Below are 106,362 nucleotides of genomic sequence, written 5' to 3'. Positions count from 1 at the left end.
ACAACAATCCAGCGTTGAACAGCTGATCTCCTCCTTCTGATATACCAGCTGGTCTGATGAGGCCCAGGTGTGCATGATCCGGGAGGGCGTGGGCCGAGGGCGTGAACCCGCCATGAGTTCCGCCCCGGCAAAACAGGGGAGGGGGAGAGAGATTGCTGATCAGTGCCTTGCCGACCCCGCAGGTCGTGACAGTCATTCTTGACTCTGAAATCAAATTAGTTAGTTATGCCCTATTAAATGTGTCTATTAAACATTAAAGACTTTTAACTTTCTTTAATTTTTAATTTTCTGTTGCCTTGACAACTGTAATTTTCTTTATGTATGAAGCTGCCACTCAGCCTTGTACCAATACGAGATGCCACATCTTCCCTGTAGATTCTTTTTTTTTTATTTTAAGTAAAGAATTATTTAAACATTCTTTCATTTGTTTTATAAGTAATATAGGTGCAGAAACCCTCTCATATAACCTGGTGCCTGTCCGTGAAAAGCTCTCCAAGTCAGTAAAAGAATCATGCGCTCTGAAATAAACCAGAAGCCAATGTAGCTGCATCAAGATTGGAGTTACATGTCAAAACTGGGAGGATTTTGCAGGAGCATTTTAAACAACCTGCAACCGTTCTAGGGAGGTTTTGCTAAGATGTATATAGTGCATTGCAGTAATTCAATTGTGACGAAACAAAAGCATGAATAATAATTTCCAGTTCAGAATGTGACAAAATGGAGTTTAATGGAGCAATATTTCTTAGATGATGAAAACAGGAATGAACAACAGACATTGACATGTGCATCCAAAGTAAAACCAGAATCAAAGGTTATACCATGGTGTCTAACAGAGGTTTGTGCCAAAAACAAGATGTCCAAGTGTCTCCTTTATCCCAGACATGCATTTTTCTGGTGTAATGACAATTATTTCAGTCCTTCATTGCTGGCACCAGATTATTTTTCTCAAAATCTGACCTCAAAACTAATTCCAGACCCCTTACATCTGACTACTCACTGCTCTCCACTGCTTTGAGAGATAGGGATCAGAGGACAGGCACAACGGCAGGCTATAAGAGAATTAGCTAACACTGCTGAGAGGACCAGTCACTGGCTATGGTTAAAAAGGGCTGACATCCCTTGGGCAGCTAAGGCAGTCAGCTAACCAGGAGAGAAAATAAAATATTCTGCTCTTCTCCCCTCTGCTCTTCTCCCCTTCTCTGGGAGGCAGTTGGGAGGCGGAGCGTACAGCCCGATCCGGCGGGAAGGTGTGGGAAGCCAGAGCTGGCCCCTTCCGGCTCTGTTTTCTGCTCTCTCCTATCTTGTCCCGTTTGTCTTACTTCTCTTTATCACCTTTTCTATCCCTCTGAAGAAGTGAGGTTCCATAAATGCTAAAGACGTTGCAGTTGCAGTGAATAGATAGGAGAAAATAAACTGTAGAAAACTAAACAGAAGAAAGAATAAGAGAAATACGAATTTAACATAAACCAGTGACACACTCCAGGGCCTGATCAACCCCGGCAGGGCCTCCTTGGATGAGGGTGTCTAGTGATAATGGCTGAAACACCCGATGAATCCAAGGTCCACCACTGACGATGTGTCCCAAATCTTAATATGATAATCTAGATGAGATCTAGATTGAGGCAATGGTACCACTGCGCCACCCAATATCAAGATATGTTATCTAGATGAATAATGGCATGTTCCTGTTACGAAATGTTCCTCTCACATCTTTCCAGTGGAGTGTTTTGTATGGCCACAAACACACACACACATTCACCTTAACACAGACACACAATTCAAAGTTCAAATTTTATAGCCTGCAACTGTTGACTGTGTGGTTTCAGTTCTGACATCCCACACACTGTCCACGCAACTTCACTAAATGTAACATGTTTGTGTATTTCTGTGTGTGTGTGTGGGTGCGCGTGTGTGTGTCAGCATTGTCTTTGCATTACATAGCTCTCCTATTTCAGGAATTAATGTTGGTATCCCGGATCATCAGATCATCTTTTTTCTTTCCACACAGTGAGAGCTGACGTGACTGTTTCATGTTGTTATCACTGCTATCACAGTGATATGAAATCTAATACTGGGCCATCATGAGGCAAGTTTTATTAAGTTTTCTCCTTCAGCTCATCAAAATTTTGTCTATAATAAAATATGCATTGTGTGAAAGTGATACTTATAATGACATTGACACTAAATGGTTCAGCGCTGTAGATCGCAGGGATAATATTTAATATTATTTGAATACTTTTACTGAAGATAAGACAAGGAGATTTATTTCCTAATAACCTTAATGATTACTGCTCTAACGAGGCCTCAGTGCTCAGTGGATGGTCTTCACTGTGAATAGAAATATGAACTGATTTAAACTTCATTGTCCTGAGCAATTTGCTTGGTTCCTATTCAAAATCCTCATTTATTAATCTTGTTTTGCAATAATTCAGAAAAAGGAACAAGGATGCCAAACAATATTTTTACTGGAGAATTTTATGAGAGACAAAAAAAAAAAAAAAAAAAGAGGACATTCTTCCGTAGCTCATAAACTGAAGAGCAAGGTTTGGTAATTTACATGAAAAATGTAATCGATACACACTGAATTTCACGAGATAGCACTACATCTTCAAGAGGAATTAAAAATACACTTAACACATTATAGCAATACATTTTGTGGCAAAATCTTATAGAGCAGGTGATATTGCTTTTTTCTACCTGCAAATGTGACAGTGAAGGTTTAGATAATTTACAAAGTCATAAACAGACAGTTACCCTATAACAATTACGTGACAAGTTACTGGAATCGTTTAGCATACAGATGAAGAACAAAACTAGTGGGAGAACTTTGTTGATGATGGATGGAGTGCAGCAGAGGGAGCTGTTCCAGAGCTGAGCCCACTGGAGAATATTAAAGAGGAGACCAGACGCAAAGACGCTAAGCTGGGCTGGAAGCTGTTAGCACTACTGAAGCAGTATAACCTGATGTTGAGTGAACGACTCTTAAATATGCAGCTGGCTGATAAGCCGAGGGAGAGCAGGTGTGCTAGCCAGAGATCCAGTCGAAGCCGGTTGCATGACCTCATAGCTGTAGTAAGATTTACCTGCTCACACACCAGACCTCAGGGAAGAGAGACAAAGGAACTGTTGGAGGATAAGTGAGGAAAAGTCAAAGAAAAGGGGAGAAAAACAAAGGAAAGGCAGAAGTATCAGGGCACGAGGGACCATGATGGCTATGTTTTGGGTATGATGGTACATGCACACACTGAAAACAATAGTAGTAACACCCCTGAAGCTGTTAAAGAACTGCAGTGGATGAACATTTCAGTGTGGCTTTGCTCACAGTGAAGCTGCACAAACACGAGCTGAACAAAACCAGGATATTAATAAGACTAAAGGCCATCTGACGCATTGTGTAAATTAGAGAACTTTGGAGTTACCAGGCGGTGTGGTTTATAACCCGGGAGACAAAATTATGCAGCCTTTCATCGTGCTCTTGGCAGCAGTCCCTTTCTCCTGGATAGAGCTCTGCACACACAGATGACATGTTGGCAGTCAAAACGTATCGAAAAATCGTTAATGGGTACTGCGTAGGTGTAGGTTTGTGCTATTCTTGGTTTCACATTGGTCATAAGTATTTAAAAAAAACAAAAAAAACAAAAAACTTTCACTGCAGCCATTTTTTCTTTCACAATTATTCCTCTTTGCGGTGAACTCACTGCAGTTTCCTTCGGCAGTCACACAAACTTTGTCACTCAGTCAACATTTGACCCCTGAAAAGCATAATTTCCACTGCTCTTTGGTGGACTTAATGCAAGTGAATCTTCCCACAATCGTTTGCTTTTAACAGCCAGAGAGTTACAGAAAGGGTGGTGTTTGCTTATTCTGAATACAGTACGACATTGTGAAAGCAAGTATGTCACAAAACGGCTGTGTGCAAGCAGGAGAACGCAAACTCACCAAAATGGGAACTTGACTCAAAAATGCAGCTTTATTTGCTGAGCAGAAGTAAAGGTGATACAAAACAATGCAAATTCAACTGGGGGAAACTAATACACCAGGAGACACGGGAGAACCACACACAGCTATGAGGGAGGACACGACACTGACAGAAAGAAACACAGGGCTTAAATACACTGAGGGATAACAAGGGTAATGAGACACAGAAGGAGAGCACAGCTGGGAGTAATTAGACTGAACGAGACAAGGGAAGCAAGACTAGAAACACTGACATGGGACAAAGATCTTCAAAGTAAAACAGGAAACACACTGACTGAACTCAAGACATGTAAACCTAACAGACTGCGGAGACAGAACATAAGGACCTGAAACATGGGACAGAAAGGCACACTAGACACAACACGGAACAAAGGGAAGCCATCACACAAAACCTAAGAACTAAACCCTTGACAACCATAACTAAAACCTAGGGAAATGACAATAATCAAAACAGTACAACCAAGGAACATAAACCATAATATAAAAATACAAGAACTCAAAATACTGGTTCATAAAGACCCAGAACCGTGACAAAGTACATGAATGCAGCATCCTCTGTTTCTGAGTAAGATCAACTCCTTGCGTGTTCAGTCTATTTACAACACACTTAAAGGTGTTTTCACATCTTTCAGCTGGTAAAATTAGCTTTAGTCATCGTTTTCATAAGGCAAAGCTAGCATCCCTTTAAAAGTCAAAGTCAATAACAGATGCAAACTTGGTAACCTACCTAGTTAGCATTTACTGTTCAGCTACTTTTATAAATTATAGTCCAAAAATAGTTTTATTGTAACAACTGTTACAACTGACTTAACCTCAACTCAATGACACCTTGCAGTCATTGAGTTGATAATGAACTCCTCTGTATCCCAGAGTATTCTAGAGTCAAATGTGAGGCCACCTGTCTGACAGCTAGAGCTTGACCCAGACTAGGTTATGCAAAAGGACACTGATCCCAAGCACACCTATAAATCTACAACAAAATGTCTGAAAAAGAAAAGAATCAAGATGTTCCAGTGTCAACATCAGACGTAAGACCTTAAGAGAGCCTCAGTGAACTGCAGCAATGCTGTAAAGTAGCAGTATGCTTCGTCAATATGCTAGCGGAGGAGATTATCCCCACTGCGAGAGTCACCACATTCCCAAACCAGAAACCGTGGATGGACAGATCGATCCGCACTGCAGTAAACGCCAGGACCGCCTCCTACAACGCGGGTCTCGCCACTGGCGATATGAGTGCCTACAAAGCGGCCTCATACGGCGCGCGGTGAGAGATGCCAAACGCCGGTACCGGGAACGTGTGGAGTCCCGCTTCCACCAGGGCGACACACGGAGTATGTGGCACGGACTACGCACCATTACGGACTACAAAGCCAGGGACACTGCGCCGATCAACGCCGACTCTGCATTCACCAACGAGCTGAATCGGTTCTACGCCCGTTTCGAGGTTAGCCAGGTGGCTAATGCTATCTACTGCCTGACTACTGAGGACAGTGACGTCATCAGCGAGAGACCGGTGACCAGCATCGCGGAGCATGACGTCCGAGCGGCACTGAGGAGAGTGAACACAAGGAAAGCGGCGGGGCCAGACGGCATCACCGGCCGTCTGCTGCACTGCTGTGCTGACCAGCTAGCAGGTGTGTTCACTTACATCTTCAACGAGTCCCTGGCGAAGTCTGTGGTCCCCACATGCTTCAAAAGATCCACCATCATCCCTGTGCCCAAGAACAGCAAACCCTCATCCCTGAACGATTACCGGCCAGTTGCACTGGCCTCGGTAGTAATGAAGGTGTTTGAGAGGCTGCTGAAGAACATCATCTCCTCCTCCATCCCAGACACCACAGATCCGCTGCAGTTCGCCTACAGATCCAACAGATCCACAGAGGATGCCATCGCCCACGTCCTACACACCACTCTCAGCCACGTGGACAAGAAACAGGGTAACTATGTGCGAATGCTGTTTGTTGATTACAGTTCAGCATTTAACACAATAGTGCCCTGCAGACTGTTCACAAAGCTCAGGGATCTGGGACTTAACAGCCGTCTGTGTGCATGGGTGTTGGACTTCCTCACTGGCAGAACTCAGGTGGTGAGGGTGGGCAGGTGCTTCTCCAACAGCATCACCATCAACACAGGAGCACCTCAGGGATGTGTCCTCTCACCACTGCTCTACTCCCTCTACACTTCAGACTGTGTGGCCACCCATGGCTCCAACACCATTGTGAAGTTTGCTGACGACACAGTGGTGTTGGGTGCCATCTCCAACAACGATGAGGCGGCCTACATGGATGAAGTGAAGAATCTGGCATCGTGGTGCCAGGACAACCACCTCCAGCTGAACGTCAGCAAGACCAAGGAGCTGGTGGTGGACTTCAGAAGGGGTCAGCACAGAGACTACAAGCCCATTATCATCAATGGAGCTCCAGTGGAGAGGGTGCAGTCCTTCAAGTATCTTGGTGTCCACATCTCCTCAGACCTGACATGGGCTGCCCACATTCAGGTCCACACCAAAAAGGCTAGGCAGCGCCTGTATCACCTACGACAACTGAGGAAGTTCAGGGTCTCTCCAAAGATCCTCAGGATTTTCTATACAGGCGCTGTGGAGAGCATCCTCACACAGAACATGACATCGTGGTTTGGGAACAGCTGTGTGAAGGACCAAAAAGCTCTCCAGAGAGTGATCCATACAGCAGAACGCTGCTGCAGGATTGCTCTCCCCCCGCTTCAGGACACCTACACCAGGAGATGCCGGACTAGAGCAGCGCAGATACTGAAGGACCCGTCCCATCCTGGCAACAAACTGTTCCAACTTCTGCAATCTGGTAGAAGGTTCCGCATCCTCCGGGCAAGGACAGAGAGACTCAAGAGGAGCTTCTATCCCCAAGCCATCCGTGCCCTAAACACACACACCCGCCCTCTCACATCATCTATAATTGACTGAGACAGGACTCTTCCAGACACTAAACCAAGGCACAATGTACATTTCAATTCCTTTAATTTTAAATATGTTTATATTGTCTATCCTGTAAAATAGTCAGATGTCTATTCATATTAATGTACAGAATTCACCTGCTTGCTGCCACTACTGCACATTCACCCAATGTATATACTACATACATTATATATATATATATATATATATATATATATATATATATATATATATGTATGTATGTATGTATGTATGTATGTATGTATGTATGTATGTATGTATGTATGTATGTATGTATGTATGTATATATATATATATATATATATACATACATACATACATACATACATACATACATACATACATACATACATACATACATACATACATATATGTATATATATATGTATGTATATGTATGTATATGTTCTTCCTCTACACCCCCCCAACTTTTGCACATGTCGAGGAGCGTGTCAGGCTACATTTCACTGTGTGTTATACTTGTATAACTATGCATGTGACAAATAAAGAACCTTTAACCTTGAACCTTGAAGAAGACTGGGCAGCAAGGTGAGAAAATTATTACCTCAAGTTATTGATGAGGAACATGGAATACATTGTTTTTCCACTGAGTCCTGTGAAAACTTTCCTTTTAACATGACTGTATGTGGTCATCTTTTCTCATTTTATAGTCCATTACTATAGTTTTCCTTTGGTGATACATAGTTCCCTGAAATCTTGCATGCCAGTGACGAGGTCTACTGAGCCATTTGAAGGTATCCAGCTTCCTTCAGCTGGCTCCAGTTTCCAAGGGAAAGGAAAAAGCCAGCTTCTGCTTTCTGGTCAGACCATCATGGAACTGCTTAGTAGTTTATGGAACCGGCTTACAATTTCAATATTAAATGCATTTCGTTATGTAAGTGAAATTAAAACTGGATGGAAAATCTGTTATTTCTATGTGCTTTAAACTGGTTACTTTTTCCGATGTACTATATGCTGAGAGTCTGGTCCACATATTAGTCATTACTACACCTTGCTTTTTTTCAAAACTGTCTATTCGGTTCACAAGTCAGGTTCTGTTCTGCGTATTTCCTTGAGAGCATTAATGGATGTTTGGCCAATTTATCCACTTTCTGACCCTTCAGGCCAGGAGTTGGCGTAAGGTGATCCAGATCAATATGGAGTTAACGGAAGTGCGGAGGCAAACAGACCAGAGCTTCATCTCCCTCCTGCAGGCAGTAAGGGTGGGGAGGTAACCCTGTTTCATTATCACATTTTGTTTTGTTCAAATAATGTAATTGCACCTGAAATGGTATTACATTACGTATACTAAGTGGTTTCTACTTATGTACATATGTTATAAATGTCCTTGTAGCTGTTAGGAGCACTGCAGGTCTGTTTTCTTCCAAACAGCTTTGGGATTGCTCTGATTGGCCAGGAAACCTGTTAAAGGAAGTCAGTTAACACAATTCAGGGTGACACTCTGTGTCATGGTCCACTCAGGGTTCAGACCTCAACCTGATTTAAATTCTGTGGTGGGACATTAAGAGAACAACCTAATCATAGTGCAAGGTCCAAGTCTTGATTACATATGGGGAAGGTTGCATCAGGAAGGCCATCTGAAATTCTGCGGTAAGTGGATGAAGTGGTAGGGAGTGTTCCCACGGAGGAGAGAGGGAGACAATGTCAATGCCAATGGACATGCTGGTGAAAGGAAAAGAGGTGATGAGAGGGTGTTAAGTGGGTAGAGAGATGAGAAATGCAGATGGACAGATGGTAGTGGACTTTGGAAGGTTGGAAATGGCTGTAAAGAACATATATTTCAAGAAGAGGAAGGAACACAAGGTGACATAAGAGTGGAGGAAGCTGCACACAGGTGGACTACATCTCATGGAGGTGCAATCTCAAAGAGATATGAGGCTGCAGGGTGGCATTGAGGAAGAATAATATTAGGCAGTATCAAATGTCTGTTTTCATGAACTGGCAGATCAAGAAGAAGAAGCAAGAGAAAACACATGCAAGGTTATGCAGAGTTCAGGGAGCAGTTGAGACAGACTCTGGGTGGTAGGGAAGAGTTACCAGATGACTGGGAAAGTACCAAAAGGTGTTTGGTATGTCTACTGGACAGAGGAAAGAGGGCAAGGAGACTTTAGGTCGGAATGAGCAAGTACAGGAAACGAAGAGGTTAGCAAAGAAAAAGTGGGATAGTCAGAATGATGAAGAAAGTAGACAGGAGTGCTGGGAAGCTAGGTCTACATCAAAGAGAGAGGTGGCAAGACTAAAGGAAAAGTCTTACAGTAAATTGTGAGGTTGGACTGTAAGGAAGGAGTAAAGGGTTGATTATATCAATTGGCTAGAGAGAGACTGGAAAGGATGTGCAGCAGATTAGGGTGATTAAGGATGGAGATGGAAATGTGCTAATGAGTGGAGGGAGTGTGTTGAAGATGGAAGGACGACTTCGAGGTGGGATTAAATCAGAGATCTGCTTTCAGTCCCTTCTTGTTTCCAAAGTTGATAGATAGCCAGACGGATGAGGTCAGGCAGGAGTCTTTGTGGACAATGATGTTGCAGATGACTTTGTGATCTGTAGTGAGAGTAGCAGGTGGAAGCGAGCCTGGAGAGATGGAGGTGTGCTCTAAAGAGAAGAGGAATGAAAGTCAGTAAAAGCAAAATAGAATATACGAGTGTGAATGAGAGGGAGACGGGTGAAAAGGTGACTAAGTAAGTACCAAAAGGTGTCAACCGTTCAAAGCAACAGACAAGGCACAAGAGAGGTGAAAAAAGATAACAGCAAAGTTAACATTTACAAGATGGTAGTGAGACTTGCTGTGATTATAAGGTTATATTGCTTTAATAGTCTAACAGCCTCCAGCTTCAGTTTATCTTCTTTGGAGCTCCTCTCCTAATATTCTCCTTGCTGGTCTCCAGTGCCCTCTAACAGTCCCCTCTGGTGCACTCCATCCATCATCAGCACAGTTCTCTGTTACACATTCCCACTAGTTCTGTTTTCCCTCTCTATGCTAAACAATTCCAATAATTTGTCACTTAAATGTGTAATATGTATAGTGTATTTTTATTTCCTCTTGAATAACAGTAAATAGTGTTATGTTATGAAATTCATTGTGTATCAGTGAATTTTCATGTCACTAATCAAACCCTGCTCCTCAGTTTACAAGCTAGGGAACTTCACCTGTGAAAATAATGACTGCAATCCTTTTTCTTTTTTCTGAACTACTGCAAAACAAGATTCACAGACGAGGATTTTGAAGAGAAACCAAACAAAACGCAGAGCCGGAAGCCAGAACAGAGACTTCTTTTGTGTTCACAGTGAAGACTATTCACTGAGCACTGAGGCATCGTTAGTGTAGTAATAATCAGTTTTTATGATTTTGTATTTTCCTTTTCTTTTAAATTTTAGTTTGAGGTTTTTATTGCTCATATTTCAGTGTAGTTTCAGTTTTTCATCTTTTGAAACCAGTTGATTCCCAGTCTTGACATTTAAAGTGTGCGTGTGTGTGTGTTTGTGTGTGTGTGTACTATGTTTACATATCTTTGTGGGGACCAACTGCCCTTGTGGGGACAGTTAGTGCTAGCTCACATGATGAAAATGTGTAATATTCTGCTGCCACCTGACGCATGAGACCAAGACACAGTATGGAAGACCATTAATGCTGACGGCTGCATTGTCATCATCTCCACTGAGAGGGGTGTAAAAAGAGAGAGGGGGTCTTCTACATTAGGACCATAATAATGAATTTTCTTCAGGCGCAAACAGTGCAAACACACAAGGGGGACAACCACTAGAATTTATAGGGAAATGTTAATCTTGTTATTCATTATATATTTTAGTTTTTAGTGTAAAAAGCTACCTAACTCTTAAACCCTTTTAAAATATCAGCCCTCCTACACACACACACACACACACACACACACACACACATATATATCATATTATAATATATATATATATATCTCGCCACCAACACCTCTAACAGATCTCAGGATCTCTAGCAGATTTGGAGCATATTCAGAGAGGATGGCAGATGAATTTCCCACTTGACTGTGCTATGATCTCCAGGCTCCTCAAATATGAAAACAGCTCACAGATGGAAATGTGTCGGACACACAAACACTGTATACACATAAACAAACTTGACTGAGGCACATATGTAGCAGGGCATGTGTGGGATGTTAGTGCTGAAAAATATGAAACACTGACATTGAGCTTTGGTTTGTTCGTACGTGTGTGTGTGAGTGTGCATTTGCAAATGCTCGAAGGACAGATGTGTATGGCCTTCGGAGTTTACCACAACAGCAGTGTACAAGAAAACAACACTGTAGCTTTATAAGACGCAGATTATTTTTGGCCATTAATTGGAATCCACTGGTAATGCAGAAATGAAAAAGACAGTTTTAAGACAGTTTTAAAAATAGTTTGCTCCAGAGGTTAAAGGCATTGCCAGAAAAACAAATAAGACTTAATTGGCGTACAGGGACAAAGAAAGAGCTCCAAATAGGGGAAGCTTAGGTTTACAGACATTAAATGAGCCTTAGCCTACCTGGTGGAAGCATCGTGGCAGGCTGCAGCAGAGCAATGTAAAGAGTTTTGATTGAATATCAGTTGTGGGAAAAGAAAAATAAGATGAAGGCACATGATGACATAACGGCAGCACAATACCACTGGCAGCGCTGAACTGGGAGACATCACCATCCAGTTATAGCAGTGGAGTGCACGTCACGAACGCGGTGACATCACCACTTTAATTCTATCACTTTTCCCAGAAAGGAGACATGTCGTCAGAGTGGGGTTAAGTTAAGGGGGCGTCTTTATTTCTTTTTCTGTGCACACTTTGTTCTTTGGGGGTTTCTACACAAATAAAGCACTTTTTGCTTTTGCCTCATTAAGTTTTTCTTGTTCATTCGAGGCAAATTTCACCTGAGGGGGAAAGAAAATAGAGAACCTAATAGGAACTATTAAACCTCCAGGGCATCCACGTACATCACGGTGAAAAGTCTGTCCTACATTTCTTTTAAAGGGAATACTGAAATAACGTATAAACAAGATTAAATCTCATCTATGACTAACTGCAGGTCTGCCTTATAAAAGCAACAATGATGAGAAGCGCTGGCATTCTGTGGGTGGGTTTGTCTTAGTCCTTTTACACAAAGATAAAGCAACAAAGGAGACAGAATGTAGAGACTTGATAACTCTTTTGTGTCTTGCATGCACATACGTTGACAAATAAACTGAATCGCTGTGGCTTCCATAACTTGTGTGCAAGGTGCAACTCTTTGTCCTACCACCTGTACATGATGGGAAGTTTGTAGGAATTTTGCCAAATGACCTTTGCTGAAGCACCCCCAAAATGAATCAAAGTATCCCCAAATATTTCTTACTTTTTTTGACAACATTTGCTGTTTGTGTGACACACTACTAAAAATATAAAAACCATACAGTACTTTGTTGAGACGCAATATTTTAAGAACAAAAGTATAGATACCATAGATGTTCCAGCTCGCCTCCCCCCTGCTCTGGCTCTAGCTCCCTTTCTGCCAGAGCGATGGTGCCTGAGACGCAGCGGAGCGGAGGGGTGAGTGCCTGGCTTAAAACAGGACATGTTAGCTTACCCTTCAGTTACTGTTAGTTAGGTAGGAGTCACACCATGTTTCTTTTTAGCTGAAAAACATTACACCCAGGTAACCTGCAGTGTTGAAAACGTGTTTTCCGACGATGTTTGCTACCCTACAATCCGTCCTAGTCTGTAGTAAAATTTGCGACATCACACCGTCCTGTTGCTCCCATTGAAATACATACAGCCTATTTAAAATCTAAAACTTAAAATTGCCCATAGCCTGCTGTTGTTACCACTGTCCTGTTTGAAATGGAATGAGAGAAACTATTTATTTTGTCATATGTGCATGTGCCGATATTAAACCCAAGTATAAACTAGCGTTTCCTGGTTTTAGTCAGGAATTGCTAATTGGGATTCAGGCGTGTGAGGAAGAGAGCCAGAGATTAATAATAACTAATGATTAAATACAGAACGGTCTATAAACACACAGTGAATGAACAAAAGGAGAGTCGAGAAGAAACACTCAATGCATCATGGGAAACCCCCAGCAGCCTTGACCTACTGCACTTATTGTCTGCACTGAAGCACCGCAGCAATTTCCTAATGTTGTAAACCTCAACATCTGGCAATAAACCCATTCTGATTCTGATTCTGATTCTGATCCTAAGAGAAGATTAAGGGTCACCTGATCCAGTCCTAGCCAAATGCTTTATCAAAAAGGAAAGTTTAAAGCCTAATATTAAAAGTAGGGAGGGTGTCTCGGCACACTCTGAATGGTGTTAATTTGAAACTGTCTAATAATTAGACTAATTTTAGTGATATTGCACAAATGCAAGAAAGCATTCCTATATAATTGTTTAAAATGCACATTGAAGGAAAGATCCTGGTCAAAATTAATGACTCCAAGATTTCTCACAGTGTAATTGGAGGCCAAGGAAATGCCATCCAGAGGAGGGATCTGGTTAGACACCATCTAATGCTTTGCATTGCACTTGGTGAAGCAATCTGCATGCCTGGGTGCTTGATATCATACATCTGTGGCCATGAAAGTGATTAGAAAATGTGAATTCAATAATTTGGATGAGCGAGTGGTTACTTTTGCTAATATAGTGTAACGTTAGAACTGAAAACAGGACACAACAGCTAGTCCACCAATTTGTAAAAGCTTACCAGATGAACTCATGTGCTCAGCTGAAGTTGCTTTACACGTTCCCCTGTGAACAGGTGATATCACATTATCTTGCCAGCAGTTAAGCCAGTATGACAACGTTCATTTTGTTTGCAAAGGCATCACATGCTGATCAATAGCCAGCTTCTATATTGATCCTGTGTTGAAGACAGAAACAACTCCTGGGATTTTTTAAAAATGTAACAACCATTGAGAATCTTCTAAAGCTGCTCTGTGTTATTTCACAGTGAGAACTGAAGTGCCCTCTAAAAGTCATTAACACCATTTAACCAACTGTTGTTTGCCACACCTGTAATGGCCAACCTTCCTTTACAGCCAGCGTAATGAATTTGCTCAACAGGATCTCAGCATCCTTCAGTACTGCTTATGACCTCCAAGGACAATTGATTAGTGGGTCTGAGAAGTGATCAGTGTTGGTCAAGTTACTTGAAAAAAGTAATCAGTAACTAATTACTGATTACTTCCCCCAAAAAATAATCCCGTTACTTTACTGATTACTTATTTTCAAAAGTAATTAATTACTTAGTTACTTAGTTACTTTTTAAAAACACGATTTACAACCTGAAGAGGTGATAAAGCGATAGATCTTTCAGCCCAATTCTACTTTTTCTGCATAATCCATCATACAAAATGTAATCAAATGGAAAAGTCTCTTTTTTTTACTTGTTTTATCAGTTTTAATCTTTTAACTTTATGCATCAAGCAAAAATTTAATTATATGCAACATTCTCTGACTTGAATAAATTAGTTTAACATTTAAACCTATTTTCTGCACATTCCAGCACATAAAATAAAATATTTTTTGTGTTTACACTCAGTCTTTCAAATAGATGCAAGTAAAACACAGCAGAAAATAAATAAAGTCAAAGACTCAGCGGTCCTTTTGCTCTATTTTCACCTGTAAAGCAGGACTGCGGTAGGCGGAGGTTTACCCTGGTGCAGGTGTGCCGCAGCGGTCAGTGGAAGAATCCGCAGTTTCTCTGTGAGTTTCCCATTATGTCATTGCGCACTTGGTGCTTGTTTAGGGGTTTTTTTTCGCTGTAAAAAGAAGTTTTCTTCCCACGCACAACGGAGGCTAATGTTTTTGTCACTTTTTATGGAATCAAACTCAAAGTAAGGTCAGTACTTCCATGCTCATACTCTCTCCCACAATCGATATATTATCCATTGTTGATCTGCACACAGCTGTTGTCACGAACGTCGCACTCGCTTACGTCACTGTCGTGAGACATTCTGGCAAAAAAATCACGGTTGCAGTAACGCAGCGTTCCTACGGGAAAGTAACGGTAATCTAATTACCGTTTTTGCAATAGTAATCCCTTACTTTACTCGTTACTTGAAAAAAGTAATGAGATTACTGCCCATCTCTGGAAGTGATTAAAGCCCTGTAGTTTGAATAGGGATCGTCCGTCATGTATTGGGTGAGAATAAGACACACAGACAAAAGCGTTAAACCCATGTGTGCTCAGTCGAAGGGAGAAAGAGTATACTATTGTGTGAGCATCAGAGCTGCTGATCTCTGAAGGCGTTTGGTTATTACAACAGAAAGGGACGCTTCAAACCCACAATCGAACACACACCCAGGAGGCATCTGTCCCTGACGGCGGGACAGGAATCCACTTACACCGACAGAGACGGAGAGACTCTGCAACAGCGCACCGTCAGACAAATCTTACTCCTATTGTGTATGATGAATTCTTTCATTTCCACCGATTAGATTATCCTGCTGTTTCCGCTCTGTGTGTTTATGTATGTTTGTACGTGTGTATAAAGCTGCATTGTGTGGAAAATCAAACATTAAAATCGATTTTAATATTGAGATATATGTATCTGAGTACTTCCGTTGTTTTCAGGGATAACATTGTGCTTTCCATTTCACATTAGTAAATAATTCTACTTCAGACTTTATATAAAAATGTCAGAAATGATTAGCAGCATATAAGTTTGACAATCAGCAGGGAAACATCAACAACGCTCTCCACCGTTATCAGTGTTTACCATTAGAACTAAAGCAAAGACTTCAGCAGAACGACTTGTCACTGTGTGGTTAGTTTGTGAATCACCACCTCGATAAGACGATAAGAGATTCGTTCTTGACAATTGCAGCAAACGTCCACTGTTTTTTGAGCTCCATTTAGTTTGCTCTAACAGTCTGTGCGTAATTAACTCCCAATTAGCAAGGGAGCGGCTCCTCATCACTGAGCCTGTGGGCTGACGTCGTGCAGTCTGACTCCTAGACTGCTCTGGTTCAATCCAAACGCTTTGAAAAAAAATATGAACGGATTAAAGACTAAACAACATTTAGAGAAGTAGTAAATTATTCATTATGATGACTTATGATGAATTATAATTTCACCCACAGGCTAATTCCTCTCGACATTTAGTCGATCTTAGTGGAATGACTAATCCGATGTATGGAGGTATGTATGAACGTATAGGAGAGAGAAAGGAGGCGATCGAGCTTGCGACGAGGCTGATAGCAATCTCACAGCTCACTGAACGTCAACTTCAAATTCAGTTTTAATACACACTCCCCCATCTTTGTTTGCCGCAAGTCAGATATTTATCTGAATAAGTAAATAGATTCATAAATAAATGCATTTAGTTAACCAAGTGCAACTTCCTGTAAATGAAACTGGGTGAGGTTTGATAAATTGGTGGGCAACCGTGTACTGTGTTGACTCGTGGATGATCTGATATCCTCGTGTTGGTGTTGTTCCCAGACCATCATGAAAATGTTGTTCCAGGTTCAACATTGCAAGTGACCAATCACATTGTTGTGACGTTATTCTTGATGTTTAGACTGTGCATCTTGAGGTGCCGGTATGGTGCCAAAAAAAGTGATTGTAAACTGTTATAAATGACCTTTTGGCCTCTAATGTGTCAAATATGTGCCAAACATATCTCTCATGAATGGCATCCAATCATTTTCAGCCCGAAAGAACGTTCCACTTTTTGTGGCTTTTATATATCCATTATTTGTGCAGGTAAAAAGTCTCATTGCCATTAAAAGTGTCTTTTTTCAAAAGCCGCACCAAACACAACATCACTTTTATATAAAGATATTTTAAGTAGCCAGAAAGGACTGGATTGATCATTATAGAATACAGAGTAGGCAAAATGACGCAGAGTCATGAAGGTTTTTGCAAAACAGTCTTGACTTACAAACAAAAGCAAACAAAAGCAGACCCAAGGACTCTAAACAAGGAATTCAAAAAGAACCCCTCATTATGCAAACTCTTAACACGGTTCGCTTATCTGTTAGGGCTGATTCACTTGACAAGCATCACCGTCATCACAAGAATATCTCTATTTTTGTTTCTGATTTCCCATTATGTCATATTTCGGTGTTGAGCTCAACCTCACTCAGACTGTTTTGCCTCGGATAGGGCCACATTCATGCGACAATACACCACAGATTAACATTAGTGGCTGTAGAGCCATCAATTTAGCTAACAGCAACATGGACAGCTTGTTCCCTCGAGTCCTCTTCAACAGAGACATGTGCACCTCCATGCTCGTTCGATTGATTGCCCTTTTCGCTGGAATGTGTGGATTTCATTTGATAGCACCGTGCTCGATTTTGACATCAGATTACACACAAAAAAAAAAGATATGAAAGAGGTGGGTGTATTTTTATAGTTTGTGAAGGAATGGTAGCTGTCTTCAAACTACAAAAAACAAAACAAAATAGCAACAAGCAAACAAAATCCGTTTCTCTTTGGAAGGTCATCGATTGCATCTCAATCGGACAGCCACCAATAACCAATAGCCTGCTGAAGGTTGACTTTGGTGGGGAGTGGTGCCAGTTGCTGGGGAGGCGCTGACCTTGGTGCTGAAGTTTAGTTTTTGCTGATCTCCACCTTTATATGTGGACCATATAAAGAGGATACTGTTGCAAACTGCACGTCAGTGAGCCGTAATCCAGAGCATTCTCACATGATGTGAATCTCAGAAAGCCTCCTTATGAAATCGGTGAGAATCAGTGAGAGCTTGTATTTTTATTATGAAAATTTGTGATCATTATTTAAAAATTTCAGGTAAAATAAGTTATTAAAAACAGATTAACCTTTTGCTCTACGTGGCTGTAGAGATATATAAATGTAGCCTATTTAATGCGGTTATTATGGCGTACACTTTGTAAGTCCGTCCAAAAATTAGACAAAAGGAGTTTAATCACTAAACGATACCAGCTATTGTCATTTGCCTGGCGGCTTTAGTGAGCTGAGACTAATGGAGTTTTACTTGCGGGGTTAATAAGGCCATCGGGGAAAAGACGCATGATTGTACTTTGAGACATGAGATCCTCGGAAACCTGCGCGCTTCCAGCCCGCACGTCACTGTCCTGACATCAGCACAGAGCTTAAATACCAGCAAATCCGAGTGGTGTAAAACAAAAACAGGCACACCTGTTGTGGTTATGCCGGGATCCGAACACAGTGCTGGAACACAACATACGTTTCACTGCTGTGTGCTTTATGCGTTTATGAGCACAAGATTCCACGCAATGTGATTTTTTTTCCTCTTCATTTTTTTGGAGAAGCATTTTGTTTTTTTCAGAGCGACTTTTCTGAAGGTCACTGAAAGTCCTTCGTGCTTTAATCTTCGTGCATTGTTACTGCTTTTTTGTTTTGTTTAATAATGATCAACCACACTGCCGCGTTTGAAGAACTGGACACAAACGTTTCTGAGCCGTCACAGCTTCTCTCGCTTAACCAGAGCGCTTTCCCTGCGCTTCGGCTCGAGTACAAGTCTCTGATCACTTCAGCCACCATGTTCGCCGTGGGCGTCCTAGGAAACCTCATCGCCATAGTGGTGCTGTGTGTCTCCAAAAAAGAACAGAAGGAAACCACTTTCTACACGCTGGTCTGCGGTATGGCCATCACGGACCTGTTGGGGACGTGCTTCACGAGCCCGGTGGTAATCGCCACGTACGTGTCTAGCCGGTGGCCAGGGGGAGCGCTGCTCTGCCACTTCTTTTCCTTTTCCATGCTTTTCTTCGGCTCCGCCGGCATGTCTATATTGTGCGCTATGGCTGTGGAGCGATACTTGGCCATAAATCACGCGTACTTTTACTCCCAGCACATAGACCGAACCATGGCGCGGTTTGCGCTCCTGGTCACCTACCTGGCGAACATCGTGCTGTGTATTATGCCCAGTTTTGGATTCGGACAGCACGTAAGCCAAATCCCCGGGACTTGGTGCTTTCTCGACTGGAGAGCAATGGATCCGCTGGGAGCTTGCTACTCGTTTCTGTACGGCGGCGTGATGATTATGTTGATCGCAGTGACTGTTTTGTGTAACTTGGCGGTGTGCAGGACGTTGGTGGGCATGAACCAGAGGACAGGAATAGTCAGGACTGAGCTGTGTGAGCAGGGGTGCTCCCGTCGACGCTTCCCTCGGCTGCCTTCGGTCACTTCTGCGGCAGAGATCCAAATGTTCTGGCTTATGATCTTGATGACCATCGTATTCCTGGTCTGCTCTATCCCATTAGTGGTAAGGGCAACAGACTATTTGTTTCTATTTGTTCTCTTATGTCTGCACCCAGTGCACATTCAGTTACTGGTCTTAGCTTTATTTGATATCATAACTCAGATATCTTCTGTCATGCTTTTGTCTCACAGGTGCGAATCTTTGTTAACCAACTATATGGCCCATCTTACATTTCTGCTGGGATGAAGCCCGACTATCGCAGCGACCTGTTGGCAGTCCGCTTCGCCTCGTTCAATCCCATATTAGACCCCTGGGTGTACATATTGTGTCGCAAAAACCTGCTATTGAAGGGCTGCGAGAAGCTAAAGAGAACAGTTAACAGGGTCAGGGATGGAGGCGGCGACAACATCGGCTGGGCAGAGGGTCAAAACTCTCCACAGTCTTTAAACAGCAACGATACCAGTTACGCTTCCATACGCACATCCAGCTACAGAAACGACCGGGACCATCACGGACTCATCCAGAATAAATCTTTTACAGACTTTGCCCTGAGACAAGCGTGGGAGTACGACACGGCCCGTGTCAGCTTTCACCCGTTCAGCGTCGAATCGACCGCGACCCTTGGCTGTGATGACGAGGTGGAGGGTAACTCCAAACAGGAGGCAGCCAAGGCATCTCCAGGGCGCAGCGTAACGCCGCTGCTTCCTGCGCACATAAGGAGAATGGACATCGTTACCTGCACGTTCAGCACACCGAGCTCCTGTGAGTCTGCGAAGTGTCTCTGAGTGAAGTTCACGAACTCCCGACAGCAGTTTTCAAGCACCTCGGCCAAACCGGGGAAGATCTCCGAACTGTGACTTAATCACGTTTGATCGGTTTAAACCGCCAAGTGTCACATCGTGTAAAATAATATCCAGTAACAACTGCAGCAGTAATCAGCACGTCACCATTAACAGCAGGTAACAGTTTTCATATGATTTAACGTGAGCTGAAAACTAGCAAAGTGCTTCAGGTTTGATCCACGTGATCCAGCGCAGCAGTTCAACAGTAGATTGTGAACTGAAGAACCACGTCAGTTCCAAAGAATCACAGAGACCAAACATTTACTTCTTCATGCTGCTTAACCTTAAAAAAAAAAGTTTAGCCAGAACAGTATGTGGTAGATTTTTTTTTACCGTAATAAAAGAAATTTCCAAACTTGGAAATTTAAATATTCATACCCCGTGGGTACAAATAAAGTGCGTGTCATTGTCATTTCATGGGTTTAAAACTCTTTAAATATGCGACGCCCTTACATGTGTTGTTGCACTACATTTCTTTTACGGGGGGCGGTGTAATTTATTTAGTTATTTATTTTTTCTACATGCTGCCAACTCGCTCAGTGCCATGTAACAGTGCTTCATGATGCAGGTATGGAGGACCACGAATGTCTTTCGTGTTTTAATAACTGCTGTTGTAAAAAGCAAATGTGATCAAATCTTATTTTAAAATAAAGAAGAAGAAAAAAACACTGTTCCCCTCACCTGTGTGAGCTCAGGTGCTTACTGGATGTGTTATTTGGTCTGTGCAGATAAATAAAGGCAGCGAAATCACCGGTTTTGCCTGTTCTGCTCAATAAAGAACAATAAGTTTTTAAAGCAGACATCACCAGCTGGCAGCAGACAGGTGGCAGGACAGCAAGTTCCTCTCGCGTCAAAACGAGCATTGCAGTTCGCTTTAGATTCTAGTCCAGCAGGTGGCGCTACAGGATAATTCATCGGCAAATTAAGTTGTGGTGTTAGTTCACACCAGTAACTGTTGCACAGATAACTGGACAGAATAGTCTGAATAATAGGTGTACTAACATGATGTATATTATAAAAAAAACTTTATTCCCTTAGAGGATAATAACATACAAAAATAAAGGAAGCTTTATAATCATCATAATAACAATAATAATAATAATAATAAGGACAGAGCGACATAGTGAGAGTATGAATGAGAACTAAAAATCACCTTCAAGGTCTTGTCGTCTAGATTAGGGATGCACGAGTTCTAAAATTCTGGGTCGGTAACAATTTAACTGATAGCTGGTAAAAAAAAAAAATCAAACAAAGTTATTGCATTGTAAAACATAACTTTCAGTTCATATCTTAGAGCATTTAGTCAGCACAAAATTGCTGGGACTGATAGGACACAAAACATGGCCACTGGTAAGTATGTTACTTGGTCAAAGGCTGATGTCAGTCATCAAGGCTGGGGTTATTCTGAAGACACATCGAGAAACTGTCTGAAGTTGAGTGTTTGGCTCACTGGGATTAGTTGTTCATACAATAACCTCAGTATTTAGTGTTTAAAACAGAGCATCCACCAATGTAACAGCAAAGGAAAACCATAATTGATCCTCTTCACTACACACTGTACATACAATGCAGTATGTATTAAAGTTTAAATGACTATTTCCAGCACAAAGGTGACCACAAACACAGATATCTCACCAGACTCAATTATGTTAGATGCTCTCAAAGTAAACAAAATTCAATATTTATCAGTTCTTCCACATTGTTTCAATGTTGGTCCATTTTTGCCCAATATCTGTTAGTCTGGGATGAAAAGTAAATAAGAATTTGACCTCTTGGATATTGTTTTGCTCAATAGAAAAAAATATCAATAACCAGATTTTAGAAATCCAATCTACTTCTGCCTAGAAGAAACTGTTTAGCCAAAGTTTGACTTTCTGTGCTGGGTAAGTGTGAAAATCAGCATCTGGAAAAGAAAAAAAATGTACTGTATGCGAGCACAAGTAACTGTCGACATGAAAAGTGAATCTTGGCAATAAATAGATATTATCTACAATAGAGTTCATAAAAACAGCTCTCATATGAAGCCATAATAAATAAATAATAATTTATCCAAAATAAATATACTTTACTTTTATACAGTAATACATGAAGATGCATGGCATCCATCTGGCTGAGTTCACCTGAACATAGAGAAGACACAATGTAATGTCCCTGTCTGTGTGCGGGAAGAGAACGAATCTTGTGGAAACACCTGTTCTCACCGAGCATGAATGGTCTGAATGGAAACAAAGCGTCCTTTAACTGTAAATTTTCTTTACATCGCTTGAGCTTCAGCCTTCAGGTCTCGCCCAAATGAAATCAAACACATGAAGAAGGTCTCTGTGTATAATAACCAGGCTTTAGTATCCTGCATTAATTACCGGTTATTCAGTTAAAAAGAATTCACCCTTTAATGAGGGAACAGTATCCAGACTGGGCTTCCCTAATGACCTCCCCCTCAGTCTCTTGATTTTGACCTTGGCCCTTAATGTCCAGCTGCGGCCAGCCCACTTCCTTCTCAGCAGGAAATGTATCAGGGAGGCAAACAAGTGGCCTCTTTTTCTTCTTCTTTTCTGTTTCTGTGTGAGACAGTGCCCCCATATGGCCAAATCCTAAACACGGGGCCTCACACACACACAGACACACACACTATCCAGCCAGAGGCTCTTCAGCTTTATCCATCCTGGGCACTTATCTGTTTGTACTCATCATTCAGCCCATGCACATGCAGCTGGCGGCAGAGAGCGATTGGATGGTTCTCCACGTGGTCTTGGCATCCATGAACGATACTGGCTCGTAGCGGTCGGGGCGGCAGCAGGGGTGGCTGCTGACCTTGCGGGTGGTGCGTCGAGGCAGCGAGCCATTCTCCAGCAGTGCTTTCAGTGCTAGGTCATAGTTTGTTCTTTCGGCCTGGCAGGAGCCTACACAGAACTTAAAAAGGACGATTTCATCCGAATCAAATCCCAGTCCTAGATCCCGAACCCTCATCTCTTTCTTCTCCACACGGCAGTGCCTGCTGCTCTGCTTCGGGTGTCCGTTTCTCCCCTTACCCTTTCTGTTCCTTGTTTCTGTCTCTTCTTCCTTTTCTTTCTTCTTCTTCTTTTTCTTCGATGATCCCTTGGGCTGAGGTTCTGTGGGATCAGAGGAGCGTGGTGATCGTCCTACCCAGCGACTGCTGGGATGGTCATCCACCTCATCCATTACAAAAGGGTCTGAAAGAGAAGGAAAGAAAGGAAATGGTAGGCTGGGAGTGAACACCAGTTTACAGAATTATGAGCAGTGGGGTATATTTCTTAAGTAATCTACAATCTCACGTCTGCATTTTAATATAAAATGACTTCACGTGTAAGTGTATTGTAAGGCCTGAGACACAAAGCAGGCTCAGACTTCTCTCAACCATCTTTCCATTCTAGTACTGCTCAGTAAAGCTTATGTGCTATGACTTATATAGTAAATGGACTGCACATGTATATATAGAGAGAGCTTTTTAGCGTTATCAGTCACTCAAAAACACTTTCCAAAGAGCTTCAGTACCATAAAGAGGGTGCCAAGTAGAGTAAGGGTCACTGTCTTCTTTCTGTTCCTTATCCTCCACCATTTCAGGCAGCGTCACAGGAAGCTGTCTCTCCTCCTGGTTTCCCAGCAGGCCCACAGTGTGGCCTGAGTCTGATCCCACACCAGCACCACCTTTCATATGAGCTCCTTCCACCAGAGGCAGCAAAGCAATGAGCACCCACAGCAGCACCTAAGAAGACAGAGTATGTCAGCTGGTTCTTATTTGATATATATTCTCTTTCAAACACATAAAAAGATTTCCCTAAAATGTGTTATGTATAGTTAATAAAGTCCTCCGCTCTGGTCAGCTGGTTGTTGTGTTTGCAGGGAAAATGTGCCCTCTGGTGGACAAACTATGCAAGGTGAACCCTCATAACATGGTTGAAGGTTCTTCTTCCAGCTGTTATTTACAGTTTAATTTTCATTTGTCAGTCAATATAAATACCGATACCAATAGATTGATAATAATATCAACTTACAGACAATTCGGCTCTAATTGTCAGTACCCTCAGTACCTCTGAAAGTAAACGTCCCACACATTCTCCATAGGGATTTTGAGCCAGAATGTTGAGACTATCCAAAGCAGACCGAAACAATGACTGTGCTCCTGTAAACCACGAATCTGTTTTATCAACCTTATTTCAACAAAAAACATTTTTAATGGTGATGGCGTGGAAAAGAACTACTCTATCCACAATCATAAAAGTGACATCTCTGCTTGTGGAAGCCGCTGTTACCGTGGAAATGTTTAAACCAGGTGTGGAGAACTCCTGCGGGTTTTAGATCTCACCCTGGGTCAACACACCTGAATCAAACGACTAGTTCATTACCAGGCCTCTGGAGAACTTCAAGAAATGTTGAAGAGGTAATGAAGCCATTTAAATCAGCTGTGTTGGATCAAGGACACATCTAAAACCTGCAGGACACTGGCCATTGAGAGCTGGAGTTTCCCCACCCCTGGTTTAAACCGTGTCAACATCAGGTCACGCAAAACTTCAGAAACAGCGTGAGTGGTGATTTTTTTTTAAAAAGGATCAAAACACTGTATAATTTAGATGTGTAGGCTGTACACCATCTATCTTAACCAAATCCCACAGCTTTTCCATTAACATTGAAAATTCTCCTACCCTTCCCTCCCCTCAGGTTAAGAGTTTGGGTGTCATACTTGATAATACGCTTTCATTCCAGTCTCACATTAATTACATAACCCGGTCTGCTTACTTCCACTTACGTAATATTAACCGACTCCGTCCCTTCCTCACTTCCCATGCTGCTACCATCCTTTTCCATAGTCTTATTACGTCCCGTATTGATTACTGTAATTTCCGTCCTATTTGGTCTCCCTAAAAGGTCCCTTCATAAACTCCAACTTCTTCAAAATTCTGCAGCTCGGGTCATAACTAGCTCATATTACTCCAGTTCTTCAGCAGCTTCACTGGTTGCCTGTAGAAGCCAGGATAAATTTTAAAATCTTACTTCTTACATACAAGTGTATCCATAAATCTGCTCCTTCATATTTGTGTGACCTGCTCCATATCACCACTGCTTCCCGCCTTCTCAGATCATCATCTGCTATTCATCTTACTGTTCCACCCTCACACCTTATCACTATGGGGAACAGAGCCTTCAGTCGCTCTGCTCCTCGGCTCTGGAGCTCTCTTCCTCCTGCACTAAGAAATATTGAGCTGGTTGGCATGCATCCATCTATCTATCTATCTATCTATCTATCTATCTATCTATCTATCTATCTATCTATCTATCTATCTATCTATCTATCTATCTATCTATCTATCTATCTATCTATCTATCTATCTATCTATCTATCTATCTATAACAGTTCTTTAATGTAGATTGTATAAGACATATTAAGACATATTAAGGTAAGTAGAGTAGTTCTAAGGCAGCGAGTTTTCAGAGAAGTGTAATTATAAACAAATATCAGTTAACACCAGAGGAATAATTTGCCTAACCACAAAACTCAGCTGACGGGGAGCTTTACAGATATAAAACTGATAAAGATAATAAGATTCTACTCAGAAGAGCTTCTAAAACACACAGGTTTTTAATAAGCCCCTCAAAAGAGCTGCAGCGGCAGCTTTGTCTCAAGCCTGTTTCATCTTCAGTGATATTTAAGTCAAATAACTGTGCTTTATTTCCGCCTTGGATCAAGCTCCGTCCGCTGGCTTATCATTTAGCACCGAAAGCTTCGGTGCTGACAGGGCTTCATGAAAAGCTCATTTCTGAGTCTGGTGGGGATGGATTTCATTAACAATTTATACACACACATAACTCTTCCTCTGGTTTATAGTGGTCTGCACAGTCAAACTGAAAACTTATAAGGTGAGCTTATATGTACAGAGGAGGATTTCATTTAAGTGAGTTTGAAAAAGATGGAGAACAGAAAGGAGGTGAAGAGAAAAACAGGCAGAAGTTGGAGGAGAGGTAAGTATGAGTGTGCTTGCTGCAGACAAACCTTGCCCTTTGCAGAAGTAACGTCTTGTCTATCCGCCCTCCGAATCCTCCATCTGGTCCCACCTGGAAAGAAAGAGAGGGACAGAGGAATTTAAGAACAAGAACAAGGCTTCAACTTTCCTCCTCCTAGAACTCCTTTGAAAAGGATAACATAAACTAAAGGGACAACATGCGGGCGATATGGTGTGTATACATTCACAATTGTCCAGATACTGTAAAAGAAAACAGGCCCATGGGCCCCTGAGCAAGCCGACATGTCACATAAATCACGTCCTCAGTACATGAGGACAATGTTTTGGTTGCTGCTTCAGTAAGAGACTAGTGTATGCTGCCAGTTACTGTGGCTAGTGTTGGCTTGTCTGTTCATACATCCATGCAAACAACCCCAGTCCGGCAACAAAAGCCAGTATCTGCAATTTACTTGTCAAAGGCATTCTTTAGGGTTATTCCTGTGGCAGAGGTACAAGCAGGGGGAACCAGGCATGGCAAGAGCACTTCACGGAGGTCCCAGACAAAAACCACAGAGATGCAGGACAGGTGATAAGAAGTGTCACGGATGCAGATGTTTATATATAGTACGTGCTGTGTGGAGGATTGTGCTGGCTGCGGAGCGCCTGCAACATGAGGTCATCAGGTTAAACTGTGGCCTCCCAAAAGGGGAACTCAAAGAAGATCAGACTATCACAAAGTTGTAGGTGTTTCTTCTTTATATTGCTTTAGTACTTAAGAAAAACATCTTTAAAATGCTCAACAATGCTCAACAAAGGCAGCCGGACACCAAAACAGTGGCTCACACTGCTTGGAAGCTTTAAAGGTAACCAGTTCACAGGTTCACACCTCAGCTGCCACTCTGAAAGTCCAGTGGAGCATCTTGGAATCAATTTCTTTGTCCAAATATTAGACCAGAACCCAAATATATCGTGAGCGTTGATTGAGATTGAGTGTTCATCCTTGATCTCAGAAACAGCCATCAACAACACTGTGTAATCACAAGGTCCATTAGTAGCCATTCTGGAGCGTTTGATCATATTACAGGATCTTCGTCAGCAGGTGCCCATTTATCAAGGAATTGTTTATGTTCAAATTTCAGGAACATTTTGTCCACATTAGATAAATGATGATGAATGGAAAAACAAGGAACTATATTAACCCCCTAAGACCCGAACTCTTCCACGACATGAATTTTTAATTTCTCTTTGATATTTGGGCTTATTGGGACCTGATGAATGTAAAAACAAAGAATTACCAGATTTTTTTTAACCTTATTTTTGTTTTTAAGAAAAATAAGCGCCACATATGAGGATATTTGTTTAAAATTTTGATAGAACAGTAGCAGTATAATGTCCTCGTGAGTGGATATCAGGCCCATGTAGAGACAAATTGAGTATTTTAGTCTAAATAACCCAAAATGTGATGTCCACAGGTCCTAGGAGGTTAATTAGCATAAAAAAATGCAGGTATGATTGATTTTTGATTACATTTCAATTAATATTGAGGTTGGATCGAGATTTCTGTATATTCCAAGGCTAGTGTTAAAAACATGAGGTAATTGGGGTTAGGAATGTGATGTAATCTGGGTTAAAAACATGAGGTAATCAATGTTAAAAAATATGATGTAATCAAGGTTAAAACATGAGGTAATTAAGGTTAAAAGCATGAGATAATCAGGTGATGCTTAGTCTACAAGATGCCAAATCAGGGATTTTTATTTAAAAGCCTAAAGACCAAACTTTCACTTTTCACTTTCATTTAGTCTTTGCCTTCTTTGTCTCTTTTGTATTTCTGCTTAAATTCATTTTTTCGCTTTGTGACTATTTGTAAATGAAATTTCCCCGCTTGCCTGCTAATAAATGAATTACTTCAGCGATGTATGCTTGACTTGTTTAAATGTGACACGAACATGTTTTTTTCTGAAACAGCACTCTGCCCACAATTACCTCCAACATCTTTGAAACCACATCTATCATCTCTGAGAGGCTTTGTGTAACTTTGGCACTGAACTACATACAGCAACACTGCACGCCCACTGTAGCGTATTCCAGCGTGTACCGTTCACGTCTCTATAGATCTCGCCGATATGCAGCGCACCATGTTTATTTAACAGTCACAAAGAAGTTCTGTCTGTGCAGTGAGATGGAAGACTGACAAAAGGTTATGGATCACAGGTCCTGATAAGACCTGTTGGTGCATTTATGCAATCCTGCTTGTTCCAGCTGTGGTGATCCAGTCCAGGCAAAGTGAGGTTACACACACTGAGGGTTGGGCGAGGGAACAAGAGGACATTGAGAGACAAACTGATCGTAACTCAGCCAGAAAAACAGACGCCGCCGCTGCGACATAAAGCCAAAGCGTTCCAACTCCTGGGCTCTGTATCTCCGACTGTCTCTGAGCTGATTTAGAAACTAACAGCAGTGTGAAGTGGGACACGGGGCTGCAGATCCTCACCGAGTCTCTGGAGAGGTGCCATTCTCAACCCCTAATGCCACAGCTGGGAGTGTTTAGCCCTTTTTAGATCAATGAGCTGGGAGTCTACATGGGCCTGTCTGCTGGTTCATTTCACGCCGGCTCTGTGGAGCTGTTTACAGCCCGACGCCTCCAGGCTTTTCAGAGATGGGTGGAGGAGTTGAGGGGTGGAGAGAGGGGGAAATAAAAAAGAGCACACCACTGAAGGTCCTGAAGAGCTGCAGACTGACACAAGCTTGCTGATATATACAGTATATGTGTGTGTGTGTTTAGACAGCTAAGCATATGTTTCTTCCTTGTTTGGCTGATTAAAGGCTTTGGTTTGTCCATCAGCCTGCATGTCTGCAGCAAAGAGTTCTTGTCACCTTCCATTTACGTTGTTGCTCCTCGGCGGTGCGGTTGTTGTTCACAGTTAGTTAAGTGGGCAACCTCTCCAAAAGCGAGAGCAACCCATGAAGACAGAGCCAGTTAATACTCGCGGAGCTTACAGGACTGGAGTGCATAGCTACTCCAAATGGTGTTTAAGTGCTTGCACAGGGTGGATGCGGACTGTGTTCTGGGAATATTTATTTAAGATATAAGAAAAGACACCAGCTTCTAGAAAAGAGGACCCAAGTGTAAAACTAACATCAGTTAACTGGACAGAATGCATGCTGAACTGAAGCAGGGAATAATTTGGGATAATTTGGGCCTTCATCTTACGAGCATCAAAACATACAAACCACAAAAGTGATGCAACACAGAAACATGCTTTTCTATTATATAAGAGTGCAATATGGGATTCATTTAGGGGAACACAGCATCTAAATTTTGTTTTTAAAAAAAGCAACTGTATACGCTTAGTCAGTAAAATGTCTCTCTTTAGATTTCACTTTTCTGTCTGAAAGATAAAAGTTAATATAATATATATTATAAGATAATAAAACCCAAAGAATCATTTAGGCCCTCCTTCATCCTCATTTAAACATATTGTGCAGAATCTGCTGTTCTACTTGCTGAGTCATAATCGGCCTCATTAGTGACATACCTCACACATCTGTCACACATTTGTCTCAAACACTCTTTTTTCCCTGAACTTTTCTGCAGCTATACTGTACATTTGTAAGGCCGTATAAATATTACATTGATTTCCCGTCTATTACTCACCAAGATGTTTTTCTGATCAGTGATCTGTGGGTTCACTGTATACTATTACAGACCTGAGCGTTACTCACAGAGCCTCCATAAACCTCTCACTATTGTGAAGAAAGAAAAAAGCTCCAAGCTCTCTGGTGTTTAGTCTCCCCACAAAACCCAAACGCCGATAATAACTTCCTATTAGAGTCGCTCTCTCTTCTGCTGTGTGAACGCCGGTAAAATGTTCTGACCTCCAGCTTTAACCTGTCACTACCACGGTGCCTGATTGCAGGAGCGAGGAGAAAAACAAGAGTACAGTAAATCACCGCTGGCTCAATAAAAGACACCTGTAAGAGGAGAAAGAGGCTGAACACCAGGAGAGCCGCCTGATCACTACCAGACACCAAGAAATCTGGGGAGGTCCCCTCGAAAAGGTAGCATAATATCAGCTTGTGCCCCAAAGCTCCACAGATATATGCATCTAACCAGCGTGAACTTTACTTTAATCTTGCTTGTAACATGCTGTTGACAGGATTTTCAGGGTTTTTTTTTTCATTAATCTGCACAAAACAAAACACTCCAGGGCGTTAAACAGTAAAAACTTGTGTCTTCTGGGACAAATTTGTAATTTGGGGCTACGGCTTAAACTCAGACATTAACGTGCCATTCTCCTGACTCTCACCCTCTACCCTTTGTTTCTCATTTTCACCCTTCTTATTAAAAGTTCACGCACATTAAATGTATTTTGCTCTTGATAAGTGTCCTTTCTTCCCCTTTACGACTAAACCAATTTCACTCTTCAGCGGTTAACGACAGCATGTTTAAACTATGTGAGGGGGCCATGAAGTCAAAAGGAGAAAAGGCTAGGAGGAGGAGGAAGAGGAGGAGGAGCGATAAGGAGAATGAGATTATAATGAACAAACGAGTAAGGAGAATTAAAAATAGACAATGGGTTACTTTCCAGGGGAAAGAAAAATGAGAAAAAGATAATTGAACCACTGAATGGGAGAGGTCTGAAAGCAAAGATAAGCGCGAACACAAGGAAGGCAAGGGAATGACAAAATGAGAGTGCAGAAAGGGAGCGCAGACTGAAGCCCGGTCAGCCTGTAATCCCATAATCCCTGGCAGGCAGGCAGGATGTAATTGCTCGTTAGTGCCAGTTTCCACTCCTTGGCCTGTCACTGCTGGAAAACCACAGAACGGCGCTAAAATGAGAAACAGATAGCAGGTCCCATGCCTCGGTTCAGATAGGTCCCCCCGAAACACACACATGTGTGCACGTACAGTCTCTCCGCCTGTTGGTCTTTTCTTGTAATCCTTTCCCTGCCACAGAAACACGAACTATTTTTGTTAAATTTTCACAGTTCCCACACACGCACACATACTTGAGGCCACACAGAGGAGGCCGGGATAATCAGAGGTGTGGACACCGCAGTGCCTGGAAGAGGATGGTGAGGAGTGAATCCGTATGACCTCACCACATGTCTTCATCTTTATAACTGAGCGACAACATCTGAGCCCGTAGGTGTCTGACAGTCTTTCACACAGGTAACAGCTTTCAGATATGGGCGGCACAGTGGTTTAGCACCGCCACTTCACAGCTAGAAGATCCTGGGTTTGAATCTGCAGGTTGGAGTTTGTATGTTCTCCCTGTGCCTGCTTCCTCCAGCATCTTTTGGGTTAATTTATGATTCTAAATTGGCTGCATGTGTGACTGCGAGTGTGAATGTTTGTCTCTCCGTGGTAGCCCTTCAGCAGACGGGCAACCTGTACCAGGGTGTACTCTGCATTACATAGGTTCCAGCTCTCTGCAACCCTGAGCTGGACAAACAGAAGAAAATGGACGGTTTAGAGTCTATTGTTATTTAATGAAATGATTTGATATACTTAAAAAGAGTAGCCTTTGGTGTATGTATGATTTCTGCAGCCCCAGCGACCAATCGGCTGCTATAGACAGTTTCTAATTTCAGTCCACCAGTAATTTTCTTTGATAGTTGATAGGCCTGCTTCCTACATTCATCACGTGGACAGAAGTCTTATCACATTATGTGTAAACAGGCAGCTGTTTGCTTACATATTTGCCACATGAACTTAAGAGATACTGCTAGAATGAGCTTTAATCTGGATCGAAAAGTAAAGAACGGAAAAGAAAATGCTTTACTCGAGCAGTTAAACACCACAACCTGGACCTCATTAGACATACCTATTGGAGTTAAACTTATTGGCTGCCTAATAGTAAACCTGAGTGATAAGTGATTTACTTCACTGACCCTGCAGCTTTCTCTGAGGCGAGGAAACTCCAGAGGAAAAAAAAGTGTTTAATGGTTTCTTGGTGGGATAAGTGGGATGAAGCACTTTTCATGGGGAGCAATGTGTTTGAAGTGGAACAGTTCTAGATTAACGCCCTCACACATTTAGGGTCAGGTTGCCAGAAAGAGTTATGGCAGACTGTCAAAGTGCTGGGATCATTGGGTCACAACAAGCACGGTAAAATGCATTTTTCTGCGGGTCATAAAAGTGTCATCCATGACCAGCGCGCTCACCTTGAGCGGCAGCCCTGATGGCTTTATTGCAACTGAGTTAGAGAGAGAGAGAGAACGCTGTCGTCGTTTGAATGGCCAAAGCCACCTGACTCCACGAATGGAAACATGTTCTCAATGAAGCAGAAAGCTGAGGCTGTAACAGAGCCAACGGAGAGGAAATGATCAGACGTATTGTATGACTAAGCAAGTAAAAATGTAAAGTGACCACATTGCAGCGGTGTGAAATTTCAGAAATGCAAATCAGACTCTTCCATTTGTTTTTACATGTCTTGCATGCCTTACTAATTACACCTTCTTTGAGAAATTCGTCATACAATGGGCGTTTGATGTTTCTGTTGATTGTATGTTTGCATAAATCTGTCAGTTACATTTCATTATGAGGGAAAAAAATACATTGATTTTTTAAACTGGTTTAAAGCCTCCAAGAGCCAGAAGTATAGTAATACCTACTGAGGTGTTAGGAAAAAAAACAACAACAAAAAAAAAACCCCAATAATTTTATTATGTATCATCAGTGTTTGCAGATATCTGTATGTGCTGCAAAAAGGCTCTGAGATATGAGGTTTTGATCCATTATCATCTGCTGCTGCACATGTCCCAGTCTATGAATTATGGCGAATGTTGTCACATCCTACACTACTCAATATTTTTGTAGTGAAAAGGGATCAGACGTCAGCATGTGATGTGTAAAGGGTTCATTCGCAGTGACAAACCTTCAGAAAATGATCTGAAGGCTCGATAGTTCAGCTAAGCAACAGAGAGGTTATTTTAGCTTTTTTAAGCTAACTGCACTCAAAAAAGCTTTTCATTTGCAAGTGGCGGGAACATGTCCAGCATTCACTCTTACTTTAGTTCAGTTTTGTTCTCATCATCTGAAGGAAATGTCTGCTACTTTAGAAGAAACTGTTTCAATGAATTCACCCTCTAGTTGCTAACTTTGCAGGACACAAACACAACTGAATCAATGCTAATGTTTCTCCAAATCTGTTGAGTATCGGGGCAACTGCTTTGTCGTTCACACAACTGGTTTCCCAGTCAGCCCAAAATAATCAATAATAGAGTAATTCAAAATCTATGTGATTTTTTCTGATAGCTTGTGTTTGACACTGCTTGTATCTGTTGCTAAATTTTAGATGTTAAAGTGGCGAATACCTTGCTAAAATTAGCAGGAGAGCTAGAAAAACACAAGCTTTCAGTAGGTTTCCGGTATAATGAGCATATAAACCTTCTAGATTTTTCCACATCAGCTGGAATTTAGTACCACCGCCTCTAGACAAGATTAAGTGTGCAGGGTCACTGGAAAGTTTAGCTATAGTGTAGTTATCGCTAATTATCCACACAGAATCCCACAATGCATCAGACCTGTAAGCGTCTCGTGACCCGATCAGGTAAATTAGACGGGACACCACCTTTCTCTGCGCACCGCCTGCTTTCCCATGAGTTAAAGACAGCAACAGCTGATGCGACACATCTGTGTCCTCACCGTCTCGCTTCCCTTCACTTTGCTTCTCACTAAAGCTGCTTCCCAGTGTCCCTGACCCTAATAACCCAAATTCCTGCCTGATTAAGTTGGTTTTAAAAGGAAGCCACACAGAGAGCCGTTGGTTGAGCCTCACCTTAAATGGGAACACATTTTAGCTATGCTGGAGCGATGATCGGAGGATAGGATTTCACTTTCCGGTGTTTGTGAGGACGGCAGCGCTTAAAAGGCCGCAGAAAGGACAGCGGGGGAGAACACAGAGGGATGGACAGGAATAGATAGAAAACACACATGCACACGCACACATGCATTTGTCATAAACTCCCCCCCCCCCCCGCCAAAACACTGTAAAGCTTATATTTCCAGGAAAAACTGGCAGTGCAAATCACACACAAATGCTCACACCCACACTGAAATTTCTTCTCCCATAATCCCCCCCCCCTCCTGCACCCTTGCAACCTTTTCTTGTTCCAATCTCATGTTGTTATTTCTTCAAATTAAGCCCACACTGTGCCTGAGAATAGCTCTCAGAGAAGTGGTTATAAGTGACACACACTCCCTCTCTTTCTCTCTCTCTCTCACACATACACACGCATGTGCGCGCGCACACACACACGCACACACACACTATTAGTGTGACTTGGGTCTGGTTGAACCAGCGCTCTCCAAAGTGTTTCCGTGTCACCCTCTCCCACCCCAGACAGGCTGGCTCTAATGACCTGGCCTGATAGTTCAAAGCGGCCCTCAGACGCTATGATTAATGAATCTGACCTGCTAATTTCAGAAGAATACAGCTTATTGTATCAAAAAGCGCTCTCAGAGACACAAACATGGCGCTGGGCTAGTTAACATTCTTCAGTATTCAGAGAAAAAGTTGTTTTAAGAGGAAGATTTTACGATAAGCACAAAGGTTAAGCTTTATGTTTCATCAGCGGCTCCAAACATATTAACTTTTGCTTTGTTCTAAATAATTTAAAGTGTTTGAACTTAAAAAAAAAGCCAAAGTGCTCGACAACAAGAAAACAATCCAAGATCACAGAAAGGAGTAATTCCCCCTGTGTAGTTACACGAGATTGTCCAGCGCTACAAAAGCAGGGACACAGAAAACAGAAGTAGCATGGGAAGCATTTGTCTGAAGGAATACATCTAACAAATTGAAATTCCTTTATGTCAGATCATGCCTCCTTCAATTTGCCCTGAAGGAATCACTGTGGTTCGCTGCGTACTCTAAACACTTCCAGATTGAAGTTGCCCTGTGGCACCTCACGTTGCATAATCAATCTCTCTCCCTGCGCTCTCTCCATTAGTGCTGGGACAAAACAGCCAGAGTAACGTTACACACACCGAAGCAGAGGCGCAGACGAAGACAAGCCTCCCTGCGCAGAGCACGCATCCATCTTTTACTGACGGGTGTCCATTAATCTGGAAAGATTGTGGTCTGGTGTATTGCTTGAATGTTGCACTGCATCAGTATTGCTGTGAAATGAATCATATGCTTTAATCTGAAGTCAGTCAGATTAATGTGCTCAGTGAACAATGAGTAGGTTTCACTGTTTGTGATGGAAATCAGCTTTTCTATTCTTAAAAGCACAAGGCTTTATCTGCTTTTTAATCTCTCGTGTTGTCAATATGACTAATCCAGGAAATATACAGCCACACATTATCAGACGATTAGGCATAAAAGGTATTTGGTCACACTTTAATTACTTTGCGATCACGTTTCTTTTTAAATTCCCACGACAGACGTACAACGTGAGTTCTTATTTGGAGACACTTTTTAACCTTCGACTTGAAGGCATACAAAAAATTCGGATCATCTGATAGGTCAGTGGCTTGGTGAGTAAACTTTACTGATTAATTATTAATATTATCATTCTGTTAATTTTCACCAATTCGATCATTAATTTGATAACAAACAGTGTTACGTCATCCTCATGATGCCATTCTGAAGGTTAAACAAGAGTTCAGTTTTCTATCAGTCGTTCTAATCTGAGCAGCTCGATTTAAAGCACACATGCTGTAATGAAAGATTTATTTTCAAACAAAATGAACCTATGAGAAGCAGGATGTTCAGAATAACCTCTGTGCTCTGATGGATGCTGTTCTAATGATCAATATTTAGTAAATATTATTTATTTGTACTGAATTGTCGAGTTCTCATCTGCTTTAAAGTTAACAGGTTTTGCCTGGTGAGACAGATGTGTGATGTTAAAATTGTCAATATGATCAGTTTATAAGATTTATGGTTACTTTGTTTAAAGTCCCCCCGTAAAACAACTCTGCTCCAAACTTTGTGGGACTTTTTGTTTTTGTTTTAAACCTCCAGAAGTGACTGAATGTTCCCCCTACCTTCCGCTGTTTTCCTCACTTCATTCCACTTGATTGTCAGCAGAAGCAGAGGTTATGTTTTTTTTGGCAAATCTGAGAGATGCAATCTTGCTTTAAAGGAAAAAAAAAGATATGAGTGTTTTTATCCTCAATATGTCCCAGAATATTAAATTAAACACACCGCGTAATAACTGAGGTATCAGGCCCTGCGGATGAAGGCTTAGTGAGTAATAAAACCAGAGGGGAAGACAAATAGTGTCACAGCGGATCCAAGTCTATCAACGAGGATGCTCCTCTGCGACCCCGGCTGGCGTCAGATTAAGAAAGAGTTAACACCGTAACACCAACAAACGGCACGCTAACTCTTGCAAAGCCACATGCCAGTTAAAACAAGCCAGACCACACATCAGCAGGCTGCTGGAAAAGAGAGCATGCCGGCCGGCTGTACCTGACCCTCAGCGGGGCCACTGACCCCCATGACCTTTGACTGGAGGAAGTGAAAGCTGTGGCAGCGTGACGGGCGAGTGTGAGATGCCTGAAGCCGAGGCCATACCCTCAGGTTCCTCCTGAGAACAAACTGGAGATTTTGAAACAATCCAGAGTAAAGTAAAAACAAGGCCGCTTCAATGGCATGACAAGTTTTCACAGCCTTTACAGAAATTCAGCGGGCGACGCCTGCTGGGGACGTGCGACAAGTCTCAGGTGATGCCAAAGCGCCTGGACACACAGAGATTCATCGAGAAAAATCGAGAAAACACTGCTGACTCTCTCAGTGGCTCTGAACATCAGAGGCCTGCCTCCCTCCAAATGGGCCTCATGTGTGAGTGTGTGTGAGAGAGACATTGTATGTATATGACTGTGTGAGTCACAGGGTCATTGAGTCAGAGTGTAAGCATGAAAGTTCATGTACAAATGTGTGAGTCAGTTAGCCATAATCACGTTTTTGAGCAGACAAATCTTGACATTTCAGGAGGGAAATCACCGGATGCTGAAAGTCTGAATGCAAGGAACGAGAAGAATACAGATTAAAGTTGAAATAGATCCCGAAACAGTAACAGAGCGGTAAAGCCAGAGTGATCAACACAAAATACCCTGAATGTCACAACACCTGAAGCTTAAAGACTTCATCTGGCCATGATCCCCTCAAAGCCTCTGGAAAGGAGGAGAACACACGCAGCTGTAAGTCTCTCTCTCTCTCTCTGTTTCTCTCTCTGTATGTGTGTAATCGGCACTTTGATATTTAGATTTGCAGCCCACCACAGAAGGGATCACACTGGAGGACTTCTGACTGCCACTGTCCTCTCTTTGAGAATACACACACACCTATAAAACCACAGTACCTTTGATTTATATTTTTCCGCAGTTCCGAGGCCCCCCTTCCCCTTCTGGCACCTTGTAAACACTTCTGACTATAACTCATATAACTTAACTTTATAAACACCACAGGAACAAACACATCCACTACCCTCCTACGAGACTGCGTTTCATTAATGCCCTCCCAATAAACAGTGAATGAAGCCCAGCTCTGAATCCAGGTCACAGTGATCCTAAGAGTCAGAGGAGTCCAAAGCAGCTGGCAGGTGCGTGCGGGGAGGTTTGAGAGCGGCTGAAGTGAAAGCAAATCAAACATCAAACGATCATTTCAGTGTTGTCACAGCAAACACGAAGACAAGAGGCCCCAGTCTGCTTTTACAGCAAGCATAAAGATATTAGCACCATCACTCTAAACCGCTGTGACAAAGTCTTAAATCACTTCTCGAGCAACTTTGCACGGACCCTGAATGGCGCCTTACCAGCTGTCCTGCGCGCGTCCTGCTCCGCACCGCAGAGGACAGGGAAGCCGCTTCTTCTTCTTCTCCTTCTTCCGCGCTGGGTGCAGCAGCTCATGTTTTTGGCAATCCATACGCTACGATGCGTCATGTTTTGTAACGTGCTGTCACGGCTTGCAAATGTTCAGAGCAGACCGTCTGCTCCGGTGCTGAAGCAGACATAAAGAATCCATCTAAAAACGTCTCAGCTTCAAGGCAAGAAGCGCCTCCTCCTCCTCCTTTATGTGGGGCCAAAAATGCTTTTTTTTCTATGGCCGGAGTCCTTCTTGTAGAGCCTCAGCACCCTGAACAAGAACAGAGACAGTGGATGGTAAATACACAGTAATAACCAGTGAGTTAAGTTAGTTCATTGTGTTTTATATGGCTCTCAAGTCTGACTGAACTATGAATTAAATATAACCAAAGGATGGGGCAGTTTCCCATCTTTTTGTTACCATTATTTTGTTACTCTGTATTATTTGTGATGAAAAAAAATCAACATTTTTTAAACTTCAAGATATTTGTTTCTACAAGCCCTCTCAAAAATATCTGAAGCTGTCTAAAGGAAACGATATTCTGGTCTGAAATACGAGACCGAATGACTTGTCAAGAAAGACATTTTGCAGGCGGTTACATCTACCCAGGACGAAGAAAATAAAACTCTACAGCTAACTGGTGTTGGCAGGTTACTGCCTATATAAAATCTAATTAGCGGGGAGTTTGTTTGCGGTGACACAAACAATTCAACACGGAGAAAGAGAAAGCGAGGAGAGTCGGTCAAACAGTCAGAAGTGCAAGAAATGTTTGCCCTCAATCTGCTTCTTGTACTACGTCTCCGCTGACACGTCAAACCAGCGTTTAATGAAAAGAAGCCAGTTTTTCCAGGCATGACTCTCCGCTTCTTACCTCTAGTAACCTGTTCGGTCTTGTCTCCAAACAGCTCTTATGGTTAATGACTAAATAAGTTTTCAAAGCACGATTTGCGTCTCTTTTACGACAAAACGTCCGGGAATAGACTGTGCGGTCACGGTTTGGTTAAAAAAATCACATGGAAAGCCCTTTTGTCTTCTTTTTGTGGATCTGTTGGCTTGATTGATTTGATTTGATTTGAAATTTGAAGTTAAAACGGAGAAAACCTCTCCTCTGTCGGTCAAAATAAAAAGAAAAAAGTCCATGCGTCACGCATTTACGCAGCGTCTCCAAAAAGCGCATATCTTGTTTTTTTCTCTTGGTAAAAGCTACTCTGGACTCAGGTATCCATTTATCAGAGCTGTGTCCTCTCCACAAATGTACTACGCGGCTACTTTACAATGTCTACAATAGGCTGCTGGACTGGAGGCTATGCGTAAAAACAGCGCGCCGCTCCCCCTGTCAGAGACTTTGTGAAACTGGAGCGCAGTGGCGGCTGCACAAAGTGCTCTGAGTTTTGTTCCTCATCTGCATGGCTCAGATGTCTTTTTGTTCCTGCGCTGGGAGCAGGGAGGGAGGGAGGGAGAGTGGGGGAGACTGTCATATGGGATGGACACGGAGCGTTTCTAGAAAACTGTTCCAGTGGAAGATTCTTGGCCTTCATTGTTTACACACCGGGACTGATAAATGTCGAGAATTTCAGTATATCCCACGTGAATGCGCACACTGAGACATGCATAGGTGAGTTGTGATCCATTTGGGACCCCAAATGACGGTCGGCCCGAAAGACTTTGGCCCTGCACTATTTCTGCATCCCTTGTTGGGTCCTTTCCCTGACCCTTTGTGCCTCTGTAGTCTTCTGTCATCTTTCCATGCACACATGCACCCACGGGACGTCATTATGTACACACACTCACTCATGCCCTCAGATGTTAAATGTCCTACCCTGGCCTGGGCTTGTTATTTGAAGGATGGGCATGTGACAGTCCCCAGACCCCTGATCACTGCAATCCAAATCAAGCACCTTTCCCACTCCTTCTCCATCCTATAGGGTTTATCCCATTCTTCTCTGTTACCCCACTCCACCCACCCACCCACATTCACACGAAAAGGCCCTCAAGCAGAGGCACTCCCTGCAGGGCAAACACTGAGGCCCGCTGAGCACAAAGACTGGGTAAATAGCTGTCCTCTGCAGGCCCACTCTGCTGAGGCAGAGACAAATGCAGGGAGGTTCCCTGGTCTATGCCAAAGTACTATTACCGCAATTGTCGGGCTATAAGCCGCTACTTTTTGCACAAGCTTTGAACCCTGCGGCTTTTAGTCAGGTGCGGCTTTTCTATGGATTGTCCATGAGCGGATTTGTTTTGTTTGTTCCGCTGTTGTACGGCACTACGTTGCCTGGCGGAAGGATCGGAGTTCAAGAGTGGTATGTTAGTCACATGTCCATCCGCCAGGCAACGTAGTGCCGTACGAAGTAGCGCGAAAAACAAACTTCAAAGTAGCGCTACGCGTTCCGCTGGAGGCGTGGATGATGAGCGGCGATAAACTTGCAAAAAGCAAGTTATGCCCAACTCCACCACTGGATTCTGACAGCGTGGGAAAGTGTGAAAACATCCACGATCACCAACGGATTTCGAAGGGCTGGACTGCTGCCTGATGGAGAGGAGGCTCTTCAGAAGGTGTTCGACTCTGACACTGACAATGAGGATTTCTTTGGTTTTGAAAGTGACAACGAAAGAAAGGAGCTGAGAGTGGATGATGAAGCCACCCTGAGCCTGTTCGTTTCCGACACTGGAGGAGAGGACTTTGGTGGTTTTAGTGCGCAGGAAGAAGAGAAAGATGGTGGTGAATGACTGACTTTTCTTCTTGGTAGTCTGAATCTATTTTTCTGGTGTGCTGTAGGTTATTGTTATGTACTACATTTGTTACTCATTTATGAAGCACAGTACATGTTTTGTACTTGTAATTACCGCTACTTGTACACATACCCTAAAAGGTTATGCAAATATGTACCCATAACTTGTTTTTCAAAATATTAATAAAAGTGGTGTGTCTCCAAACAGCCATCTCTTTCCTGACAATTCGATTTGTGCATATTCTCTTACATATGATAAGTCAACATTGAAACACCTGCGGCTTTTAGTCAGGTGCGGCTAATGTATGTACAAAACAGGATTTTCCCCTGCTTTTAGCTTGTGCGGCTAATATTCAGGTGCGCTCTGTAGTCCGGGAAATACGGTAATAGTAGCAACCAACAAGGCAACAAAGCGCACAGCTGAGGTGCCTGACATGCAGGAATGTACCATCAGATAAGAAAGATGAGCTCAGCAACAACAGGAGAAAAGGTAGACCCGCCAGGATCATAAAATTCTGGAATATTTGGGACTTAGTGATGAATCAAAGATGTCAAAACAAGTGTTTAGAGATGTCAAAACTGAACTTTGTTTGATTCCTTCAATATGCCTGAAGCAGTTTTCACACATATCATCTCTATCTGCCAAATTATGTAAGTTTCCCTCCTTGGTAGAGCCAGGCACCACTTCAAATGAGGCCGCAAGCAGGTGGCAGTTTGAGCAGAGGGCACGACAAATCCAAGTGTGTCTAACGAGTGTGTCCACATCATCCATCATTGTGAGCTATGGCGATGAACTTGTTCAGTATTGTTAAAGGGAATTACAGCATGACACTGTTTGTACACCTATAGTTAAACCCCATGCAAGCAAAACACACACATTTCCAGGCCATACAAACACAAACACACACGCAGGCACTGAATTACTGCAAAAAGTGATTGCATGTATTTGAACTACCGCAAATGGCTTGTTGACCTATAATTTCAAGCCATTTTGAGCAAGAAAGATCATTCCGATTACAAGGTAACAGCTGGAATAAATATTTGGCGACATCAATTTCATATACCCTTTATTTATGCAGGTAAAATAAGTGTCATTGACATTAAAATGTCTTTTTTTAAGAGAGATCTGGCCGAGAGGGAAGCAGAAATTGCAACTAACAGTTCTATCGAGGTATTGGACTGGATTGATTGTAATGTAGGTTATAGAGATACTTGCAAAACAGGTCATTTCTTTATTTTATATATAATCCCTTCTTAATTCCTGTTGACTGCAGTCTACTTAGCAATATAAGCAAAGGTATTACACATAGAAAACACAGAGAAGCATTGGAAATCACTTTTTGGGAGACAGAGGGGAGAGAGAAGAGTGCTGTCATGTGAAGGAGACTCGGAGTATATTTTTGTATTCTCTCCAACGTTTCTCTGGTCTCTTCTGGAGGCACAGGTCACTGCCCCTGTCGCCCATTTGTCCTTTCTTTATCCAAAAGGTGACTCTTTTCTTGGGCTTCTTCCCACATTTAAATTTGTTTTCACTTTTCAAGTGGGAACTCCTCTCTTCCAATACTCTGACTTTAAAGCCCCCAGGCCACACCTGTGAGAGAGAGAGAGAGCACAATGAAGCTGGGAGAGCAGCAAAACAGCAGATTGCACAGCACCCCGTTTCCACATTAGCTCAACAAGTGTACACACGGCGCTGATAAATCTCCAGTAATTACCGCCTCATCCCAGCATTTCAAAGCTGCATTCCTGCAGGCGTCCACCAGATTTGTTGTATCATTGTTCATACAAACAAATCATAAAGCAAAGCGTCGGCATGTGGCTTGATTGGGGCTGCTATTATGGATGGATGGAGCGTGCGCAGAGTAAACAGCGGTGAAACTTCACAGTGTCAGTGGCTTCAGTTCTATCTCTCGAGGCACAGCTGAAGGGATGAGCTAAGGAATCAAATCAATCAATAGTCAAACGTCTATGCACACAAGGTTTTGTTTATTGCTTTGGATAATCAAGAATCGGGCCAGGAAATACTACTAATAATATATATTTATTTTCCTCTGAGAATAAAATATCCATTAAAATATATACATATACATCTTTCCATCCATAATCTAATACGTATCAACTTTCAGCTGATCTAGAATGAGCCACAGCAGAGGACAAGTTCAGATGCCGACGGGAAAGGAAGACACATCCATCTGCATTACAGGAGCATGACAGGCCCTGTAGGTGTGTCCGATCCACAGACAAAGGTAAACGACACTGTGTGGGAATGTTCATCTCAGCTGACCCGGCATTAGCTAAACAGAGCAGGGGAAGAGAGAAACGGGTGTCTGAATGGGTGTTTTCACCCTCTCCAACTTTCTTTTTACGAGGAGTTTGAATTTCAGGCTCAGAGGTCGTGGCCTCTCTGTTCCAAGCCTTCAGAGAGGAGGTGGGGCCAGGGGGAACCTGTCGCTCAGAATAAAAAGTCCGTCGGCTGAAGAGGTGCAGGCCTGCTCATACCCTGTCTACCGGACCAGCGAAAGCAGCCGCCTCCAGCCAGCCGGGCCGGCCAGCTGCCTCGGGGAGATCCCAGGTGGCAAATATTCCCCTTGCTGCAGGGAGGGAGAGAGCACTCGACCCCACCCTTGTGGACGTCTGGAAATTTGTCGAGTCAGGGTAGCTCGAGTTCTGCGGTTGCGGTGACCAGTGAGACGTGACTTGTGTGTGTGTGTGTGTAAGGGGGGGGGGGGCAAGTTTCTGGCACCCCATTAACAGCAGGATGGGATGGGACGCTGTGGAGGCGCTTTAAGGGCCCTCGGCGTCTTGTCTTCCTTCACCTCACAGCTGTGGTTTATGATCACGTTTGTAGGGAAGTGAAAGTTTGTGTGCGGCAGCTGAATAGTACCGTGTATTCATTGTGTGTCTCAAATGAGTCCCTCGTGACTTCCAGTGAAATTTGATCCCTGTTAGCAACGAGCAGGTGAAGAGGGAGAAGTGAACAGTGCAGCAGAGCACAACATGGGAAACGAGTAACAGAGGGAGCGAGATAAACACACAAGAGAAAAAGGAGTGAATTAGAGAGGAAGCCTGGTCGCTGGAGGATTGAAAAATGATTTCCCCTGGCTCTGCAGGTTGGAGATACAGAGCACAGATCAGCGGAGGAAATCCCCTTCTCTGCACTGCTCCATCCCATCCCTCCTTCATCTCCACTGGGTTTCCTGCACTCTGTATCCCCTGAAACGGGAGGAGGCAGACGGTGTTCCAACCTGCTGCACATTTCATGAGGACTGCTCCACTATCAGCATGCCAGACTAAGACACCGAGGGCCACGCCGCAGACATATTTGAGCCCAGAGCTGGCACTTTGTGATAAAAGCTAGATTAAAAGCAGAATAGACCAACCACATCAAATTAATTTCCTGCACAAACAATCAGTTTGGACACTCATGCATGTCTCCAATAAGGTCATTTACAATAAAATGAAAAGACCACACGCACAAAGTTCCATTACAAACCTTTTTATTAGGTAACAGAAAGCCTTTTGTAACTGTGTGTGTGTGTGTGTGCGCGTGTGTGTAAAAAAAAGAATTAACACGTTCAATCACTTTGACCTCCTGTTAATGCTTCAAAATTAAAGATTTATAAATACCACGAACAACAAAAGCAAATACATTCTGCTTTATTTTGAACAGATTAGAAGAAAAGAAAAAAGGCAATTTGGACGTAACACATGTGAACTTATCCAGCATTCGTTTAAAAATTAAAATTAAAAACCTAAAAAGTAAGACAGAAATGGGCTCCTTTCCAATTAAGGATCTGCTTAGACTCGTAGCTTTGAAGACTATACTAGTAGTTTTCTGTGTTTTAGGGTTCAAACAGCAAATATTTGATTTTTTTTTTTTAAATCATAGTTTTCAAATGATTTAATGTAAGTAGCCATCTTGTTTATTAAAGTACAATATATACATCATTTCCCCCTAAAACACAAAACAGTATAGGGCTTCAACTTGACCTTGGATTGTATACAATGTACATACAGTACATACATGAAGTGGACCGGTCCCAAACCCCAGGAATGAGACCTGTCCTGACCCGGAGCTGGAGCTGCGCCTACATACCGGATTCAGCTGCCTTTGTTCTCTTTCACAGCAGTCACACTCCTCGCTACAGCTTCCAGGTGATGAGGTGTAAGGCACTGACAGTGCCTCATGATAGTGCAATGCTCAGATGTTCCCTGTACCTTTTGCTCTCAGACAAAGGCCCAAACGGGGCCCAGTTTTCCAAAAAAGAAAAAAGTATCCATTTTCAAACCCAGGAGAACCATTCCGAAAGGAACTGTGCATGGCGTGACGATGCACGACCCTGGCAGCGTGTGGAAACTAATGAGCATGAAGGAAACAAAAATAGCAATGCATCACGCGCGTGTGTGTATGTGTATACAATCTACACTTCCAATAGAAGAGTTAAAAAGACAGAAAACTGGAGAAAACCCTATTCACAAAAAAAGTAAAATAAACCCTGCTTTGGTAAAGCAGTTTTTAAAATGCACCATCACTATATAAAGCTGATTATCGCATTCATATAATATGATGAACATATGCATCTTCTCGCTCTCCCTCACTGTTTGAAGGAGATTGCGCGCGTGCGTGTGTGTGTGTGAGAGATCACGAATATGTTCAATGTTAAAATACAGAGAAGCCTGCAACAGGATCTCCATGTGAGAAGTGCAAAGGCCTCAGCAGCACATTAATTTCAAACTGAAGGTGGCATTTATCACCTGTGGAACTTTTCTTTTTCCTTTCTTTCTTAACGCCCGCTGTCACAGAAGGTCACATGTGTTGTGTTAACAAACGCTGCATAAAACAAAGAAAATGAAGAGGTGCAGACATTTAACACCCATCCAGTTTAAAGCAGATTCAGTCGCACGGTTACTTCTGCCACAAGCCTAGATGATGCTGCAGTCTCTGGGGAAGCACATGGTGCTGAAGTTTAAAGCACAAATGCAAACTTTTGTTTAGAACAGAAAGCAGGCCTGCCTGTGACCAAAACACTGGGACTTTGGAACAAAATAAATAAACAAAAAACAATAATATATATTCCACAATCTAAGAGTTCACCATTTAGTGAAGAACAAAACCTCTGCAGCAACAGGAGAATGGAAAAGGGATGCCATAAAACACCCTGGATCACTTTATGTCTCATGAACAAAGATAGGATTAAGTAAGAGGAGACTGCAGTGTCTTACTTTCTCTCTTACAGGTGGTCAACTTTAAAAACTACAAAAGATAGCATCTTTATTGAAAAAAAGAAGATGTAGAGTTTTAAAATACCTCACATAAACTTCAATTTTAAATACCTCAAAGAGCTTCAGTCTTCATTAATATTTAGCTTTTTGGTGGCTTCTTACCTGATGCAAACAGCATGAGGAGCCGCAAGCTTATATTAGTGTGTCAAAGCAACACCAGTCTTTGTGACAGGTGGGGGGTGTCAGGGATCATCTGGTGGAGCACGTGTTAGTTTTTAAGTCAGGACAGAATGGGGGGAAAAAAAATGAATGAATGAAGTAGTGACAGACGAGGATCAGGGCAGCTGCTGCAGCGCTTTAAAAAGCACAGTAAAAATTATTTTTGATATTTACAATGAGGAACAAGAATACATTCAGGCAGCAGAAGGAGAGGGGGGTGGCCTCTTCTCTCTACGAGGTACATTTGGCACTGCTAATATTCAACCATCCCCACACATTCTAATAGTCCTTCTCCATCCCTTTGTCTTCTGTCTCTTCACCAGACTGACCGGAACATCAAGCTAAACTCTGACTTCTGTGGGTCATAAAGTGTCACCTCTGCTCTTACTGTTCATTCATGTAATACTCGGGGCTTTGAAGTGGTAAACACTGCAGTGTGGGGCCGGCGGAGCGTTCCTGCGAATGTCTTTTGATAAGACGCAAAACTATGCAGATCCAGTGCTCCCCCCATGCTCGTTTCCCCCCGCTTCAATCAGCAAGAGTCTTTGGTTCAGAAGGCACGTGTGTGTGCGCGTCTCTCCACAGAATCCCTCCTGTATTTTATTCTTTTTTAAATATCCTTTGATATAAAAACCCCGGCAGTGTGCAGGCCACCCGGACTCGAGGGTTTTTTTTTTTTCCTTCTTCAAAAAGTCAATCCATTTCCCAGCTTCCTGCTAGTAGTCTTTTGGGAATGGCGGAGGGAGACTGTGGGCGGGTGTAAACTTAGATACCATTGGTCAGATCTTTGATGACGTTTGCCTTCACCAGCTTACGAAGGAACTCCTTTTCCTTGGATATGTTGTGTGTCCATGACTGCAGGATAATCAAAGGAAAGGACATGTTCAGAAAGATACAACATCACAGATGAAACACGAGGATAAGTGGTGGGAGGAGGCATATTAAACAGCACATTTTCCAACAGTGCCAGACAAAACTGTATGTTAAGTTTAGGGTTACTATATCCCCAGTGTCTATACATGTGGGTGTTCAAGTGTACAACAATGGAGCATGTGTTAAGCCATGGTGGTCAGTCTTCTGTCCTGCTGTGCTATAAGAATTCAGTCCAGTGGGATAGTTAGGGATAAAAGGAGAAGGAATATATAGAGAAAGGAGGCACAGGGTGGAGGAAGAGACCTATGAGAGAGAATGAAAAAAAGTGGAGAGCTTCAAGACTCTCTTATAAGGTCTGGCTGTGTGTCTGTCTGGGTCAAGCCTCCTACAATTACATGATGGGAAACGCCACAGCCTGAAAGAACAATAACCTGCAGTTTTCGCAGAAGTCAACAGCAAAATTACAATGACATTTAAAATACAATAACAACAATAACAACCTGCTGGCAACCACTGGTTGGGAGAGAAAAGCGTGTATTCCGCGACCAGTTGGCAAATATTTACTTAAGGTTACGTGCAATCGCTATCATTAAAAAGGTCCACCATGAAAAGCTCCTTCCAGCTGCTTTGGTCGCTAGCAGATTTGGTTGCCAGTAATTTGTGAATATTTGCACACAAGTTGGCGTTTTTCATGTAAACTACTCAGAGGTAGCGAAACTGAAAAGTGCACCTTGTGGGGTCGTCATCTAATATGGAATCCAGCATGTAAGCACTCGAGACAGTTTGCTCTATTTGCTTTTAGCTTCCACTCTGGCTGGTTTTATGGTGTTTCATTAGCTTTAATGACGATCCCCTGTTGTGACCCCTATAGGAAGCAGCTAAAAGACGAGGAGGAGCAGGGTAGAAAAAAACCCCAATGCCTTCCCAGCTTCACTAAAAGTCTGTCCGTATCCACTTTGCACACATGACACGGGACAGACAGGGCAACATATGCATTGGTTGCAATCATGTCTTTGGGTAACTTCCAAATAATAACTGTAAGACTTTATTCCTCTTCGACTTCTTTCTTTAGTGAAACTCCACATGACAAAAATGTTAAAGTTGCGACCATAAAATCAAAACTGGAAGATGAGCAGAAAGATGCCAATGGCTCCACAGCCTCAGGTCATCATTCTCTGTGGGTTTTCACAGTCATTTCATCAACTATTGATCCGATCAGTTTAAATTAGATCATTTCCAAGCACAGCTTTGAGATGACAAAAATGAGGATGCATAGATAGACATGTATTGTGGATTTTAATCCTCCACCCAGACAGTTAAAGAACAGGCCTAAGTTCTAAAGTTCCAGAAAAATCAAAACCTCAGGCGCTGGTTAAGCTTTCCAAACAACAGAGATAAAAAAAATGAAAGGCTAAAAACATTAACATTAATTAGCCATGTATGGCTGATGATGACAATGCTGATGAAGATGATGACAATAAATGCCAAAGGTTTACTGGGAGTTTAGACAAAGGTTATCATCATACTGAGCTCATGGTTTACACATGTCAGCGCAGGGGTGACATCTCTGATTCAGCTCGGTTTCAGTGTAAACACAGAGATCCAGACGTGATGGAGCAGAGAGAGCTCCGTCATGAGGACGTTTAGAAAACGATCGTTTAAGTGACTGATGAAAGACCGTTCCCACTTCAATCTAAAAATTTAGTTCGACGATTTTCATTTTTCATCTTTCATGAATTTATGTTTTAATTTATCAGGAAGTTTCACCAATCTTTCATTTTGTTTATGGTTTAATATACGTACGGGTTTGTTTCCCTTTTTTCCCCCCCAGACATTTTCTCTGGTTTCCACTAATCTGTGCTCTTAATCTTTCATGAAAGCAGCTCTGACTTAATTTTCCAAGTCAAATGGGACGTAAAGTTACAGACAGGTGACAAATTAAGAGAATTGCCTGAGCTCTTAAACCTCAGTATCGAGGTGGCCGTTACTCTCTTGTGGCCATGTGGCTGGCATGCTTTTCCTCTTTGAAGCATCACTCCACAACAAGCTGTTTAGTGATTGCTTTCATCTTACAATGTAGCATTTCCTGATTCTGATGGGCGTAGTCTACATCCATCTGAAGGGCACGAGGGGTCACTGAATGGTTTAAAAAGTATTGAAATACTGTGTATTGCATACTATGGCATTTACACATCTTAACTATAGAAGATATTGGATCAGTGAAGGGATATTTTTTGGAAAGTTAATCCTTTCACAAAACATCCAGAGACTTTGAGCTGATGGCGCAGTTATCAGACAAAATGTTCCTGACACCTCTGCAGCTTTAACAGTCCCTTGTAATCTTAAATATTTGTAGAACAACCATTAGCTAACTGCAAAGAGCTGTTTAGCACTCCGGAGCACCTCCAAGCATTTTTTCTTCCCATAAGCTCATAACGGTTATAATTTTGGCTTTAAAGAAGAAAAAAAATGGGAGAAGTTGAACCCCAAAAGAATTCTTGGACTAATATTACCATAAGTCCAAACAGTGACTGCTTTGTAGTGAATGTATTTTGGCTGTAGGCCAGTTCACGTCCCCCTCGCACTCCTTCACAGGAGTGGTGGTCCCTCCTAATCAAAGTCTACAGTTGTTACTTTGGTTATTCTACTGTGGCCAAAGGGTAAGGAGCAGCTAGAATATATTGTTCTCATTAGGAATGAGCCCACGTCGTTCCGCATTTCATTTAAAGAAATCTTAAAGAGTGCCTCCAATGCTGGATTACCCTGTAGTGAAATAAGTGCTGATGTGCGAACGCTCACCTCTTTAATGGCGGACATCTTGACAGACTCGTAGTAGTGCAGAGGTGCGTAGGGCTTGTTCATGTCGTAACCAAAACCAGCCACCGCCACCTCGTCGCAGTTGTGCAGTGCCATTGTTATAGCAACAGTCCCCAAAGTTGGAATGTTCTGTGGCAGAAACACAGGTGTGGGCAACACACACACACACACACACACACACACACACACACACTTAAAATGAAAAACAGGTATGACAAAAGAAAATCTACCCAATTATTATTATAATTTTCTCATTGCATCTGACACAGATGTATTCTACCACTCTCGTATCTGCTTCCCTCCCTCCGTCTTCGGTACTTCTGTCTTTGTTCTACTTCACTGCTGCTAACTGACTCTGAACACTTGGTGATTAACTATTACCTTTGAGATGTGATGCCTGTAAACCCCTGCTACGACACGCTGAGCTACAGGGTTGAAGCTGTGCTTCCTAACCGCCCTGGGGTGCCAGAGATCTGGGATTTGGGGGGGTAGGTAAAAGGGCCTCTGTGTGTTTGATTGTGTGTGAGGATGTTGCAGAACAACAGAGGGTGTGTGTGTGTGTGTGTGGGGGGGGGGGGGGGGGGGGGGGGGGGGGGGAATGCAGGGTGCAGAAGAAAGCAGAGGGAGGGAGGCCCTATTTAAATCATTACCCTGATTTGCAGCCCTCAGGGTAGGTGGAGCTGAACCAGCAGCTGGCCAACCCCCCACTGCATGTTCTAATAAGAGATTATTTTACACACATGCAGCCACACACACTCAACATAAACACCAGTATAACAAATAGTCCTCCTCATTAATTTCCATGTACATAAACATATACTGTGATGGTCAGAGGAGAAACGGTAAAGTGTTTCTAGGGAAAGAATGTGCCAAATCATACAACTCTGCAGCCAGACAGCCCTGCAAACACCCAGACACAAACACAAACGTGCACACAGATCATCATGCACTCGCTCTCTTACGCACAAACACACACATATATAATGTGATGCCCACATGTTCAACACATGTTGCAGAGCTGAGTTCATGCAGGGGTGTTCTTGGTGGCCCCCAGAGGGTGGTGTTAGGGTGATACACTCCTCATGTCCCCTCCAATTCCCCCTATCCCCCCTTTACTTGCCAAGTGTACACAGACACATACACACACACACACACTATATACACTTGCACACCAGTATTTAATTTCAAACAGTCTGATGTTTAGTTTGTAATTTTTCTGCTCTGCAATCGATTTGATAGCCACCAATTTAAATTTCATCACTTTACTTCTTAAACAAAATATTCTCTGGTTAAAGGGATGACACGGCAGAGGGATCCACCCTGGCGCCGGGTTACAGCGGGTATTCACTAGTTTTTAATGTACCGAAGTAAAATGCAGTGAAAGATCGGAACGCTTTAGATCCGTGGCTCCCTAATCGCAGCTCCTGTTCCAAGAATGAACTCTGCTCATAACTTACAGCAAAATAAGCCCCTAAATGGCTCCAGAATCAGCAGATTATATAACATGTGTATATTTTCTTCAATTAGTTACTTAAAAAAGAAAAAGGAAAAAGACTCTTGTGTAAGCAGGGCGCAGACGAGTGGGACTGTAATTATTCTGCATTTCATTTGGAAACACAGTCCAATCCCCTCCCCATTCTTTCTGGATATCGAGCTCTCATTCTCTTACAAAAACAGATGAACGTCTCATCTATGCATACAAAGTCGATATCTGATGTAGCCTACGTAACTGGCCGACGCCGTTGCCAGCATTTATCCTTGTCTGGACTGCACAGTTACATTTCAAGGGGGGTGCACATCAGGTTACACCACTGGACACAGTGCAGGTTTTTTTTTTTTTGTTTGTTTGTTTTTTTTTTTTTTAAGAAGGGTGTGCAGTTACAACATACCTACAGTGAAGGTTTAAAACAAAAGTAAAGTTCCACTGTTACTTACTCCTTTGCCCATTAGGCCATTGTTGAATGGCAGGCCAATGAACTGGAAGGCAGCCTCCTGGATGAAGTAGGGGTTGAGGATTCTCATCTCTGTCGGCTCCCGAGGCACAGACTGAGCCACAGACTTCCAAAAGCCATCTGTGCCCCTCTGAAAAGTAAAAAGATGGAGGACAGCAGAAAAAGGTCAGTTTGTGTATGGTAAAGAATTTATTTTACACTGTCAGATTAGAGACATGTCACAGAGGCACAAATGGGAAAAAACAAAAAACAACAACTAAAGGTTTCAATTGATGGCATTGGTGATAGGCAACTAAAATTTACCAACCAAACATCAACAAAAGATTATCCTCCTTAAACAAAGAAGCAAACCAGAAGCCAGGCTCCGTCTACCACTGATTGGGGAAATTACTTCTGGACCTTTAATGAATGAAGGGGAGGTTGGGGGTTGCTGTTTGCAGGACACCAGCAATTTTGACCCATCAGAAGGAAAGTCTAGCAGTTTGTGAGAGATGCAGTTACCCTAGAGTGGTAACGAGAGGCTGCACTAAAGTCCTCATCAAAGTTTTAGAAGATTTAGATAAGACAATAGTGCGACACACAGTTGAACCTTTAAGGCTTTAGTGCCATTTTCCTTCTGAGAAAGAATACTTCATAATCTAAGTGAACACCAAATAAGGAGAATGATTATAGGTGCTGATAATAGTGCTGCCGTGTTAATATGCACCGACTCTGGAGCAAAACTGCTCCATTACCGTGCGGAGACTTTCTGTTTCCTACAATTTTCTCAGGCTTCTGGAAATATCAATATTAGTGAAATAATTGATTTTGACAAAAAATCTTTTGTAGACCCACTTTTGTCTGAAGTCAGACACCCTGCTGGGAACCTATCCATACTCAACATCTCTGGGTAAATATTGCATTAGAAAGAAAATCACAAAATCACACCTTGACCCGAGGGTGTTCCGAGAGACCTCGGGTCTTTTTACACAAGGCAATCTTCATCAGTCGCAAGCACAACCCGTCAGACATGCTAGTAACACCACCTGAATAAAATTATGCAACTCTAATGAAAGGCACTTGCCCAACTTGGTCCTTCCAGAACAGCCGACTGATATTAATAAACTGAGACAGACAAAAAGCTCCCCCTTGGAGAAGTTTATACATAATGCAAGTGAATCCTGAGTCCTAGCTTCCTTTACTGCATTCAATTCAAATGTTACACTAAATTAACAAGTAACAAATTAACAGTGTGTGATTGACTTGTCTCCTCAGATCCATGAAGCCAATGTGAATCACCTGTTCAAACAGTCAAAACACTCGCCTGGCTGCCTTTGATACAGCAATGTGTGTGTGTGTGTGTTTGTGTGTTGGCAGAGGCAGTAGCAACAAGTCTGATGGCTTTGTGGGTTCAACAGTGGCGGCTCTTTTTGAACGCAGGCCCAGCTCTGTGCCCTCGGCAAGCCGCGACAGGAACAGCAGCTCATCTCTCCTGTCAACACAGCTTGTGTTTGCCAGAAATCTATTTAGCCGAGCTGTTTGGATGTGTGCAGGTCTGTGTATGCTGAATAAAGAGTGATGCATTTTTTTCTTTATTCTAGGAAGGAGAGCAGCTAATGACACAACACACACACACACACACACACACACACACACGGTGGGGATCTCTTTGAAGATCAGACAAGTACAGGTGGTTTTGAGAAATGTATGAGCAATTAGTATGTAAGGATTTGGGATTGTTAGGAAGGATGGGAACGGTGGGTATGTTTATGAGTTCAGGAATGTGGGAAGCTGCTCACAACCCTGTTTTCCAAAACGCTGTAACACTTTGTAACATGTAAACAAAAAACAGACAGCAATGATTTACTTGATCCCAAACTTTGAGAAGGAAAGATATGGTGGATTTCAAAATGCTGTGAAAACTTGGTGAGCAAATGGTTTAGAAAAAAACAACAACAACAAAACAAAACATAAAACTACAAATGTTTTAGTGATCATAAAAAATATTCAGAGAATTCAGTGGCATTCCTGTGCACAAGAACAAGACTGAAAACAAGTCATGAATGGCTGTGATGTTCAGCATTAAAACCAGACAGTTCTGTACAGAGTCAACGCACAGGCTCAGGAACACATCACAGGAGCAGGAAATAAATGTTAAAATACCAAAAGAAAATTATTAATTCCACAGACTTCCTTGTACCTGAGAGATAATTTAAGGTGAATTAAGGGGAAGTGGAAAACTGATCTATTTTTATGGCCAACTTGCGCTTCTACAGAGGCACATTTAGGGCTTGAACATTATATACAGTTTACCAAACCACATCCTGCATGTACTACATTAATATGGCTTTGTAGCAAAATAATCTTGGTGCTTAACTAGCTAGCGTGCAGTAAACACCTGCCACCCACTGGAAACATTTGATACATTACAAATGAAACATATGCGAGAAGGACGACAAACCGCTGAGCAGAATGAGAAAGAACTTCACTTTCAAACAATAAGCCCTGTTTTGGATGTGTCATTGAAGGTTAAACACACAGCAAAGAACAATGAACATCAAAATGACATAAGATAGGTATCCAGTAAATAAAGAGTAAAAGAAACTGCTTTAAAGCAGCACTGAAAAGGCTGCACTTCCAGCGATGAGTAGCGTACAATCTGTACTTAAAGCTCCTACAAATAGCCTTAAGGGAACAGGATGTGGCTCCCACTGTGGACTAACTGCTAACCTCTGTGTGAGCACGCATTTGTTTCTCAAAACAAAGCGCTGTAACTTTGCCCTAGACACGATAGGAAGCTACGGAAAGAGTCTTTCACACCACTTGCTAATGACGGACGCACACATGCTCAAAGGTGAACACACGTGTACTGCATTGGCTGGCTGGGCTGTCACTGAGCTGTGTTCAAAGAGGAAATGACTGTTTCCGTTCTCCTGTGACAGCTTTATGGTTAAATTGGTTTAGATTATTAGATTTAAGTGTGTGCACAAGGCAGTGCGCTCCAATAAAGCACCTGTTAAAACAAACCTGAACTGGGTGAGTTAATTATTTGCAATGCAAGGAGATAGATCCTAGAGGGGGTCAACATTACTTAGTTACAAAAACTTAAAAATCAGCTTAGTGCCAGTCAACCGTGTTGAGGAAAAGATGATACAACTCCTTGCCGTCTTGTCAGAAGGTGGATCTCAAAGCATAACGAGCCTGAACTGAGCGCAGATGAGCAGAAATGATGAGTTCACAGATTCAACAATTCTCCAAATAACAGGAACAGCAAGCTTATACTTGCTTATACAGCTACATCAAAGCACAGCATACAGCTCGGGCTGGCTTAACCTCAAACTCTGAATTACACACATTTGTCCACTACAGCCAACATTCATGGCATTTCTTGAGAGCTAATTATAAACATTGTTTACCACACAGTGTAGAGAGCTGGAAATGCAGTTCTAAATGTATGCACTGTGTGAGACAATCCCCAGCACTATATCAATGCAGTGATGTTGCGATAATATCTGTGCAATACTGATTTTTCTGTGCTGAGGATGAAGAGGATGTACCAACAGAGCAGTAAGGCTGTTGAGATTAGAAAAGGACTATTATTGATTCCTCGGAAACCACAAACAAAAGCATGTACGATTAAAGTAGATGGCAGAGTACAGGTAATTTGTCAGCTTGAGCTGAAGCCTTACAAAGGCTAAGTGTATTTGTTTTGTGATTTCAAAGCTGCTGGAAAAATCACAATTACATAAACCATTAAAGAAGAAGAAGAAAAAAAAAAAAAGGGATCTTGAATCAGAGGATTAAAGCGTGCCACAGGATGAGGAGAAGTCCTACTGTAAGCCTAAAGATGGAAAGGATCAAACAAATGGAAAGAGTGAAGCAAAAAGGAATGGTACAAGGAAAAAGGTCGTTAACAACAGAGCTAAAAATCTCGAAAAAGGTAACTAAGATCATGTGCTGGTGAGATACCTAAATTAGACTGTCCATAAACATAATGGTATGTATCCTGTGTCCTTGCATAAAAAGGCTCAAATAAGCAACAGCTTTGGTTTAGAGCCTTGCATTGAGAGTTTTTAGCGTGCTTTGGTTTCATTGTGGTTTCCAGCCCAAACCAAAACTGAACTCACCTTAAAACTAAAGTGGTCCGCTGTGTTAAGTGAAACAGCCAGCTCAGTCTATAGCTTCTGGGGGTCCGAGCAAAAAGTGCAGACACACGGAACAACAATGAAATATGGGGGATAAAGGGAAAAAGGTTTCACATTTGCAGGATTACTACAAGTGGCTTTAAATGCCTTCAGCGTAAACCATCTGCCACAAGCAGTGAAACCAAACAATCTCGTCACCAGAAGCGGTTTTCAGTTTTAGCTTACATGTGACTACTCTTCAGATTGATCTCAGAGTATTGCTTCAATAGCAACGAATGGCCTTACTTCCCTGATTGACAACCGTAACACTTTTTGGAGTTTTTCAATCCTGTAAACTTACCGAGCGAGAATGTGGTTGCGTTTGATGTTTGTGCCGTGGAGCTGCACGGCTCAGACGAGGTGGACCGAATTTCCGGAGGGCCGACTTAAAGCAATTTTGAAAACGAAACGGCAGCCCCAAACTGCGAACAATCACAATTACAGCTGCCTGGAGGTCATTAGCACTGTGTACATGTCAGGTCTCTGAGTTTACAAGTGGTAGTGTCTTACCACTTAAGTGCTCCTCTGAAGAGGAGCCATTTGTGCAAGAATGTCTGAATGGAGGGAGGTAGCAGTAAAACTTGGAGGTGCGCAGCAGGGGATTACAGTTACTAAAGGTCCACTTATAATATTCCCCCTCTTTGTTTTTAGGAGGGAATCTGAAGCGGTCCCCGATTTGTGTTTTTTGTTTTCTTGACACATACCACAACCTCTCCTCCCATTGAGGTCACAGTGATTGATCGATTCCTGGTCTCTCTGAGGTTATTCGGTATGGGAAGCACAAATCTTCAAACTTCCACGATTGCAAAGATGAAAATCGTGCCAATGCTTCACCGCTTCACAACACTACAACCTTTAAAACCAGCAGGTGCAGCAAAGTCTCTGGGAAATAACAGGTGACGTGTTGAAAGATCACAAGCAGTGTCACAAGGATCTGCTTGTATCTCATTATATATATAAAAAAAACAACAACAAATGAATAAAAAACTAAACAAAAACACAACAACACAAACATTGGTTCTTTTGGTGACCTTTTGACAATTAATAGGTCGCCTTAAACTCTCATAAATACATCATTAATCAACATCCACTCTATTGGAACACAGCACCAAAGGAACCCAGTGTACAGGTCCCAGTGTAAATCACAGCAGGCTATGTAGGTGAAGCACTTCTGAAACACAACACTCGTGGCAATCAGTGACATCCGGACACCACGTTAGTCACTTGGTTCACGTTCAGAATCCATGTTTACAAGTATGTAAATGTTTATGAATGCATGTATGCATGCAACTGGGGGATTCTCCACAGATGTTTGGGCTTAAAAGAAGAGCCATATACCTTCCTGCAGTTCATCCACAGTGAAAGGGTTGCAATAAACTTTTTTGGGATAAAATGACAAGTATGTAAACCCAAAAATCTGGGCACCACACGGGGTGACACAGCTCACTGGCTCACACCAGTATTCCAGCCATCGGGAATTTACATTTAAATTTCTCAATAATGTGGAGACCCTTGCCATTCTAGAGACTCGATATTTTAGCTACACTCGATTTTTTTGGCATTACCAAAAGACAGAAATATTGGCTACACTATAGTATTTTGTTACTTTGGAATAAGAACCCCTGGCGGCATTTCTATTAAAGGAGAAGTACTTTCTTCGACAAATTGTCTGCATCCATCATTTATCTCTCTGCCCTGCAGCCAGCAGCGAAAGCTCCTGTAAACAAACAGGAGAGATAGAACACCGACACTCCACCTTCAAACCCCGTGTTTACCACCGGCTGTATATCTTTCACTGGATCTGTTTAAAAATATCCCCACATATACAAACACATGCAGGCTGTGTGTGCATGAACTGTGAGTGCACACTGTGCATGAAGGAGAAAAAAAAAAAATTTGCAAATTAGACCCAGGAGAGAAAAAAAACTATATCAGCAATCGTGGAAATCGCGTTTGAGCACATGTGTAAACAGCATGTAATGTGGCAATCAACCAGCCTGTTGCCGTTGTGGGGTCCAATTTTAAGGCAGAGTGAGAAAGTTAGCTTGTAATCAGGTAGACAATGAGGGATAAGGGAAATTGGAAGCTTTGTGATGCTTTGGGACTGTGTATGTATTAAAAAGGACAGGCACAATTAGGAAGAAGGATTAGATGTGATCACGACTGGATTTCTTTGCGTGAGTCTGCGTGTTTGTGGAAGTGTCCGAAACTCTAAATAACAGATTGGGAAACTGTCTTGCTAATTTGTATTCTGGCCAGCTTTCCAAGACTGCACTCTAGGCTCATGAAAATCTGCAATAAATGAAGGATAGTCCGGCACATTTACCACCGGCTAGATGAGTCATTCGGAACTGCGCAAGTGTGTACCACCCACTAACCTTTCAGGGAAAAAAAAAAAATTACACTTGCTTTCATAACCACAGAAGGCAAGTAAAAAAGGTTTTTCATCCCTTCCAGCTCCAAGTATGCAGGTTACACAAAGAAATTCCCGGCTGTGAAAGCTCCCGAAGGACAACTGTCCAGAGTTACATTATGTTACCCTCTAGCACGAACAAAATGGATCGAGTAAAGGGGTGCAGGGGGGGGGGCTTGCTGCTACATGATGAGGATTTCCTGCAAATAGTTCTTTACCAAAAGTATGATTGTTTTATTCCATTAAATACCTGTTTGTGTGGTAAGAAGTAAAGGAAAATAGTTTTAAAATAATGAGCACGCATATATTTAAAAAAATTCATTATTACAATTTTTTTTTTAGGAACGTTTTTCCTGAGATCACGGGAGGTGAAATCAAACGTGCAGATAAAAACATCTTGGTGTTTACTCTGCATTTTTCCTGCTGCTAGTGAATGAGATACAATGAAGACAGGATATCAGTCTTTTGACGGGTTTCTTTCATGTTGCTGCCAAGGCAGAAAATCCAACAGCAAACAGATATTGCTCTCCTAGTAACACAAGCAGCTTCATGCTTCACTAAAGGTATATGCTGCATCTTCTTACCAAATAGTTTAATGTGAGCAAACAAATTAAATGCCTGTGTGATGCATTTTTAAATAAGCACATAAAAGCTCGCTGCAGACAGTTCATTTATCATTTAAACCAACGTGACGTGCTACTTATTATACACAACTTTCGAAACTAGTGTCAAATTAAAGCATTCCCTAAACACATCGGCTTACAGTCATAACAACACCTACCACCACTGAGACTTTACCGGGGAGCAACGGTCAGCACTAATGAGGAAGGCAGCCCATTTAACATCTGGACCAAAGCAGTTTAAACCGACAGATTGCACAACTGACCGACTCTGCTATTCTAGGACTGTAGACTCTTAGCAACAAGCCTGAACAGTTAGAGGGGCTTTTTTTTTGGATTGTAATTCTATAAACCACCTCACTACACTGATATCCATTAATGGATTACTTTTACACTGAAAGAGTTTCAAGGGCACAAGCTGCCAAAATAAAAATGGAGCAAACTGTTTAGAATAGCAGTACAGATGAATTGCATTCGATTTCCTGCCATATAAATAGCGTGTCCCATTATGTTCCTGTTTTCTGGAGGTCAAACATGGGTGTCTGCACATGTGTCAGTTTTATTCTGCCATGCTGTCATCGAGCCTCAAAACAGAAGACACTGATGATATTTCTGTTTCCTGATAATTAACGCATGAGTTGCATTCCTCCTTCCTCAGCAGATCAAAGAGGACTGAGTCAGACGCCGGGGGCCAGATCAATTATCCAGGCAGCCATTTTCACTGTCCTCTCCATCTGACACGCCACAAAAATCTGGGCACTATCAAAGGCTGAAGACGCCATAAGCCAGCCAAGAAAGCAGTTTTATTTTACCGTCAACTTCCACTACTCACTCTTTCCTCAGCTGTTAACCCTTTACTCCATTTGACATTATCCTTTCCACCTATCCATTTTCTTTTGTCCTTTAACCAAAATTCACACTACTACTTTGTTTCAGTTTGTTATGCCATACCCTAACTGTATTGTCCATTCCCACCCACCCACCCTTATTCTGTTTTTTTCCCACTTGTGACTTTCTATTTTGACAAAAGCCGCCTTGTAAAAATTCCAGCTGGGATACGGTCTCTGAAATTCACTCGGCTGTGTCAGAAAATAAAGCAGGTTTCCCAAATCCTGTGTTTTCTGATGAGACTTTTTTTCCAAAACAAAACAACACAACAAAAATAAATGATTATTCTGCCTGCTTAAAAATACACTCCCTACTCTGATTTTTAATAAAATTACAAATGTGAGTTTTACAACACCAACATTAACAACAACAAAAAACCAAAACCCACACAAACAAACATCTGCTTTAAATTCAACACTCCTCCCCACGCAGGAGACCTCTGTGTGCACCTTTGCACCACTTCCTGTGTTCACAGTTTGATTGCTCACTGGAAATCCAAATATGACCACCTGCATGTGCTCTTTTTAGATTTCACCACAGACAAACATCAACTTCTGTGTCAAACTGATGCAGCTTTCATGTCGAGGATGATCACTGGAGCCAGACACTAAAGCTACGACCTGAACACCAAACTGTAGTTTAGAGAAAGCACACAGAGTCCAAACCCAAAGGTCAGTAGTGTGACCAGAAGCATGCTAACCACTCACACCTCTGTATGTCTGTCCTTTCTCACAAATCCATTTAAATTTTACTTATTCAGCGCCAAAATCTCAACAACAGTTGCCTCAAGACGCTTTGTATTGTAAGGTAAAGACACTACAATAAAAGAGAATAGAACCCCCAAAGTGAGACCAGGCAGGGAGACACGATAAAAGGCACACTGTGGAAGAAAGCCATGGATTAATAATAACTAATGACTATTTCCAAAGTGGTGTATAAGCACCACTTTGGAAATTCCAAGTGGAAGTGTTGCTGTTTTGACAACTGAAATTTCAGTGTGCATGCAAGTGGCCAGGGAGCGATTCAAACCTAGGAAGAGTGCTCGAAGTGATGCAACGGTGCACAGAATGGCCTTAAAGGGGAAATCGTCCAAATTTAAAATCAAGTCAAGTTATTGCCCTTTATGGGTGAATTTGTGACCTCCACTCACAGAAGGAGGGAGGACTGGTTTTGCTTAACACTGCATATGTTGAGCTTTATAGAAGCACTCAGCAATAATGTAAATCCATAAAGATATAAAACATGCTACAACTTAAAAAAAAAAAAAAGGGGGGGGGGGGAAGGGGGAAAAAAAAAAAAAAAAAAAGGAAAAGAAAGGGAGGCTCTAGTATGTTCCCTTAAATACTTTGAGGCAGGCCCTTTGACCTTAAGCTAAGTGGATTCAAAATAATCCCAGTCAAAGATATATTATAGACTGCTCAACAAGAACAGAATGAAAGTGCCAAGAGAGCTTTTTTCTAACAAAAGGACAAAACGAGAAGAGGAGGTATTAAAAGACTGCCATGTTCGGTAATACTTTCATAGATAACGTAGACACAATTGGGCCATTCAGTCTGACCCTGTGAGATTAATAGGGCAACTCATAACCTGTCAATTAACTGTGCCAATACTAATATTCCATGGGACATGTGATAGGCTTGTTACATGGCAAAGCAAAGGGAAAAAATAAGGTCATTTTTCCTTGAATGTCCTTTCCACATTAAGCATTTAAATCAAATTCAAATTTTATTTGTCACGTACACAGTCATACACAGTACGATATGTAGTGAAATGCTTGGACAACTGCTCGTGACCTAAAGAAAACAAAAAAGGAAAAGGCTATGAATAAGACAGGAAATAAATATGAAAAATTAAAAAGGGTAAATTTAACTAGGAAGGAATAAAATATAAATTAAGGTTAAAAATGAAATAACTGTACAACACAAATTAGAATGAAGGGTAAATTTAACTGGGAAGAATAAGATAAAATATATAAATTAAAGTTGAAAATAAAATAACTGTACAACAAAATACACAATACACAATATAGAACTATATAAGAATGTATGAAGAAATCTAAATCTAAATAAATATATACACAATAACAGCAGCTGTACAAGTATTAACCGACAATGAAGAATATATCATTCATCTAAAACATTCCCAATATTAATTTAGTATATGGCATAGTTCTGTGTATTCTTATTTATTCTTTTACAAAGTGGTTTAGATTTCCACAGAAGGTAATCAGGAGGATGTGATTATAGATTATACTGCTCTGATATAGATGTTCAAAGGAGGACAAAATTGTTGCGCAATAATTCAGCTGAGTGCTGATCAAACCAACAAATACAGAGTGAGGAATGTAAGTTCATACATTCTTATATAGTTCTATATTGTGTATTTGGTTGTACAGTTATTTTATTTTCAACTTTAATTTATATATTTTATCTTATTCTTTCCCAGTTAAATTTACCCTTCATTCTAATTTGTGTTGTACAGTTATTTCATTTTTAACCTTAATTTATATTTTATTCCTTCCTAGTTAAATTTACCCTTTTTAATTTTTCATATTTATTTCCTATCTTATTCATAGCCTTTTCCTTTTTTGTTTTCTTTAGGTCACGAGCAGTTGTCCAAGCATTTCACTACATATCGTACTGTGTATGACTGTGTACGTGACAAATAAAAATTAGAATTTGAATGTAAGTGAATGCAAGCATAAGCAGGAATCTTGTTCTATGAAAACTGCTTGCATTTTGGATCCATTTATATTTTAATACTCAAGTAGTTCAAATATCTTCCAGGTTTTGTGTTTGTAAGTTCAAGATTTCAACCTTCATTCATTGGAAGAAAAAACAAAAACAAAACAAACAAAAAAAAAAAAAAAAAAAAAAAAAAAAAAAAAAAACACCAAAAAACAAAACAACCCACCCCCCTTCAAATATGTCCTTACCATTTTCTCCTTGTAGACCATTTGTCTGAGCCACTTGAAATCAAGTGGTTTGAAAGCAGATAGAACAAAAAGTGAGTCTTGTTCGTAGTTTTCTGGGTTCTGGATCGCACCCTCTGGATATGTAATCCTTATGGTGGTTTTGGTTCCTACATCTTTTCCATAACCTTTTACTAGAGCTTCATTCAACCTGTCAACGCAAGAAAGACAACAAAGGGTGGAATCAGGAATTTAAGAAAAGCATAGTGAAAAGCACAGGATTATTATTTTCGATATTTAGATAAAACAGCACGTCTGCAAACAGAAAGACAAAGCAAAACCTCCACATGAAGGTTCAGCTGAAGCATAAGCTGGGTCTATGCATAAAGACTGGCCAGAGGAAAACCCAGCTTGCAACCTCATCACAAGAGCTAACATCTGACAACATCTGGGTAAGCCACAGTCATTCTGGAAACGAGTGGAATGTTAAGTGAGCTCTCAGACACAGTCACTAAAGGTAACAGTACATCCAGTTTTATTTTGGAGTTTCCCGTTTTCATCTTTAGCTCGTTTAGTTGAATAGTGGGCTGCTGTGCTCGCCTGTGGGCTGATGAGAGTTCACAGTCCGCTCCACTCCAGGGAATGCCCGTCTGCCTGCAGTGAGCTCTGATGTCAGGTGGAGGCAGTGTATAAAGTATGCATAACAAAAGGTCATAACAAAGTATGTTACTGAGTCCCCCCCAAATAACAAAAAACAGAGCAGAGACTTCTCGATATTCCACAATACCGATTCCCAGCTCACTGAAGCAACCATGCATTCCTATTTGGTCACGTGTTGATGATGCAGAAGACATTTTCTTCCCCTCAACTAAAAATTCAAGCTGTCCAAGCCCCCCCCCCCCCCAAAAAAAACTTCACACTATTTAACTTATACAGAACACTGCTGTTATACAGAATCCCTTTTATTTTGGTATCTTACCTGACCACCACATCGTATTCGTCTATTCGGGACCCCAGAGACTTGTTGGATAAGATCCCACCATTACCCACGACGATGCATCGTTTACAGCTGAGACTGGAAGGCAGGACAGCCAGACATTAGTCATATTAAGAAGAAACAAGGAAGCAAAAAGAGACTTCATGTTGACGCTGACGAGTAGGGTGCAGGTACCTGTCAAGCTCCTCTCCCAGCCCGTAATTTTTTGTTATAGTCAAAATGCTGTCTATTATTCTCTCTGCAGAGAAAGAAGAAAACAAAACAGGATTTTAAAGACAGGACAGAACCTCCATACTACAATAAATCCCCATTAAAAATTCATCCACAAGTACATTAAATGCAAAATGTGGGTGAAATTCATTGCCAAGCTTAGAATTTTTACCTCGGCAGTGAATGATGCTCCAAGTATCAAACATTAAAATACTCCATCTACTAATCTGGCACTAGAAATGGAGCTCTGTCATCAGAGTCAGTCACTTTAAGCGCTCAGAACGTCCCTTTAGCTCCAAAGACGAGTTGATGTTCTCAAATAATGAAAATGACATATTTGAAAAGCTCAAACTGGGGGAAATCACACTTTTAAAGGCCAAACAGACTGCCAAAGATTTCAACATACCACCCGAGATATAACAATCTAGGTGGTCTTCAAACAGGAAGAGAGAACACCACCCTCCGTTTATTCACTCATAGATAAGGAGTGACCAGTGAACCTCAGGAATAGTGGTGATGGGGATTACAGGAGGGGAAGCTGTTGTATTCTGGAGAGGAGTGAATCTGAGAGAAACACCCATACGGAGTTAAGGATGGCATGCGTGTGTATGTAAAAACTCTGCCATAAAAGCACTCAGAGTGGAATGCTGTTTTCAAACAATCACATTCTCCTGGTTAAGTGGCCGGTGTTGTACTCGTCTCCTTGCATGGCTAGCACCCCTCTGATCACAGGTTGAGAAACGGCGATGTTTAGCCATAGCGTGCATTCCTGCCATGTTCTACGGACTATTGTGCTGGAGTCATAGCTCCAGCATTAGATCTTGCATGCATTTCTTCCTCCTGACCATTTTTAGACCTCTTATATTTATAACTCATCTTCTTCAACATCCCAAATGTGCAGATTCCATTAGAGTTGCACCTATTTTTGTTCCATCTTACATTTGCAGGAATTTGTAACTACGTGGATTTAACAGCTGTGATTTAAAAAAAATAAATAAATAAAATCCTCAATTTGCATCTTCATCGTTTAAATTTTTTTTAAAAGACACACAAAAAGTCTGGCATTATTTTATAGCATTCTATTTCATTTATTATATTCATAATGCAGCACACAGTCTGCCTTTACTCTCACTCTTGTTGTTTCTCTTGGCCTCTTTTTGCAGACTGAGCGTTTAGACTGGGGCCTCAAACCAGGTTGTAAGACATATTATAGTCCATCCACCCTGTCTAACAATCCTAATGATTAACCTAGTGAAGAGAGGCGAGCAGAGCCACAGCTTATTGTTTGGATGTGGTGTCAATGTCTGGCGTCAAGTATCACCCTGAGCAGCATAAACACAAGGCCGAGGACCACACCTGGATCCGAGCGGGTGAAAAGTGAAAAATCACAATGGGTAGTGTGCTCTTTCAGAGGACAACATGGAAGCCAATTGCTCTAAGTACCTGCGGTAAACCCTTTCAGCAAAGCATGTCTTGTGGTAGTGCCAAAAGACAAATTGCTGCAAGTGCAGACATTAGTCCAATGTGGAACTCTTGAAATGTTAAAAATCTTTACTGGCAACACCGGCGAATAGCAGAAGCATCACATAACACATAAACACAGACACTTTGCTGGAAAGAGTGGAGACTAAACACTACAACAAATCCTGTGATGAAAGAAAGATGATTGCAAAAAACAAAAAGGCCAAAAATTTATCTGCAGTACAAAGATAAAGTATCACTATCCTTGATAAATTAGTTAACAACTGTGAAAAAAAAAGAAGAAAAAAAAAACTGCTAATGACTGCAAATGTGAGATGTGTTCAAGTCTTTGGCAGCAGCTCACAGTCTGGCTGCCTTAATTGTGCTTCCTCCTAACTAAGTGTAAAGTTGCATAACGGTCGGTGTGATTTCATTTGGTGGACATGCTGAGAATGAAAACAGCATCAATAGTGCAGGGACATCACTCCTTTACTTGTAAAACTGTGGAGCTGCCTGATGAGGACACAGTTTTTAAATAGTCTGCTGTAGCTTTCTAACCCTGGATCAGTATTTGCAAAGATAGATTAGCTTCTCTGATCAAAAAGTTCATCCCTACACACATACACAAAAAAAAAAAGTTAATGCCCCAAACTAAATATAACAGCTGGAAACAAGCATGGATACGTACAGAAGCAACTAACAACAAATCACATCCTTTCCTCCCAACAGGTTCTCCAAAAATAGCACTGCAAAGAATTTATAAACTTATGGTTCAACACCCTCACACCACAAAATTCCTCCAGTCTGTTAACAGTTTAAAAAGAAGTCCACTTTAGACTGCAGGAATAAGATATTTAAAAAGATTTTCATTTAAAATTTAAATTAATCCTGAATTTTGAGCGATCACTGGCAGCGTAGCTTTATTCCCCCTGGAAACCAAATCAGGGCAGCTTAACGTTTACTTTTCCTTCTTCAGGCTATAGCTGATGTGTCCCAAAGATACTTCTTGGCAGAATAAAAAGTAAAAATAAAACTCCCACCCACCAGCGCTACTCCGTGGTCTCAATTTGGAATCCTTTGTGGAGTTCTATTCAAGATCCACACGTATCATCTCTCCACATGAATACCACTAAAAGGGAAACCCCACTGCCATCACAGTCCGTGGAGAAAACAGAAACCAGGTGTAACACTCACACAGGGAGCGCTCTATTGATAGCCGTGGCTGTGTGTGTACATGAGTACACGTTTAATTGACGGTGGAGAACTTGCCAGAGCACAAAGGTAACATTCCCTTTACCTTCTGCTTGTAAGTATTGGAAAATGTGACAGAGCATGCCAGTGAAGACAGATTAATGTTATCTCTTAGGTTCCCATGGTACTGTGTACTTGTTCGATATCTGAAGTGCTGGAGTGTGTTAAGGTCAGTTAACAAGTGCAAACACTGTGTGCGGACATGCTAACGTTGGAGTGTTAGAAGACATCAAATTTTCCGGTCCCAAGATAGAGTTCATCCAGCAAATAAATGTAAATCACTTGAAAGGTTACGACAAACACAGAAGTCTGCGGAGGTTGGACTGACTGCCTGAGAAAAAAAGTTAATTAATTAAAAAAATCTATCCTATACTTATGAATGTTATACCGTGAGAGCATTACCAGTATTACCATGTTGTGCTTCGCTGGCTGTGAAGGCAGTAAAGCAAGTATTCTTTAATTTCAGGGTATAGGTACTAGACTTTCCCAGCTGTCAGGGGGCAAAAAGTGGGGTACATCCTGGACAGGTTGCCAGTCCATTTCAGGGCAAAAACCTAGGGATAGCAACCATTCAGTCACATTTACACCTACAGACAATTTAGAATCACCAGGTAAATAACCAAGTCTGTGGACTGTTAGCTAGAGTGCTGGGAGAGAACCCATGTAGGTAGAGTCAAATTTTGGATTTGATTGGCAATTCCATAACTACAGCTTGGTGAGTGCAGTTTTGACACACTCTCCACCTCCGGCAATGGCTCAGAAGGTAGAGTTGGCCATCTGTCAGTCGGAAGGTTGTTGGTTTCCTTCACTCCAGTCTGCATGTCAAAGTATCCTTGGGCATTATGTTAAAGTTGTCCTGATGCATCCATCAGAGAGACAGGTCGGCATAGAAAAAAAAAAAAAAACTGCCTGTGATTGGGTGAAAGAGGCTTGTAGTAAAAGACTTTCGAGTGCTTCGAATAGAAAAGCACTTTATACGTGCCAGTCTATTTATAGGGGCTTGGTCTCAAATTAACTGTCCATCTACATCTGCAAGTTAGAAGACTTGCTTCCAAAAAGACTTTAATCACTCAAAGTGATTAAAGTGACCAGTTACATATTTTTTCACCTTCTTTTTTTTTTTTTTTCTTAAATGACATCAGAAACAGCAGTATGCGACATTACGTGATGGCAGAGCTTCAGTTCATCCTTTGTCTTTTTTTTTTTTTTTTTCCCCGCAGGGAAAAGGGTAACACCACCTGGGTCTGGGTGCAATTCCCCCCTCCAGGGGCAAGGGTACCTAGACCCGGTTTGTAGAGTACGCTTGGGGAGTGTGATTGTGTGTACAGCGTCTCTTTATGTCTGTCTCCACGTTGGTTGAGTGTGGAGTGAGTGCATATGAGAGCATGAGGGTGGGAATGGATGTTTGTGTCTGTGTGTGCCCGTATGTCTGTGTCTATATGTCAGGTTGGGTATCAGACGCCACCTCTCTGGGGACACCTCAGGCCCTCCAAGGTTTGGAGGCCTATCTCCACCCACCACCACTTCCCCTGCCGGTGGCGGACTCCCTCAGGTGTCGGTGTGTTGGTGGTTCTTTGTGTCTGGGGGTGGGCGTCCGGGTACACACCGGCTCACTCCTTGGCGGCCGCTTGTCGGGGCCTGGGGCTCGCTCGGGCCCCTTTGGAGGTGGGGTGCCCCCGGCCTCTCGGCCTGGGGCTCGGTCACTCAGGCACAGCTGGGGGCCGGCGGAGCTCACGGGCGTGTCACTGCAACTCCCCCTGACTTCTGCTCCGCGGCTGCTGGGCGAGCCCTCATCTGGGACTCTCCTCAGCTCTTACTGGAACAGTGGCGCGGCTGCCCCTCTGTTGGTCTTCCATGGTCTCTTGTGTTCTGGGGGCCTCTGGATGTCTGGAGTTTTGATCTCCTCCATACCCACTTCACACCCTGGAGGACGGGGCTGTGGCCCCCCCACACTCCCTAGCAGGTCATTACATGGAGAAACCTTTGGAATGCAAGCATGCTGATTCACACAGGTATGCACACATGGGTATTCACAGACGCGGACTAAAGCTTTCTTGGCTGCTGCCTCAAAGCACACTGTGCGCTGTCTATCTTGCGTGCTGCACAATATCGTTTATTATTTAGTAAATATTGATATCTATGACTAGCTAGTTTATTGTGATGGTGCTTTGTTTTCTCTATTATTATGTTGCTCTTTGTTGTTTGCTGTCTCCTCTGTTTGTTTTTTTTGTTTGTTTTTTTTTTTTCTCCATACAGGTGACCCAGGAGTTCTTTTTTTTTTTTTCTCTCTCTTCCCCCCCCCCTTCTCACCGTCTCTTCTCCCCTTTGGTTTTCTTTCTTTCTCTCCCCCTCTTTCTCTCATTCATTCCCCCTGTCCTATTTATTAAAAAAAAAAAAAAAAAAAAAAAAAAAAAATATTTTTTCACCTTCAAGAGAAAGAAGACTGTTGTTGGAGATTAGCTTTAACTAAACAAAGGTTGATATGAGACCAATTAGCATCAGAGCTAAAAGCATGACCTGGGAGCCCCAAATAATTTCTGTCAGTTTCTTGTGTCTATTGTAAATGAACTTCTGCAACCCTTTTGGGAATTTGTAAACACTCTGTGCTTGCATTATTATTTGGAGACTATAATTATTAATAATTATCCATTTTTCAAAAATAATATGCAACAAACAAACATGCAAAGGAAAAATACATTATTTCCATATTATATATATTATGTCCAAAATACAAACTTTGCAACAAATGGCAAAAAGAAATTCTTTAAGTCACAGAGGAAATAATGAGCCTTATTTTTCTTAGATCTCAGATTTTTTCAACAACTCATACAAAACAAACCAAGTGGAAATTCAGTCTGAACTGTTAAAATAACTTCTAAGGATACATTTTGAAATTGTTGGTTGGTATGTACTGACTGTAGCCAAGTACAAACAGTATGAGGAGCCAAGTGATAAAACCCCGATAAATAAAGAATGCCATTGCTTCTACTGAACAAAATAAAATATTGGCAAGCTAGAATATGATGTTGATTAATACTGAAAACACGCAAAGCTTGTTGGCTCATATCTGAGATACCAGGCACTACAGGCACAAAACTGCACTACATCAGGCATCAATCTCCCACACAGCCTCTAAACGTAACAGTGGCAAACGAACACATGCTCAGTCTTACTTTAAATGAGCACTCCACCAATCTTTATGGCTTAAGCTTGGTGTCTAATTTAAAGAGGGGGGGAAACATGTGAAAATAGCTGTCCTGTGTGGCTTTGCCCCCCACACACACAAAAAAAAAACAAAGAAATAGAAAATTACACCAAAACTTGTAGAGCTAGAAATGAAGATATTTAGAAGACAATGGTCTAATGAAGGACTGACATGCATCAGGGAAAACATGAGAGAAGCATGAACCACAAAAAAAAAAAAAAAAAAAAGTCGGGATCTCGAAGCTTCTTTCTGTTTTTATGGGCAACTCCTTCTAAAACCCCAGAACATATAATTACTATAATCCACAATAAACATACAAACTAGTGGAGGGTGAACTGTGATGAATGGCTTTACCTTGCGTTTTAAAGCCGAATGGAGGTAAGTAGTTGTTGACTTTTGATAGCCGTTTGAAGTTTCGATCAAGAAACATTGGCGCCAATTTCGTAAACCTGTAAGAGAGATGAAACAAAAGTGGAGATGGTTCTCATTAGCCGAGATACAGAAGATAAAAACACCAATGCTGTAATATCCAGTATTCTTAGTATAACAGCTCCTGTTACAAACTTTCAACAATTACTTATTGTGTGCTGAATCTATCCCGGCAGGTTCTCGTAATCCTCACTACACTTGGGATAATAAAGTTTATGTTACCAAGGAGGTGATAACTGAATTTTTATGTCCCATCATCATTAAACCTAGCATCCCCACACCCTGTAAAAGCTTCCTAAAATGAGCAAAGCCTCCACACACCTTAGCACAACAGCTCAAATCTAAGCAGGTGATAGAAATTAAGAGGTTGCAGTGCATAACCAGTCAACATAACCTCTCCTCCAGGGCCTAAATCACATCTGACACATGAGGTTGTCTGAAACAACACTCATGTCACAATGTTTTTTTCCTCTAACGATCTGAAGCAAGACTGAATTAGAGTGGAGGATGTTGTTCTCAATGAAGAGACACGATAAAACTTCAGGGGTTGATAAAAAAGTTTTTTACCCACGACAGAATACACAGTTGAAATGGCTAGAACAAAATGTCAGTCCCATTAGAAAACAAATTAGGCCTGATAGTCAAAAACACCCCAGTGGCCAATGTTTTTAATGGCCCACGACCCGCTACTTCCGCCATCGCCTCTTCCTTATCCTGTGTGGCTATAGAAGTGTGCGTGTGTGTCTCTCTTTGATTAACTGCAGCTCCGATATCAAAAAGGAGTCATTTCCTCTTAGTAACGCCTGTGACCCTAGCGCTGGGTTATGTGCCACTTCTGCAAGTGTAGCTTCGGGATGGATGTGTGTTTTTATAACCCTCTGTCAAGCTCGAGGGATGCGAGGCAAGAGGGAAAAAGGAGCAAGGAGCCGTTCGTGTCGTTTCTCCTCTGATGTTTACATGGATGGAGCTCTATGGATGTGCTGTTCTTTAACAAGCTGCCTAACATTTTGTGTCTAACTTAAAAGCATCGTGACACCCCTACAGAAAAGACAAAGTTAAGGAGATTTATCAAACTGGTGTACATCTTTAGTTAATTTCTAAAGAAATACAGAGATTACATTACAGAGCGCTTATTGCACCCCTTCCCTAGAACTGGACCACCAGCAATATAAGTGTTGCATTTTGCTGATGCACCTGTCCAATAAACACACAGAGCTGTAAATTATTCCTCCTGCAGCCGACAAACAGCATTCAAACTATGGAAGCACGAAAAGACTCACAAGCTCGATTACACCTCTGTTTCTCAGCAGGACCCTTGAATACTTGTTCCCATAACATAACACTGCCACTGGTTGACAAGAAATATGTGAGACACAATGACCAAACATGGCTGACATTATTGGGAGACCTTCCGGTTAAGCTTCAGCCTCTTCCAAGCACGGTAATCATTCTTTGAAATCCTCATTATTCTCCAGCGAGCGACTAGAGGTAGTTATGTATGGCTCTCTCTCCACCTTGACTCACCTCGCCTGACAGGGGCATGCACACTCAGAGACTTGTGTCCAGGCAAAACAAATGGAGATTCATTAAACCTGGGCCTTCTGAGGCCACATGGGGCTATAAATAACACGGGACCATTACAAGTCAGTGAGCCCTGACCAACAGTCAGTCACTGACATCCTGACCAAGCAGAGAGACAGGGGGCTGCTTGTTGTTAAATAAGTAGTGAGGGCTCCCAAAAACAGCCAACAGGCAGGGATGCATTGTGCTCATTTCCTTTGCTGGGTCCATCTCTCACAGGCAATATTTTCATAACCGTGCCACTTCGAGTTCACTGCCAACACTTGATTTAGGGCTCTAATACAAACAGTTTTGGGGGAAAGGAGAGGGTGAGGGGAGGGGCGTAAAATAAATTGGAGACTGCAGGGCAAGGAGCTTCAGAAGAAGACAAACATGGAGGAAGCAGATGATGATTAGATGGAGAGCCATAGGACCTCACTGCTAGAGGTTAAGTAGGTTTTCTTTAACTGTCGAACTGTCGTCCACACCAATTCACACAAACTGTTAACGAGAATATTTTAATGGTAAATGTACAAAGCAGGCAGAAATAAAGAACGCTAACAGATAAGATGTTAAACAGCCGACTTCCCTTCCACACAGGAGACAATAAATCACGACCAAACACACACACACAGCACAACTGTGTACATTTGGCTGTACACTTACACTTATTTATACAAATGAGCATACAGACAAACTTATACTAAGTGCAGCATTAATTGTGCTTATTGACCTGTGAGAGACTGGGTTGAAGGTGGTAGTAATCAGTGGGCTCCCAGGGGTTTTCTGTGTTGAACAGAACTTTGATCCGACACGTGCGGCTGATGAGAGGAAGTCATTACCAGGGAGGACATTGCTAAATCATAGCCTCTCATATAGGTAGAGGGCAGTGGCACAAAGTGCTTTGTCCATCTTATTTTTTAAAAAAAAAGTTGCACTTTATAGTCCACAGGGCAGCTGATAGTGTTATTTAGAGCATTTGGAGCCACTGTAGGTCATATACCTTTAATAGACTCAATTAAATACTACTACTTTTAATTTAAAATTTAAAACTTGGTGCTTCAGGCGATACATAAAGGAGGTTCAATATATTCCTTTGCCCAATAGCTAGGTCAAGTAGTTACTTTAGTGTCACAGCCTATTATTTAGCAACATGAAAACTACCCTTGCGCAAGAACGCTAAAAGGACAATGTCCAATAGACTGAGCTGAAACGGACGACAAAGTGGAGACAGTGAAAAATCAAAAGAACCAATGACATCAGGAGGACTGTTGGGGATTGTATAGACTGTGTAGGCTGGGTATTAGAGACCCCTTGATGAGTCAAGGCAGGAAGCTGGTTGGTGGCGTTCGCAGAACGCCTCTATGGCTCTTTAACACGATAGGGAAGTGATGTGAGACCTTCTACTCAGGCGACAAAAGTTCTTTTGTGTAATGGGGGATCACAAGGACACAGTTGAGGTTTTGTGGTGGGGAGAAGATGATAGAAACATGATTGAAACTGGGGGAGACTGGATAGGAATGTAGGGGCTTCTCTGTTACTGACTCAAAACCCTTAAGGCCTAGTTGGTTTGAGGAGTGACATCATGCAAGTTTGCATGCTTGAGTAAAAGCTTTTCTCTTGCTGACATCCAGTTAACATTATCTATGCGTAAAGATCTTGATTTTGCATTAAAAGTTAGTTCTTCACATGCAAAAAAAAAAGTCCAAAAGAAATGTCTCACTTAGGATAGATGGTGGCCATCTTAGCTGCTGCATATCCTGGCTTGCACACTCCTTCGCTGAGGTTGCCGTACTTGTATTCTAACTCCTGCGATCTGTACATTAAAAAGAAGAAAGCGAGAGCTTAATTAGACACATCGTGATAACTGATTGCCAATTAAAATGACAAATTCAAAGCTTCAAAAACTTTGTTTGACAAACAATCTGCAGGAGAGATGGGGCTGTGGAATTAGCTGGGAACTCGGCAACAAGTCAGCATATCACCTGTGTGTGTGGCAAGACGAAGCAGAGAAGCCTTGTTTAAATAATCATGCTGGCAGTGGTAAAGCTTGAACCTCCCGATTACTACCAGGATCATTAATAATGTGATGTATGCCATGATTCTACTTCAAATAAACAACGGGAAAAGAGAGGGGGGCCCGTGTCTTTGCACTATGTGAGGTCCAAAAATCAAAGTTGGCTGGAGAAACTGTTTGACTGGGGCCTTCTTGCACATAATCTGAAGCTCATCTATGCTAACAGACTTTATTTCAATCCTCTTCAATCACTTGCAGTAGAGTGGAATTAAAATCTCTGGGGTATTTCCATCAGTTTGCCTACCCCGCATTAAGATATGACCCGAGTCACAAAACTAATTCTGAGCTACAAGATGAATTGCAATAAAATAAAGAAAGCGGCTGCATTACATGAAGTGATCCCGTGTGAATTCCACTTTAAAGCATGTGCTGACATTATGGTTGCAGTGGATGTGGACTGTGATGGCAGCATCTCATTCATTCCTGTGCGGTAACGTAGGGCCAGAGAAAAGGACCTTGCCATGGTGGTTTAGAGCCAATGTGTCAAACCAATTCAGGGAATTATACACACATCAACAAACACAGTGACACAATGACAGCTGCATAATGATCTATTGTAACATGTTCTTACTCTGACAAACCACAGCCAGTCTAAACACAAAACACTAACTGACCTACATCTCAAGTCACACTTGTTTCAAAAGTTATTACTCAGACCACCTATCGTATCTGTGCTCGTGTCACCATCTGTGTTTCCTACACTGTGTGTTTATTTAAAAAGAGGAGGGGGGAGGGGGAAAGAAATAAGGCTAGATTAATTAGCCAAACGTTTACATTTTCATGTTTCGTGTTTTCCCATTGATCAAGCCTGACTGCAGTATTCTGTGATAACAGATGTAAAACACGGCTGAATTAATGGAGTCAAAGTCTAAAAGGGAATTCGGTTTTGGGAATCCATCATGTGTAATGTGGCAAACGATGATGGAGAATAGCTAAATGTGTTATAATAGATGACATAAGTGTTTACTAGAAAGAGATGTACTCACAATTTTGTGTCCAGCTGTAGCAGAAAGCCCTGCTTATCATACACTGGGGACAGAGATGGAAAAAGAAATGGAAATTATCCATCACCACAAGAGCCCACAAACCACTTTGATTTAAGAAAAAAAAAAACAAAAAAACAAAAACAAAAAACAGAACAACAACAAAGGTATGGCATCTTAATGCAGTCATCCAGCTATTCAACTAACAGCTCAGCAGCTGTAGTTGTAAACAACCTGTGTGGCTTTCACGGGGGAAACAATATGGCAGATGTAAACATAAGCATTAGGATCAAGGACTTGTGACAAACAAGCAAGGTTAGGGAGAAGCCAGCCAAAACAATCTGTTGAGTTTAAAATAAAAGTTAGAAAAACAAGTCAGAGATCACCTATGGACAACCAAAGGGACAGCCAGTAGGTGCCTAGTGAAGCGTTGAGGTAGAAAAGAGAGAGAGAGCACAGAAAACCAGGAGGAACATATTTAAGGTGAAATGGGAGCTTTGTTTCCATTGCAGGCCGACTCTTTGCAATAAAGCTGATTGGGTCTGCAAAATACTTGCTATGATCATTTCTGGCCAAAAACATAAATAAATAAAAATCTGTAACTACATTAGCATGGAGGAAATTAGGAATAGTGCAGCATTACACCTGCAGTTGTGGATCTTGTCAAAGAGAAGCTGGAGAATAAAAGAAAATAAAGATAAAGAAAAAGGGTAATGGGAATGTCTGACAGTTTGAAAGGGAAGGATCCAAGCACTACCCAGGAGGAAGGGAACTTAGCCTTAGCAGCCAAGATGGGTGACACATCTGTAGAATAGCAGCCAGAGGGCAGAGTCAAAGCAACTTAGTGGTTTATCTTAACCTGCAGTAAGTAAATCTTACGTCTTCTAACCCTTTACACCAAAATTCCTTTACACCACCAAAATTCATGCAGACCGTTTCACTGCTGTTTGTTACCAAACTGAGACAACAGAGGGCAGTGTTGTATTGTCCTTCATAAGAGAATGATGGCTGAGCACATGTTCATTTCCCCTGCAGTTGTTATGAGTGTTTCATCAATTTAGCAAAGATACTTCTAAAATCAAAGTACTTTTTTTGTCAGGAATAGATCAGACTGGAAAAAGCAAACAAAGCTCTCTGACTTCTTTGAAAATGCCACGTGTTTCCCAACCTAACAGGGCTGTTGGTTCCCAGGGTTTTCTTTAAAATGGTGTCTGGGACAACAATGATGGGTAAAAGTTTGGGCTGGGGGGGCTGCAGCTGTACCTGAGCCTACTATTTGTCCCACGTTGTTGTCCATTTCCAACTCTGAAACAGAAAAGGGTCAGTTAGCACCTTTTGAAGTCATTCTGTCATGGCAGCATTGGACTTGAAAATAAAGCCAAGTAGAAATGTCAGAAGTTACGGAGTAAGAAAGAGGAGGGGTTAGTGGCTTTAATCCCAGTGGGCTGAATTATGACTGTGAATTCCAATCTTTATTCAAAAGACAGAAAGCCCAGTGAAGTAGAAAATTAAAAGCAAGACTCCATTGTGGTTATATGACCGTTTGGACACTGGAACATTGAGAGTATGATGAATGAATAAGCACAAACGGTTTAAAACCGTTTTGAGACATAAAAAAGGGTTATGGAAAGCGATGTGAAGTTAGCAGATATTTATATTTAAACCCCTCAACAACTCAACCATTAAGAACAAAAAAAAAAGAGAAATAGAAAAAAAATGCTTCATAACTGTAACCCAGTATATGTGGGCAGAGTCCCAGTGCCTCTACCTGTAATTCTTTTCACTTCAGCACCTTTAGTCTGGGCTCTACTGTGGGCTCTAGTCTGGGCTAGAGTCGGCTCTTCTGCATCTTTGTCTGTAAACAAAAGGGGTTAAACTGAAATAAGATCATGAGGATAAAGCTGTGAAGGCAACTATTAACCAAACAACCAATATACAAGGTCCTAAATATATATTAATAAATGCTTTTACTTCAGCAGAAAAGACAACAGTGGCCACAAACAAGAACAGATGCGCACAAACAAGAGGCAGCGACAGAAATGAAAGGAAACGGAAATATAACCCGGTCCTTCAGTAGTGGCTTACACGGAATATAGATAAGAATATAAATAGGTTTTAAGGAAGTTTACTTTAAAGATGGGGCTTGCAATATTGATAAGCCTGCAGTGAAGATCACTTTGACTTTAATATACTTTCACATTTCTTCCTCTTACAGAAAAGTGATTTCAATCTGTTTGGCAGATCAGATAAAGTCTGAGGACCTTTAACAAGGTTTTCAACCAAACAGAAGTAAACTGCTGCGCAGAAATGTTTTCTTTTACGAAACAGGCTGTATGCAAAACCGAGCTGCTGCCTTTCACAACTGTTCAGACTCGCCAATTAGTGAATTTCAGGCTCTGTTCTGGCTGAAACTGTATAGGTGTATCACTATAGCGCTGAGACAAGAGAAGTTGATCTCTGAGGCTGAAAATCAAGCTGGGGATATTTAGAGCATGCTCTTTGAGCTGCTGTTGAGCTCAATGTTAATGAAGCACTGAGAGTGACAGAGAGAATCCCATTTTAAAATAAATATACTGGACTGCCTTTTGCCATCTGAACTGCCACGTTCACCTCTCTTCTCCATTCTGATGCTCAGTTTGAATTCTTCTTGACCACATCTACTACATGTGTAGTGATTAATTTTATATTGAACAGGTGAGTGCATGGGTTTACAGATTTGTGAGCAAAGTTTAAAGAAATTCTTATGAATGCCTCGGACAAACAGGGTTAAATTCAAGACAACATTTTCAATTCATCTAATGGAGTTTAGGCTTTAAGTAATCTGGATTAAAAGCTGTGGCATGTTGGCTACCGCAATTACAGAGAAACTGTTAGCAGCTCAGTTGGTGCTGTACACATTCTTTTCTCACCCTACAGACGTTAATTTCAAGTGTGATTTAGCACCCTAAAGTAGTGTTTTTGTTACTAGCAAGGAACCCAATAATAAGTGACCCTGCTGTTGGTAAGCTTGAAAACAAAGTTGGCTGTAAGTAGATTATCCATAAAATTGAGATAAGTTTAGCATGAACACTCTTAGAGGGACAGTCTCTTTTGAATTCCTGTTAGAAAACAGGTGGACAACTGAGTGTAAAATGTCATGCTGACCCTCTGCAGTCTGCATACTGACTACGTTGGGGAATGGATGGGCGCTTACTCCCATCTATATAGTAACAGCTTCTTTGTTTTCTCAAGTGCATTTAAGACTACTCAGCCACTGCTATTGAGAAATAAATGTTAGGAAATGTCAGTGAACGTGTCCACCATCTCATTCATTACAGACTACATGACAGGTGGCGATGTGAGAGACTGGTTTGGTGGTGTGCAGTATAGGATTTCCACAGGGGACTGATGTCTCTGTTCAGACGGTCAGTACAATGCCTGCCGATGGTATCCACAGAAATGCACTGTGGAGTGGTTGGAACTTGGATGTGTTAGTGATAGCCGTGCTCTTCCTTCTGAAGTCTACAGACCTGTGTCTATCCCGGGACAGGATGGGTAAAAAAAAAAATACCTGAGCAAATGAACATTTTCTAGCACTCAGCTGTGGTGAGTGCAGTGTACTTTGCGGTAGTCTGTAAGGGGAGCGGCATCAGAGCTGATGGCTTAAGCAGACTACACAAAGTGATTAGCACAGCTGGCTCTGTGATTGGCTGCAAACTGGACACTTTGGAGGCTGTGGTGAAGAAGGGGTATTTGAATAACCCGTTATCCATCAGGGATAATCTGGGTACCCTCTGTGCCATTTTCTGGACAGGCAGCAATGTACCTCCTCTAAGAGACTAAATCAACCCCACTGCTGCAAGAACAGATACAAGAATTCAAACAGAGGACACAAACTTTTGGATTTCCACAGAGCGCCACAATTACAAGCATAACAAGGTGATAAAGCTATGGTTACTGGCTCTGCTGCAGACCTAACCTGCTCTGATGAAGGTGACGCTCAAGTAAACAGATCCACGTGTACAAAACTACCACCTAATGAACTATTTTGTGAACATAAGTATTACTTGCAAGCCATCATTAACCTTTGTGCAGTTATTGAGTATTACAAATTTATGGGAGCAGCTTTATTATTTTACTTTGTAATCGCTAGATGTGCTATCAAATGCCATTTTACTGTTTTATAACCTTTAATACAAATTCCCAAGATAGAACACGCAAGCCTTGCGCTTCTCTGACATATGCAAAACAAAGAGTTTAGAAATAGGCCTGCTGTTTGATATGGGTTTTTTTTTTTTAAGTTCTTTACCTTGTCTGGAATTGGAACTGAAAAAAAATACAGCTAAAATGCTTGCAAATTATTATGTAACAGAACACATAGGGCTGTGACACTGACAGTCTTAACAGAAAACCTTTTCATTTCCTTCCTGGTTTCAGATAGACCTCAGCGCTTTTCCAGTCTTACTGATCACACAAAGCACACAACATATATTCATACAGTCCTTTTTAATATGTTTATTAAGCCTTTAATGTTTCTGTATTCTTCTAATATACGAATAACATTTCTAATATTTCTCAGATTGTATTTGTGTCCTGGTTTGTCAAATATGCTGCTCTCTTTGCCAATCCACCCTTCTGCTTGTGGTTGCCTATATGCTTTTTTTATATTTTTGCATGCATAACTAGGTAGAACAGCTCTGTGCTGACTTACTAAGTTAAATACACCATTATGTGACCACTTAGGGATCGTGCATGCTTGGATAAGTGAAACCAGACAAGGAAAATCTTTCCCTGCTTTATGAACCTCAATTACCAATACAGGCTCCACCTCAGCTGAAGAAGCGTGTTAAAATACCGACTAGAAACCATCTCACAATAGAAGCACATGAGCTGACATAAAAAGAAATTGAATACAATGATCACACACCCATGTTCAAAACCAGCCTTCACTTTGATTTCAAATTCCCACGGTCAAAACAGCAGAGGCAAACTGGTAAACGAACAGATTCTTAATAAATGTAAACAAATGTAACCAATAAAAATTTCCCAGTATTTCCCAGCTGAAATCCCAAAAAGAGTGCACAGCAATGCCACAAATCAGTGAATGCATGACACTGTACAATAAACAAACAAAATAAATGATGGTATTAATGATGTTTATAATCAAGTCTACATATAACACTTGCCCCTGGAGCACTAAGCCCTGCACTGTAAGACAATAATGGTGAAGAGAGAGATCACTCTTGCGACAGCACAGCTTAGCTGACCAGGCCAGAGGGCGGGAGGGACAAGCCACATGTTCTTCTTTCCCCTTTGACCTTCTTTAAGCCAAACATCTGGTATCACAGCACTACGGAAAGCCAATATTTCCCCCTGCAATCTTCTTTTGGTGTGCTGCTGAAGTGTGTTCACTCTCTTCACATCATGCACCCTTATATGTAACCTATTAGAGGACACTGCTGCTGTACAATTTCAAACCTACAAAGGTAACTGTACAAAGCTGAACGCCTTTGTATTTCACACTTTAAGATGATGAATGTTGAATTTCAAGAAAATGTGAGATGTTGCAACAGAACACAAGAGCCTGGTTAAAAAAGAGGGAGCAAAAAGCACTGTGACAACCAGGACCATTGACTGATCACGTGATCTGTCAGTAATGCAACATAAGAGAGATGAGTTTTTTACTTTTATTTAAAGTTATTACTTTTAAGTCATATTTGGACTCAGGGAGTTAGCCACCGTCACATGGCAACTAGACAAACTTAAAAAAAGAAAAGCAGAGGTACCAAACAAGGTTCAGACCATTAAAAAAACAAAACAAAAAAAAGGTTGTATCATCAATGATTCACGGACAAGACATTGATAGTGAGAGTGCTGAGTGATCCAAGAACAAACAAGGCCAAGTTAAAACAATGAGGGCAAGGCAAGAAATTAGGTCATAATGTATGAAAAATGTGAACAGAATCTATGCGTGGCTTCCTACTGAAACACTTTCCTTTTGGAATCAGTACAAAAACAAATTTAGCTGCATGGCTAAAAACATGGCACAAATGTCAGGGGAAAAGCTGATGCCCTTTTTGTTACTCACCATTTCTTTAGGAGGGCAATTCTGGGGAATGGTGATAAGTAAGTAAAAAAAAAAAAAAAAAAAAAAAAAAGACGAAGGAAATAAAAAGATTCTCCTCTCACTTCTGCTACAGGGTTTTTAAGCAGTTTGCTGCACTGTAGTTAGTTAATGGGATCAATTATTGAGGTAAACAGTTTTATCTTGATGGGAATAAAAGCAGAGTGCATCAGTTAATAGCTTGTAATGATAAAGAGCTGCAAACTAACTGGAAAAAACTTACACTTGTGGTTTCTGTGTCAAAACACTGCTCCCTGAGAAACCCTTCTTCAGAAAACTTCCAACTTTCTACCAGAAATCTTCTAGCCCCCTCTGCTGGACACAAACAGCTGTGTTTTGGAGAGGCCAGGGGCTTTAACAAGTTGGTTGTTAAGCACTTAGCCAAACAGAAATTGGTTTTCATCATTACTTCTCTAAATAAATACAATTCAATTTACAAATGCCTACTCATGACCAACACCCAGCAGGTGTGCTCTCTGTCTACATTATTATGTGCTAATTTTAACTAACTAATTTTCAGTTTCAGTGGCCGGTGCAGTCGTACTGTGAAACTAACTGCCAGCCTCATGTCAAAAGCATAAAGGAAAAGGGGTGAGGTCACTTGATCAGTTGTACACAAAGTTTGTTTTGTTTTTTAAACTGTAGTCTAGGTGGAGGCAGTTAAATATCCATTTCTGAGACAATCCACATGGGTGTGTCCACTGCTTTTATACTTGATGTACAAGCAGATCCAATTAAAATGTCCCCTCCACATTCAGTGCTCCTCTGAAGTAAATGAAAAACTAACTTTCACATCACAAACACACAAGTTTTGAGACATAAACACAAAGCTTGGCCTTCTGGCCTATCAAATAAATAAGAAAAACAAAAAAAATGAGCGTGCAACTAGCTGACAGTGAGCGCAGAGAAGCAGACAGAAAAACAGATTTAAAAAAAATAAAAAATAAAAAAGACTTGCTCTCTCTAAAAACAGATAAAACATGCAATGTTTCGAACAGCTACGACAGATGGACGATGAGGTGATGGAATAAATGTTAGTCATACTGGAGATGTCACTTACGAGACTTCTGTCCCCACATGGGTAGATGCAGCTTCCCGGAGGAGTAGTAAATAAAGCCCAGGACCAGCATGGGGCACAGGATGAACAGCAGCTTGTGTGCAGGCTTCATTGTCTTCAGTCATTCACATGGCACTATTCAGGTCATCACCTGGAATCACAGGAGGAGAGTGGGATATTTTATTTACACATCTGTAAAGACTAAAGAAATCTGTCAGCAGCACAAGAAAAAAAAAACTGATACAATCAAAACACAGTGATTAGAGGAGGGGGAAAATGAGGCATAGCAAAAGATCGGCTGGCAAGAAAGATAAGAAGAAGAAAAAAAAAAGAGGGTAAAAATGTTTTTTTAGGTCAAATGTGTGGGATGAAAGGTAGTTTTATCAAGACAGATCTTAGATTTCTCATTTAACTCTACAGAGTTGTGATTGTTGATCTCTTCTGTTGGTTACAACAGGAAAATAAAAGTCACTAAAAATAAGAAGAAGAAAAACACATTGATTTGATTCATGCAGGGAACCTTGACAAGAATTCCAAATGCAAGAAGTTACAATAACTGAGAGGCAGAAGAAGTCATTTTGTTTTTTAGCACGTCTTTAAGACATGAGTACAGCAATACTGAAATGTATCAGCATGTGCTGCTAAAGCCCTCACTCCAGCAAACTTTTTCTACAGTTTAACAGGAAACCCCACGCCCTGTGTTCATGGTTTGACACCTGCAGAGCGCTCATAATCTGGGCTCCCTGTTTAAAACGAACAAAAACTAAGTTACTGCTGTATTTAGTCACCGTTATAGCTCAGTTAACCTCGATCTACTTGCCTCAGGCAAACAAACGTGAATCAACATGCCATAATGCAGTGAATTATGCAGTCTAGAGGTTACCTGGCAGAAGACAAAACAACCCAGTCAGTGATCTGTGTGACCTTGTCCCTGATTGGAACAAACTGCTAAATACAGGTCTGTTGTCTACAGACTCTTTCAACCCCTGACACCATTGGAGATTTTAGTTCGGTCTTTGGGTGCCTAGAAAAGCGCTATATAAATGCAATCCATTATTTAAAAAATATATAAATAAAAAAAATTAAAATATGAGGAGACCCTGCTGAAAAAGCATGCTGCAGAAATTCTCAGATCTGACATGCTTCAAAATATTGATATCAAATATCAAGTGGACTGTCTCTGATCCTGGAAATTGAAGGCAAACTGCCGAGAAGGACACAGCAGCTTTAGCACAGGGAGGTGGCGAAGCACAGCTGAGCACAGAAAAGAGTAATGCCTCTGCCTGACACTTTAACAAAAAAAAAAAAAGAAAAAAGTTAATAATATGCATGAGCCAACAGATGTTGTCCTCTATATTTAAAACGCAAGCACCAACCTGCGCAGTTGTTGACACTGCGCTGACCATCTCGCGTAAAAATGAACTTATTCATCCAGTTTTGTTGTTGCCTGCAATCTGTGAAAAGTTTGCCCAATAGACAGTTAGGCAGACACACTCCTCGGTCGGTGCCTTTGACTACAGACTCGCAAACAAAACGCAGACACCTAATTTTAAAAGAAAAAAGATTTAAACATAATAAAAATAAAGAGTAGGTAGGTAGGCCGAAAAGGGTAACCGCTGCAGCAGAAACGAACCCGAGGCGGTTGGAAGGTATCACAGGGTACAAGTCTAGAAGCAACAGTCGCTCACCTCACCTCACCTCACCCCACTGCTCATTTCATACACACGGTTCCTAAAGTGTTGTATCAGAGGCCACATTTAAGGTCAGGTCTCTATATTCAGGTGTAAGTCACGTTATTCGCCTACCTTCAGCTGAGACCGCAGGGAGGTCCTTGGCTAGCAAGAACAAACATAACGGAACTTTGAGTGGTCAAAAGTTGTGTCCCAGTCTTTCATAAAACGGCCGTTTTAACAAGGGTTTGCCTTAGTCAAGTCCGCTTACCCTGACGTCGTCGTAGCAAATGATTACCCAGATATTTACTGAGAGAGAGTGAGAGAGAGCTGTGGAAAAGACGACAGATGACATGAACGGCTAGCTATTGTAGCCTCGGCTAGCCACTCGTTATGCTAACAACGCTGCGTTGGCACAGGGGGAATTTTGCCTTCATCCTGTCGGCAGGCCTACAGTTTAGCGCGGTGCTGCTCCAGACATTTTTGAGGTACAACAGCGAGCTTGGTGAAACGGTCCACGGAGGCAGTACGGATAAAAAGGCTCATAACAACAGCGAGTATGCCAGAGCCCGCAGTACAATACTGCGATAATACAGCTGTTGGTGGTAGAATGAGAGACTACCAGTTTGGCTGAATTACCCACCGCGATCACAGCCGAATAAAGAAAACACGGTTTAGCCACGTCTCATTGCCATTCCCAGCGGACTGTTATAAATTTAGTCTTTACCTTTTCTGTTTCCTTCCGAGTCCCCCCGTGAGAAACAGTACCTCTCTTAGAATAAACAGAGGTTTGGCCGATAAAATGACAGTGTTCTCCCTCCTCTCCAAGCCATCTTGATAAAATCTGCGAAAGTCAGTGGATCAGTAAGCAGAAGACGAACGGCTCGAGTCTGTGTGTGTGTGTGGCTGCTGAGACAGGAGAGCTCCCTGCCTCCCCGGGCTCTAGTGTGCATCAAGAGTGACTAAAGAAAAACGCACTCCCTCCATCAACATGATGATGATCAACAGCGGCTTGCTTGTCCACAGCATCACAGTTTGCCTGCAACGGTCACATGAGGCTTTCAGTGAATTACGATGCCCCCGCTTCCTGTTTTAGTAGGGCCAGGATGAATGCACCTTTTCATGTGGATCTTCACGTGGTGCTTCTCTTTGCTTTTCTGCTGTTGTAGTACTGTTGTAGCTGGGTTTCCATCAATAGCTCACATATACACGAACCGTCCTTGTTCTGCAGCAATAATAGAGATCCTGTAACGTACAGAGCATGTTGTCCTGCCTGTCCTGTTAGTGTAATGCTATGTGCTTGGCCAGCACAGCTTTAATTGGGGAGTATGTTTTGATCCCACAGTTGGGAGGATTAGTATTAGTTGACTTGAAGCCATTTTTGTTTTCCCTTTAGGAGGATTTTGTAGGAAGCCTTTGAGGAGAACATTCTCCTTCAGTCAATCCTGTCTTACTCGATTAGACACAGATAATGAGACGATCAGTTGTATGGGCAGAAATCTGTGCCATCAGAAACTGAATTTGAATAAGTTAAATTCGAATCTGAATTGTAACTTAAATAAATGCTTTTAAAAACTGAATATGAATTATCCTAATTTGAAATTCAATTTATTGGTTTGAAAATGATCATCACTAAATAGAAATTGAATTTTATATTTTGAAAATGAATTAATTTTCTTTGAAACCATATTTTATCCTTTAAAAGTTTAGCTCTCGAATAATTTCAGATTCACTACTCACCATTCAATTTCAGTTCTACAATTCAATTTCAGTTCCAAAATTCAGTTTTTGGGGACTTACGTCCAGTTCAAGAGTAATCGAGCGCAGATTAATAGAACTACGTTTTACTAGCGGACCGAAAGTGTTACTGACTGGAATCTACAGCATCTTGAGCTGAATTAAGACTTCAGAAGTCATTCGTCATGTCGAATCACCAGCAGATAAACTCTCAGGTTGGTAATAAATGTTGTTGTAGAGACCCACCTTTTAGCACATCCCAGCACACCCACTCACTTCACCAGATGCACCTTGTTTAGTTCTCTCACCTTTGATTGGGTGTGGTGCTTGTCCTTGATTGCACTCACCTGTCACACATTATATGTCACACAGTATATAAGGACTGCATTCACTTTTGGCTCACTCTTTCCGCACTTCCACACGGGGCGGCAGCTGAGGTGAGGTTCTGTTTGGGTTTTTATTTTATGTATTGTTTAAGGTACTGAGTAACTTAAATCTCTGTTTTCTTTCAGCATTGGCAGTCCATGTGTGTCTTTGTTTCCTTCCTTTTTTGCCTTATTTATTTGAGAATAAAAGGAGTACCCTGAAAATAATTCTGCATTAGATGGCTGCTTTTCTTATTCTAACCGGATGAGCCCATGAAGCTGATTTCTTCAGCCCTGAACCTTCCTCCCTTCAAAACATGGTCCTTCGAGCCGGATAGGTATTAGCATCATGGATACACAACAGCCATCTAGAAAATCCAGTCGTGATAGTAGACCTCCTGCCTACCTGCAACAGTATGAAGTTCAGTACCCTGGAGCTAGAAGAGCTACATGTGAGACAGAGAGCCAAACTGAATGTCAGCACAGTGATAAAGACACACATGGGCTGCAGGATCCTGTCGGAGAGTCAGAAAGACCACCAGAGACATCCCTTGTTCCTTTACCCACCACCCAAGATGAGGTCATGAGGGAACTCCTAACGACCATGAGGGAGATTAAGCAATTTATGATTCAATCATCTCCTTCCCATTCTTGTAGCTCCAGATCTTCCATTCGCACAGTCTCATCAGATGGAATCAAAGCTTCTGTATGCAGTTTACGAGCCAGTCCTCAAACACATCAACAACATGAGCAGCTCCCAGTGATTGATACAGTAACCTGTCAATCACCCTTCCAGCCCCTGCAGATTAGCCGTCAGTCTGGCTTAGTTACAGCTGCCAGCCCTCCTTTACCTAATTCAACAATACTAGATGCTGCTATCCCTTCAACTGGTTTGCCTAGACCAGTCCTTGCTACAGAAGATGAGACTCCCTTTGATTTCCTGGCCTTATCACGGCAGGATCCCGACCAGATCTCATGTGTTCAACCTGCTGTTCCTTTAGCTGAAGACCCTGTTCAACCTCTCATTCGCATATCTGACCACAAGCATTGCCCTCCTCTAGAGCAGCAACCAGCTACATCCAATACCTCATATGAACAGAAACCTTTGATATCTGGTACTGCTAGCTCGGGTCACTCCTCTAGCACGAGAACACATGTATATAAGCTTGAAGGTCCTTCATTTCCAGACCTTAGTAGAGAAGACGAAATGCAATACAGGATGTTACGGATGGCCCTTACAAACCTTCTTGATCCTCATGAGACAGAGCACTTCAAATATCATGTCCTTCTTGATCACCTCAAAGTAGACCAAGCTAAACGATTAGCTCTTGCCTTTTCCTACGCTCCTGACCCATACACTCAAGCCATCAAAGCCCTTGATGAGCGTTATGGGCAACCAAGACAGCTGGCATTGAAAGAGCTAAAGAATATACTGGAACTGCCTCCTATCAGAGCAGGTGATGGTCAGAGCCTTGATAATTTTGCTCTTCGAGTACAGGCTTTAGTTGGGTTGCTTAGCACTATGGGAGAACAAGGACGTGCAGAACTAGACTGTGGCTCCCATGTCGATCGCTTGTTAGTGAAGTTGCCTGCAGAGCATTTCAGTCGCTTCAAACGGCATGTTTACAGGGAACAGGGAGAAATGACGTATACCTTGCCTTTGTTCTCATCCTGGTTGCAAATGGAATGCAGGTGTCAACCAAAGAAGGCCAGTCCTGTTCCATCCTTCAACCAGACACGACCTGCCCGTAAGTACGCTTCTCCACTTACAACAATATTACATGAAGCAAATACATCTGATGATTCTGTACATGCAACACAGCCGATCATGACAACTAAGGCTACATGTGCATATTGCTGCTCACCAGAACATCACATTAGTAAGTGTCCTGGGTTTATTCAGAAGACAAAGGATGAGAAAAACTGGATAAAAGTAAACAAACGGTGTTGGCGTTGTGCTAGGAATCATCAGGCCGCAAAGTGTGACCTGAAGAAAGCATGTGCCACCTGTATGGGACTACATCTCCAGATCCTATGCGATGTAAATAAGAGATCTAAAACTGACACTCATCCTGTAGTGAGGACGCTATACTTTGATAGACCTAGTGATTGTCCTAGTGTCCTTTTAAAGGTCGTGAAAGTGCTCCTGCGAAATGGCAAAAGAACCCTTGAAACATATGCAGTACTTGACGATGGCTCCCAGCGTACCATTCTTCTGACATCAGCTGCACAGCATCTCAACCTAACTGGGGAAGCAGAGAGATTATCACTTAGAACGGTCCGTCAAGAAGTTGAAACTATTCATGGTTCTTCCGTAAGTTTCAAAATCTCACCCATCGCACACCCAGAGAAAACCTACACAATTACTAATGCCTTCACTGCAAATCACCTAGCACTTTCAGACCACACCTACCCTGTATCATCTCTCCAACGGAGATACAAGCATCTTCAAGGTATCCCATTATCCATTATTAATAAAGCAGCGCCACTCCTGCTCATAGGCTCAGATCATACTCACCTCATCACGCCTACTGCTCCATTGAGACAGGGACCATATGGGTCTCCTGCAGGAGTTAAAACCCAATTAGGATGGACACTTCAAGGCCCGATCACAGATTTTCATCCCCAGAGCAGTACAGAGCACGTGCAGTGTTTGTTCACATCTCTCAGTTCATCTGCAGATGTACTGCGTTATCATGTTGAGAAGCTATGGCAACTAGACACTTTACCTGAATACAGTGAGAAATCTGTGATCCGATCAAAGCAAGATCAACTGGCACTGGAACTCCTTGAACAGGCCACAAAAAGGGTTGAGATCAATGGTGTTAATCGCTACGCCACTCCTCTTCTTCGGATGGCAAACTTTCCTCCTTTGAATGTCCCTCCAACTGTAGTCATGTCTAGACTCCGCAACACTGAGGCTCGGTTAGCTAAAGATCCTGGCAAAGCCATGTCTTACAAGGATCAGATTTTGAAATTGGAGCAAGCAGGCTATATAGTCAAACTTAGCCCAGAGGAGATGCACAATAGCAAAGAAACCTGGTATATCCCTCATCATATGACAAGTCACAACAATAAAGATCGCATAGTCTTTGACTGCTCTTTCACATTTCAAGGTCAGTGTCTCAATAAGTACCTATTGCCAGGACCAATCCTAGGCCCAACACTTCTTGGTGTTTTGTTGCGTTTTAGGCAACATTCAGTAGCAATAAGTGGCGACATCAAAGGCATGTTTCACCAAGTCCGTCTTCTGCCTCCTGATAAACCACTCCTCCGATTCCTGTGGCGTGACATGAACAAAGCAGCTCCCCCTTCAGTGTATGAGTGGCAGGTACTCCCCTTTGGCACGACCTGCAGCCCTTGTTGTGCAATCTATGCACTGCAGAAACATGTGAAGGAATATCAATCTGACAAAGATGTGCAGTCTTCAGTAATGCAGTGTTTCTATGTTGATAACTGCTTGCAGAGTTTTCCATCAGCAGAGTTAGCTCGAACACTCCTAGACAAATTAAGAAACCATCTATCAGAAGGAGGCTTCGACCTTCGCCAGTGGGCCAGCAATAATCCTGTTGTGATTAGCCATCTACCATCTGAGGTAAGAACGGCAAGTAATGAACTTTGCCTGACTGAAGACAAGCCATCTGGCCCACATGAACGCACATTAGGATTATTGTGGAATTGTGAGACTGATTTGTTTGCCTATAAATACAGAACTCTAGCCTCACACCCCACCACAATGCGTCGTATCTATGCAGTACTTGCTCGTCTGTATGACCCATTAGGCTACTTACTCCCATTCACAACACGCGCCAAAACCTTGGTGCAAGAGCTATGGAGAAAAGAGAGAGATTGGGACGACCCTTCCCTTCCACACGACCTCTTAGAGGCATGGAAGTCCTGGGAAGAAGAACTTTGTTATCTCCCACAAATTGCCATCCCACGTTGCTATACTTCTAAGGAAATGGATGTTTCTACCACAGTTCGAGACATTCATATCTTCTGTGACGCTTCAGAGCGAGCATATGGTGCTGTCGCATATTTGAGATCAGATGATCTTGAAGGCCATGTAGAACTGAGTTTCTTGTTAGCTCGCTCACGTGTTGCTCCTAAACGGCATTTAACAATACCCAGACTGGAGCTATGCGCAGCCCTACTAGGCGCACGCCTCAGTGAGCTCATACAAACAGAACTCACCTTACCAGTCAGGACTACCACCCTTTGGTCTGACTCGACAACTGTACTTCACTGGCTTCAGTCAGATTCCTGCCGTTTCAAGGTATTCGTAGGAGCCAGAGTCTCAGAAATTCAAAACCTCACAAACAGTCAAGACTGGAGATACATCAATTCAGCCACAAATCCTGCTGATGATGTTACGAGAGGTAAATCCCTGAAAGAGTTCCTTAGCCCAAACAGGTGGACTGAGGGTCCCTCGTTTCTGCATGAACCTCCAAATAACTGGCCCACAGTTACAGATCTCCATCCTGATGATGATCAGACTGAGTTAAAGAAATCCTACTTTTTTGGTATTGTCAGTATACCCTCCCATACATACACACCCAGCTTCAGAACGTATCAAGAGCTATTGGATTTCACGGCTCATTCACTCTCCAACCAAAAGGGTAACATTCCTTCTGCAGCTGATTATCAAACAGCAGAACAAGAAATCCTTCGTCAGGCACAACTGGACAGTTTCGGTGAAGATTTAGCCCGTTTACAGTCAAACAAACCCCTCTCATCTGACAGCCGTCTATTGTGTTTGTCACCAGTGTTGTGCAGGAATTCTGGACTTATCCATGTAGGAGGCCGACTACGGCAAAGCCCAGACTTGGAATTGAATGTCATTCACCCAATAGTACTTGATCCTGCTCATCCAGTGACCAAACTGATCATACAAAATTATGATGACAAACTGCATCATGCTGGTTCAGAAAGACTTTTTGCTGAACTACGTCGGAAATTCTGGATTCTCAGAGGAAGGGAAGCCGTACGCAGGCATCGGTATAGCTGCGTCGCATGTCAGAAATGGAGAGCACAGCCCATCATTCCAAAAATGTCAGACTTGCCTGCTGCTCGTCTTAGGTTATTCAAACCACCTTTCTACTCCACAGGAATAGACTGCTTTGGACCATACAAGGTCAAGACAGGCCGCAGATCGGAGAAAAGGTGGGGAATAATATTCAAATGTCTCACCACTCGGTGTATACATCTTGACCTCCTAAACAGTATGGATACAGACTCCTTCCTCATGGCCCTCCAACGATTCATTTCTCGACGAGGAACACCCCTGGAAATTATATGTGATCAAGGAACTAACTTCAAAGGAGGAGATAAGGAACTACGGGCAGCTTTTAACAACCTTGCTCCGACTCTGCAGTCGGTCCTAATGACTAAAAGAATCCATTTCAAATTCAATCCCCCACATGCACCCCATTTCGGCGGAGCCTGGGAGAGGGAGATACGTTCTGTGAAGAATGCTCTGAAGAGAACCATTGGTGCCCAACTGGTCACTGAAGAGGTCTTAAGAACAGTCCTAATTGAGGTTGAAGGCATTCTTAACTCAAAACCCCTAGGCTATGTATCATCAGACATTGCGGACATTGACCCCGTAACCCCAAACCTTCTCCTTATGGGCCGACATGATTCATCACTCCCCCTGGTATCCTATTCTGATTCTGACCTCCTAGGCCGACGACAATGGCGACATGCACAAATATTGGCAGATCACTTCTGGCGACACTTCATAAGAGACTATCTACCATCCCTCCAAAGAAGACCCAAATGGCAGAAGGAAAAACCAGATCTCACATTGAACTCTGTCGTCATGATTATGGATTCACACCTTCCACGAGCCCTTTGGCCTGTAGGAAGAGTGACGCGCTTGCTGAAAAGCCCAGATGACCACATCAGAACTGTGGAGGTCTTAGTACAGGATAAAACCTATATCCGCCCTGTCTCCTGTCTGATTCCCCCTGCCCTCGCTTCCTGACGAAGACTGATCCTGATCATATCAACATATTTCTCACTAGAAATATGGGGGCGGCTGTTGTAGAGACCCACCTTTTAGCACATCCCAGCACACCCACTCACTTCACCAGATGCACCTTGTTTAGTTCTCTCACCTTTGATTGGGTGTGGTGCTTGTCCTTGATTGCACTCACCTGTCACACATTATATGTCACACAGTATATAAGGACTGCATTCACTTTTGGCTCACTCTTTCCGCACTTCCACACGGGGCGGCAGCTGAGGTGAGGTTCTGTTTGGGTTTTTATTTTATGTATTGTTTAAGGTACTGAGTAACTTAAATCTCTGTTTTCTTTCAGCATTGGCAGTCCATGTGTGTCTTTGTTTCCTTTTTTTGCCTTATTTATTTGAGAATAAAAGGAGTACCCTGAAAATAATTCTGCATTAGATGGCTGCTTTTCTTATTCTAACCGGATGAGCCCATGAAGCTGATTTCTTCAGCCCTGAACCTTCCTCCCTTCAAAACAAATGTATAACATGTATAAGAACAAGTCAAAGGAGCTTGCAAAGAAAAGCGTCTGGACTTCTTTAAGTTGCTTGAAGACGTTTCACCTCTCTTCCAAGAAGCTTCTTCAGTTCTAAGGTCAAATGGTGGGGAGTCCCAGATTTAAACCTAGTGGGAGAATATCCCCCCACAGAGGGACAAAAGGACCCCCTGATGATCCTCTAATCACATGAGCCAAGGTATGAAAATGGGTGTGGGTCCCAATCAGCCAGGGTTTCGGGTGAGCTCATTGTGAAACCTGGCCCCACCTTATCACGCGAATTCCTGAGGTCAGATGGCCCAGGATGTGAGTGGGCGTTCAGGGGTCCTTTTGTCCCTCTGTGAGGGGATATTCTCCCACTAGGTTTAAATCTGGGACCCTCCCCCATTTGACCTTAGAACTGAAGAAGCTTCTCGGATGAGAGGTGAAATGTCTTCAAGCAACTTAAAGAAGTCCAGACGCTTTTCTTTGCAAGCTCCTTTGACTACGATGACCTGGATGACTGAGAACCTTCACAGACAAAAATAGGAAATACTTCCTTTTAAAACTACACATATTACATTCATCACTTCAGTATTCGTAAAGAGGAGGTAATAATATGCAAAGGTAACCCAACCATTGTGTCAACTTCAACCAGTTTTTAAAAAAGAAGATTGCACTGTATTGTGCAAGTCTTGGACCGCCCTAGATTTCTTCATATTTTCCTTACAAGAAGCGAGACTATCTAGTAACTGTTTGATCTTGAGCGTTAACATTTAGATTTCTGAATTTGTGATTTACTTAACACTGACCAAACTGCATGCATTAAAAAAGGCACCTAACCCAGGGGATGAACATGTGTTGTGTCTACACATAAAGGACTACTTAGCACAAAGCTAATTTTAAACTGTATCTTCAGGCCCTTTGTTACTAGCTACAGGCATAAATTAGTATTTTTGCAACAACAACGCAATTCCCAAGGCTATTAAAAAATTACTAACAAAAAAACAAAACAAATAAGCAAAATCTTAAGTCAAGTCCTTGAAATAGAAAAGAAAAATCAGCAAAGACCTGATGCAGGACCAGAGAGATATATCTGCATTTGCATTTGAAATGCAAACTATCATCAGTATGTATGGGAGAGGTCAGTTGAGAGGTACAACTTGGTGTCTTTTTTTTGTTTTAGATTACATTTTTACACTCCGACCCTTAAACCGCACAGAGTATGGAGCTGAGAATTAAAAGTAAAACTATCGGGAGCAGGTTGTACTCCAACTTTGGGCGGTACATTACCAGAACCACAGAATGAAGATCACAGTGTGCACTGCATTACCGCAGATGTGTTTTCATTTGGTTATTTAGAAAATCCATAAATTTTTGTTACACTTCATTCTAATCTGCTGCCAAATCTTTTTTTACTAACTGCAATTACACAGAACACACCAAGAATACCTGTTAAATTAATTTCACTTGTATCTGCTGGCATACCAAAGCTATTTCCACACCTCCTTTATTAGGCTGTGAGACTGTAAGCTTTAATGTTTAAACAAAACCAGTTTACTGTCACCCTAAAAATAAACGGCAGCTCTGAGAGCGCACTCAGTGATTAAACTAAATTTGAATTAAACTGCATCTACAGTTCACCAAATTCATAGAATTTAAAAAAAAGTAGTATTAATTGCGTGTCCTTTTTGCAAAAGTTTGTTATTTATTTTAGATTTTTAATCATGTCTGATAAAGTCTCTGGAGTAGGGGGTGATGATGACAATAATTCTGTGGAAGAAGAGTCACATGACATGTGAAACTTCCTTTTCAGATTAGTCAAATGCTGCTAACACCATGCCTTATATGAAAAGGAAACTCTGGGTTAACTTGGACAGCTGATTCATGTAACTGCTTATACCAACTATATATGTTGGAATAAGTGAATCCAGATAGCAGAAAGGTATTCTGGTTGAACTTGCTTTGTAGTATAGGGATCGGATCTGAGCTCTATCCTTAACATAAAATGGTTTGTCTTTAAATGGTTGACTTACTCTACATGGTGTAAGTATGATTGATTATGAGATAACGACACACTTTAGATTTAGTTCTCCAGGCTTTCTGAAGGTTATTGACTGCTGTTCAATACTTTTCAGTCCAGTCCTTGTACCTGACACTTTTCAGAATTTTTTTTTTTTTTTAACTTTTATTTAACTTTTTTCCCCAACAAATATAAGACTGGTTCACATCCGAAATAATAACACTACACAGCACTAGAATATTACAACATTATGTCCATAACTGTTGTCCACTAGGATCCAGTTTACAGGTTACTCCCAGTGCTTCCAGTGGTTTCTTCCATTTGTTCACAAAAATTCGGGAGCTCCCATCAATATAGTGTCCCGGCCTGATCAGAGTCATAACTTCAATGATGAGCGACTTCCATAGAGAAATGGAGGGAGGCTCAGCCCCCACCCATCTCAACATAATGTTTTTCCTGGCCAACATTAACAGTGACTGAATTACATGCTCATGTTGTACCAGTGAGACAGGAATATATCCCAATATACACATTAATGGGTTTTCTGTCACCTGATGACCAATGGCTGTACTAATATTGGCGCAGACCTCTTTCCAAAATGACTGGATAATAGCACATTCCCACAAGCAGTGGAATCTAGTGCCCACTCTGACCTTACACTTGAGACAGTTTGGAGATGTTCCCATATTATACTTACTATAAATATACGGAGAAATATACACATTGTGCAAAATTTTGTACTGCAGTTCTTTAAATCGGTTACAAACAGAGATTTTAGATGGAAGGAGCAAGATTTTGTCCCATGCCTGTATATCTATTTCACATTTAAGCAGCGTCCCCCAATATTTTCTCAATCATGCCAGTTTATCCACAATTAGGGCATAAATCTCGGAATAAAACTTTGATACAAAATGTTTATGCTCCCTATTATCCAGAAAAAATTTCTCCAACCGAAAAGAGGCAGTTGAGATTTGTAATGATTTAGCATTTTTTAACACATAATTTCTCAATTGCAAATACTTATAAAACTCAGTCTTTGACATAGAATACTGGGACTTCAAGGATTCAAATGATTTAAACTCACCATGTTTAAAGAGGTCATAAAACCTCTTTACACCTACTTTATGCCATCCCACAAAGCTTGACCCTATGTTTTGCGGCAGAAGGTCTGGATTATTTATAAACGTTGACAAGATATTAAACGGAAGACTACTGTTAAAAATTTTCTCAGTTTTCCCCACGTCCACATAGCATTATATATCAGTGGGTTATGCTTTATTACGTGAGGTAAGTCATTTAGATGTTTCCCTAAAAAGTTAACAGGTGAGGATGGTTTACATAATACTTCCTCAATATTTAGCCATGGCAGATCAGAATGTTCATGTATCCAGGAAGAAAGAATCCTCACTTGTATTGAGAGGACATAATTTTCTATGTTTGGCACTCCCCACCCGCCCAGATCTTTCGGTAACTGTAGTGTCTCCAATTTAATTTTGGGTTTTCTTCCTGCCCAAATGAAATCCACCATAGCCTTGTTAATTACTTTAATATCTTCTGATTTCAAAATTGCAAACAACATGCCTGTGGGATATAATATTTTTGGTAGGATTACCATTTTAATGAGATTTATTCTTCCCAAAAATTATATCGGAAGTGACCTCCATCTTGTCAGCATCTCTCGAAGATCTTGAACCACTCCATTAATATTTTCTCTATATACAGTGATCAACATTTGGTGTAACTTTAACTCCCAAATATACAAAACCTGATGGTGCCCAATGAAAGGGTTTAACATGTAAAGGTTCATTATCCCCTCCACTACACAAAGTCATTATAACAGATTTATCAAAATTTACTTTGTATCCAGATATAAGACCAAAGTCCTTGATACACCTAGTAAGAACGGGTAAAGAGTTAACCGGGTCAGTCAGTGTCAGAAGAATATCGTCTGCATAGAGCAGAATTTTATGTTGTCTAACCCCAATTTTAACTCCAGGAACACTTGGATTTTGTCTAATGGCCATGGCCAAAGGCTCGATGGCCAAAGCAAATAATAGTGGTGACAATGGGCTACCTTGTGCTGTACCTCTGCTCAATAAAAATGGGGAAGATAACAAGCCGTTAGTTAACACAGATGCTATTGGTGATTTGTATATAATTTTGATCCACCCCAGAAAGTTTTTTCCAAACCCAAATCTTCTCATTATTTCAAACATATATTCCCATTCAATTCTATCGAATGCCTTTTCAGCATCCATAGAAACAACAACCCCAGGGATCTGATGAAAATTTAAAAAATGAATAATATTAAATAGGCGTCGAGTATTATTATAAGAATTCCTCCCCTTAATAAAGCCTGTCTGATCAGCATGCACGATAGAGCACATTACTTTTTCTAGCCTAAGAGCCAGTATCTTTGAAAGTATTTTATTATCAGCACCAAGAAGGCTAATAGGCCTGTAAGATGAGCATGACTCCGGATTTTTATCTTTTTTAGCTATCAATGTTATATTAGCCTGGTACATAGATTCTGGGAGTTTCGATTCTTCAAATGCTTTATTAAAAACCCTTAATAATAAACTATTTAACTTCATTTTCATTACCTTAAAAAATTCTACTGGGAAGCCATCTGCCCCAGGACATTTCCCTGACTGGAGTGCAGATATAGCTTTATCCACCTATATCAATGTTACGGGTGACTCCAGCAGGCTAACCTGATCTTCAGAAAGCTGAGGGAATACTAAGTCGTTTAGGAAAAAGCCTGAGTTAAGCCTTGTTATGTCCATCTCAGATTGATATAAGTTTGTATAGAATTCTCTGAAGCACTCATTAATCTGACGGTTTCCTACTTGTCTTTCACCATTCACATCCACAATAGCTGTGATAAAGGAACTTGATGGAGTATTCCTTGCAAGACGAGCCAGAAAGCGGTTGGGCTTACTAGCTGATTCAAAAAGCCGTCGTCTAGCAAGAAGGACATCTCTTTCAGCCTTTCGCATTATCAAATTACACAAAGATGTCCTGGCAATATTAAGCTCACTTAATGTTTCAGCTGATTTTGTTACATAGTATTGTTTCTCCAGCTTTTTTATATTATTCTCGATCTCTAACTGCCTTGTTAATCGTTGCTTCCTTTTATGACTTGTGTATGAAATAATCATCCCTCTCATGTAAGCCTTATAGCTATCCCATAAAGTTCTCGTGTCTATCTCCTCTTTATCATTTATTTCTAAGAATACTGTTGTTTGCTCTGTTATGAAATGTATAAATTTCTCATCCAAAAGAGACGGTGTACTCATCTTCCAAGACCTAAAGCGCTCAATATGTCTCATGGGTTGAATGGTTAAGACCACAGGAGCATGGTCAGAGAGACCTATATGACCAATATTTACCTGCTGAACTAAGAATATTTTTCATTTTTAATTAATTTTTTTGCTTGAGCCACTTAATACTGACTTAATACTTCAGTATTCAAACATAAAAAGGCATCGAACTCAAGTTAAGCTGTTTATCATTTGGTCTCATTGTTTTAGTTAAATCTACAAAAGGCCAAAGATTAAGTCTGACAAGCATAAAATGTTGTATTTGCACTAACAAAGAGCTATTAGCTGAAAGTGTGGCATATCATAGCATGGTGTGTAGTGTCCTTAAAAAATCTGAAGTAAGTGGACAGTGGAGAAAAGAAGCAATGTGAGGCCTAACTTATCCACAGCAGATGAACAGTATCTGAAAGTTAAGACCTTAAGAAATAAGACAAAAATCCAGCAGATACAAAATAGTTTTAGTGGAAGGGTGGCTGTCAAGGAGCCATTCTTAAGGATGGGAAATGCAGAGAAAGGGGTGAGGTATGCTGAACTACACAAGAACTGGAATGAAAGATCAGAGAAAAACAAAGGTCTGGGAAGCTTAATCTAAAAATTGAAATGTTTTGTTTTAAATCTTCAATATGTAAGTAGGAGGACAGGAGAGGGGTATAGCAGTGAGACTGCACAGCCATCTGTAAAACACAGTGGAGGCTGTGTCATGATTTGGGGCTGAATTTCAGTCAGGGGTGTCGGAGATCTTGTTAAAATTAATGAAATGCAGAAAAGCACCATCAGATTTTGATTCACCATTGAGTACTCTTTGAAAACCATCTGTTCCAACTTCTGCAATCTGGTAGAAGGTTCTGCATCTTCTGGGCAAGGACAGAGAGACTCAAGAGGAGCTTCTATCCCCAAGCCATCCGTGCCCTAAACACACACACCCGCCCTCTCACATCATCTATAATTGACTGAGACAGGACTCTCTTCCAAACACTCTAAACCAAGGCACAATGTACATTTCAAATTCCTTTAATTTTAAATATGTTTATATTGTCTATCCTGTAAAATAGTCAGATGTCTATTCATATTAATGTACAGAATTCACCTGCTTGCTGCTACTACTGCACATTCACCCAGTGTATATACTATATGTAGATATATATAATGTTCTTCCTCTACCCCCCCCCCCCCCCCCCCCCCCCCAATTTTTGCACATGTCGAGGAGCGTGTCAGGCTACATTTCACTGTGTGTTATACTTGTATAACTATGCATGTGACAAATAAAGAACCTTGAACCTTGAACCTTGAACCTGAATCTAATTGGCAACAGCTTCATTTTTCAGAATGACAATGATCCGGCACACACTGCCAGTGCAGCAAAAGCATTCATGGATAGAAAAACACACAATGGATCCCTATCAGTCCCGATTGGCCTCCCCAGAGCCGGACTCAACATTATTGAAGCTATGTAGATCATGTTGACAGAGAACAGAACAAAAGGCAGCCAACATCCAAAGAAGATCTTTGAATGTTCTCGAAGAAGCCTGGAGAACTCTTCCTGAAGACTACTTAAAGAAACAAGAAGAAAGCTGCCTGAGAGAGCTCAAGCTATGAGGGTTTTTACCTTATATATGCATGTTTGCATGCGTCTTTATAATTCACTGCACCTGTTTCCTAGCTAAATGTAAAGAAAAGATAAATTGCTCAAGACTTTTCCACAGTACTGTATACTTAGCATATAAATAAGTAAATAAAATTTCTCAGTTCCAACAGTTGATATGTCGATTTTGGATTAAATTCAAGTGAACACAACAAACTATTTGCAAATTGTGTTGATTCCTGGACATAGACCCGTATCATCCTCTGCATCAGCATGGCCCCTGTAGACTTTGTATGCTGTATGCTTTCAATCCCAGCTAGACTTTTACCCCATCACATAGCTGCTTACAGCACATTATGTTGCAGTAAATCCATAGTCCTGTCCTTCTCACCTGCTCAGGTTACTCACTTTATTCAGTTTTCCTTGTGCTTCTTGTTTCTTATTTATGACACGACATTCACATGGTCTCATTTCCTACATAACCAGTTGTTGGGCTGAGAGCCAAGGCAGGAGGCAGCAGTCTTCCGTTTTTTGCCCAGCAAAGAGTGTGGCAGAGTAGCACACCGATCTATTAATATTGAATCAAGCAGGAAATAGAATCTGCTCACCCACTGTTCTCCATCTGGGGTCAGGAGATTAGCAGGAGCCAGGAGAAAAAAACACGAGCAAACTCACGCACGCACACACTTACCCTATTGAGAATCACAAGCCCTTTCAAGAGCTGGTGTGGGATTCCCTTATGAGTTGGCACGGGAGTCATTCATTGCTATGGTCTTGCAAGAAGGAAGAATCAAGAATTTTTCTGATCTCTAACCACATCTGTGTAGTGCACCATTATTTATTCGTCTGGCTTACTGAAGGGAAAATGTACCATTTCTCCTATACAATTCTGTTCTGTCTATCCCAAGTTCAGTCCCTGAGATGAAAGCACGTGGAAATTAATTTGATCATTTGGGGGTTGTGGCTTAGCACTTTTACAGCTGTGGTTTCCCTCCTTCTACTGATACACTCCACTGCTCTGATGAATTATTTTCAGACTTGCAAACAAGAACAAACCAGAGCAGTATAGCCTTGACTGACTATTTGGTCATGTTAACAGAAATACACGTGCTGGTGAAAATGCTATCCTACTCCCTGCTTCTTAATTGCTTTCTATTAGCAGTGATACCATCCGGTTACAGATATTTAAGTTTTCTCTCCACAGTGCAGACGGTTTCTGTCGTGCATAAGCTCACACTTTTGCCTAACCAAGGAGCTTTTATTTTATTCTTCTAACAATGAAGTTATTATTTTTTTTACAACATAGTACCTTAAATCGGCTTGTATTACAGTTTTTCTCAGTTACTTTGGCATGTTTCTTGCTCAGCTCTGATTGTGTATTCCCCAAAAGATGCAGCCATATAGTCTAGCAGCAGAAGGCTTCAACTCATCCAGAATAATTTATTCAGGTTTCACAATCTCACAACTAAATGACAGCAGCAACCTGGCCAGGGTGTACCCCACCTTTTGCCCTATGACAGCTGGATGAGGCTCCAGTACTCCTGCAAACCTAAATTAGATAGACAATTGAGGAAGTAGATGGAACTAAAGGGAATTTTCCTTGATATCTTCCTAAAACTGGGCTGATCTGCAAGTATGCCTTGGCCATCCAGTCATACGGGTTAGAAGTGATGTCATTCAGGTTAAAATTATGTTGCAAAGTTTACAAGTAAATGTGACTCACTGCAGTTTACAAACCTAATGACACGTGCTCCTGTTGCAACCTCGAACAGTCGGTATCCACAACGTAATCTCTCTCTCTCTCTCTTCTTTTTTGCCTTAATTGTCAGGTATGCACATGACCAAATGTACTATGCAAATGCAGTGATATTAACAGAAGTATTTTTTGTTTTAGATATGTCAAAAAGTATCAATTTGAATGAATTAATTGTGGAACAGGATTATTAACATCCTTTCTATGTCTGTCCTCATCGCAAATCTAAGTTAAAATAATACACGACTACAGCCAAAGTGAACGGTGGGCAAAATTAATACTCCAGTGTTCTGCCATGTGAATCATCAGACCACTTCCTTAGTGGTGTGTGTGGCTTTTACTCTAGCAAACAGTTCTGCATTTATTTGCTGATGTTTATGTGTATGGGGTCAATTTGGCATAATAAAAAGGAATTGTTATGGCGACATACACAAATACAGAAACAATATCCCGATGGAGGACATAATTTTGCGAATGAATAGATTATTAATGTATCACTTACAGAACTGTTCTTGGCTTTTTAAAGTTGTGTAACATATAGGGGGGAAAAAATCTGATTAATGCATCTGAGTTTTATAAACTTACATTAAAGGTAGAAAGAAACATCACCTTTTCAGCTGCTGCCGTCAAGTCCTTTAGCCAGAGTATTAAAACTAGACAAGAACTAAGAACTAAGAACAGATGAATCACGGAGGTTTCCAAAAAAAAAAAAAGGACCATATTGATTTGGAGACTTCCTTTTTAGGTCACCGTAAACAGTAGTTAATCAGTAACAGAAATAATGGGGAAAATAAGACTCTAGAAATCCAATAAAATACTGGCTGTACATTGTGGCTGGGCTCTGTACACAGCTGTTAATTAATTACAAGGTTGGAATTCATTATTTCATACAATACAGTATAATAATGTTTGGGGACTGGATGAAGCAGGAACTGATAAAAGCAGAGGGAGATATTTGGTGCGACCTTCGTACTAGATGTTAACAAACATCGCACAAGCTTGTTTAAATAAGATCCTGTTGTGACAGATATTTCATGGAATTTGGATCCTTTGTACATTTATAAACAGCAGGATTTCATGAACAAGAAGCCATAACACAGTAACTGTGAGTTATTTTAAGGTTTTATATTTGAGGACATAAAATAAATCTTGTCCTTAACAGGAATTAAAATGAAATAACTACAACCTGAGATGATCTACAGTGCATATAATATTCAATTTTATCATTTACTTAACAAAAATAAAGCCAAAGTGCTGCTGATCAAAATACACTTGATTTATTAATCAACAGCAAGTGTGAAAAGCAAAGGGTTTTTTTTAGTTTGCTGGCCTGGAGCATTCAGGTGTGTCTTGATAATGAGAAAGGACATCAGCTCCAAGGTTAGATCGTGCAATACTCAGACAAATTGCCAAAAACCCAAGAGCTACATCCCAGTCTCTACAGGCCTCGGTTAGCATGTTAAATGTTAGAGCTCATGACAGTACATTAAGAGAAAGACAGAACAAGTACAGGTTGCTTAGAAGGATTACCAAGAGAAAGTCTCTTCTCTCTAAAAAGAACCTGGCAGCATGGCTTAACTTTGAAAATTTACATCAGAGCAAACTACAAGACTTCTGGATGTCATCTGGATAGATGAGACCAAACTGCAGATATTTCTCCATAATGCGCATAACGCCTCATTTGGCTAAAAGAAAAGGGGTGATTGGGGTAAAGGGGATGCCCTTTTTTGCAGCCACTGGACCTGAGTATCTTATATTGTTATATTGTTATGTTATATTCTTTTGTGAGGCCAACTGTCCGACAGCTAAAGACCCAAACTGGGTCAACAGGTCAATGATCCCAAGCACAGCAGCGAATCTAGAACAGAATGGCTGAAAAGGAGAAGAATCAACATGTTACAATGGCCCAGTCAAAAGTCCAGACCAATGACTGTAAAAACATATTATATATTATATGTATCATTCATATATTATTGAAAGTCATTGGTCCAGACTTTAACATGACTGAAATGCTATGGTAGAAAGAAGTCTAATTCAGACTATGGCAATTAATGTTCCCAAGGCGTACATGTGAAACTGGGATTATTGTAGAGGGTCACACCAATAAGCTTATAATACAATACAATACAATACAACTTTATTTGTATAGCACATTTAAAACCAGAGGTAGCCAAAGTTCTTCACAAAATCCAGTAAAACAGTAGCAAAGTACAAAAGCAGATAAGCTAGCAGGTGGGAGGCATTGATTAACCAAGCATACAAGAACGTAGATGAGCAAGTAAGATTTAAAGATAAAATCCATAAAACAATCTAAACAAAAGGGAAGAAAAGGGGAGGGCGAGAAAGTACACTTAAAAGGCATGCTCTAGGAGGCCGGGAAGACTAAGCTAAAAAGGTGGGTTTTCAATCGAGACTTGAGGGTCTGGATCGAGTCAGATGCGCGAATAGTATGAAGGAGGTTATTCCAGAGGTTAGGTGCGACTGAAGCTAAGGCACTGTCACCTCTGGTTTTCAGCCGTGACCTAGGTTGCACCAAGAGCAATTTGTCAGACGATCTCAGTGTTCTACTGGGAGTATACACGCTAAGGAGATCAATAAGGTAGCAAGGTGCGATATTATTTATGATTTTATAGGTAAGCAGCAGGATATTTAAATCAATGTCGTATTTAATTGGAAGCCAGGGGATAAAATTATAAAATAAATCACTGAATCATTGAACTTTATTTTTTTGAGGCAACAAGCATTTACTTTTAAGTACATATATACACCATTAAGATAGCATTTACTCAGCATGGACGTCCAGAGCTGGGGGCTCGAACTCAGAATGTTGGCACGTGTATGCACTGTGCATACACAAGATTGCTCAGGTGATTAGGGGATTGATCTGTCATGTGATAAAGTGACTCGGACAAAGTAGACCCTTGGAGAAACCACTATGCTGCAGTTTGCTGCATAGTGATGAGGCACCAACTGGAAGAAGAATGAAACAGAAAAACTGCTGTAGAGGATCACCGTAACAGCATATAATCTCAATATGATTTAATATCTGTAATAAAGCCAAAATAACAAGAACCATAAACAATTTGACAAAGTATACTTGAAAACCATTTAAAACCATTTAAAAATATTTAGTATTGGAAGTCAAAATTAACCCATGGCTCCCTGTTTTGTTCTCTAGCAGCTTCGTTCACAAAACTAGTTGTCAGATAGACGGCCACTTTCACATCCTGTAATGGGACTTACACATGCTTACATACATATGAAATCTAGACTTTCTGTCTCTGGTATCCTCCTATCCCCACCCCGTTTCTGAGTACACAACCACATACGTGATATTTCTGGTCCCCTGCTCTGCAGCTGCAGAAATGCAGCTAAGCTTTTTCTGTGAGGGAGTTTGAAAAAATATGAAATGGCAACATTGGGCAAGTTGTGGCAAGGACTGAACATGATGTACTTGTAAGACAAAGGACCTGATCGGATCATGTTTTGCTTGGCATTGTTTCAGTTCAGAAACTTGGAGCATTATGGCACGTAGGCTTCTCCTAAATGTTGAAACAGAGCATCAGTGGGAAAGAAATGTGTCATGGTTGTTGCTGCCAGATGGGTTGGTCTGAATATTTCAGGTACTGCTGATGTACTGGGAGTTTCCCACACTAACACCTCTATGGTTCAGTGAGTGGCCGTGCTGAATGAAAATGCATCGTTGATGCCACAGATCACTTGTTACAACCAAGGTTTGCAGAAAAGCATATCTGAATGCACAACACTTTGAACCATGAAGTAGACAGGCAACAACAGCAGAAGACCATTCGTGTCAGATAAGAACAAGAAACAGAGTCTCGATTTCTGCTGAGAGATTCTGGTGGTAGGCTCCGAATGTGGTGTAAACAACATCAACATCGACAGTTCAGGCTGCTTGTTGTGTAACGACGTGGAGGACAGCAGTGTTGATGATCATGTCCATCCTTTTATAAGCACAGTGGGCCCATCTTCTGATGTGTACCTCCAGCAGGATAACGCACCAAGTTGCAAAACTCAAATCACCTCAACCTGCTTTCTTGAATATGACAGTGAGTTCACTGTACCTCTAAAGCCACAAGAAAACAATGCTTGCTCTTATAGACTTGTGTAATGGGACTGAAAACCCTTGAGTTGAAAAAAAAATAGGAAGTGATACTTTAATCCAAATGGTGCATGTCTGATACAGACATGCAGGCAACTATTCAGAAAGAAAACAAGACACTGACTCATATTTTTAGTAACCATGTGAAGCCACCTGCAGTTTAGCTTTAAAACACTAAACGCGTGAAAGGCGTTTAGTGTAACTTGGTTGAAAACCCTTTGCCTGAACTCTTTAACTCTTGAACTCGTTGACATCACAGATGCTGGGTTTCCTCCTTTTTAATGCTCTGCCAGGCCTTTTATACAGCGGCTTTCAGTTGCTATTTGTTTGTGGGTCTTTCTGTCTGAAGTTTAGTCTGCAACAGTTAAAATGCATGCACAGTTGGGTTACGATCTGTTTTCACAGCTTAAGGATGATTTGTTTCACCTGCATATAGAGCTCATTTCACTGCATGTTGTCTGTTCACAGCAAAATCTTCCAAATACAAGCACCACACCTCAACTCATCTCCACGCCTTTTATCTACTTAACTGATAATGACAATAACAAAGGAATTGCACACGTCTCCTCACGACATAGCATTTGAGTCAATTGTCCAATTACTTTTCATTTAAAAAGAGGGTGGCATACAATTAGAAGCTGAGACTCCTAAACCCTTCATCTAATTTGAATGTGGATGCCCTCAAATGAAAACTAAGACACTATACATTATGTCCATGTCCATTATATAACTATAATTGGAATATGTTTCTGTAAACAGGTAAAAAACAACAACAAACAAACAAAAAAACTGTGTCAGTGTCCAGAAATAAAATGCTGAACATTAAGCAGGACCAATATAGTATATCACGCCAAATACAACAAGGTGCCATTTCTGAGTAAAACATTTTCCTCTCCCTATAAAGCATGAACTATTGAATAATTGCCGCAATGACTGGTTTGAAAAGATAAGACCACTGTAGAGATCTCCCCCCCCCCCCCAACAACAAACAAACAAACACCAACAAAAACCTGTGTCAAATATGATACAGTTGGCATTACAGGGTTTTACAGAGGCATTTAATTACAAGTTGTACAAGAGAATTCTTAATTTAAAGTTAACTCACAGTAAAGAGCATCCTACCTTCAAACAGTTTCAGAGAGGAAGAATAAGGTTTCCTGTTTGTGCAATATATCCTGTGGCAGTGCTAAAGCTATTTTTATGAGGTGTGTCTGTTCTCAGACATGTGAAGCTAGAGACACCGGCAACCATAGTCAATTGTCTTCCAGGGGCCAGAGCAGGCGACATTGAAGGAAATTTAAAACTGCTGGCTAAGGGTAAACGTAAATTCAGTAAAATCATAATTCACGTTGGCAGTAATGACACCCGGTTACGCCAATCGGAGGTCACTAAAATCAATATTGAATCGGTGTGTAACTTTGCCAAAACAATGTC

General features: G+C 41.5%; 3 protein-coding genes across 7 annotated transcripts; 1 reads left to right on the top strand and 2 right to left on the bottom strand.

The window, feature by feature from the left end:
- The first annotated feature begins 18,310 nt into the window (after positions 1-18,310).
- On the top strand, positions 18,311-19,887 carry ptger4c (prostaglandin E receptor 4 (subtype EP4) c). Its single transcript, XM_085379129.1, has 2 exons — positions 18,311-19,165; positions 19,294-19,887. The coding sequence occupies exons 1-2, from the start codon at positions 18,311-18,313 to the stop codon at positions 19,885-19,887; spliced, it is 1,449 nt and encodes a 482-aa protein (XP_085235255.1).
- A 2,748-nt stretch (positions 19,888-22,635) lies between these two features.
- On the bottom strand, positions 22,636-37,800 carry LOC146613661 (uncharacterized). The gene is made up of 4 exons (XM_085378924.1): positions 37,674-37,800; positions 25,952-26,013; positions 23,458-23,668; positions 22,636-23,135 (listed from the first exon to the last, which is right to left on the bottom strand). Exons 1-4 carry the CDS (start codon positions 37,798-37,800, stop codon positions 22,636-22,638), a joined length of 900 nt encoding a protein of 299 aa, XP_085235050.1.
- Positions 37,801-43,972: 6,172 nt separating this feature from the next.
- Positions 43,973-101,491, bottom strand: st3gal3b (ST3 beta-galactoside alpha-2,3-sialyltransferase 3b). 5 transcript variants are annotated; one of them, XM_085378420.1, is made up of 13 exons: positions 101,391-101,491; positions 81,868-82,015; positions 76,473-76,559; positions 75,968-76,009; positions 74,708-74,750; positions 73,368-73,460; positions 70,010-70,104; positions 63,703-63,766; positions 63,511-63,606; positions 62,556-62,742; positions 51,520-51,666; positions 49,567-49,713; positions 43,973-46,749 (listed from the first exon to the last, which is right to left on the bottom strand). In XM_085378420.1, the coding sequence occupies exons 2-13, from the start codon at positions 81,974-81,976 to the stop codon at positions 46,660-46,662; spliced, it is 1,200 nt and encodes a 399-aa protein (XP_085234546.1). In that variant the 5' UTR covers positions 81,977-82,015; positions 101,391-101,491; the 3' UTR covers positions 43,973-46,659. The 5 variants fall into 5 exon arrangements, with proteins under 5 accessions (XP_085234546.1, XP_085234545.1, XP_085234547.1 ...); XM_085378419.1 differs by having other exon boundaries at positions 101,415-101,491; XM_085378421.1 differs by lacking the exon at positions 101,391-101,491 and adding an exon at positions 84,262-85,116.
- Positions 101,492-106,362: the final 4,871 nt, after the last annotated feature.

This window comes from Diplotaxodon limnothrissa, linkage group LG18, assembly GCF_057381915.1.
Source record: "Diplotaxodon limnothrissa isolate DT_005_m linkage group LG18, D_limnothrissa_male_GT1.1, whole genome shotgun sequence".
Lineage (NCBI taxonomy): Eukaryota > Metazoa > Chordata > Actinopteri > Cichliformes > Cichlidae > Diplotaxodon > Diplotaxodon limnothrissa.
Note: the sequence above shows the minus strand (reverse complement) of the source record. Positions and strands in the feature narration are given on the sequence as shown.

What these genes read in the sequence shown, in the direction of transcription:
- ptger4c (XM_085379129.1), top strand. Translation starts at nt 18,311, where the DNA reads ATGATCAACCACACTGCCGCGTTTGAAGAACTGGACACAAACGTTTCT. An exon ending in TCTGCTCTATCCCATTAGTG is followed by an intron (nt 19,166 to 19,293) that starts GTAAGGGCAACA and finishes TTTGTCTCACAG; the next exon opens with GTGCGAATCTTTGTTAACCA.
- LOC146613661 (XM_085378924.1), bottom strand. Translation starts at nt 37,800, where the DNA reads ATGACGCATCGTAGCGTATGGATTGCCAAAAACATGAGCTGCTGCACC. An exon ending in GGACGCGCGCAGGACAGCTG is followed by an intron (nt 26,014 to 37,673) that starts GTAAGGCGCCAT and finishes CTTTCTTTCCAG; the next exon opens with GTGGGACCAGATGGAGGATT. An exon ending in TACTTGGCACCCTCTTTATG is followed by an intron (nt 23,136 to 23,457) that starts GTACTGAAGCTC and finishes CTTCTCTTTCAG; the next exon opens with ACCCTTTTGTAATGGATGAG.
- st3gal3b (XM_085378420.1), bottom strand. Translation starts at nt 81,976, where the DNA reads ATGAAGCCTGCACACAAGCTGCTGTTCATCCTGTGCCCCATGCTGGTC. An exon ending in CTACAGCTGGACACAAAATT is followed by an intron (nt 73,461 to 74,707) that starts GTGAGTACATCT and finishes TTTAATGTACAG; the next exon opens with ATCGCAGGAGTTAGAATACA. An exon ending in GAATACGATGTGGTGGTCAG is followed by an intron (nt 62,743 to 63,510) that starts GTAAGATACCAA and finishes TTGCGTTGACAG; the next exon opens with GTTGAATGAAGCTCTAGTAA.